The sequence below is a fragment of the Solanum lycopersicum genome, chromosome 9, assembly GCF_036512215.1.
Source record: "Solanum lycopersicum chromosome 9, SLM_r2.1".
In the NCBI taxonomy this organism is placed as follows: domain Eukaryota; kingdom Viridiplantae; phylum Streptophyta; class Magnoliopsida; order Solanales; family Solanaceae; genus Solanum; species Solanum lycopersicum.
This window is the reverse complement of record NC_090808.1, coordinates 67,583,009-67,699,953: the sequence shown is the minus strand read 5'-3', so window position 1 is coordinate 67,699,953 and position 116,945 is coordinate 67,583,009. Positions and strand designations below refer to the sequence as shown.

Sequence of the window (116,945 nt, the reverse complement as noted above, 5' to 3'; positions counted from 1 at the left end):
AACAAATATTTAATTTACATACATATATTGTAGTTTTATTTTAAAAATATTTTGAATTAATTACTATTTTAATTTAGAGTATTTTTTATGTGGACTCTTAATATGCAAATTTTATTTGAGAGATTTTATGTTTGATTTCATATTTGGATATTAATTTGATACATTGAATCAAATCATATAAACTGAAACAGATGTAATATTATAAATATTAAAAATTAGCACCTATTAATATCAATTTATATGATACACTTTCCTTTTTAATTTATCTCTGAAAAACTAAATAAGAATATTATTTTTATATTTCAAATAACTAATTTGAAATTTATATATTAAATTATCAATAAAATAATTTATAATTATTATAAATATCATTGATTTATTCAAATTACAATTGAAAAAACTTAAATTTTATGTTTAGTCAAAATACATTTTGAAACTAGGAAAGTAATATTAATAGTCATTTGCATAGTTTGACTTTGCTATGATATATAAAAACTTAATAGAAAATAATATTAAATGTTTAAGCCCTTAAAATGTATTTATGATTTTAAAATTTAATTCTCATGTAATGGAAATTTAGTGTGTGTAAGTACATGAAAGATTTCTACTTTTCATCACTTGGATTTTATTTATTTTTTTATAAAATATAATAAGAATATAAGGATTATTCTTTAGTAGATCTTGATGTACTTTTTGTTACATTTAATATTTGTACTTGGTCAGAATTACAAATCTTCATTTTTATTTTTTTTCAAAAAAAGACAAGGGTTATTGTTTTAGAAGCTTTTGTGGTTTAAATAGAGAAATTTTTCATATATATATATATATAGTTTCATATTAATTGATTATCTTAAAAAGACGTATTAATTGTACAGTTTACTAAATTAAGAAAGTATTAACTAAATTTTTCTTATGTTACCATTGCAATTAATTCTTTTTGAAAAATTAAAAGATGAATTAATAAAATTATTTTGTTATTTATGATTTTTTAGTATACATAATATACGCATAAAAAGAAAAATGACCAATTAATATAGGAGAAAAAAATATTAAACAAACCATATGTGGAATTTTAAAAATAATCATATAATGTCTTTGCTTGATTTTACAAATAAGTACATTATAAGTAACTCCGAAATAAATTAAGATCACTTTAAAAAGTACATAAAATGACTATATAATTGATTGAATTACATGAATTGATTTCATTGTAGTCAATTTAGTTTAACTCCGCACAATATATTTAATATAATTTTATAAATAAATTTGTCTTCATGATTTTATCTATTATATTTTTATTTATAAATTGATATTAATATCATATAAAATGAAACAGATAGACCTTAAAAAGGGAATCGTATGCATTAGGTAAAAGACACTGTCATATGGGACCCACAATGCACACATTCCTATGCATTTGTCAAAGTCATAAAAGTAAGAAGTTATGCTTACTTTTATCGACTTTAAAATCAAATCAATAAATATATGAAACGTTACATTTATATCCATTTATTATTTAGTATATAGTTTCATTTCAATTTGCTACTAATAATTATATATTTAAGTTATTTGATGTAAATAATATGCATGTATAAAGTATTTCCCTTTTGGACAAAAGTTGCATAAAATAATATATATTTTATAACAAAAATTGTTATAATTAAAAGAAATTAAATGGCTATAAGAAAAATAATAATGTCAATAACTTTAAATAATATAAATATCATATAAAATAAAACAAATGGAATTATCTAGAAAAAAAAACTCTAATTTGTTGTTTAGGTAGAAGGTACCATTATATGGGACCTACTACCTCAACTTGTTGTCCTCCACAATGCACATATCCCAAGGAATTTGTTGGTCAAAAGAAATATGTAATTATCTTTCGTATTTACATCAAATCAATAGATTTATAAAATATTTTATTTATATATTATAAAATACATTTTGAATAGGTCAAAGAATTTATCGATTAAAAGACATATGCAAGTTACACGTATTTTTGATGTTTACATCAAATCAATAGATATGTGAAACATTTTATTTTATATATTACAAGATAACTCTGAAACATGTCAATGAATTTGTCAATAAAAAGAAATGTATGTAAGTTACACGTATCTTTTGTGTTTATATCGAATTAATAAATATATAGAAAAGTAATTCTGAAATATGCCAAGAAATTTATCGATCAAAAGAAATATATATGTAAATTACATGTATCTTTAGTCTTTACATCAAATTAATAAATGTGTAAAACGTTTTATTTATACATTACAAGACATTTTTAAAACACGCCATGGAATTCGTTAGTCAAAAGTAATATGTAAGTTACACGTATCTTTTGTATTTACATGCATCAAATTAATAAATACATAAAACGTTTTATTTATATATTACAAGATACTTTTTAAATATGCCAGAGAATTTATAAGTCAAAAGAAATATACAAGTTACACGTATTTTCCGTGTTTACATCAAAATTTGTCATTCAAAAGAAATATGTAAGTTACATATATTTTTTATATTTATATCAAATCAATATATGTATAAAACGGTTAATTATATATTATAAGTTAGATCAATCCTTTTTAACTTTACAAAATGAGATTACAATAGTTTTTTTAAAAAAATTACAAAATCTAATTTGGAAATAATGTTTTGGCTAGTGGCTATTATGGAAAAACATTTTGTGACAAGTGGCAATTTCGACTTTTCCTATATAATGACGTGTCTGCGGACCATAAGCTCTAAAAGTCGGAAATTTTAAGTTATTACTCTCCATTTTAATTTATGTTGTACATTTTAAATTTAGAATTTCGAAAATCGAATAAATTTAGCTTTGATTGTAAATTTTTATGTATTTTTAAAATATTTTGAGTTGTTATTTATTGTGACTTATAATACATTTTACGTAGTTTATAAATATTTAAATTTTATTTTTGAAAAATTGAAAAAATTCATTCACAAATTCTCAATCAAATTTAAATTTTATTTTTTTAAAAAATGAAAAATTCATTCACAAATTCTCAATCAAATTTAAATTGTTTGACTTTTGAAAAATGAAATGTATCGTATTAATTGGAACAAAAAGAATATTTCTTTTTTTTTTTGAAAAAAATAAGGGTGAAGATACTTTGAATTCACGTGATTATCATATTCAAATAAGTAACATGTATAAAATAACGCTAAGTTAAAATAAATAGGAGGAAAATCATGTATAAAATACTATCTTTGTTGAGGTTTACTTTCGATATCTCGTAATTTTCATTCCACTTTATTAATTATTATGTCACACCCTCGAATGCATGATATGATCTTGAACTTTTAAAACCAAAGATTTTTATCCATTAAATAAATGATATTAAAAGTTCTAGATTCTCACTTTCGAAGTCATTTTAGTAAATTAATTGAGTACTTCGATTAGATTTCAATGGGGTTTTATTAGAGTTTATAAATCCTTGGATATTGGAGTGCAATATTTGGGTATTTGCTCTATTTAAATTTGTTTATGATAATTTGATTAGCAATGTGAAACATATATATATATATATATATATATATATATATATATATATATATATATATATATATATATATATATAATCAAATTTTTATTTTTATTGTAGAAAAACTTAACATCTTATTTTTAAAATCAAGTATTTTAGATTATCTTATAAGTCATTCTTGTCCTAAGAGAATAATAAATACAATGTTTGTTTGGACATGATATGAGATCAAATTGATTTGAATTCAAAATTTTATTTTGTGACGATTTGTACTATCTTTTTGTGTTCTCACTCAGCATATCTTGATTTTTTTTTTCTTTCAACAACTTTTATATGTCATTTTATATTTGTGGGGATGATTGACACGATTCTTGAGGTGATAAAATAAATTCCGGAGAAATCTATAATTTTGAATTCTGTAAAGTTTGACCAAAGTCAATATTCAATATAAACGAGCTCAAAATCAAATAGCAAGAGTTACACTAGATTTGAAGGTGAATTTTGACAAAAAATTATCTTTTCCCCCTAAGATAGATTTTGTGTAAATTGTAGAGTCGTGGATCGATTAACAATATGTTTTATGTGATTTTCCAAGTTATGATTAAACTATTTTTTAAAAAAATAATAATATAAATTTAACACCTAGCTTAATTACAAATTCCTTAACACTATAGAGATTATTTTAATCGTTTTTTCAAAGTTTATATCATTAGTTATTACACTAAATATTATATATATATATATATATATTATAATATAAAATCACAAATATTTCAGAATGTACGTAACTAAAAACATATTAATTTTAAATAAAATAATATATTTAAAATTTAACGGATGAAAAGACAACAAACTATTGTTGATTAGGTAAAAATATACATTAGAAATATATTTCATTTAAATAAAATAATATCATATAAAATGAAACAGATGAAAAGACGATAAATTATCATTGATTAGCTAAAACATCCCATCATATGGGACCCACAACTCAATTTGTTGTCTTCCACTATGCACAAGTACCAAAAAAAATGACAAAGTCATGATAACAATTACACGCATCAAATTGCGTGTTAAATAAGGAAATGATTTTTTACGATCAATTATAATATCAAGTAAAATAAGTAACTCAATCTTCAAATTTTACCATTCTCTCATAAAAATATCATTATATATTTAATAAATTTTGTAAAATATTACAAAATCGACTTTTTATTTTTCTAATGTATTTTGTGTTGGTTTTGATGGTAAGAAGTTTTTGCACTAATAGTAATCGTAGCATTTACGACTTTTCATGCGTATAAATATAATAATAATGTTAAAAATGCCAGAAAATTTTATTTATTTGGTTTTTTTTTTGGTAGGAAAAAATTATTGCTTAAAAATTATTGGATATTATTTTTCAGTTGCCATCCAATTGAATTTCATTAACAGATTTTGGCGCTAAATTCTGAAAAAAAAATTGTTTTTATTTGTTGGCACTTTTGACTTTTTCAGTGGCAAGATTTTAATTTTTCTTGAATCATTCAACCACACTATAGAATTAATTAATTAAAAGTCTTAGTTTTACTCATCTAAGAGAAAATTATAGTTTTTTTTCTCCAAAAAAAGAGTTGTAGTTATTTATTTTTGTATTCATAACAATTTGAAACTATATTTTCAGCGTTAAATCTATTTTGACTTTGTGTTATATTCATTATGTACCTAAAAAATAAATATTTTTTTAAATTTTTGTGATATAATTTTTTACCGAAAGAGTTCTATATGATTTAATGACTTTATTGATATAATTATTCATAATACTTTAATGTGTTTGAATGATATATACTTGTATTCTTTTAATAATTTGACTTCAATTGTTTATTATGACAATTCTATTTGAAACTTATCATTTTAAATCTCAAATCCTATTAAAGGGCCAGAGTTCAATCTAAGTTTGTGATTTCAACTTTATTATAATTTAAAATATGGTTATACGTTTATATTTCGTAAAAAAAAGAACTCATAATTTTAAATTTGTGATTTCAGTTTTCTTGTAACATGACTATAAGTCTATATTTTGTAAAAAAGAGACTCATAATTTTAAATTTGTGATTTCAATTTTCTTATAATTTAAAACATGACTATATAAATCTACATTTATAAAAAAAAGAGACTCATAATTTTAAATTTGCAACCAGATATCATGTTCAATTTGAAGAAATTCTCGTAATCATGTGATCTAGATATATTATTATTATTAATTTATTGAATCGATGGATCTTTGTAAAATCATGTATAATTTAATATTTATAATAAATATAATCACAAATAATTCACTTATAAAAGGAACATAAAATATATAATTTATCAATACGATATCTTAAGATATTCTGATCCTTTATTTATGAGCTATATTTTTACTGACTTGATACGACTTAAAAAATCGTGAAATTTTGATAGTAAGCAAATTATGAAATCTAATCAATAATTTCATATCATGATTTGAAATTATGACCAAACGGCCCGAGTCACCATCCACACCATCATTGTGGGACTCACTTATTTGCTATCAACTTTGATTAATAGGGGCACCCACCAACAAAAAAAATGTAATTGATAAATTTAGACATGAGATAAATTTGGAATAATAAGAAATTCAAAATGGGCCTAGAATATATTCTTGTAAATATAATTTATGAGATCCTAACTTAATGGTCCAATGCAAAACGAAGTAGATTTATGTAATTGAACTTGAATATTTACGCAAATTGTTCTTATTTTGTGTAAATTACATAAATCTCATACTTTTAATATAAAATAACAATTCATCCCTAATAAATTTCTAATTACATTAAAGCTTAAGAATTAAAAAATTTGAATACAATAATTGAAGTTCGGATACATTAAATATTGTCTCGAATATATTAATATATAGCTGAAATACATTGAAAACTAGCTCGGGTAGCATAATATGTAGCTCAAATATATTAAATATTGGCTCAGATACATTAACATGTACCTCAAATACATTAAATACTCGCTCGATTTCATTAATATGCAGCTCATATACATTAAAAATAAAGAAGAGATTTTTGGAGATTTTTAAAAGTAATAAGGGATAATGGAAATAAGTGAAACAAAAAGTGTGTATTTCTGTAATTTGTCCTTTTAATTTTTATCTTTTTTTTTTAATTTTAAAAAAAGTCTTAAATAACAAAAATAATTCAAAATGTCCTTAATATTGGAGTAAAATTCGCAAGGCATAAGTTCAGTTTAAAAGAAAAGAAATATTGTACTTACAAAATTTTGGTATGTCCTACATATATATTATATTTGTCACACTCTCTTATCTCGTTCGCGTATCTGGTATACGAGATACATGCTAACGATACTAGATTTTTTGCTAGTGTTGTTGAAACAACACCATTGTTTGCCATGTTTAATTTGAAAATCTTCTCGTTTTTTTGATGTTATAAAATTTTAAGTTTGAAAAGAAAAAAAAAGGCTAGCCCGTGCTCACCCTCGACTCTTTTAGGGTTGGGCTGGGTTAAGCATTTTTAAGCCCTACCAAATGAAGGATCGACCCAACCTATCCTTTCAAATACATTGACCCGCGAAACTTAGACCAATCTTTTTTGACAGCTCTATGTCTCACGATAAAAGTTTTCAAAAGAAGGCAAACTAAATATTCTTGCCTTATGAAATTACTTGTACATGGAAAATTTGAATACTTTGATCCAAAACTTTTATTAAATGTGCATTAGGAAAAAAAAAACAAATTTAAAGAACAAAAATTAAAAATCGGACCAAAATGAAGTTGGATTCTTGGCCCAACGCATTTGGGCTTAGTTAAGTCCGACCCATTAGCCAAAGCTTCGAATCAAACCATGTTGAAGTAAATTTGAGTAAAAATTTCATAAGAAACTTATTTTGACATTACCCTTTTAACGGAAAATTTAGTAGCTCAGTTGATTAGATATATAAATCTTTTATTTCGATGCTTGATTTTTATAATTTCTTATATAATTTCCCTTCTTCTATCCATTATTTTCAAAATAAAGATATTATCATTATTTTACATACTTATATATTTTTCAATATTCACACTACAAATTTATCGTTTAAAATAAGATTTTTACGACATAAAACTTCAAACAAAATGTCCGAAATTTTAAACATTTCATCGAAGTCATATAAAACTTGACACTCAAGTTATTCAACAATGCACACACATACAAAAATAAATAATTAGTAATCAATTAAAACAGACAAACACAAATATTAAATGACGATATCAAAATTAAAAATGTCGATACACTTCTATATGTTTCCTCAACATTAGCAAATGACACCCAAAAAAATACAAAAAAAAAACGTCAAATAAGAAATATTATCGTATATGGATAAACATTATATAAAGTGCAAATCCAATAAATATATACAGAAATTGACAAGTGTCCCTCCACTTGTTAACTATTCAATCAAACTAAGCAATAATTTTGACACGTATTTTAATATGTTTTTCATTATATATAGTTTTAATTTTTTTTCCTCTCATAACTTGGAAAATCGATAAACAAAGAAGTGGAAAAAAAAAATTAGATCAAAGTTTTAATTATTAATATTATTAAAAGATAAAAGAAATGGCAAGGGCTGTGGGAAGAAGTTTAGCAGGACCATTGTTGTTTTTGAACTTATTAATGTATCTTATTGTTTTAGGTTTTGCTAGTTGGTGTCTTAACAGGTTTATCAATGGACAAACTAATCATCCTAGTAAGTCTTATTTTCAATGAATTTTATCGTTAATTTTTTTGTAGTTTAACATGTTTATAGCGACATGTGAAATTTGAAATTTGTTGTTAATTTGTGTCGTTGCTTGCGAATTTATCTTATGTAGCTAATATAAGATAACATAGATTTGTCGAGACGCATGAAATGTGAAATTTGAAATTTATCGTTAATTTATGTCGTTGCTTGTGAATTTTTGTAGCTAATATAAGGTTCGCGACACATGAAATTTGTCATAATTCGAGTGTTATTGCGATTTGTTACAAAGATCTGTTTGTTTGCTAAATTTTGTTATTAAAAATGTGAATTACATGTGAATTTTTTTGGAGATTAGTATTATAATTTGTAGGAAAATTATATTTTGTAGATAAAAATTTTCATGTAATTCATATTTTTCTGGTAGTACGTGTGTAGAGGCTGTAACTTGTATATTGATTGATAATTTTTATGATCTTTTATCAATTGAATGAATAAGTAACGTTATACAATAGGACAATATAATCAACATAATTAAGCTATCCCTATTTGACTCTTAATCTCGTAAAATTATACATTTAATTACACATTTATAAATTTAGTGTAGATTTGATCAATCTTTTTGTCCTAATCACACTTTAGGATATGTTTATCAAGGCGAAATCAAGATCATGAACGGTTCTTTTAGGGATTTAGGGTTCAATGGTCCTAAGCCACTAAGTCACTAATCAGTTTTGTTAATCAGTTTTGTTAGGAGCTCACAAGTTAATATATATATATATATATATATATATATATATATATATATATATATATATATATTCAACTTTTATGTATTTTAAGAAAAAGTAATTGGGTTTGTTTACCCCTGGGCCCTATCTAGCTCCGCGACTTTATGTCTAGATCAAAAATGTAATGTGACCTTATAACATGTTTATTTTACTTGAAATTCTGTAACGTTTATTTTTAGGTTTTGGAGGAAATGGAGCGACGATGTTCTTCCTAACATTCGCGATATTAGCATCAGTGTTGGGCATAATATCGAAGCTATTAGGCGCGAATCACCTAAGGGCATGGAGAAATGATAGTCTTGCTGCTGCGGGTTCATCTGCTTTAGTCGCGTGGGCTGTTACTGCACTTGCTTTCGGGTAATTAACCTAGTGTACACATGGCATTGTGTTGTTTGACGAGTAAAATTAGCTCATGAAAATATAATACGGATATATTCTTTTTGTTAGGTTGGCATGTAAGGAGATAAACATAGGAGGATGGAGAGGATGGAGGCTGAGAGTTCTTGAAGGTTTCATAATAGTTCTTGGAATTACTGAACTACTCTACGTTCTTATGCTTCATTCTGGATTGTTCAATAGCACCTACGGTCCGGGCTATAGGGACAACGAATATGGCGTTGGTGCACCGCACGGTGGAGTTCCACCGCACGGTGGAGTTCCCGGGTCCGGGATCCCGGAGAAGGGGACCGGTTACACCGGAGCTAGGGTTTAGTGTTGTTTCAAGTAGATATGTTGTCTTGACTATGTTCAAATGTTGTTCTATTGCTTTTTAATGTTGGAACACTATGGTGTGCTGTTAGTTTTTGGTTTCTCTAATTTGAAGTAATTTTGTAACCTTTGCAAAACGAAATATTTGACCCTATTCTGGAGGGGGGTTAAAAATTCTACGTAGTTGGGGTTTTGCTTTACAAAAAAACCAATTATTTAATTTTTTTTCTAGATAGATACGAGTGATTCGGTATACTTGTAATGGTAATTTTTATTGGACATAATTCACCTAGTATACGTGTTATGGTCATGATAGATAAAGTTATTTGATGCGGTTATTTGATTCGCATGTTCATGCGTGAAGTTGAAGAGTTATTTGATATATGATGGACAGAGTTATTCGATATACTTCTAATGATAGCTAGCTCTGTTTGAATGCTGGTTAATAATGAGTTATTCGATATACTTGTAATGATAGCTAGCTCTGAATGCTGGTTAATAATGATATATGATGGTTAGAGTTATTCGACCTATGTGTGGTATAGGTTACTTAGTTGATGGGCGTAGTTATATTTGATGTATATGTTAAGAGTTATTCTATTTGATGTATATGTTAAGAGTTATTCGATATATGTATGGCATATGTGTATAGTTTGAATGCCAATGGTTGAGTGATATCTTATACTTAGTTGATTCGATATATATGTTAAGAGTTATTCCATTTATGTATGGCATATATGGGCATAGTTATATTTGATATATATGTTAAGATTATTCGATATATGTATGGTATATATGGGCATAGTTATATTCGATATATATGTTTAGTTTGAATGTCGATGGTTGAGTTATGCGTGGTTAGAGTTATCTGATGTATGTGTGGTATAGGTCACTTAGTTGATAGGCATAATTATATTTAATATATGATGGTTAGAGTTATTTGATATATATATATATATGGTATATGTTTAAGAGTTTGTTAAATATAGTGGTTAGAGTTATTCGATGTATGTATAACGATAATAATATGAAATTACTTGATATGTGTAATTTTGATTAATATAGTTGCTCGATAAATGTGCAATGATAGTACAATGATAGTGATCTTTATTTGCGTTTGATAAAATTTATATATAATGGTTGGAGTTATTCGATGTATGCACGACGACAGTAATACAAAATTACTTGATATGTATAATTTTGATTAACGTAGTTAACTCGATAAATGTGCGATGATAGTAATCTTTTTATTGCGTCTGATAAATTGTATGTTGAAAAGTCTCACTTTAAAAATAAAACGTCTTTATCAACCACTTTATTTTTGGAAAGATTTTTATTTTTTGGTGTGTGGGGTTGGGGTGAGGGGGCAATTGGATAAAATTTTGATGGTTGACTAGGTAGTTGACCGTTGACCAGGTCAAACTTCATATTTGACAATCCCTTTGAATCACTAATAATTCACCAAAATATATTATAATAATGTTAGGATAGATCACAAATAATGCAAAGAACCTAAAAACACAACAAAAAGGGTACAAAAAGATCACAACTTTAAATATTATATCCATTAAGAATAATTATAGGAAGAGGTGTATGAACTTTAGATTAGCATTTAAATAATATGATTTAAGTAATATCATAAATATTTGTGTGATTATCACTTAGCTTCATCAAAGGATAAAATGAGGTTCGATGTTAAATTGTTATATAACTTGTCATGCTGTATAGACGAGACGTATGAAAGATGATAATTTATAGTATCTTTCGTATAATTTTTAAAAAAACACTTACAAATTCAATATTTAGAATATATGAAATTATCTAAATTCAGTTCAATTTCGTAAACACGATAAGTAAAAATAAACAGAGAAAACACGCGATTCAATTCTTCATAGTTAGGATAGGGTCAAAGATTTTTTGAGTTCAAATGGATAAATAATTGCTTGTAAAAGTGTAATTATTTTATGTTGTGGAATTTTGTGAATGAATCATTTGAATTTCTTAGTGCAAGACAACCCAACCAACCTAGCTAGCTAGTAATCATTTATTGTAAAAAAAAAAGTTTAAAAATATTGGTTCCAAAATATGATATATATAATAAATACTTTTATTTTATGCCTAACTTCTTGGATTTGGACGGCACTACTTTCATAAATTCTTAATTATATTTATTTAATGTTCGTTTAGAGACGAAGCTACGATTAATAATTTGAAAATTTAAAATTTCTTTAGAATAGTCAATTAATTTTATTAGGATTTCACAAATTAATACAGGATAAATGACATAAGTTCCATCTTTAAGTTCTCTTATCACCATTATTCCATATTACTTTTACTAATTTTTTTAAAAAAATTATTTCACGCATCGGATTAATGTATTAACACATCAAAGTAATGTAATTCGCGTATCAGATTAATGTATCTCGCACATCAGATTAGTGTATCATGTATAAAATGTACATCAGATATTGTATCATGTATAAAATGTAATGTATCTTACTTAATGATTAATGTTCTCGAGAATCAGATTAATGTATCAGTTTGAGAGATTTTTGTAATTATAAACTTATAAGAGGACAAATGATAATTTTACATTAAAATTACGTGATTTCTGTCCTTTATACAGTTATTTTTTAGTATAAATTAAATACAAGATTTATGAAAATGTTATTCAATTTATCCAAACTCATAAATCTCCACCTAACTCTGCTCGAAATATGTTCGATGAAAAGTTTTGATGCAACATAATAATTTTGACACACACCAATAAACACAAACTATTTAAGAAGCATTATATTACTATTTTCACAATAACAATAAATTAAAAACAACTTTGAAAAATTTTTGTCAAAATATTTGTAACTTTAGTATATAAAGTAGCTAGAACCCTACTTCTTTTGGATTGATTTTTTATCGGCTATCGTCATTTCACAAATACTTATTATCATTTCAGAAAGTTAATATTTTTATAATTTTACCTTTTTAAAATAAATAGTAATAATTTTATCAGATAATAACTATTAGTCGACTCTTGATCTTGCGGGGGATAAAAATATATCAAAAATCTCCCACTTTAATTTATGTTGCATGCTTACTACTTTAACATTATTTTAATTACGATACTACTAATTAATATCTTAATTCTTTTAATGATTTAATTCATTATATTCTTCAAAGAACATTTTCATAACATGGCTCAAAGCATGTACGGATAGCCAGGTTCCTGTAATTAGCTTTTTAATTAATTTAGTCACTAATTAATTAATGACAGGGAATTAAAGGTCAAGCCAAAGGACAATTAATTTGACTTAAGTCACAATTGGTTAATTAACTCTTACGAAATATAATCACATAATTTTACCATAGTCCTACTTAATTAGTAATAAACATAGTGGTTGAAAGTTCAAAATTTTTTCTAAATGGTGAGTGTATAATTGCGTTAATATTGCGATTGTAGAAATTCTTTCATCCTTAATTAAATATCTCGTATTTAAGTTTTGAAATGAAAAGAACTCTTAATTATAGGGAGCGTCTCTGTCTTAATGAATCTTACGTAATGCAAAATATGAAATTATCTGAATAATAAATTTTATATATCACATAATTAATCAAAAGAACAAAAAATATGATGAATTATTGAATAATTAAGATGGCCATTATTTATGTAGAAAAGAAGTTACTCTCTATTTTCAAACTATTCATCGCGATTTCTAAATATACAGTATCTCAAATTATGCTACCTATACTTACTATTAATTATTATACTTTCCATTTTTTTAGTAAAACTAATAAAATTTGACTAATATTTTACGATATATTTTTTCATCATATTGATATGTAAACAAATTGCAATGTATAGTACTTTTCGTATAGTTTTTAAATATCTAATTTTTTTTTGTTTAAAATATATTGAATCAATGCAATCTAATTCAACATTGAAAATTAATCAAACTGACTTTCGAAAAGTGCAGCATGACAAATAAAAGTGGACGAAGAAAATATCTTTTTAAAAGTCCGAGACAAAATTATTTCATTTTACCTTAGTAGTTACCGTTTCTGAAAACTACAAAATCTTCAACTATGAATAATGTTATAATTATTCAATCAAACTAACCTGATTCGTATCTTTAAGGAACGTATAAAAAAGAATCACAACGGATAAATTGAGTGTTGAAAACTTATCCTTGAGGCCAACTTGTGTAAGATATTATTATAATTTATATATTATAATTTTTCTTCTCATGTCTGACAGATATTATAATATATTATAATATAATATATTTTAAGTTTAAGAATAACTGTTAGCGTGAAATTTACTATATTGTTTTTTTATTTTTTTATTTTTTACCTTCCTTGATTGTAACATCTAAAAGGGTCTTTGGTAATTAAATACACTAAAATAGTTGAGTCAAAGGAAAATTACAGCTCAAAAGTGTTCAATAACGTGTGTAATGCACTTAAAAGTTGAAATTAATCACTAGAGATGAAAAACTTTTTAATCGTAAATATTTTATCATATAATTTATTTGATTTAATATAAATTTAAATTAATCAGATCGATTAATTTCGAATATTTGAACGATTGAGGTTAGTTTTCTCTATACCTACTTAAGAGTGTTGAAAGTCTCTTTACTGCGGTTTTGGTTTTGGAATTCAACAACTAGTAATAGAATGTTCTATTGTGGGGTCAAGTAAAAGTTTCATTTTAATTAATTAATGGAGGATGACTCAAATAATCTTTTATTATTTTATAACTAATCCATTAATCATGCAAAACTTAATTTGGTTTGAATCGTAAAAATAATTTTTTTTACAAAATTACAGGATAAGACTATGAATATAATAGATTTTTATGATTTAATTTTTTCTTAAATATATATCGTTATATATTTAACCAAACACTATCATCATAAGAGATTTGACGGTATATAAAATTTTATTTATATCACTCATAATTAAAAAACGACAAAATATATTATAAATAATGAATTGCGAATGTTATGTAGCAAATTTACACGTATTTTCATAACTTTTAGAATTTAAACATGACTTTAAATAATTAGAAATGCTCTTTTACTTTATATATATATATATGTATTGGAAGGAAATATATTACTACGCTTTATCTTTTTTCTTTGTTATTTAACTTCTAAAACTTTATTTTATAAAAAAAATAAGAATAAAGTGATATTATTATTCATTTTGCGCTCATCTTAATTCAATTTATTTTCTTCATGTAATTGAACAATGACCTATTTGTTAATTTAACTTATTTGTATTCGTTTTAGTTTTAATTCAATTTACTTATTTGTAATTTTTTTACAATTATCATATATATATTAATTTGATGTAAATATTTTATATGAAAAAAAATTAATCAATTTAATATTTTACGCCATCTTTTCCAACTATTTGACAAGAAGTTTGATTTGATCACATATAATATTATATGCTAAAGTAGTAAATATCTTTGTTTGATATGTATTTGCTAAGATTAACTCGATTTTAGATGATGAAATATCTTCTAGAGATTATATTGTGATTTGATAGATGAAAATAATAATAATAAAATAGGAAATGGAAGTCCTTTTACTAAATTCTTATTTAATATCTAACATTATTTACCATATAACACACTTGGGCTTGTTTAGTCGATGAGATAAAGTATAATAATTTAAAATAAAATATGATTTATTTAATGGGATAATTGTATATAATAGTAAATTAATAATCTAAAATAAATGGAGTAGCTATGGTTTGATTTAATTGTGCTCCATAGCAAACGTTAACCAAAGTTTGCCAGTCGCTTCTCTCTCAAAAATCTCGCTCGCCACTCTCCCTCTGCTCGCCTCTCTCGCTTTATACACAGAAGTGTATAAATTGTGTTCCTGTTTTGTATAAAGCGAGAGAAAATTGTATATACACATGCAAAAACATATATCTTCGTGCTATACACTTAATTATACAATTTACAAAACATTTTACTTCAATTCAATTGTAGACAAATGCAAATTTTATACAAATATTACAGCGAAAAAGACCAACGAATTATACAATTGCAGTAAAATACAATTTTCTCTCGCTTTATACAATAGAAGTGTATATATTGTGTTTCTGTTTTTGTATAAAGCGAGAGAAAAACATATATATTTTTCCTATACACTTATAATAATGCAATATACATATATTTTACTTCGATTCAATTGTATGCAAAGCAAATTTTATAGAAATATTGCAGCGAAATAGGCAACGAATTATACAATTGTGCATTATACAATTGCAGTGAAATAGAATAGCGAATTATACAATTGCAGCGAAATAGGCCAGCGAACTATACAATTTAGGCCAGCTAATTATACAATTGTATATGTATAGCGAATTATACAGTTTTATGTTTGCTATGGAGCGCAATTATGCAAATTTTGTTATAGCATACGAATATGAATTTTTTATTTGCTATATGTGAATGTTGCTCTTATTTTATTTCACATTTTATTATGAATATTAATTAGTTTGTAATATATTTTATATTAAGATATGTGTTTAGCTATTTCATATGAAATATATAAAAATGAATTCTATGAAATATTTCGATTTATTTTAACCTATAAAATATATTTATCTAACTCATCGCGATAACCAAACGACCACTACGATTTAACCATATGGACAACAGTATTATCATGACATTAAAAAAAAAGATTAATTAAAGTATATTTAGAAATTAACATTATAAGGAGACAAACATGATCAAAGATGAGATACTATGTATTAAACAAAAATAAAGAAAAAAAACCACCTTATTAAAGTGATAATAAACCTAGGATTAAAGAATTCAGTTTGAAAATCCTCATACAGGACTATGCTTTATATTTAAGATTCTCCAAATCCAGTGACTATGCTAATATCAAATAAACTATAGGGTATAACTCATGATATACACTAACTTTTTATTACTACTCTCTGATCGATATTCATATTGGACCTGATTAAATTTAGATTAGCGTTGAAAAGTTTTATGTATTGAGGTATATAATACTTATTAACAAAAATAATTTTATACTCAGAGTTCAAATTCAAGACTTTTAATTAAAAAATAATTACCAGTCCATCACACGCTAACGATATCAATTATCATACTTTAATTTATGGCATATCCCAACATGCCCTTCAGCTTAAGCAGAACAAAAGTGATTAAAACTTTAATCAAATTCCAAGTTCCTTATCCATATCCACTTTGAAGTGACAACATTTTCAAAAAAGAAAAATCATTAAAATAAATCGAAAATTAAAAAAAAAAAATAGTCTGATGCACTAAGCATTTACGCATTTATGAATGGTCGTATTTCCTAGAGAGATGAGATGTATATAAGCAGCTTGTTCTGATTTCACGACTCGAATCAGTGACCTATAGATCCCACATAGACAACTTTACTGTTGCTCCAGGGCTCCCGTTCGAAATAAATAAGAAATTAAGAAGTACTATAAAAGACGATTAGTATAAGATGAAAAGGCCAATAATTCAAGATTGTCTCCACTTTTACTATTTTAATTGTTTTTAGACAACTATTTAGCCACTAATTATTGATTAATTAAATAAAATAACAATATGCTTTGCATAGTGTAAAGTTGCGATGTACTTCCCCATTAAAAGATCTCATCTTTTTTCTCTTTTTATTACATCCGTACATCACACGGATTATTGCTATTTTTTTTGGTAATTTTTATAAAAAATTTCTTTATTTTTTTTGCTAATGTTTCTTTTTTATAAAATTCATTCATTGGATCTTTCAAAGTGGTTTTTGATATGATTTTAGTTTAATTTTTTGTTGCGTAAAAGCGTTTGAAATATATATTCCGCTAATATTTAAATAAGAGCATGATACATGACTTTTTAAAGTTAAAAATAGCAACGATTGAAAAGTAAATATAGCTTTAAAGTACGATATTAAGATAAAATTTTGAAAAAAGAGAAAAAGAAAAGAGAACAATTCTTTTTTAATTAAAAAAAATAAAAATAGAATGCTGATATAAGATAGTTTCCAATTTAATAAATTACTATCTTGCTAAATATTTTTTTAAGTATTTTAAAGATACCCACTAATTACTTGGCTTTTTAAATAATAACAAGGACAATTTTAAGTGGAAAAGCTAAATATATTATTTGTATAAGCATATTTTAGAGGGGAATAATAATCCATCAAATCAAATATTAGTTCTTATAACAACATAAAAATTGGATACAATATATATACTTTTTAACCTTCTAAGCTAAAATTAATATTATATTTAATATTGAGAAAAAACTAAACAAATTCAAATTTGTAAAAACTTATATATTCGAAATTGCTTTATCTGTAAGATAGTTGAGTTAGTTAAGCAGGTAATCTTTAAAACGAGACTTTCAAGCTTTCAACCTTCAATCAAACTTATCACACACGACTTATCGAGGATTAATTTACCTAACAAACGAGTTTCATCGTTTTAAAAAAAAAAAAAAAGGATAAAGTCATCACTTTGAACACCACCTGTTCACTAATGACGTATTAAGGACATGTTTAGTGTGATATTTTTACAAAATTAATATTATTTTAATGGACCCCCAAATACCCAAAATGGAATTCAATAAATTATAATTAAATATATAATGGTGATTACCGTATATCAATCTCCTTAAGAAGTAAATTAATCCAACACCTGGTTCTTTTTTATAGGCTAGCTAGTGGTTTTCATAATTAAAAAATTATCCACCTAATTAATTTATTAATTAAAGTTTTTAAACATAAAAATTCCCTTTTAAAGTGTGTTTTTGAGTGTGTCAAGTTGTCCAAATGCATTAACCTATGCTATACGTGGCATTTGTCTCTATGAAACTTAATATTTTTTATTTTAATTATTATTTTAAGAGGAATCACTTTTTTTTTAATTTTATGATTATAATATTTAATTAAATATAGTTATGTGATTTGATCAAAGATGTGAGCATGTCACCCAATCCCTTAGCAATCTTATTTTTTGCTTTTTTTTTCCCTTCCTACCCTTTTTGGATATTAATTTTTGTAGAAAATATAGTGGCAATAAAACATATATATATATATATATATATATATATATATATATATATATATATATATATATATATATATATATATTCACCTTATCATAATTATATAAACTATTAGTTATGAATTTAAAGGTGTCTTTTGACCATCTCTAAAATTAAATCATTTTATTTTCCTTCTTATTTATCAATCGAGAATCAAGACAAACATGACACTATAATAACACGTGTAAAGTACACTTAATTTGATGTTCAGCTTCTTCAACTGATATTTTAATATAATCTTTAGATACTTCATTGCTAAGAGTGGCAGATTCAATTTGCGTTTTCATTTTCCTTCGAAATTTTTACACTATACAACAACGTCTCTCGACAAATATCATAACAAAAACTAAATCAAACCTTTTTTTTTTTTACAGATTTCAGCTAGTATAACCGTTGTATAATCAATATACGCATTGATTATACACTTGTTATATACTGAATATATATGAACGATAATTACGATCAGGCTAAACACATTAAGATCTTTTTTTCTTTTCCACTTTCAAGAAAAAATATATAAAACAAAATAGATGAGGACAATATGGTAATTTTACAATTTAAGTGGTATGAATTATGATACATATCATATCTAGCTTGTAACAAAAAAAAAAAATTATTTGAAAATGACACATAAAATAGTGTCTTAGCTTTGTCTTACAAATATAAATACCCAACTAACACTTGTAGATTATGTCACAGAATATTTTTAGCACAAAGCAACATATAGCTTAATACCTAAAAAATATATATCACTTCCCCTTTTACACCATAAAAAAAAAAAAATTAAAGTCTTTTATTATATACTATGGTTTGTGAAATATTTAGTGAACAAATGGGGAGTAACTGGGGTTTTATTGAAGAAGTTGGATGGAGAAAAGGGCCTTGGACTTCTGATGAAGACAGATTACTAATTGAATATGTCAAGTTGCATGGTGAAGGCAGGTGGAATTCTGTTGCTAGACTTACAGGTAATAATTATATATATATTCGCGAAATTATATACTATAGTCTTTTGTGTATCTGGTACGAAGAAAAATATTTCTCTAGAAGAAAGTCGTTTTCCTTTTTTCATAAATCATGACTTATGTTTGATTGGTTTGTTGTAGGGTTGAGGAGAAATGGAAAAAGTTGTAGGTTGAGATGGGTGAATTATTTGAGGCCAGATTTGAAGAGGGGGCAAATAACCCCACATGAAGAGAGGATCATTCTTGAGCTTCATTCTAGATGGGGCAATAGGTAAATTTTAACTTTACTATAATTATATTGATCATCTTCTTAATTAAACCTAATATTTGATAAAAAATAAATTCAAATTTATATAGATGGTCAACTATTGCTCGTAGCTTGCCTGGGAGGACTGATAATGAGATTAAGAACTACTGGAGGACGCATTTCAAGAAGAAGACCAAGAACTCGTCTGATAACTCTGAGAAATCACGAGCACGTCTTTGGAAAAAACAACAGTTCCAGCAGCAACAACAACAACAACAACAAATCAACAATCAAATCGACATTAAAAATGTGATGTCATTACCAACTATGCCTCAAGGAAAGCAAGAAATGACCATTTTGTACCCGAACAACATGATTGATCAACAAGATCAAGCTGACTTCTTCTACTCATCACTCAATAACTCGACTTCTATATCACAGTCCGAACCCTCTTCATCGAATGAAGATATTATGTGGGATGACCTATGGAACTTGGATGATTTTTATGGCCATTTTATGATCAACACTACAACTTATAATAACAAAACCAACACTATTCCTTGCCTACAACAAATGGCTACTACTCCAACTTTCTATTAAAACCCTCAAGCAAATCACTACAAATAATTTCCCTCTTTCAATCCTAATTTTGTCAGTATCTGTGTGATCTATAAGTTACATGTTCGATTCACGGAATCAGCTAGGGTGGACGATCTACATTACACCTCCTATGGGGTGCAATTCACTCTTCCTGGACCTAGCATTCAATGCAGGATACTTCGTGCATCGAACTGTACTTTTTGTTTACTACTTTTTGCTAGTTGGGGAATTAACCAAAGAAGGTTCATTATCCAACCAAGAGAGAAATTACAATTTGTTCTGGATTACTTATGAAGGTTCAATAATTTGTAAGTCTCTTATAATAATAAGGTATCTTAATTAGTAGTGTAGTGTAATTTATTAGAATATTATGTACTTTATGCTATCTGAGCTGCAAAAATTAGCCCAGTACTGGTGATTAATGTTTTGATATGAGTATATGAAAGCATTGATAAACTTTTGCTCAAAAATATTATCCAATAACAATTGTTACATTAGGATCTACTTGATTTGTGTGTTATCGTTAAAAAAATTCGTATTAATTTTTTTTATATTGTTCTAATTTTATTGAATATCTCTAAAAGAAAAATAATTTATGTTTACTAAAATAAACTATATTTTGTATGACGCGAAAAAGAACTTTACTTTATTTGAGATTTACTAACTAAAATTCGTCGCTAATATATCCTAAATCTAATTATACTCTTTCCTTTGTCCGTCCCCTTACTTTTGCTCTATTACTAATGGTTACTACTCGATCAGAAATATCTTCCATTGATCGACTCGATTATTGTCGATAAAGATTATAGTGGTGTCTTTATAAAAATAATGGAGCAATGACTTTCTTTTCGCCTGAAAATCATCCTAAGGCGGGACACCTTGTCTCAAATTCTCATTCCAACTCGACTTTGTCAACTGAATACTTAAACTCAGTGAAACTCGAAATCTTAAACCCTTTTTCCTTTCTAATCATTTGTGATGATAATCCTCTCAGCAATCAGAATCTTGAAATTTTCAACCAAAACCCAGCGTCTTTCCACTTCTTCTTCAACTGCTAATTTCACTGATTTGCTTCAGTTTTCCATTGAATCTCAATCTCTAAAAGATACACAAAAAATACACGCCAAAATCCTTCAGCTTGGACTTGATCAAAACTCTGTTATAGCAACTAAACTCGTCTCTGCATACTTTGCTTGCCAAAACCCACTTGATTCTCAGCTTGTTTTCGACACTTTTGAACACAAAAGTGAGTATCTTTGGAACATATTGATTAATGGGTATGCGAAAAGTAAGTTATTTGGGGAAAGTATTAAGCTTTTTAATCAAATGTGTAAATCTGAAGTCACCCCTGATGAGTTTACTTTTTCGGGTATAGTGAAAATTTTGGGTGAATTAGGAGATGTTGTTTCAGGGGAAGTTGTTCATGGGAGGTGTGTGAGAAATGGGGTTGTTTTAGATACTGTTGTTGCTAATTCTTTCATGGCTATGTATAGCAAATGTGGGATTTTTCAAGATTCACTGAAGGTGTTTGATGAAATGCCGCAGAGGAATGTTTCGTCTTTTAACGTTGTAATTTCAGGGTATATGGGTGTAAAAGAGAAAAATTTGGATGGAAAATTGTGGGATTTTGTGAAGGATATGCTATATGAAGGTTGGAAGTTTGATGCGTTTACGGTTTCGACGCTTCTTTCGTTGTGTGGAGAGGTGAAGAAGAACTGGAACTTTGGAAAAGAGCTGCATTGCTATGTGGTGAAAGCTGGATTGGAGTTAGATTTATTTGATTCTTATGATGTTCATTTGGAATGTTGTTTGATTGATATGTATTCAAAAAGTTTCAGGGTTGAATTGGGGAGGCGGGTTTTCGATAGGTTAAAGTGTAGAAATGTTTTTGCTTGGACAGCAATGATCAATGGCTATGTGCTGAATGGAGATTTTGATGAAGCTTTGCTACTCTTTAAAGCCATGCAAGTGGAAGGTGTAGAACCCAATAAGGTTTCGCTTATTAGTATCATACCTGCTTGTTGCTCATTTGATCGTTTGAAAGGTGGAAAACAGATTCATGCATTTTCAACTAGGAGAGGGTTGAATCACGAAGTGTCTCTATGTAATGCTCTAATCGATATGTATTCTAAGTCGGGATCCTTGAGTTGTGCACGAAGAGTCTTTGAACATGATTGTGTTACTAAGGATGCTATATCGTGGAGTTCAATGATTTCTGCTTACTCCTTACATGGGAATGGTCAGGGTGCTATCGTTTTGTATGAGAAAATGCTTCAACATGGGATGAGACCAGATAGGATTACGATTGTTGGGGTTCTCTCTGCTTGTGCTAGGTCAGGATTGGTAGACGAGGGCATCCGGATATATAGTTCTGCTGTAAATGAGTATGATTTAGAACCAACTTTGGAGATATGTGCATGCATTGTGGATATGTTAGGTAAAGCAGGCCAATTTGATAGAGGATTGGATTTCATCAAGACCATGCCTATGGAACCAGGTCCTAGTATATGGGGTGCACTTGTGAATGCCTCTGCAATCCATGGAAATAGTGAAGTACACGATTTAGCATATAGGTTTCTTATACAGATGGAACCCGAGAACCCCTCCAATTATGTGTCTCTTTCAAATTTGTATGCTTCTTCAAAGAGATGGGATGTCGTTGCTCAAGTGAGAACTATGATGAAAGATAAAGGGCTGAAGAAGTTCCCTGGTTGTAGTTGGATTAGCGTTAACACTGAAACTCATAGCTTTTACGTTGCTAACAAGTCTCATCCTTGTTCTGTTGTGATTTATGAGATGCTAGATCAACTCATCTTAGCAATGAAACAAGATGATAATGGTGTTGTCTTTGAAGATACTCTGAAGGTTTATGAATGAACAAGTTACAACAGTTCGAAAGCAAATTTGAATACACAATTTCTTCCTGGAAGGATCATTGCACTTGAGGTCTTCTTATCGAAGCAGGATGATGCAATTGTCAAGATGAACTGATGTGTATTATTATTGTGTGCAGCTAACATGACCAATCAAGAGCTGCCCTCCCAGCCTACTCCAACTAGGCTGTGTAGTTATGCTTACAATCATGAAGAGTTGATGGAAGTAAACAGAAGTAGTGCTGAACAACAATTAGTGCCAAGTGTTAACACACCAGCCTAAGATGACCTTTTTATCAGTACATCAGGGCAGAGGCATGAAGGTACAACGATGCAGCTTAGTCCTGGTCTGAAAAGGAGCGGGACAGTGAAAAGCTGATGTTGGTGAAAAAAAGAAGTCGATTTCAAGTTTGGAGCATATGTGTGGCTAGGAGGAGCATCTGGGGATGCTATCCACCACATAAGCCCGCTGGTAACAGAGAGAAAGCGAGCAACACCTTGTATAGGTTGCACGAAGCTTAAAGAAGTGCAAGCCTGTCTTCTTACAGTAAATCAAAGAGAAAAACGTCTATCTTGCCGCAGCTGCTGACCTAAGAGACCAACTTAGTAAGAGGCTCTATACTCTGGAGTCCAAAAAGAGCTCAGGTTTGCAGAAGTTTGTGAGAGTTTGAACTATTGGAATCTATTGAAACTTAAGGGAGAAACACTCATGTACTGAATATGATGGAGAAGTAGCCTATCAATACATTCATTGAATTTCTTGTGTTCAACAATTCTTCGGAATGATCAGACAGATTTGAGATACCATCAAACTACACTATTAAAAATTTCAGCATAAGCGCGATCCATACAATGGCGTGCAACCTTAACATGAAGTAGGCAAGAAATTGAACAAATACACATACTAATTACTTCAACTAATTAAACTTTGGGCATACATTTGGTTCAATCATTCACACTGGGTTGAGAAGATAAATAGGAAGACCAAAACTCTTTCTTTTCAATGAACAAAAGCCAAAAAACTTGATTACAAGAACTTATTTACAACAGCACAAGCTGATGAGGCACAAAGGCTGTAGAAAGTACAGACTCAAAGCACAAAACTTCAAAGAACTATTAACACTCCATTTTCCTATCACATATTTCTGAGCAGCACTGATAGAAGGTTAAATGGCTCACAAAAGTAACAGTACTTACTTACGAATCAACTTCACAAAGAGACCTGAAAATGCAACAAAGAGGCATAGCAACTGTAAAATCATGATACGTGTGAGTCGTTTCTTCATCAATCTCACATCTTCTAGCATAGCTGTCAATCGATCATTGATTTCTCGTAGCACATTTAAATCAATTGGTTCAGCATCTCTTGGCATATAAGCTTCCAGTTCAGGCATGTAGTGTTCAATTACAATCCGGGGCTTGCCATTTGGACGGTAATTGATCCTAGTAGGAAACTCCTCTGAAGGCACCTCTAATGATCCTTGGGATGCCATTCTAACATCACATGAGAAATTAATGTATAAGCAACTACCTAGTTCAAGAAGAATTGGATGATGAAAAATATTCAACTCGACTTGTACGACTACGTACTTATTAGAGGTATGAGAACTATGTAAGGAGAAAACATCATTCTTTTTAATCAGTGATGTAAATGGAAGACAGCATTACGAATATAAGGGAGCAGAGAGGGAGAAAATATCGCGAACAAGAAAGAAGGGAAGATAAATTCCTTTCATCAAGAGTTGTCTCTCTACGAGGACAATCTATTACCACCATAAACTTTGATTTATCAATAAATTATACCTACACCTCCACATTGGTGGAACGGAACTTTTAGGGAAAAAAATGTTGAAAAGCAAAAGAGCAGTCTCATGCGCTGAGAAACAGTAACCTCCACAATGGAGGTCAATGAACTTCCGGGATCCATCTTCAAGGGTTGTTTGATTTACGGATTAGTTATGGAGGGGACATAATGCAGAGTTTATTCATGCATTGAATATTAATGCGGAAACTGTTATGCAACAGAAACATAGGCATTACCTATCGTAAAAACATTTTTTTCTTTAGATACTCTTATACATGCTCTTATTCAACATTTCAGTTTTTGCTTTGTGATTGTAAAATTCTAAGCCTTTCTCCACCTACACCTTGGATTGTTCACATTGGAATTAACAGCCTCAGATACTTTCTAGTCTTATGCAACCAAAACCAAAAGCAATAACAAGTAAAACTTCACTCTTAACATACCAAAGAAAGTACCTCCTCCCCACAAATGCATACCAAACCCAAAAAAAAGGTCGAATTGGATAACAACAACAACAATATATCGAGTGAAATCCCACAAGTGAGGTCTATGAAAGTTGAGAGTGTTTCACTAGCTCGTGGAGGTAGACAAACTATTCCCGAAAGGTTAAAAAATCCACTAAGATAATTTTATTAAAAAATAATCACCAAATTCAGCCAAAGTTTTCTTCTTTTTTTATTATAACCAATATCCATTCAGCTTTTGCATGCCTCTCTATTTCTACTAACTCCCACCAGCAACCAGTACCAGATAAAAGTAAAAGGGGAATTCAAACAAGATAAAAGTAAACAGACCCATTAAAATTTCAATGTTTTTCTTCAACATTTCCCTTAAACATCAACAAAATCAGAAAAAAATCAAGAAACAGTACTAAAATTCAAAAAAAAGAACAAAGAATCATAACAACAGGGATTTCCAAGTGAAAAAAAAGAAGAAAATGGGTATGGAAACTTACTGAGAATTAGAGGAATGAGAGTAGAGAGCAGTAATTTTAGCAATTTCAGAAAGATCTTTCAACAAAATATAGAACAAAATTTCAGTGTTCCATCACCGAGAGTATGAAGGAAGAAGCTATATATTGTAACTTTATTGGGCTAAATTTTGGGCTTTTTGTGGGCCTAAGTATTTTCATTGAGAGACAACTCCTAAAATAGTGAAAACTCGATGGTAAGTCTGTTTTGATATCGTCATTTAATTTGTATCAACTTCTTAAAAGTTACATATGTTCGGTCTTCGATTGGTGTAACATTATTTTGCAAATCGAATAAAATAATGCGTAACTTTATAATGGTGCGTTCAACAATATAAATTAAATGTAGCATAGTTATGTAAGTGTTGTTTTGGTAGTGTTTAGTTTATATTGAAAATTTGTTGTTACTAGTCATGCAAAATTCAAACTTCTAAGTTTCAATGGAAGTGTAAAAATAACTATCTATATCAAAGTGAATTTTTTTAATAAATAAGTGATCTTTGACCACTTTCATATTTTAAAAAATAAAAATAATAATGAATATCTTCATCTCTAAAACTTTTGAGAGTACTTTCAAATGTAACACATGGTTATTATTATTTTGATATTTGGTATAATGTATTAAAGATTAGCATATAATGATATATTTGAAAATGTGTTCACAATGGGAAGTGTAGAAGTAATTTATTCACTTAAAAAGTTAGTAACTTTACAAGCATACCCTTTCCTCGCGAGAACCAACTTACGCACACCTCAACTCAACTATTTCAGGACATACTATCTTCCGCCAGCACAAATATCAACCAACTTACGCACACCTCAACTCAACTATTTCAGGACATACTATCTTCCGCCAGCACAAATATCAACCAACTTACGCACACCTCAACTCAACTATTTCAGGACATACTATCTTCCGCCAGCACAAATATCAAGTAACTCTGCTGTCAACGCTTAACAGATGAAAAGAAATCACCAAATGTTGCAATACCTTTTTGAGCTCAAAATCATGGCTCACTTTTGTTTGCTTCTTTTCCTTTAGACAAGCTCTATGGAACTAAAGGTAACCTTCCATTGCAGAAATAGTACTCCTCAAGTCAGGATAGTTGCTCTGGATTGTCATTTTTCTCAAACCTCCCACAAACTGAGAAGCTGCCATCATCTACAAAAGGAATAGAGCGCGAGGGATCCTACTCGAAACAAGTCTCTGATCAGTGAGAACTACCAGTGGGGAGGAGATCTTGAAAAGACTATCTCTCTTGCCTCTCCGCAACTCAACAGTTTTACACAACGTGGGATAAGGCTACACCGTCCTTCTTCAATCTGCTCGAGTAAAAGATACGTCTCTTGAAAGTTCAGAGATGATCCGAGAAACAAACTGCATCATTGTAACTTGACAAGAACCAATAGATGAGTTCTACTAAGTACCAGAGACTGGTCATGAGTCGTCCACTCTCGTTGTCATTTCCTCTTGGGACTAGGACATGAACAAATTTCTTGAAGCAGCAGAATGATCATTTAGTCAGTAATGGATCCTCATCAAAATCAGATTCTCTTTTGCGTCTGTAAGAATAGAACGAATCAACGACGACTCTCCCTACCCTTCTATATTTTCTCGTCCTTTTACTTTGACCTCTCTTCTTTCCCTTTTCAGCTGCAGGTTGAGCCATAGGGACATAACTGAGCCATCTCAGTGGTAGTAACGCTGCAACAAACTGGATAAGAATCCCAATATGCAGACTCGAGTAGTTACCAGGAGTTAAACCAAGGAAAGTAGCCAAGGAAACACCTAAAACACCACTAAATACTGATGAAAGACACAGAGCTGATGCCAAGAAAGACATGAGAGATCCTTCAAACCCTGATGGAGCCAAACTTGCAAACAGCACATGGAATGGTAAGAGCTTAAATATTGCAATAGTTTCTGCTAGACCCGAGAAGCAAAGAGCAAACCATTCATTCGAAATTCCCAATTTGAGATTAAGCTGCTTGACAAGTACAAGGTCAAGAAGAAGAGAAGCAGCATATGTTATCTGCACAATACCAATCAGTTTTCTCATTGGAATCCTTTTGCCGTACCGGTCATAAAAGACTGTCAAAGAAAGAAGCAGCAATTGGCCTATCACCTTTGACATCCCTATAACTGATGGATCAAGATTTAAGTATTGTGTCTGATAACAAAAGATAGATCCGGAGAGGACCGGGACTGCTAGAATTGACATAACAATCCATATAAGAGGACGAGCAATGCTTTCGCCTGTAGCTGCTACCATAAGATCCGAATACTGTTTTCTAAATATTTTCGTGATTGGTTTCCTAACAACAGAATAATTTGATGATTGAGCTAAACCAAGGGACTCTTCTCTGGTAGCTGAAGTTACTACTAATTGCAGAGCAAGCAGAGCAGAAAAGGCTAGAAACATTAACTTAGGCTGCTGTGTTTTGAGTAGGAAATATCCTCCGATCAAGTTGCCTAAAATTCCACCAGCAGCTGAAGCCATAAATGCATAAGACTGTAGACCTGGCATTTTGTTTTTTTGACCATATTCAGCCACAAGAGCATCTTTGGCAACTTCTGTGATGGACGCTCCAATGTTGCTAAGAAGGACACATGCCATAAGAGCAGGAAGAGCTTCACTCGCAGCTGAGGTTAATGCCAATTGACCCCACGCCAAAACCTGGAGGAGAACTGTAATAGCACATTATTAGGCGCTTCTACAATACTTATACAAAGAGATTCTACTTTGTACATTACTATATACCTTTATATATACAGATAGAGAGTTAGGACTACAAGTTCCTCGACCACCTCAACTTCTTCACAAAAAAAGAAAAAATAAGAAAAGGAAAGGAAAACACAGCTAATAAGCAAAAACGAGATCGATAAGTAGAATTTGCTAAAGAAGTAATTCAACTAAGGAAGTCTTAATGCATATTGGATCATTTTCATCAAGCTACCGAAAACTTAAGCTTTATTGGTTTGCAATAGGTGAACTCTCAAACTTACCTATAAATAATCAGTGTTCATGAATTCCGGTAACATTGAGAGTCAACGGAATTAAAAACAGGTGCACTTCAAACTTAGACTTGTCTTAATGGTTCTAGTACTTAAAAATTTTGACTTGCTACACAAAATTACATCCATTGTAGCCGTCCTCCCTGCCAGGGGTGAAGCTACGCTACACTACGTCTTTCATAAAAGAATTACACACGATCAAAATTATATTTTACGTAATATAGTAGTTACTGAACCCCCTTGGCTTCTTACTATGTTTACTTCTTTATATTTTGGATCCGTCACTGCTCTCCACAAAGTGAGGCTTTCAAATGTCTAAAATCTCATGACCTTCAACTTCCAAGTAGTGCATTCGGAAGGGTATCACTTGCTTTTACTAAATCAGTATTCTCATCTATAGAAACTTTTCCTATTGTTAAAGGAAACTAAAAGAGATGACTAACTTTATTCCAGCCACCTTTACACTCAAGGAACTTCTTTGCTTTGTTGGTAAAGATACCAGAATCAAAACAAAGTGGCAACAAGGACCAAAAAAACAAGGAAGCAAAACAACACCAACACCACACACAAAGACATGGTAAACTGCTAAATCTTGAAATTCCAGAAGATGACAAAAAGAAACAAATATAGCAGCAAAATCCAAAGATATGGCAAATCAAACAAAACCAAATACAAAAGGGGAAGTAAAAAATTATTACCTCCAAGAGAAATATAAGGTATTCTATGAGCAGCACCAATATAAACAGCATCAGACAGAATTCCAAAAATAGGCTTAGCAACCATTGGTAAAATCCCAAAATACTGCACAAGTTGCAATGTTGATGGATGCATATTCATTCCATTAGCCATATGAAAGTTAAGACCCAACCAAGGAAAACACCTAAACCCCTGTACCCAATACCCAACCCCACACAAAATTGCCATATATTGACTCCTCATCTGAGATAAACCCCCATTCTTCTCCTCAAAAACCATTTTTTTCTTGACCTTAGGAGAATAAACTTTCTCAACTTGAGGGTCTTCTAATATCTTTATCAGATGACTTTTGGGCTTCCATTGTTTGTCAATGGTGTTGTTGGTGGAAGGATTTTGCTGCTGACAACATGATAAAGATTGAATCTTTCTGAATTTTTGTACATTGGGTAGTAAAGGGTTTCCTCTAGAAACTACTGAGCAAGCCATCTTCTTGGTGGAAAGATGCTGACAACATGATAAAGATTGGATTTTTATGAAATCTTGAACATTGCCACTAGGAACTACTAAACATATCATGATTCTAAGCAAAAGGGTGCTTTCTTTTTCTTGAATAAAACTTCAAATTAGAGAAAAAAACAAGTTTTTGGTTCTTGATTTGGGATGATTTTCTGAATATTTCTGAATATGATAATCGTAGAGAAGAGAGAAATCTAAGATGATGAAAATAATGATTAGAAAACATAATTTTTTTGTTTATATATAGAAATTTAATTATAATTTTTTCTCCTAATTTGTGTTGAAGAAAGATTATATTATATAGTTTCTAAAGAAAATTGAAGAGGGTTCCAGCTTATTCCTTGGACTGCAGCTTTCTCTGTTCTTTTCTATGGAGATTTGAAGGGTCCCATTCACGTACCACGTTGGGTGTTTGCACTACACGCGCCTTTCCTATATTTTTTTCTTGATTTCCGTATCCGATATCCGCGTTAAAGTTCGACTATTTCAAATTTATAACGCGTAGAATTCTATTTTCAAAAAAGTTTTCAATCAGGCTCGAACTCAAAACTATTGTTTAAGAGAGAAACAAACTTTATACACTTTTAACCCCTAATATACTGCTCTTATTAAATATTTGATTTCAAAATTTGAAATTTTTTATGTATATTTTTAAATATTAATTAGGGAGATAAATAAATCATATAATATACGTTAATTTCTTTTATTTATATGTACATCATGATCAATTGAAGTTGCACTTCTTGTTAAGACTAATTTGTAGATCAATTAATGGTAATATGTATAATTAAAAGAGATTAAATATTATATATAACTAATTTATATCTCGGGTAAGAAAAAATTAAAAAAATTAAATTAAAAATGTATAATTTTTTATATTTCAATTTATGCGGCATAATGTGAATTTTTAAAGACAAGTAACTCGATTTTGATTATAAATTTGAACATAAAATCATTAAAATCTTTGAAATTTAACTATACATAAAACATATAAAAATACTATAAATCATAATAATTATTAATTTAAAATACTTAAAAATTTGTATAATAAATTACTTTAGAAAAAAAAAACATGTTTGCATATTACCTACCCAATAAAATCCCACGAAATAAGGAAAGAGAAACTTATTTGATTCTTTTTTTTTATGCAAAATAGTGAAACTAATTTGGAGAATATATTTCTTAAAATATATACAATTTTAATTCATAACGGCACGTATTTTTCTATAAATATGGCGGCATGTTTTTTATTTGTTTATTAAATTTACTCTTTTAAAAGCTATGAACTTCATAATGTACCTCTCATGTAATTAGTGGATATTTTTTTCACTCGTAAAATTTTCTTTTGCTATTAAGGAAATAATTCATAAATCATATAAATTATTAAAATTTATTCTACATTAATTTTTTTAAATATATTTATCTTTTTATATCAAATCAAATAATACTACATAAATTAAGACCGAATAAAAACTTGTTTGACCATAGATATTGCAAGCACTTTATAGAAAATAATTTGGCAAAATTTATTTGCCATAAAATTTTGTCAAGTTTTGGAAAAAGGATTTGGCAAAAAAATTTGATTTTTAGGCCAAAATATATACTTTGTTAAGTGCTTTTAAAATTTTAATACTTCAAATTTATATCTTTTATATAACAAATTCCATCAACTATGAGTTATATATCCCAAACTATAATTCTATCTATCAACTCTCGAGAGTAATAATATTATTCATCTTTTTTATTATAATCCTGAAATATGTAATAATCATATAAAATTATACATAAAATATAAAAAATATTATATCAAAAAAAAATTATAAATTATATCGATGAATCATCGTAACTAATTATAAATTAATGAATTTTTTTAAAAATAATTTATATCAAACGTTAGCTATGCTTTTGACATGTGACATGTGATATGACTACTAACTTAATACATGTGGCATGTTCTTAATTATGATTATGAAACATTAATTAATTTCACTAATATATCAATAAAATATTTTATTAATAAAAATATTATACATGTTTATATAATGGAAAGGAGTAAAGAAAATATCAATCATCTCCCTACGTGTAAACTTGATATTCATCAAAAATCATTCAGAAATACTATTTAAGATGATACACTAAAGAAAAATAAATTTTAAATTTCTAAAAATAACGTAAAATTAATATGAACCAAGTAATGTAAACGAGTCTGTAATCCATTTTTTTATTAATCAATTCAATTCGTCTATTTTTCGAATCAATATACACCCTGATCAAAATGCTCCTAAATCACCCATATAAGATGATATTAACAAATTAAAAGAACAAAAAAAGAAAAAAAGAGGGAAAATATATTTCACTAAAACTAACATGTAAAATATATCCATGAATATTATTTTGTATGAAATTAATGAAAAATTCTTGTTGGACTTGAACCATCTTCATGCAGAGCCAATTTATCAGCAGCTTCCACCTTTTTAACACTTCTATAATTAAAAAAAAATGAAAAAATAAGATTAAATAAATAAAAATTGTTACTATCATTCGTATTAAAATATGAGTAATAATTTATTTTAATTCAGAAAATAATTTTATTTCGGAATAAAGATTTTCTAGTGATCTATAATTTTATCAAAATATAATAAGATTAGCGTGTAATACTTAACGTATATGTACCATTTGATGATTCGAAATAAAATTTGAGAAAGTAATAAAGATTTTTAAAATTCGATAAAATACGATAAAAACTTACTGTAAAAAGAAAAGAAAAAGACCTATTTATTTTACCTTGCTTCTTCTTGTAGTTTTTTCATGCCCTGTTCCTGAAGTCAGTGCCGGAGTTGCAGTTGCCGGTGCCGGTGCCGGTGCAAGAATAATTTTTGCAGCAGTGGGATCAGAAGTTGATCTACGAAGAGTTGATTTTACAGAGATTGGATTGTTCTTGCTGTTTTCCGGTGACTGGGAATTCATGTAACGACAGAAATCAGTAAAAGAATTGAAAATTGGCGGTTCGGATAGTGTTCGCCGCAGAGTTTTGTTATTATTTGACGGCTGCGTTTTCGTGAATCTTGAAAACGGGAGCGGTGGCGGCGTCGCCGTGGCATCAGCAGCGGTGGCAGCGGCGGCGTTGGTGGTGGCAAAAGGTGATTTTTCAGACACCCTTTTGGAGAAGGGTGAAAAAGCAGGGGATGGTGAAGTTTTTGGTGAAATGGGGTTTGTACCATCCTTATCGGCGGCAATGGCAGTGGCGGTGGAGGGTGGTGGTGAATTGAGAGTAACCCTTTTAGCGGATGGTGAAGTAATTGGTGAAATTGGGTCTGTACCATTGTTAGCAGCAGCAATGGCGGCGGAGGATGGTGGTGAATTGAGAGTGTCCCTTTTCGGGGATGGTTCAGAAGGAGAAGAGATCGGTGAAATAGATTTTCTCTTCAGAGAGACATTAGTATCGTTCTTGATGCTGCAATCTTCACCGGAGAAGACAGCTATGGTGGCGGTGGCGGTGGCAGATGGGTGGCGGAATACGGCGGAGCAACCGTGAATACTGAAAGTCATTATTTTGCTCTGTTTTTTTCTGTTTCATTCAACTGATTTCTTGAAGAGAGAACTGATTAAGTGCGCCAATATAAACAGAATTTTGTTAGCAGTTGAATTTAACGGTTTTGCACATTTAGTCCCTCAAATATTCATATAAATATAATATACGTAATATCTGATTAAATACATTTATCGTTTAATTAATTGCTTATGTACATAGTTTTAACAACGATACATTTTCAGTCTGTCGAGGATATGACTTTAGATAAACAGATCATGAATGAAGCGTCGTCTCATTTTCTAGTCAGATAAGCTTGATTGTAGTTTGAAACGCCACATTTTTCGTCATGTCCTTTCTAATCAATAGTCTTAGAATTATTCTCGTAGTTTCTCATACTTGAACTATCGTATTGTTGTGAAAAGAGGAGCATTTAACAATACTTGCTAATGTTCATCCACCAATATATACATATGAACTATGCAATTTGATCTACTATGTTGGAATACAAAAGGAAATGAAAAATAAAAAAGTTGCATACATGACAAAGGACAGAGGATGTGACAGAGGTTGTGAGTCGTCTCGAGATACCAAAAAAAGAGAACAAAAACTGAGACTAGCTTGTGAAAATCATTGCACTAACAAGTACAATTATTTCTAAGAAATCTTAGCTACTATTCGCGTGGAAGAGCTGAGCTAGAGCTTCCATTACGAGCAAAGAGATGACAAGAACACTTCATACGAAAACACAGTCATGGTCTCGTGACTATGTCACCCACAACGAACCAGGCTAAATCGATACAAAGTCTCTGTAAATCACCAGTTTCACCACCAAGAGTGAACAAAAACAACTCATATTCCCCATTTCTGGCTTGAAAAATGAATTATGATCATCTCACTTGAGCAAAGCTGCAATCTAATTCCTATGATCTTGCAGAAACCAAAAGAAACGTGTATGCAGGAATGCTACGTGGAGGCTTACGAGGGTAAACCATGTCTCGTTGCTCAGCCAGGCCAGGAGGGGTTCCAAAGATTTGCAAAAATCAAGATGTCAGCTCGAAATCTCTTTCTAGTAGTGACTGAACCTCAACAAGAGAAGACACCTTATAGTCTGGTTTGTGTTGAACGTTTGCATATTCTGGGGCATCATACCTTCCTCTTTCGTCGAGCAAGCAAGTAAAAGCTCCAGCTCGTTTGCCACAAGCAACCTGTATATCAAACTCGAAAAATATTCATTGGAAGTAAGTAACAACACATATCTTAGAATTTTACCATGACTTCCTAAATGGCATGACGACTGACATGCATGAACGAAAAAAAGAGTTCACAAGGCTCAAGAAATCATAAAACTAACAACTTAGAGGTGGGAGCCAAAGCTCGTATGCTAAGAACTGCTAACGATCAAGCAAAAGTTAGATCGAGCAGAAAATTGCTTTGAGTATCATATGCCAAGCACAATTACTACCTATATGAATTAGTTAAGAACTTAGTCGAAGGAAAATGTCACATCTTTCACAGCGATGCATTGAGTCACCTATTGCAAAGAGTGGACGTGAAAGAGAAGAAGGCGGTCAGCTTGAGAGGAAACTCACATCATCTTTAAGGCTGTCGCCAATCATCATTACTTCATTAGATTGAACTTCCCAAGTTGAACAAATGTGCAGCAATGGAGCTGGATCTGGTTTGTATGGACGATATTCTCTGCTCAGTGCAGGAGAAAATTTCACCTGTATCAAAAAGAGATTCTATACTTGAGCTTTATATGGTATACGTAATAAAGACTATTGAACTAAACGTACAGCTTGAGCTGAGGTGAGAGGTATATTATAGCAGAAATGGAGAGATTTCTTTTCTCAGGCGATTAACCATAAGTGGAACACCTGGAGACTCCACTCAGAGATCAAGCTTCCTTAGACACCTGGAGAATCCACTCAAATTTCAAGCTACCTTTTTTTCTAGAAGTTAGAATTCAAGATTCTAAGGGGCCAGAAAATTAAAGCAAATGACCTCTTATTCTTTCATTCTGAAAGATACTAAATAATAGGATGGGAAAGGGAAGTTTGTCCACTCATTCTTGGACTCAGACACTACTATGCATATTAGATTTCCTCCTCTTGGATATGTTCACTTCAGAAAACTGTTCTCTGGAAACCTAACCAAAAGACTATTCTCCCTAAACTGTTTCCCAATCCAAACACCATCTTTAATTTCCAAATAATGAGATTCAATAACTGCAGATAGTGCCTGCGCAGATGGAAAACAGAAAAGATTAGGAGGCTTGTCCTTTTTAGATTCTTCTGATTTTTTTTATAAACGAGAAATCCTCGACTGCCAGTGGCACACAGTTTGAAACTCAGTGGATAATGTGCCTAACTCTCTACCCTTATCCATTTAAATACCGATCTTTTGTTTGGGGTTAGTTCAAACTTGTCACGTGCACCCACACATGACATCATATAATCACATTTTGCATTCATACCACTAGACCAAAGCCATGGGGGCCTACTTCTGAATACAAAAAGATGAGCAAAAATACCACACATAAATCGGGGGGGGGGGGGACAAATTTATTGAAGTATTAAAGCCTAGGTATTGCAGGCTCGGCACTGTTTCAGCATTATTTCCACTCTTTTTTTACCTTTGAATTAGTGCAATTTTTGCGCATAGGGTGTTTTCTTTCCAAAATTCTTATCCAGAATGCAAACTACTCTACAATATCATTCATGAGTGGACCCTTCTTTGAGCACATCCATACTGGCACTGATAACTGGCGCGCAATGCTTCCTATTATTTGTCAGGATTTCACACGGCACAGTAATTATCTACTCAGACACAGAACTGAAGTTGAGGTTGACCAGCCACATTAAGCTCAGTTGAATCAACCAACTATAACAATATCTTAGAAAGTACATGGCTGGCTACCTAAATGCTGAAAGAAGTGTTATCTCAAAAGAAATGCATGAGCATCCTAGAAAGTTTTGCAGTTGCAAACTACTAAAAAGCAAGCAAACAATTGGATTTAAGAGCTGGAGTGAACAGTTCCTTGTGACTATTCAGAACGATTTTGCATTGGTTTTATAACTTGTGAGCTACCTACAGCGGGACCCAAGTAGATAGAAGATCAAGAAAATTTAATCTCTCAGGGATTTTTTCTCACTTTTAGTGAGAAGATGAATTCACTGCAACTTCACCCATATCTCTGCTTATTACTAGGTTTGCATGTTTCTTTTCATGAAAAAAGTCTCTTATTTTTCTTTTAAATATCATTTACAGATTTAGTCTTATCTTTCCTTTAATTTTGCTAACAAAGCAGAAAGAGGCCGTGTTACATGTGTCAGCTACATGAAATTCTACATAATGTTACAAAAGCGTCTTAGATTATCTTTTAAATCCTTGTTCAGCCACAAGGCGGATCCTGTAAAGAGATGAATTGAGCATGTTATCTGCTTCTCATAAGCTCAGAACTGTCTATACCTTCTTCCCCTAAATGACAATGGAGCTTAGAGCAACATACTAGTGATGGAAACCATACATCCTCTAGTTGAGCTACCCTTCTCTATTTGACTATAACAAAAGTATAGATTCTCCACCACACTATTTGCGCAAATATCTTAGGCCATCACGACCTTTAGCAGCTCGTGATCCTCTGACTGGTAATGAGTGGAGAAGATTTATTTTAATATTGAATATCCATTCGGTTTTCCTATTTGTCTTTACTTCACAAACTAAAGAAACTTAAGCATAAGAAAGAAGATATATTCTTCCTTCTCCTATGCAGTGATGATTCTTGTTTCATCCCTATATAGAACTAGGATGGGCTTTTATTTTTGGAAAGTCCAATTACCCCTGTTCACTTACTTCAGCATACAATATCAACATATAATTCATGCCAAAATAATTGTTTCATATATTTAACTGAAAGGAAAAATACTTACTCCAAAGCGTTCATGAAACAAGTCAACTGCATCTTTGACATTTCTAGTGATTAATCCCCTTCTGTAATAGAATTCACAAAACAATTAAATTATTCTCTTACGAAGAGCCAGAAACATGAAATAACAACCTTCTTCTTCTTTTACATTTAGTCAATATCAGTATTTCTTAACAAGAGGGAAGCATTTATCAAATCTGTCCAGTACCACAAACACATAAATGTGAAGCATTTCCTTAAATATGTCATCTCTCTCATTGAATCAGAAGTGTGGTCCAAGGGAATCCATCCGCAGTGAAGGGCATAAAATAATGAGATTGAAGGTGGAAGGGCATGAAATAACGTAAGATGCCTCTAACAGATATAAGCAAATTTAACTCACAAGTATACAATTTTGTCGCAAGAGAGTTAAGTTTGAGAAGTTTTCCAACACCAATTTGAATATAATTTGGATACATCCTCATGACAGTCAAAAAGGAGTAAAACAGTAAGTGATACATCCTTAGACAGTACAAAACAGAAGTCTAATAGTAAAAGACCACTAAATTGAGAGAAAAGTTTTACACATGAGAGGAATGTCAAGAAATTGCCAGGGAATTATATTGTAGTAAGTACTCAAAAGAATGGAAAAAATATCTGGCCAATTTGCATATCAGGGCTTTGGTTCACTAGCGAAGCCGAAGGTAGTACAAAGAGGAATGTGCAGTAACCGTACATCCAGACTAGTGAACGAGGTCTCGTATTTGAGTAGAAATGGGTAGAGAAGCAGGTCCATGATCTTCCAGTTGGTGTTGAGATTTGAGAACACTGGATTTCTTGGTTTAAAAGAACTGGCCGATCTGCATACCCTGTGTCCTCATCGCATGAAGCAATTTAACTCTCAACCACACCTCAAGATGGAAACTTTTCAAAGAATAAGCAAAGTTAAGGATTGATAAAGAAAGATTAGGCACATTAGATCTTAGGCCATGAAATGGACACTATAAAACAGATGGCAAAGTCAAGAGAGAGACAGACAGGAACCATAACTACTTTGATGTAGGAAAATGCTCAAACTGGTCATCGTGGAACTGAACAAAGAGAAAAGCTCACATAGCTCACAAGAAACATTACATCGTAAATAAAATTTAAGTGGGAGCTTCCTTTCCATCCTTAAGCTACAAGCTTAATTCTCACCCCAACTCTCCCTTTCCATTCCCCAACTATATACCATTACCCCCTCCACATGAAAACAAAAGAGCAATGAATTAAGTACTTGAGTTCAGCTATATGAATCCTCCATATCTTTTGGATCTATTTGAGTCCAACAACAACATACTCAATGTAATCGCACATGTGAGGACTAAGGACGACAAAGTGCCCTTACCTCGACGAGGTAGAGAGACTGCTCCCGAAAGACCCTCAACTCAAGTAATGCATATCAAAGCAGTTCGAAAATACAGTAAAGGAGACATAGCAACTAATAGAGATGCTCAAATAACCTTTAGAAATGCTTGAGATACCAAACTCTGTAACTTACTAAAAACTAATGACAAAAATCTACATTCCATAAGTCAGTCTTACCTAATATTCCTAGAATCAAGAAAACTACAAAGTTCAGCAGCACCTGAAACCAAAATCAAAATGTCAAAAACACCCACAAACTAAAAAAAAAAAGACTCAATTTTTACCCCCAAACACAAAAAACCTCACCAGGCATAATCTGGAGTCGATCAAGACCCTGTTTTTCATAATCAGCAATAACCTCATATGCCCTACGTTGCTTATCAGGGCTCCAACTTTCAATGTGGTGCAAAATATCAATCCCAGAAGGGTTCTTAGATTTAACAGCAAGGTATTCATCATGACCCAGAACAGCCCTGTACATGGCCTGAAAATCAATAACAGGGACCGTTAGGGTTCCGTCCATGTCAAATACAATACCCTTTAAACGGGGTTTTGAAGAAACAGAAATTGAAGTAGATGTAGCCATTGTTGTTGAAGAAGAAAAAATAACTCTTGGATTGAAAAAAAGGGAAGCTTTTGACAGAAGAAGATGCATTTATTTATTCTGCAGATAATGAATGGTGAGAGGTTTCAATGGGCTGTGTGATTTTAGCAAAGAAAAACAAGTGGCACTGATCAGTGGAAAGAGAAAAAAAAAGGGATTTTTTTTAAAGATTTGGTTTGTTGGAGAAGATGACAAAGATGCGATAAAGCTCCCGCTAAGTATAGGGTTCGAAGAAAGATTTCTATCATATAAATTTATTGTACATGATTTTATTTTGTAACTTCTTATAGATTATTTTCGAAACTGTTTTCTTATGATTTTTGGTGAATAAAAGAGAAAATGATAAAAATGACAGTTTATGTTTGGAAGTAGCGTTTTTTATTTCTCATTTTGCGTTAGTTCTACATTGAATATTTTAAACACTTTAATAAAAATAACTCGATATCCAAAAAAATATATATACAAAATCTCTTATTAAAGATTAATATATACTTACTATGACTCATGTTGGTTTGGAAGTAAATTTGGATCCTTTGTTTGTTAAAAACTAAACATTTTATGATCTTCTTTGAGTAATAAATTTTATATCTTAAATTTTGATGAAAATTGTAAAAATGAAGATTTAATCGAAAATATTAAGAAAGAGTTTGTTAAATTCTAAAAATTGCATATAAAATTTGTGCTAGACTTTAAAAAAGAAACTTAATAATTCAGTTCGTTGATTTTTTTAATTTCCTTTAGTTCTAATTTCACCAATTAATTCTCTCTTAATTTCTTTTTTTTCATGTTACAAATTTATTTTATTAAAAAAGGAAATATATTAGACACCAAAAAATAGATCAACAATATTAGAAATTTTTCTTTCACATTTCTTATAAACGATTAGTAGAAAGAATTCTTAAATTTTTGTACAAGGCCAATTTAAAAGACTAAAAGTGTTTAAATTAATTAGCATATACTTTGATGATAATTATAAATCTATGATCATTTTATCCATTTTTTAGTAAATTTTAAGGTGCATTGTTATTTTTATCAGGTATAACAATTTCTTTTATTTGGCGTAATATATAATATATTTTTTAATTGAATTTTCGTTAATATATATGTCCATCAATTTTAGGTCTGCAGGAACAGACATTTTAATTCGTATAAGTTAAATAAGCAGATACAATATTGGTGTATCTACATATTCGATTTTATACAAGTTTAAGTGTTTAATTGTATATTTCTAAAGCGAGATAACATGAATGCGTATCGAGACCAAATCAAATGACACGTTTATATATTATACCAAAAAGTTTCACATTCCGAAAACTAAAGGAGATGTATGTGTAACTATCAAAAACTAGTGTGGATGTATTTGTAATTTACGAAAAGTAATATAAATCGAAAAAGGGTAAAGCCCTAAATGCTTGTTGCTAAACCCTGTGTTTGAGCTCTGTGTAGCAATGGCTTCTCAAATTTCAGATAAAAAGAGAACAAAGAAAACAAAGAAACGAAGCAGAGTTGAATCAGAAGAATTTGAGCGAATCAACTCACTTAATTGGAATCCAACACTTACAGAGAAAGATGATGCCTTCTCTTTCCTTATTGGCTCGAATGAGCTTGAAGGAGGTTTCTTTTTTTTCCTGTCTTTTTGCATTGATTCAGCTGTATTGTTGTTTTCTGATGGTTTTTGAGTAACCCCATGATTGGATATGGATTGTTATTGTATAAAGATTGAACTTTTAGTTTATTGTCTATAGGGGAAGATAAGTGATTTAGACCAGATTGGCTTTAATGAGCTATGAGGAGGTTTATTTTCTGCCTTTTGCATTGAATCAGCTGTATTGTTCCTTTTTGATAGTTTTTAAGTAACCCCAAATTGGATAGGGATTGTTATTTTTAGCTAATTGTCTCTAGGAGAAGATAACTAATTTAGACCAAATCGGCTTCAATGAGCTATAAGGAGGTTTGTTTTTCTGCCCTTCTGCATTGAATCATCTGTATTGTTCTTTTGTGATAACTCTAGAGAAGCCCCTTAATTGGATAGAGATTGTTATTGTATAAATATTGGATTTTTAGCTTATTATCTCTTGGGGAAGATGAATAATTTAGACCGGATTAGCTTCAATTAGTTCGAAGGAGGTTTATTTTTCTGCCTTTTTGCATTGAATCAGCTGTATTGTTTCTATTTGATAGTCTTTGAGTAGCCCCATAATTGGATAGGGATTGTTATTGTATAAAGATTGGATCTTTAGCTTATTGTCTCTTGGGGAGGATGAATAATTTAGACCAGGTTTGCTTCAATGAGTTCGAAGGAGGTTTATTTTTCTGCCCTTTTGCATTTAATCAGCTGTATTGTTATTTTCTATTAGTATTTTAGAAACCCCATTATTGGAGAGGGATTGATAGTGTATAAAGATTGAATTTTTAGCTTATTGTCTCTTGGGAAGATGAATAATTTAGATCAGATTGGATTCAACGAGCTTGAAGGAGGTTTATTTTTCTGACCTTTTGCATTGAATCAGTTATTTTGTTCTTTTCCAATAGTTTTTGAGAAACCCCACAATTGGGTAGAGATTGTTTTTGTATAAACTTGCAGGTTTAGCAACAATATAAAGAGTGGATTTTTGGCTTATTGTCTCTTGGGGAAGATAAATAATTTAGTTCAAATTGGATTCAAGGAATATGTTACAGTTTCAAAAAAAAAAATTGGATTCAAGGAGTTCGAAGAAAGCCACTTTGTTTCTCCCTTTTTACATTAACCTCTTTTAGGATCTGCTGAAATTTTAGAGAGTTTACAGAAAGCTCACAGTTGAAATTTTCAGTATGTATACTCTTATTGTCAAATAAAAAATCTAGCATTTCGTGAAAGATGGAATAGTTAGCCTATATTATGGACCAAAACAGAACATTTTTTATATTGAGGATTCATATGCCAACGTCAGCTAGCTTGGGGTTGTGGTGTAGTTATTATTGCTGTTGTCATTGCTGTTGTATTCTCTTGGCAGAAATGATCCATGTTTTTGGCCTTATATCTGTTGGAAATTATTTTTTAAAGAACAACTTTTTTCGAGTGGTTATGTTGCGAATTTAAGAAATTGCACATCCTAGGAGATTGCAAACATTAACGTAACAATAGCTGTCGGAGTATTTTTGCATTAGTCGTTAAGCTTTCTTGTATTCTGTTGATTTTTTCCCCTGTTGTTAGTTAAAACATATGTGTTTGTTGATTTGGATTGTTGAGCACAAATAATTTTGGGTTCCAAGGACTGACACAGGTTTGGGTGTTTTGAGTGTAGGTTTTTTATGTCTTGAAGAGATCGATGAATCAGAGTACAATTTGGGTATTGCCAAATCATCTGGTGGAAGTGAAGAAAAGGGGAAGACAAAACCGAAGAAACAGAAAGTAGATACAAAAAATGAGGAATTGAATGGTGAAGCTAAGGGTGAGAGCAAAGAGGAGATTGAAGAGGTGGAAAAGGAAACGAAACAAAAGAAGAAAAAGAAGATGAAGAAGAAGAAGAAAGATAAGATCAATAAAGATGCTGTAAATGAAGCTGAAGGAAATGAAGAGCCGCCAGCTGGTTAGTGTTGCATTAAAATCTGATATTTTCCTTTTTGTAAAGGCTTCTCAATTTTTAAGTTTAGTATAATGCTAACTTGTTCTTTCATTGAGTCTCTGGATGTTTTCATAATTCCTGAAATTCTGGTATCAGTCGGTCAATTTCAAGTGAATGTCTATGGGTAACAACCTTTAATCACATTGGCGAATCTTTCAACAATTTTATTGTTAGTTAGGTATTTACTGGATGTCAATTCTTTAATATCTTGACCTATTGTTTCACTAAGCTATGTTCTGTGTTTTGGGTTCTTGAAATGGCTTTGTAAGTGATATATATTGTGTCAGTTGAATTCAGTTCCAGTAATAAAATAGAAATTTTACCTCTGCTTGAATGTTGGAAGAATGCAAGGTAAATGCAAGGAGTTAGACCAGAAGGATATGTGATTCTTTCCCTCAATTTATTGGCCATTCATCAGGTTTCTAATTGTTATAAATATAAAAGAAAAAAGAAAAACAGTAGGCATACTTTCATATACTTGCTATTCCTACAAGTTCTTCTAAATATTCTATTGCTGCGAGTGGTGCTCACTAGAAAGCTTTTGACCTACTTCCGTTTAACTGTTTTTATATATAGACAATGTTAACTTGCACGAATTTGGAGTAGACTAATATGTTTATTTGGAAAAGAAACTGGTGTGAGTTAATGTTGCAGTCAATAGAGTCCTTAATTACTCTTTCTGAACGACTGACTAGGATCTCGTCCATTGGTTTTATCATTGCAACATGATCTCACGTTGAAGACTTCTCTTATGATTTGGTATTAATTCTCGTTTTGAAATCTGACTCGAACAGTCACTGATGGAAATGATGACCAAGAACAAGATTCAGTAGATGAAACTGAATATTATGCATGGAATGAACTGAGACTTCATCCACTGCTCATGAAATCGATATACGCGCTCAAGTTCAAAGAACCTACACCAATACAACAAGCGTGCATTCCTGCAGGTTCTCACCAAGGAAAGGTTGGTTATGTGATAAAAATCAAGGTATCTCACTGGAGATGATGTCATATACCATGATATTTATGCTGGTTGTTTTGTGTGCCAGGATGTTGTGGGTGCTGCAGAGACAGGTTCTGGGAAAACACTGGCATTTGGTCTGCCCATTCTTCAACGTCTGCTTGAGGAGCGAGAAAAGGCCGAAAGGCAGCTTCCAGAAAATGGAGAATTGGATGATAAAGTTGCCTCCGCAGGTCTCCTCCGCGCTCTAATTATTACTCCTACAAGAGAGCTTGCCCTTCAGGTGATAATTCTCATGTTACAACTGTTTTCGTATATTATTTCAAAATAATAAGCTGATATCTTGACATCACACACACACACACACATTTATATTTGTACGTCGCTTCATAAAAAAATAAAAATATATGTATGCATGTCTCTGGCCCCAAATGCTTGTTCAAAATATGTATAGTAGTAGAAAAACAGCAGTTTGACAAGTTTTTCCTTCTGGGTTTCACGCCGTTGGCGCCAAGCATTGCTAAGTAATCACCCAGGAATCTCTTTCGATCAAGATGAAGGTGATAATGTCACAGTAACTAAAATTTATTGATGCTGAGGCTTACTATGTGTTGCATCAAGTTCAGGATATTATTTCCTGTAGTCCCCCTTATCCAACCAACACTAGGGAAAAAACAGAAAAAAGAGGAAAAGAATATATGCTTAACTTATGGTTTATTATGTCAAGTTTGGGTGTTCCTATTTGCTGCTACTATCCTGTTTAAGTCCTTCAGAATGGAATGTGGACTTCATGTTTTATTTGCACTGCAGTTCTTGTTAACCTAGTTGGATTTTCCTTTTGTTATTCGATATTTTTGCCCGGCCAGTGCTATTTATATCTGTAGACTTGGCTATGGTGCTGGGTTAGTTTACTGCAACTCATTTTGATTGCACATTGTGAGGGGCTTCTCATTTGCAGTTTCTTGCTCATCATTTTATTTTTTTTTAATTTCTAATTATTTCTTCTCTCCAGGTCACTGATCATCTGAAGGAAGCAGCAAAACATTCAAATTTTAGGGTTGTCCCTATTGTTGGTGGAATGTCAAGTGAAAAACAAGAAAGACTTTTGAAAACAAGGCCTGAAATTGTTGTCGGAACTCCGGGGAGGCTTTGGGAGCTTATGTCTGGTGGTGAAACTCATCTCGTGGAGGTTAGTGGCAATTTATGACACGTGATAGGATTGTTTCACAAGGTGACTCTTCATATGTCTCCCTTCTTCCAGCCTAAAAGAAAAAGGAGGGAGAAAGGAAAAAAGACAACGATCTTTTGGCTAAGCTGGCAAAAGATAGAGAGAGTTGATTCTGCCTCTTAATCTATGAAATAGATTTTTGTATGAACTGTTCTTTTCATGATATAAAATTATTTATGTTAGTGTACCCCTCAAAATCCTCTGTTTCAACTGGTTGAAGGTTTACTCTAACGTAGAATGCGAGTCCTAGTAAGATTGTTCACTGGGGGTGTCTGTTACCTGGTTTTTGCTTAATAATTGCAACTCAATTGTGAATAACTTCAAACTACGGATTGTGATGCTTAAGACTAGCTGTCCATCAATTATTGGTTGTCGCTTCTCATGACACCTGATAATCTGAATGGTCCTTTTCAGTTATTCCACATTTGTTATAGTAGGTTGAAACATGCATTCCCATGTTTCTATCCGTTCTATAGAGTGGATGATATTAGTTTCTTTTTTGCTTCTGCAGTTGCACTCACTGTCATTTTTTGTGCTGGATGAGGCCGATCGGATGATAGAAAATGGCCATTTCCACGAGTTGCAGTCTATAGTTGACATGCTTCCTATGGCTAATAAATCGACTGATGACGATTCTCAGAAATCACAAAATTGTGAAACAGTTTCCAGTGTCCAAAGAAAGAAAAGGCAAACATTTGTGTTTTCTGCAACCATTGCTTTGTCTGCCGATTTCAGGAAGAAGCTAAAGCGTGGATCACAAAAATCAAAAGCAAACGATGAGTTGAATTCAATAGAAACTCTGTCTGAGAGAGCAGGAATGAGGGCAGATGCGGCAATCATTGATCTGACTAATGCATCAATTCTAGCCAACAAGCTCGAGGAGTCGTTTATAGAGTAAGTTGGTATTTCTTGTTTTTTCTTTTGAGAATGATTTGTGCCAACTTTATCGCCATTGGCCTAACATCACCTCATCTTTCTATATACATGTTTCCAATATAATTTGTGCTTATGTGCTTGTGAAGTTTAATCTTTGCCTAGAGTTTGCAAATTTTGTATATATTTCGTCTGAGATACCTTTCCTTTAAATTGCTATAGTTTATATTAAACTGAAGCTTCATACATATTTCTGCTGCTGTAAATATGTACTCGTTTTCACCATGCATGCTACCCTGGTGTGAAACTGATCATTCCATTGTTGGGTCGCAGCTGCAGGGATGAAGATAAAGATGGGTATTTGTATTACATTTTGAGTGTTCATGGACAAGGTCGGACAATTGTCTTCTGTACGTCCATTGCAGCTTTACGCCATATCTCCTCCCTCTTGCGCATCCTTGGCGTCAATGTCTGGACACTTCATGCCCAGATGCAACAGAGAGCTCGACTTAAGGTCACTTTTATGATTTCTTTCCCATTTTAGGTTATGCTCCATTTTCTTTACTTTCAAATTCTATAGTAATTCTTTCGCGGAGAAAAGGAGGAGATGTTCAATCTAGTGGCTCTTGATTGGTACACCAATGATCTGTTCTGGAATTATTTAGAGCCTGTTTAGATGAGCTTATAACTTATGGCTATAAGCCAAAAGTCAGTAGTTAGGATTTCTATGTCTACAGTCTTGACATTTTATCCACTTGCTATGAGATTGTTTCATTCTCTAATTGAGAAGACAGAAGATGTCAATTTATTCCATCTTGTCCAATTGTCGCATCAATGAGCTTTTCCTTCTCACAAACATGGAACTACTAAACATGTTCTATATTCTGTTGCCTTCTCTTCTTAGCCATTTTGTTCAATGCAGGCAATTGACCGGTTTCGGGGACATGAGCATGGTATACTCATTGCTACAGATGTTGCAGCCAGAGGTTTGGATATTCCTGGTGTTCGAACCGTCATTCACTATCAGCTACCTCATTCAGCTGAAGTAAGTTCGTAATGTGCCTTCTTATTGGTAGCTTGTTACCACGTACACAATTTCAATCTATGAAAATTGTTGTGCAGGTTTACGTTCATAGAAGTGGAAGAACTGCTAGGGCTCATTCTGATGGATGTAGCATTGCTCTAATCACACCAAATGATACCTCAAAGTTTGCTGCTTTATGCAGGTCGTTTTCAAAGGTAATCTTCGAATAGCCACTGGAATGAGCAAATACTCTTTTTATAGATACATATCCTCTGTAAATGAGCGCAAGGGAGAAAACCATTCAGTTTGGAGGTTGACTCGATACATATTGATTTTTTAGCTTACGAGTACTTCCTTTTAGATTTTCAACTTTTGTGATTATTTCGTATTATATACAAAATGATTAGATGGAGCAGTGACATTATTTCCCTCTAAGCAGACTGCTTCTGGCTTCTCTTTCCTGATGTTGTAGAGTTTCTTGCTTCTATCTTTCTCGGTTGGTCAATTGTAGCTGTATGCTTGTCTTGGTTGACACTCATTCAAGACATTATTTTTTCTCCCTCTTGTCTTTACATTTAACCCTCTTTTTTATTTTTTGTGAAAGCTCTATTCGAGTAGCAATGTTTTGCACTAATGGATATTGTTGCTATTTCCAGGATAACTTCCAGCGGTTTCCCTTAGAAATGTCATACATGCCTGAAGTTATGAAGCGATTATCCCTTGCACGTCAAATAGACAAGATTTCCCGAAAGGACTCTCAGGTGATCTTCTGGTCCCACGTATCTCTGAGTGTTAAAATGCTTCTTCCTATGCTATGGTCATGAGTCTCTCTGACCAATCTAACTATGATGATTGAAATGCATTTTTCTTGATAATGCCATTTACTTTATACTTCAGAAGCCTCTTTTGTTCTTAAGCAGCTAATGTTCTTCACTATAGTCTGCTGAATCAAAAAACGTAGCTTTTGACAAGTGAAAGATTTCATCTTGTTTTCCATATACTTCTTGTTAGCCTCACTTTATTGAACATTGAATTCCTTCACATTTTTGGACATACCAACTTGGTTACTAGACAATTAGTAATTTCTTTTTTAGGAAGAATGCTGTATACTGTTTTGAATTATCAATGAAGGGATAAAGATGTGTAAATGTTTTCCGTGGATACAAAATAGTGAAGATACGATGATTCTTGTTTTGCTAAGAAGAATCTAACACAATAAGTTGAAAACTTCCACCTTATTGGTTTATCTTTTTTTTTTGGGACAAATTAACATGGTTATGATACAATAAGTGGTTTTCCTTTCAGAAATCTTATTCTATTCTGCTTTAAATTCCATAAAGAGCTTAAAAGAAGGATTTTTGCTAGTGTTTAGTGAGATATTTTTTCTTTCTTTTGGGATTTGTACCGTATATGTTAGGTATAAAAGAACTCTTAATTGATCTTCCTTTAGTAAGAAAGAATCTGCTGGAAGTAGTTGGAAACTTCTCCCTTATTGGGTTCCTTGCAAAAATGTTTACTAACTTATCTGCATTAACCCAAAACAAGGAATAGCTTCGTGGTAACTGGTAAGGAAATTTCGTGTTACCGAGGGAGCAAAGTAGGAAATAGCCACTGATGGGCCCTGCCCTTGGGTTTTGGTTTTCAGAAGGTGTTTGCTTTAAGCAACATCCACCACTACGCTTCGCCAAGCTAGTTGGGGATCGGCTAATACAAATTTGTCCTATTTGATGGGTGGTATTCACAATCTAAAGGAAAATAACCTATTTAGCAAACTGTTTTCTCTGTATCCACTGAGTAACTTGATCTTAAAGTTCCAGAATATTGTTTCCTCCTATTGCCGCCGGTAACTTGTATTCACGTTTATACATTTCGTTCATGGTTAGTTTCCTTTTTTTTTCCAGGACAAGGCCAAGAAAAATTGGCTTGAGCGAAGTGCTGAATTAATGGAACTAGATTTGGAAGATAATGATAGTGAGGAGGAAAGAGTGAACAATCATAAGCGAAAGAAAGCCACATCTGCTCAACTAACTAATCTACAAGAGGTCATTCTGATTATGAAATTTTCTGATATTAATATCTAAAAAGAGGGCAGCCTGGTGCACTAAGCTCCTACAATGTGCAGGGTCCAGAAAGCGTCGGACCACAAAGGGTCTTAAGACTGATGTATACTGAAATATTTAACTTTTTTTAAACTGCAGGAACTAAAAAGTCTTCTTTCACGGCCATTGCAACCCAAAACATTCTCAAAACGCTACTTGGCTGGGGTAAGTTCTCACAGTAATGTGATGTTTCTCGGAATGGCTGCTATTTCTTCCAAACCCATCCTTATATAGCTATTGTTTCTTCCTAAGCTATGTGGTTCAAGTAATAAATAACACAATCGTTTTCTTTGGGGGGGTTCGATGACATTTATTTAGGACGCACGCATCTCTTCGTGTGTTAGTCTAAAATGATTTGATTTTCTTTTCAGGCTGGTGTTTCACCTCTCCTTCAGAACCAGCTGGAGGAATTAGCTAGACAGAAAAATTCAAATAATTCCGGAGATGTTAAAAGGAAGAAAATGATCGTCATTGGTCAGGATTGTGTCGAGCCCCTCCAGGCACTTAGGAGTGCTGGTCCAGAGGTAATATAGAAGTAGTCGTTTGTATACGTACTATATCTCAACAAAACAGACGTTAATGCTACTTTGTTCCTAAACTCTGCCTACTCTGCCCCTTTTACACTCGCAGACTAAGTTGAATCTGAAGGATATGGCTGAAAAACGGAGAGATATAACCGAGTTAAGGAGAAAGAGGAGAGAAACCAAAAAACGTATTCCCCTCTCCGCTCTCTGATCATTATCATCGACATCTTCTGTTTCCGTTTTATCTTCCAACCTCAATTCTTATCATCTCTGTCCTGTTTCCTTTTCACAGGTTTGCGCGAACAACGACGAAAACAGAAGAAAAAACTTCAAGGAAAAGAGTGAGTCTTTGTCTATTCTCTTAGAGGATTCGAACTCGGGTATAGATTCTCTATGCTCATGTAAACGACTATGATGAAATTCGATAACTATATATCACTCAGCCAATTTTGTAGTTTACAGTTTTAAGTTAAAAAAAGGCCAAATCATGTTGTAAAAACTATATATTTATATCTGATAATTGGTTTTGAAATCAAATATTCAGTGAGATGTACAAGAGGAATTTCTTGAAAGTATCTTCTTGAATGTTTATTTCAGTTTAGGTAATTTGATTAATGTGAAATTTCGAGTCGTATATCAGAAATAACCTCTACTATCTCACAAAGGTAGGGGGTAATGTGTGACGTATATTATATCCTTTTCTAACCTAGAGGTAACGATATTATCACAACCCTTCCAACTCGTCCACGCTTACGTTGATTATTGAACCGTCCATTTGTTTTAAAAACTTTTATGAATAAATTTGGGCTATTATATTAATTGAACTTTTAGAGATAAATTTAAATGATTATATTGCACATGTTAAATAGAACTGATCAATAAATAAATAGATCATTGAATGGATTGGACAACAAAAAATATCATGTTTTCATAGGTTAGTTTTGTCACCAATTACAATGAACTAAGTTTTGGTTCAATATACAAAATCATACTTCAACTTACTCATATTTAATTTAAAGTATTTCATCTTTTACGTTTATATGATCTAGTGATTAATAAAGTAATAAAAGAAGGGCAACTTTCACATATAGCAAACAAAAAATTCATATTTGTATGCTATAGCAAAGTTTGCATAATTGCGCTCCATAACAAATATAAAACTGTATAATTCGCTATACATATACAATTGTATAATTCGTTGGCCTAAATTGTATAATTCGCTGGCTTAAATTGTATAATTCACTTGCCTATTTCGCTGCAATTGTATAATTTGCTTTGCATACAGTTGAATCGAATTAAAATATATGTATATTTCATAATTATAAGTGTATAGCAAGAACATATATGTTTTTCTTTCGCTTTATACAAAAACAGAAACACAATATATACTCTTCTATTGTATAAAGCTAGAGAAAATTGTATTTCACTGCAATTGTATAATTCGTTGGCTTTTTTCTCTGCAATATTTGAAGTAAAATATTTGTAAATTGCATAATTAAGTGTATAACATGAAGATATATATTTTTGCATGTGTATATACAATTTTCTCTCGCTTTATACAAAACAGAAACAGAATTATACACTTCTGTGTATAAAGCGAGAGAGGCGAGCGAGAATAGAGAGTGGCGAGCGAGATTTTTGGGAGAGAGACGCTGGCAAATTTTAGCTAACCTTTGCTATGGAGCACAATTAAATCAAACCCTAGTTATTCCATTTATTTTAGGTTATTAGTTTGTTATTATATACAATTTTCCCATAAAAGAATTATGAAATTTTAATTTTAAATTCTGATAAAAATAAATATATGAGAATTTCTTCATATTTAAGTCTCGATTGAAAAATAATAAAAAGTATTTATTAAAATAATTAAGATACAAATAAATTGATCGAAATATCATGTAAAAAAATAAAAGAATCTCTTGAAACCCTTTTTTTAAAAAAATATGGTGACTGTTTATTGATGTCATGTAACACATTAATTAACAAGTAGACGTTGATATTAAATTTAATTAAATGCAATCGATTCAACGTTGACTTCCTTATAATTAATTTAACATTGACTAGAAATTACATATATTTTCTTTTAACGTAAATATACATTTACATTTTTATATATACAAAATTCATAGCAATTAACTCTAACATTGACTAGTTCCCTTCCTCTTTATTTCAGCCACTTCTGGTGGTCCATTAAGAAAAAAGAAATATCGCGTTTATTGATTAATAAAGTGAGTTGAAAATCGTGAAATTTTATGTTTAGATACTAATGACGATATAATGTATAGTAATTTTTGTTCATTTGTCTAAATTTTAATAGACAGAAGAACTCAATTCATTTATTGATAAAAAGTAACAGATATCTCGTGAAATTAAGTACGGAGATGCACATAAATTGATCCCAGACAGTATAATCGTTATCTCACTACTAGATATTAGATATCTCTTTTGTCATTTTGTTTAGAAAATCTGAGCGATCATTTTCCCTTTAGTGTTTCGTCTATTCACAATTTTGGAGGTCTATGTATTTGGTTCGGATTGTCAATTGAATTTTTTTAATCACGATTTTGATAATTAAACACTTAAACTTGACGAAACTCAATCTTTTAAACTCCTCAATGAGACTATGACCAAGAAATCTATATGAGGTCAATTTATATGACTGGTTGTACCCTTAGAACTTCGTAATAATAGTCTCGTCCTTCTATTTTTCTCAGATATAATATCTGACATAGTTTATACATTATATGGCTCAAACGCGTGACCTAAGTCACAAGTCCATCAACCCTTAGGCTAAAAACAGAGCTATAATTGATGATTTTTAATAAATATATAAGATTCAAAATGTAATGACCAAAAAAAATTCAAAATGTATGCATTACAAAATGTAATTAAATTCTAAAATTCAATGAGGAAAAAAATAATATAATAGGTGGTAATTGTCTACGTACTTTGAAATTTCTAGATTTCAATTACAAAGATAATTTTTTGGAGTCATTTGAAGTTTGTCCTCGTGTGTTGACTAAGTCTTCTATTGTTATATTACAAATAGGGTAGAAATACATAAAATTTAATAATTTTGATTCAAAATAAAATATTTATTTTAAAAAATTTATTTATTATGTATAAAAATTTATTCAGAACATTCCTACAACTCCAAAGGAATAAAAATTCATAATCAATAAATTTTAAATATTAACTCCGCATCTCGGTACAAACTCCTGTATAAGGGATAAGTCAACTTAAGCAACCTAGACATTTTTTGCCTTCCCCTTAATTAGAGTGTTAAACAATCCAAATAATATAAATATATATATATAAAGCAAATTGCAATAAGTACTAGCTATAAGATTCCCAAAATGTCAATGGTATCAAATTAATTGATTAATAATTAATTTGATACCATTGACATTTTGGGAATCTTATAGCCACTTATGATAAATACAATTAAAGAAATTGTATACGTATGATTTAGAGGTTTGAATATCAAAAATCAATAATACCTCATCAAGACTTTGATAGATATATCCTTAGAGTATACGTGATTAAAAGTAATTGTTTGACTAGATTATGATAATTTTTGCATATTAGGAATCGCTTGGATTGGAGATAAATTATACTGTTAGAATAATTTGTAAAGATGACTAAATTGGTTGAGCATATGTTCTCTCTCGTATGGAGTCTGGCATCCGTGTATTTATTGATCGAATTCGTCACACGTAAAATTGAAGACTATTACAACAAGGTGGATAGAAAGTTACGTTGGCAAATATTATTTATAAAAAGAAAAAGGAACCAATTTGATTCAATCAATTCTAAAGATTATATTATATTGTTTTTGGTTTGAATTTCCTCCTTGTATTGCTAAGTGCATTAACATAACGATTGATTATGATTTTTGTCAAAGTAATATTCATTAAAAAGGGAAAAACTTTTTATTAGAATTAGTTTCATATTTAAAGTCTGTAGTTATAATTAGAAGAATTTTTATTCATCTTATCAAAATAATCCTGATCGATATCAAAACATAAATCTCTTAGTATAATTATAAAAAAAAAAATTATCAATTTTCCAAAATTGTCAATATCAACATCTAATAGCATGCCATGTGACTCAAGAATTTATTTATCATAGTTTTATTTCACCACCTTTGATAGACCATAGTCATTGACCAAGGTAGCATTATATTAGCTATAATTTGAAAAGAAAAAATAAAGTCATTTGTCGTTTCTAATTTAGTTTTTTTTTTTAATCAAAAAAAATTGAAGAACAATGAATCTAGCCCCTAAAAAAATAATAAAAATTGTTAAAGTCTACATCTACATTAATTTAACTTGTTAAAAGGGTGAAAAAGTGACAATTTTAAATAAAGGTACGGTATTAAATTATTAATTAAAAAAATGATAGGGTTAACTTTATATTTTTCATGTTAAACGTGCTCCATTAAATAGAAACTTTTTTGAATTAGAGCTACAAAGAAACACTAATAATGGTGCACAATTAAAGTTAAGCTATAAAACCAACTTAATTACGTTTATGAATATAAAATTTAATAATATACTGAATTAATCTATATATTTTTTTAAAAAAATATGATAATTGATAATAATCATGATTGTCGATATTGGTGGTAGGCGTTAATAGAGGATGGTGTTGCTAATAGCTAGTGTTGGTGCCATTATATATTTCACGGCGGTAATTGATGATAATGATTGATAGTTGTGATAAATAATAATGATAATTAACTAATGACAATGATTAAGAATTTAATATATATAGTAGTGTCGTGATTGATGGTTGATATACTAATGGTTAATAATGTTGATGATCTAAACGGTGACTAGTAATAGTGACAGTTAACCGTAGACATATCGATAACAATGATAGTTATGTACAACAGGTGCATAGTAATAGTGGATAATAGGATAGTAAAAATAGATGATGACATCGATTACTAGTCACAATGAATGAACGAACTGTTGAAATTTTTTTTTAATTGATAATTAATTCACTGTATAACAAATGCAATCATTACTAATATAAGTATTATTGATGCAAATTTAATCAATATATTTCTTATACACCTTATCAAATATTCCTTATTAATACTCCCTTTGTTTCATATTAGATGGTTATTTGATTAAAAAAATTTCTCTAATCATATGAATTGATCATTTATTAAATAAGGATAGAATTAATTTTATAAAAGTTTATTTACCCCCTATAATTAATATGGCCTTTGAAAGTTTAAGCAAATTTAAAGACTCGATAATTTTATTTTTACAAAATAAAAAAGCTAATTAATATGAATACAGACAAAATAATAAAATTAATTAAATTACTAATAAATTTTTTAATCACAATATAAAATTTATTAAAAAAAAAGTTCATCTAATATGAAACAGATGAAGTACGAGAATATTTTTCAAGTAATCTCCAAAGTATAAAACCAAAAAATAATAATAATCTTCGAATTGTAAACTACAGCTAGTAAACGTTGGTAGGTTTATATTTAATTAATCCCTTAAAATCTAAGCAAGATTTTAACTTTGTGATTATCTTTCTTAATATTTTAATTTAGAATTTCAGAATACGTTTTTTATTATTTTGTACCTCCCCATATATATATTTTTTATAATGGGGAACTTGAAATATATTTTATAATTAATTTTCAATTTCAAAAAATCATTGTCATTTTGTGCATAAATAAATCTTAAGAGTATGGGTTAACTTCATTCTGACACATGATACCGTAATTAAGAGTTAATTAATTGAGTTTAACGATAAGATTAATAATTATAATGAAAAGGAATATAAGTTATATTTTATTTCATTTGCAGAATATCGGGTATTCTTTTCTAAATATTTTTATTTGTCAAAATCAATCACAAAATTTATATTTACGTATCGAATTAATAATTTAATAGAAGCAACATTTTGGTCACTTAATTATTGATAGAAAAAGTTTAATAATATCTATTTAAGTATATTTCTTAGATTCCCCAATTGATTATTCAATTGTTATATCCCATTTGTATAGTTACTCAATAATTTGAGACTAATTTGTATTTTTATAAAAGAAATATGAATAATAATAAAAGACTAATTTCTTATATAAAGGAATCAACAATAATAATACGTGAACTAATTAAAAATTGATTATATTAAGTCATATATTATAAAAAATGAAAAATGTATTTTTATAGCTGAGGAATCAAAGGTTCTATTATTCATAATAAAAAAATCTTCAAAGACTTAGTTGTTGAACGTTCCAAGTAAATTTATGTACAAACATAATATTAAAAATTTAAAATTTATGACAAATATATATATACATATATATATATATATATATATATATATATATATATATATATATATTCTTTTATGTTGTTACAAAAGAGAAAAGTGAAGACTTTATTCAGAATTTATGCAAATAGCATTGAGAAATAAATTTGGAGGAAAATAAAAAACTCAAACTCTAAGTTGGAAATATTTTACAACCAAATATTTATAAAATAAAGTGAAAGATTAAAACAACATGTCAAGATAATCTTACGAATGAGTTCGCAAGAATAAAATATATTACAAGCCTTATTTTTATTTTACGATTTTTTTTATAAACGTAAGATTCATGTAAAACACATCAAAAAGGTAAAATTTTGCACAAATAAATAGCATACATATATTTTATCAAAAATATTTCAATATTTGAAAGTGAAAACCACTTATGGACGAATATATTTACATGGAGTTTATATTACAATATTTATGTATTTTGTGCTATATGACATTTAAGAATTTTTGAAATTTACAATATTTAGTATTTACCGTTCTTTAAAACACACGGTTTGTAATTCACACATTAACATATTAATCAACCCATCAAGCTCAAAATAAAATCAGTATTTGAAGATATGATATAAAATTATAACTTAAATTTTATTACGAAATTATTAAAAAAAAAAAGTAGAGAGAATATTTATTATTTCTCTAGTCGAGATCAACTTTTAATGAAGCCGATCTTTAATTTATAGAGATTACTGTAGTTTCTCCAAATTCGATAAATAGACATTTAACAAAATATAAATATGTTTATAACAGATTACAAATTCTTTTAAACAATACAATTTAAACTCTGCACACTTATTCAGAAAAACATTAAATAACATAAGTTAAATCATATTTTTCTCTTTGGCCTTTTTTTAAAATTATAAATATAACTTAATAAATATAAATACAAATTTAGAAAATGATTCAAACATTCATCTCAAGTTTTTGACCAAAAATTTCAACCCAATATATGAAATAAAGGAAGTATTATTTCTAAACTAATCATTTATTATTTTACATTATGATTTCATATTGAATATTTCTCTAAGTAGATAATTTAAATTTTTTCCTAAAATAAAATAAAAAGGGAAAAGACAATTTTGTCCCTTTCATTTGCTCTATATAAAAGCAATATCCTCTGAGTCTCACACATTCACCACCTTCAAATTTTAATAAGACTCTCCCCTTCATCTTCTTCGCACCCACCCACCCCTCTACCCCACCCCCACCCCACCAATGGCTTGTTCCGTCGATACTCTCGCTCCGTTCCTCGGTCCTAACACCACCAACGCCGTCGCCGCCGCTTCATACATCTGCAACCAATTTTCAGGTGTATCGGACAGATTCGTCGATACCGGTTATGCAATCGATTCTACATATCTCCTCTTCTCTGCTTATCTCGTTTTCTCCATGCAGCTTGGTTTCGCTATGCTTTGCGCGGGCTCTGTCCGCGCAAAAAATACAATGAACATTATGCTCACGAACGTCCTCGATGCCGCCGCCGGTGGACTTTTTTACTATCTATTCGGATTCGCTTTTGCTTGGGGTGGTCCGTCTAATGGATTCATCGGCCGACATTTTTTCGGGCTTAAAGAGATCCCGTCAAATTCATTCGATTACAGTAATTTCCTCTATCAATGGGCTTTCGCCATCGCCGCCGCCGGTATCACCAGCGGTTCAATCGCCGAACGAACCCAATTTGTTGCCTATTTGATTTATTCCTCTTTTCTAACGGGTTTCGTTTACCCGGTTGTTTCTCATTGGTTTTGGACCCCAGATGGGTGGGCTAGCCCGACTAATTCAAATCTATTATTCGGATCCGGTGTAATCGATTTCGCCGGGTCGGGTGTAGTTCATATGGTAGGTGGAATCGCCGGGTTTTACGGAGCTTTGATTGAAGGTCCACGAATCGGGCGGTACGATCATACGGGTCGATCCGTTGCGCTTCGTGGACATAGCGCGTCACTCGTGGTTCTAGGCACCTTTTTATTATGGTTCGGATGGTACGGATTTAACCCCGGTTCATTTAATAAAATCCTAGTTACTTACGGTGCATCCGGAGGGTATTATGGTCAATGGAGCGCTGTAGGACGTACCGCGGTTACAACTACCCTAGCCGGTTGCACCGCAGCCCTAACGACTCTTTTCGGTAAACGTATCCTTTCGGGTCATTGGAACGTAACCGATGTATGTAACGGTTTACTAGGCGGATTTGCAGCGATCACGGCTGGGTGCTCGGTCGTCGAGCCGTGGGCCGCGATTATATGTGGGTTCGTAGCGGCTTTAGTTTTAATTGGTTTTAACATGTTAGCGGAAAAATTTAAATACGACGATCCACTTGAAGCAGCACAATTACATGGGGGTTGTGGTGCATGGGGGATAATTTTTACCGGGTTATTCGCTAAAGGGGAGTTTGTGGATCAAGTATACCCGGGTAAACCGGGTCGACCTCACGGGTTATTTATGGGTGGTGGAGGGAAACTACTCGGGGCGCATATAATCCAGATACTCGTTATAATCGGGTGGGTCAGCGCGACAATGGGTCCGCTTTTTTATATACTTCATAAATTCAAGTTGCTTGGGATATCGTCCGAAGACGAAATGGCGGGTATGGATCTGACCCGACATGGTGGGTTTGCTTATTATCATGAAGAGGATCCGAAATTAGGAATGCAAATGAGAAGAATTGAACCAACAACCTCAACTTAGAAAAAAAAATAAAAAAAAAAATTATCTTTTTATTTATGTATCTTTGAATTGTCTAGTTTATATTTTTATAAAATTAATATTAGGGTGTTTGTGAAAAGAAAAAAAAAATAGTGGATTTTTTTAATGGTAAAAATGAGTGGTTGTGTATGAAGATAATGTGAACATGTCCTCTTTTATTATTTTCTACTAGTTATCTATATTTGACTATTAATATCCAATTATCTTTGTACATATATTTAACTTTACTATTATTATGTATGGAACCGTCAAGCTTGACTTGTTTTTTCTATTTATATTTTTTTTCTTTATATTGTTTTGGTTATTGAAATTTCATTGACAAAGACTTTTTTTAAAAAAAGGATAGTTGGTACCATGCCTTTTGAAAATTCTTGGAATCTTATTTAAATAAGTGTTTTTAAACTTAGTATAAAATGAACTATAATTATTTAAAAAGATATTTTTCGAAAAAGTTCAAATCATCCTCGATCCTCAAATACGAAAGAAGAATTAAAAAAGAATAAAACTGACCTATTTATTAAATCTTATGAATATTTTAGAAATGATAATAATACATTGTAATATTATTCACGAGAATGAGGTTTGAGGAAAATATGATGTATACAGATTTAGTCAGTATCTCGTAAATGAAAGGAGGATGAAAAGAGATAAAGAATGAAAGGTAGAGAGAGGTAGGTAGTGTGGGAAAAAGAAGATTCAAAGGGATCTCCTAGGGTTAAGGGTGACCAAACACTAAATTGTGTGAATGGTGAAGAATCTTGTGAATATGCCCAAAAAGATTGGAAAAAGGTGTTAATTTTATTAAATTCAATGTACATATTTTGTCTATTTGTGGGTGGGTTACCTTTAATAATAACCCCAATAGGCATGACAAGACAAATAAAACCATTAATGTTTTCTTTTTGACTATTTTGGGTGGGGATGTGATATTAGTGTACGAGATTTATTAATCTTTTTGCGGAAGTAAATATGTAGTGTTTATTATTTCTATCGATATATAATGATAGATTCAGAATTTTGCGGAAGTAAATATGTAGTGTTTATTAGTTCTATCGATAAACAATGATAGATTCAGAATTTTTGTTAAGGGATTTGTTCTTTTTTACTTGTTCGTTAATTTAGGAGTGGAGCTATCTTATATGAAGGGGGTTTAAATATACGGAAAATTATATTATTTATATATTGTTAAAATAAGTTTATATGTATATATATAATAAATGTCGAACCTCATTCGACTCTCTATTTTTAGATATTTTGAACTCCTTATTGAAAATTCTGACTCCACCTATGCTCACTATAGTATTTCGAAATATTTAACAATATTTATCTAACTTATAAAAACAATGAGTAATTTGTCATGTTATGTCTATTTATCTTTACTATTAATTTTATTTTTTCAATGTTTAGGTGACTTATATTTATAAAGGTGATTTGGTAGATTATTTCTGTCATTTGTTGCTACTTAATTTCTACGACAAGTCAATAGTGGACAACTATTAATGTAAATAAAAAATGTAGACTTTATATATATATATATATATATATATATATATATATATATATATATATATATAATTTTATTTTTCTTTTAATGAGGTTTTTAAATCCTTTATATTTTTTAGAAGAATAGTTTGGAAATAAAAAAAAAAATAATTGTTATCTATATATGTTTTTCAATATTTTTCATAAGAAGGGTATAAAACCTCAATAATTTATTTAATATGAAACCGGAGGAAGTACTGTATCTTTGAAAATCAAAAATCAAAATTTTAATATCGTATTATATTGTATCATATTTATCTCTATTTGGACATGAAAAAAAAGAGAGAAAAAAATAAGGTTATTTAAGAAAAAAAGGACCTTCTCCAATTGATGAGAGGGAAAAAATTTTAATCATCACTCCCGAGGGATATTTGTAGTCGTTTAATCATGTTTTATTATATATTTTTTTAGAATTAATAATTTTTATTTCAAAATAGAAAATAATATAATAAAATTTATGTTGTGTTGGCTATGAATACATATTAAAGTTTTTTTTTAAGAAATAACTATTTGTGAGTAATTTAGAGTGAAAGATGAAAAAAATGTTTTTTTTGTGATTTTTGAAATTTTAGAATTTATTCAAATTCATAAAAGAATAATTTAATAAATTTCATAACAATATCTTTCAACTTCATCACTAATTAGAGAAGAAAAAAAAAGGTTACATATGAATATCCATAATAGAATAATTAAAAGAAATTCATAAAAAAAATATCTTTCAACTGCATCACTTATTAGAAAAAAATAAAAAATTTGCTTAATTATTGGCCCCTCCTTTTTGACCAATCAAAAGAAAATTCTTGTGGTTATGTTCAAGTACTTAACTAGCACTTAATCTACTTGGTCCCTTAATTTTTTAATTACTTATTTTAAAAATTAAAAATCTTATACTAAATAAAAATTAATATGAGTGTTATAATAAAATTCTAATATCAATATTTCTTAAGATATATAAAATTTAAAATGAATAAGTAAAAGTAAACGGACAGAATAATTAACTAATGAAATTTACGATTTAGTACGTCATGCATTTATGCTTCGTATATTGCTTACCCACTAACAAATTAATTTTAATAAACCTTTTAAATATTTTGATGATCTCATTGTGGGATTAATTTAAATAAGCATCGATAATTCATTCAATTTATTGTATTTCGAAATAATATGTGGACATTGAAATTTTATAATATGGTCCTTGAGAAAAAGGGCTTTAATTATGGATATTTTCTTTTTTTTTTTTGGTGGAATTTGTAAAGCTATTTTGTATTTTATTGATTACTATTTTTTCTTTTTTGGTGGAATTTGTAAAGCTATTTTGCATTTATTTGATTACACAAGGAAGACATTTGCAAATTAATAAAGTCACATTTGATATTGATAGTGTAATATTTTTATTCCTTCTACTTTTTTTTTTTCGTTTCATCGGTACTCACATTAGAACTACGACTAAATATTCATACGAGGATAACGTTCTTAACAAGTTTTTCTTCATACTTAAAACTTAAATATCAAGTTTTCTATAAAATTTTATCTATTATTTTTACTATAACTCAATCCATTTTAGCATATATATTATCGATACACAAAAATTAAACTCGATAAATATACGGGAAGATACTGAATATATATATTTTACAAGTTTATACGATATATTCTTTAATACCGAATAAATTTAGTGGATTATTTGACTTGATTAATTAGTTGTTGAGCATTACGTTTAAATGATAGTTATAAAACAAAAAACAATAACCTCAAATGTCAACTACAATATTTTTTAATTACAAAAATTGTTTCAACAAACTATGTACTTAGCTGTACTAATTGTTTATTAACAGTAATGAATGAAGTAAGAATTTATGTCATCATTCATATAATATATTAGATCTTATCATAAGAAAAAAAAGGAACTTTCTTTGGAAAGAATTATCGGTTTCAAAAAAAATGGTCTAATTTGACTTGACACGAATTTATGAAAATAAAAAAGATTTTATAGTTCTAATTAAAGTTATGTCAAATATATCAAAATGACATTTAATCTTGTAACTTTAAACATGTCACGTGAAAAACTGAAACTAAAGTGTTGCAAAAAAAACGAAAGACGTCAATTTCCTTGATACACCCTAAAAAGAAAAAAGAAATCATACATTTTTAAACGAATGATGTGACTAATTAATTCATGATGTCTGTTATGTTAATTACGGAGAACGAATCGATGAAAAACGCGTCAATGAAAAATACTGACAGACTTACAAAAGAAAGGTGCACATAACGCTTTAGATAAATGCGAAATAGAGAAAATAAATAAATAAAAGTATTGTAAATCATAACATAACTACATAATATACACAAACTTTTGGACTCGATGATTGGTTTAATCAGATAAATATCATGCGCTTATATAGGTCGATTTTAATTAAATATACTATAATTATTAATAATAATAATAATAATATTTGCCTTCGTTTTCAAAATTAAATTCATAAAGTAAAAACATTAGCATATTAATGGAAAATTATTGGATATATATTGTTTGGTATACATTACTATCATTCTAGACTTTTATAATTTTGACGAAATAATTTCGTTGAATATTTCAATCATTTTTAGAGAAGACCAATAAATTAAAAAAAAGGTCTATGGCAATCTAGTGGAAGGGTTTAGAAGAAAAAAATTATTGATTTCGTTTTAATTTATTTATCTGATTTTAAGTTTTATGTTCGTAAATTAATAATGTAAAATATTATTAGTTATTGTGGTCTTTAAATATAATTAGTGAAAAATTAAAATTAAGAAATTGCCAAAAAGAATAAAATTATTCTTACGAAACAAACTAAAAAAAGTAAAATAAATAATTTAAAATGAATAAAGTAACAGATATGGTGATAATATATGTTATCTAAATTCTAAACAAGTTGCTCCCAAAAAATTATGGGCATGTTGAGAAATTTGTTTGTATATGCGTTACATGAGCAAATATGATTGTTTTAGGTATATAAATGATATAATTCAGATATAATTATAATTTATAGTTTCTTTATAAACTCGGAAGATAGATTGATGTCATTCAGGTAGTTATAAAATTATTAAACTTATATAAAGAGTAAAAACCTCAAAAGATCACTCTTATCGAAAAAATAATCCAATCCAACAATGAACAAATAAAAAGAGAAGAGACAATTATTCTTGAAAATAGAGATGTTTTATAAATTAATACATTTTAAAAAATAATTATTGATTTGAGCAATACTTTTTGTTTATTACCATTGATAGCAATGTTGTGATAAATCTGTAATATGTATTAAAAGTGAATTATGTATGCAGTGTATTTGAATTATAATTGTTTTTGAAATACATTATGTTTGTTTGGGTAAAAAATTGTCACATTGTATTATAAGTGTATTAAAATATGTGATAAACGTATTATCCATCATTAAAACTTGTATTATATGTGAATAATAAATTGTTCTTTGTAATATGTATTAAACTTATATTATAAATGAATTAAAAGTGGTTAGGTGAAAAAAATATTATTACTATAAATGGTAAATATTTTTTTATTATAGTATATTTATGTAAGTTTCTCATTATTTTTTATAGTAAAAGTTACATAAATTTCATAGTGTTAAAATTAATTACATCAATTCCATCAAAATTATAATATCTCAAATATATTTAAAAATTTACGGATATATAACTTACGGATCTATTTAGGGAAAATTGTATATAATAGCAAATTAATAACCTAAATTAAATGAAATAGCTGGGGTTTGATTTAATTGTGCTCCATAGCAAACATTAGCTAAAATTTGCCAGCGTCTCTCTCCCAAAAATCTCGCTCGCCACTCTCCATGCTCGCTCGCCTCTCTCGCTTTATACACAGAAGTGTATAATTTTGTTTCTGTTTTGTATAAAGCGAGAGAAAATTGTATATACACATGCAAAAATGTATATCTTCGTGTTATACACTTAATTATACAATTTACAAACATTTTACTTCAAATATTGCAAAGAAAAAGGTCAACGAATTATACAATTGCAGTGAAATATAATTTTCTCTAGCTTTATACAACAGAAGTGTATATATTGTGTTTCTGTTTTTGTATAAAGCGAGAAAAACATATATCTTCTTGCTATGCACTTATAATTATGCAATATGCATACATTTTAATTCGATTCAACTATATGCAAAATAAATTATATAATTGCAGCGAAATAGGCCAGCGAATTATACAATTTAGGCCAGCGAATTATACAATTGTATATGTATAGCAAATTATACAGTTTTATGTTTGCTATAGAGCGCAATTATGCAAAGTTTTCTATAGCATACAAATATGAATTTTTTGTTCGCTATATGTGAAAGTTGCCCATCTATTTAATAGTGATATATATTCGAGAGGAGAGGAATGGATATGAAACTTGTGTGAGGCATAAGGCCCAACATATTTGATATACTGGCGTGGAAGACCCAATATATGGACTAGGCCTGTACGGCCCATTGACTAGGTAAGTTGATTTGCATAAATAGCAATTTTAACTTTGGCCCAACATATATACCGTATATGTTGTGTATTTCGATCATATTGATAATCAGTTAATCGAATGTATATATCTCTTTTTTATGATTCGGATTTCAAGAATAGTTAATTTTATATGTTTATATGTAGAATAATAACATTTTATCATTTTTCAGATTCAATTTTAGATATACAAATCTAAAACTGAAAACATATATTTCTATTGAGTTTTAAAATTTGTTAACAATTATTCTAAAGATTTGAAGTTAGGTGTAAAGATGTGAAGTTTAAATTATTCTTGATTTAATTATAGTTTTTTCAGTTATTGGTATATCGATAATGGATTATTGAATTAGAGATTGCTATGACAATTTTGATTATTCTTATTATCGAGAATTAATTTTTAATAGTTTGAAGTTTTTTCTTAATGAGATAATAAATTACCTGATAATAACTAATATTTATACTATTCCGTTTCTCCGAGTTTAGTTATATACTTCTATATTTTGTTGTCGAACACTTAGCTATTCAACACTGTTTCGGCATTTGCTTTCGAGCAAAATGAAATTTGTCAACTGAGATGCTTGGTTTAGATGGATTGTCACCTTGTTTCTAGGTAATCTCAGTTAAACTGATAACTGAATTAATAATTGATAAATCGATAACTGATAACTTTATGTCATAATGGTTGTAAAACAATTTAGCATGACCAATTAAGGTTGTGATAGAGTATTAAGTATTCTTTCATCCTTAACCAAGATATCCCGGGTTCGAGCCCACTTGGGTACAAAATCACCTTTGTTAGGGAGCACTTTACTCCCCAGCGCGGGACTTTCGACACGAGTTCGGATTTAGTCGGGCTCCAATGTGGGTTCCGAACACCCAATATGGACTTCAGCACAATTTCGAATTTAGTGGGGGCGCCAATACGGGTACCGCTCACCGAATGGGAAACAAAAAAATAAAAAAGTCAAACTCTAATGTGGGTACGGGACACCCAATGTGAGACTTTCCGGTGCAACTCTGAATTTAGTGGAACCCCAATGTGGGTATCAGTCACTAGCTGGGAAATAAAAAACAAAAAAAGGATTCAGCGTGTTTACAAAGCGATAACTTATAAGTCAAACCGATAAACTTCAAAATCAAATTGCCCCAAAGTAGGACTTCGTGACGCGAATCTGGATTTTGTTCGGCACCAATATGGGTACAAAACAGTCAATGTGGGACTCTTTAGCACGAATTTAAAATTAGTTGGGTTTCAATGTAGATATCGAACACTAGGTGAAAATAAAAATAATAAAAGAACAATTTAATGTGTCTACAAATTGATAGTTGATAAGTCAAATTGATACGCTTCAAAACTGAACTGAACTGAATGATAACAACCCTATCAAAGTGGTGTTCATCAATTGTTTTTTTTTTTTTAAATAAATTAATTTAATCGAATAAAGTAAAATAATTGAATAAAAATTCCTATATAAAAATTATTTTCTATTTTTTTAGAACTTCTTGTTTCTTTCTTCATCGTCTTCATCAAGAGAGAGATTTTTTCGAACACTGAATCAGCCATGGCGGCTCTACAGTATTTGGAATCGCTACGCAATGATCATCCAGAGCTTTCTGATTGGTACACGACGCTTGCAGATCTGTACCAACGCAAGCTCTGGCACCAGCTCTCTCTCAAGCTCGAACAGTTTGTCGCTCTCGCTGTTTTTCAGGTATTTTATCGTATATCTCCCCGTTTTATACTTATTTTGTTGTTTTTAGGGACTTCTTGTGATAAATTAGGGGTTTTGCGTGATTTGAGTTTTGGAGTTGTAGTGATTGATGATAAAGTTAGGGGTGTTTGGTTTAATAAGCTGAAGCCTTAAAAAAGAAGGAGTTTTGATTATGAAAGGTTGGGAATTGTATTGAAAAAGAGATTTTTTTTTGTTGTTGTTGAGTTAGGGATTTGTAATTTAGGTTTTTGTGTTGGGAATTGGGGTTTATGAATATTCTAGGGTTTCGGGGAGTTGGAAAGGTGGCATCTTGGAGATAAGAGAAGTGAATTGAAGAACAAGAGAGCTTTAGTTGTGTAGCTTTTATTGTTATGATTTTAGGTGGTGATGTGTTGAACTTGAAATATAAGAGCGTGGAGTAAGCTTAGTTATGAGTGCTAATGAGAATTGCTCTGGAATTATGGTTATTGCCGTCTACCTCATTTTATGTGCATTTGGAGTTATGTGTCTGCATTTCGATGTTGCTTGCCAGTGGTATTTCACAAGTGGGGTTTGAAGAGGGTAGATCTTATCCCTACCTTGGGAGGTAGAGAGGTTTCCGATAGACAGTCAAAAAAAAAAAGATATACAGTTCATCAAGTTTAAATCATCTGATTCATAATTCTTCAAATAATTCTAAAATTCGGTTTGACTTGTCCTTTGAACACAACTTCTTGTAGGATAAATTGAGTTCTCTGAGTAGGTGCATGGTCAGGGTTCTAGATGTTCTTGAATCTTGCAATGTAGTCATGGAAATATGTGTCCATATAGCATAGTAAATGTGGTGTTTTTATTCTGTTCCTCATTATCTAACTGCAGCTTAAATTGCATATGCTTGATTTTCAGTTATCGTAGTTGTTTTTTATTGTATTGTATGCAGATCTAATGCCTTCCGTTTTGTTTCCTTATTTTGTTCTTAGGCTGGTGACACGTTGATACAGCTGTATCACAATTTCATCACTGATTTTGAGACAAAGATCAATCTTCTGAAGCTTGCACATTTCGCTGTAATCGTCTCTCGGCAATATTCGGAGAAAGATGCTGGAATAGGTTATCTGGAAGGAGTAGCAGAGAAGCTCCAAAATACTAAAGAGACACGGATAGAGGAACCAATACTTTATATTAAGTTGCAGATTGCCCTATTTAAGCTAGAACAAGGGGATCAAAAAGAGTGCAAGAGGCTTTTAGAACAGGGGAATGCTACAATTGACAGCATGACCGATGTTGACCCCTCTGTTTATGCCAGTTACTATTGGGTTTCATCTCAGTATCATAAAACGCGGCAGGAATTTGCAGAGTTTTACAAAAGCGCTCTCCTCTATCTTGCATACGTTTCAGTGGATTCTCTTTCGGAGTCATTCAAGCTGGTATGTTGCCATTTTATTTTCTGCCTTTTATCCAAAGAACGATCTATTTATTGTCCGTGTCTAGCAGATCTCTGACCTCTATATGTTGGTTTCTCTTGCCTTAGTGCTGTTGGTAATATATCTCTTTGCTCAAAGTACTAACATTGAATAAGGTCTAAAATGGGGTGTACTGTTGGCGTCATGAAGAAGGTTGCTAAGACATGTTGCTAGTAGATATCCGTGATATACTTGTAGAGTACCATTTTAAATTTATTTATGCTCCTTACATTTTATACTACTTGGTACCCAAAGAGAATTGAATCTTTGACATAAAGTCTGTATAAGCTGTTGATTTTTTTAATTTGTGCGCATTTCATTGTGACAAATTATTTAGTATTAGAGAAATTGGCCTGAAAATCTGAATAGAGCAAACTGGATTATGGGGGATTCTTTTCACGCTTTGGGTAGGATTTTTTCATACCTGGAGATCTGGAGATTCTTTCTGTAACCTCAGTCTTTTAAGAAAATGCATCTGAAATTGGTTGAATGTCAATATATTTGAGGTTTTCTATTCTATGTAACTGTCTCTTCTATGTAATTGTTTCTTCTATCTTGTCTAGGATTTGGCGTTTGATTTGTCCTTGTCTGCTTTACTGGGAGACAACGTATACAATTTTGGGGAGTTGCTTGCTCATCCTATAGTAAGTTCTTTATTTTTCTTTTATTTGGATTAATCAAAATCTTCTATTGAATGTCACATGAAGTTGATGTCATGCATATAAGAAATTTCCATGGAAGTCATCCATCTATGGATGTTCCTTTACACACAGTAATACTACTGAAACTAAAGTTTGGTTAAAATTTCCACAGTGGACTCTCTACTATTCTCAAAAATTGTAGGTTGTAATACAATTGTTGTTTTCTTTGCTGGCTAAGCTGTCCATTGTAGGAATTAGCGTTGCTGTCTTCCTAGTTGCTAGATTTGTATAGACTTATCTTGCGTTGTCATTTTTGCTGGAATGAGATCTTGTTAGGTTTATAGTAGCAAGCTTTCCCTGTTAATGTAGTCCCACCAATTCCCTTCCATTCCAGGCTGTCCATGACTTGGGTATGCACTGTCGCTTGCTTTAATTGCCCAGCAATTTTATATTTTTTTAGTTAGCAGTCTTTACAGTTTCCTCCAAGGACGATGTTCCTGCAGTTCCACTTACCATAAAAAATAAAGAAAGATTTTAGCAGTTTCTATCTCTATATTGAGCCTTTTTTTTGTGTCAGACACAGCAGCTATATGGTATACATCAGAGGATACTCTTTTATAGAAAGTTGGCCCAACCATCTGTCATGCCAAAAACACATGTTTTCTCCATTTCCTAGTGTGTGGGCTTCTCTTGTACCAAATTTATCCCACAGCTTCCTCATGAACTTTCACAGACCATCCCATAAGGATAGGTGTTTGCTTGTTTACACCATCTAATCCATTTTCCATATTGGCATCTGCCACTCTTTTCCAAAGTATATCATCTTCACAGTTGCATCTTAACAGTTGCATCTTCACTACCGTTTCAGCAGCAGGTTTTGGTTGTGTAGATGAAGGTCTTTCATTCCAAGCCACCCATTTGATTTGGTTTGATGAGTTCTTCCTGTTTGGCAAGGTGGTATTTATGTTGACCACTTGAGCTTCGCCAAGGGAACTTATCTCATCTACTCCAACAGGTGCTTTTGCTAAAAAAGTATCAAAAAAATCTTTAGAAGAAACTAGTATAAAGTATCTACAGTGTACCCATAGCACAAAGCTGTGTGAAATCTCATAAATTCAGTTTCGACTATCAAATAGGCTTCAGAGTTCATAAGTGGTGGAATTGATTGGAGGATTATATTAGAGAGCCATAGGGTGATCTTATGTTGGTTTCTTTGGCAACATTATGTAGAACTCATTATGGCTTTATCTTTTTTTTAACAGATAAAGAGTTTGGTAGGGACACAAGTTGAATGGCTATATCATATCCTTGAAGCATTCAACACTGGTGATTTAGTTCGTTATCAAGAATTGTGCCGTGTCCATAAAGCTGCTTTAAGTGCTCAACCAGCATTATTGCAGAACGAGAAAAAGCTTCTCGAGAAGATCAACATTCTGTGCTTGATGGAAATCATCTTCAGGTTTTGCAGACATTTTGCATATAGTGGTACCTCTGTAATTTATTTTTGTTAAACTGTAACTTATAGAGAAAGCATTTGCGTGCAGTCGCCCAGCAGAGGATAGAACTATTCCATTGAGTGCCATTGCAGAGCGCACTAAACTTAGCGTGGAAGATGTAGAGTATCTCTTAATGAAGAGTCTCTCTGTGAGTGAATTATTGTTTGTTTAATTAAGATATAAATCTATCCTCTGTAACTAGCTTCCACGCACCATGACATGCATAAGAACGAAATGCTCATCTTTGTAATGTTATTGGATGGTCAATTGTACCGGGATGTCATATGGCAACATATTTTTTCCTCTATGTTCTCAAGTCATGCATATGCTCCACACCTAATTTATGCGTTTTCTCAACTTATAATTTAAGTGGGCTTCCAAAATGCTTTGGATAGAGGAAGTATAATAACCATGATCAGCTTCATTGCTTAGTATATCAAATCATCAAAAGTAGGACAGCTCCTTCTATAAGAAGGATAACCTTATAAAAAAAATCATTTGATTCAAGTGAATGGTCAATTTCTTACCTCTTAAGTTGTGGCATCGGTCGAGTTTTTTTGCTGTGCAGTTTATATATCCCTACAGTCAATTGGAAGTAATTCTCATTATTACATTATGCCCCCACCAAAAGCTCCTCCACATGAGCAGTATGTAATGTTGCAACCAATAAGTTTTTATATGTTCTCTTATGCGTTTTAGGTTCCTGCGTTTCTCATTCTGTTCCCCTTTCTATTTTTCTCGTCATGAATGTTTACTTTTCCAACATCCCATGAAGTTTTCCTGTGATATATGGTGATGTTTTACATGTCGGAAATTAGGCTAATGAACCATTTTTCTCCGGTATGATGTTGTGTTTACTGTAGGTACATCTGATAGAGGGAATAATCGATCAAGTGGAAGGGACTGTTCACGTGTCCTGGGTTCAACCAAGAGTTTTGGGTGTTCCTCAGATCAAGTCACTGCGAGATCGGCTAGACAATTGGGTGGATAAAGTACACACTGCCTTGTTATCTGTGGAAGCTGAAACTCCTGATTTGGTTTCATCATAATCTTAGTTTCCCAGTTTGCACTTCCTGGTCCCTGCAGCACTCCGATTTCTTCGTCCTCTCTTTTTTGCTGTGCTTACGAGAGCTTGTAACACAACAGAGGAATTTTGTGAGACATTTGTTTAGTTTTCTCAGGCCTACACTCTGTACTGTGGCTTATATCCCAAATCATTGATCTGTCACTGTTTTCTGGATTTAGGTGCTTGTTCAGTCACCACTTTGTAGTCTATAGACTACTATAGCGACGACATCGTCTTAACGGTTTTATTCAGAGTACACTTGATTTGGATTAAGCAAGTAAGATATATTATTTGACACTCGGAAGTTACGTTACTGTCACATAAATTGAGATAGAGGAAGTAACAAATATTGTCTGAAAATTACTTGAATTGTTTTTAGTTGTGGTTTTATAGTTGCAAAAATTCATTTGCATCAATCGAAATGTTGACCTCTGAATACTCCAAGAAAATATAATAACATACTAGTATGATGGTATACAAAGATCTTGTCTCTATTGTTTCTAGGATACAGAGATTGTTTCTGATAAGCCTCTTAGCTTGGGAAATCGGTTTTTTGTCTCTGAGAAAATAATTGTAATAATTTGTAAATGACATGTCCACCAATCAAATACTTGAAGCGCGTGCATATTTCGATTAATTCTTTCTCAAACTTCGCATTCAGTTAAATAAAACGAAGTATTACGATTGTGTGGAATATTTGCATTTTTCATCAGCAGAGAAAATGTTATCAAATCTAGTTAAAGACAACATAAATGCAGTATCAGAATTTACATAAAAACAAGAAAACAACCTTTCTTGAGACTGAAATGAAATTCTCCCACATCGATACAGAATAGGAACATTTACTTTTTTTTATTAGAATTAGAGAGATGGATGTTCGCCGAGCTTAGTAATGTGGGCTTGTAACCCAAATGGGGGCATTAATGTGGTGGGATATTGGGCTGCACCAGATGGTTGGGCTTGGTGGGCTAGTTTCTGGCTTGCCCTATCCAAGCTCAGAGTTGGATCACGTGGCCCAATTGAAGAAATGGGCTGCTTGATTCCTAAAGTTTGGCGGGAACGCGTGAGGCTGGTTTTACAGAGCAACGAATAGCTTTTGCTCTAAGCAGTGGAAGGATAACGAGTCGGTGCCTCCCAAGTTCAGTTAACGCCTGATGGGCTGCTCTAATTAAACCACTACTTTTTGCTCCCGCTCTGAGCAGTGGAAGTATAACGAGTCGGTGCCTCCCAAGTCTATAATAAATAGGAGGTCACTCATTAGAGTAAATGGTTAGTAGATAGTTTTGGCTTGTTTCGTGTTCATACGAAATTCGTATTTGTTTTTCCTTTCATACTACACATTAGTAATATATATTAGGATTGTTCTTGTAGTTCTTTTATTATCTCATCATTTTGCTGTTATTGAACAAATGATTTCGTGTTCATGAGAGATTTGTACTTGCTTTTCCTTTCATACTAAACATTTATAATATATATTAATTTAGGATTATTCTTGTAGTTCTTTTATCATCTTGTCATTTTGTTGTTATTGAACAGATAGATGATAGAGTGTTGTCTTGGGTTCATGCGGGATTTGTACTTGTTTTTCCTTTAATATTAGTAGTATATATTTAGACTGGTTTCACAGGGCAACGGACAACTTTCGCTCTGAGCAGCGAAAGGATAACGAATCGGTGCTTCCCAAGTCCAGTAACGCCTGATGGCCTGCTTCAATTAAACCACCATTTTTAACCGCCCTATAATAAATAGGAGGTCACTCATTAAGGTATTAGTAGATAGTTTAGCATTGTTTCGTGTCCATGCGGAATTTGTACTTGTTTTTCCTTTCATACTAGACACTAGTAGTATATATTAGGATTATTCTCGTAGTTCTTTTATTATCTCGTCATTTTGTAGTTATTGAACATATAGTTTCGTGTTCATGCGGGATTTGTACTTGCTTTTTCTTTCATACTAAACATTAATAGTATATGTTAGGACTATTCTCGTAGTTCTTTTATCATCTTATCATTTCGTTGTGTTATTGAACAGATAGATGATTGAATGTTGTCTTGTGTTCATGCGGGATTTGTACTTGTTTTTATTACTAGTAGTATATATTAAGATTATTCTCGTTGTTTTTTTTTGCCAATCTCATCATTTTGTTTTTATTGTGGTAGACTAACATGACTTAAACTAATGTGGATAGATATGATTATTGATGATTAATATAGCGGATCACAACTCAGTTTAGGACTCAGAATATCTATTTTAATATAATCGAGATTTGAAATAAAAAAGCACGATCACTGAAGATTTGTATATTTGTTTCTTTACTTATTTGAGACATAAGCCACCATTTTTTTTAAAAGACACACACTAATGCTTTTTGGACATATGACATATTTGTTATGACTTTTACGACATAACTTATGAAACATTATGATACAACTATATAAATTTATAGCTAGATATCGCGCAAAACATCAAGAGTCTTAAAAAAGCAGAATTTTCTGCACAGAGGGTGATGTATCAATCAACTTAATAAGGTTTCTGTTTAAAGAGTTTCAAGTTAAGTTATAACTTTGGTCAAGTAGAGTAGCATCACCTCACAAACTTTTCGAATTACTATAATATGCAGGCTAGTATGAGTTGACTACATACCCCTGCTTACTGTTTTACTTTTGAACGAACAGGATGTTGATCGTCTTCTTGAAGGTGTGTTCTTCGACTTGGATCACCTTTCACTAGCCTTGCTCTTGCTCGAGGATCAAGTTTCCCATTATCGGTCTCTTTTGAGCACTTATTTCCACTTGTATGATGTGAATCTTGAATTGATTTTGGAAAAGTTTTGCACTTGATGTGATGTCTGTTTTGACATGTATTGTGATTCTTCAAGTCTGAAACTGCTTCTGCTTTCGTCTTGCTCCTCGTGCTTATCATTTGATCATTAACTGTAAATAAATATACAATACTTTCAGCAAGAGATACACCATGTATAGTGTGTTTTATCTTTGTAAACCGCACAACAGTTATAAATTTACAAGAGGTACTGTATTCGATGATCTCAATCTACCACTGATTCACGGTTAATTAACGTGCTAAACATGTAAAACCCATGAACAAGTTTCACAAAATAGTGCAGAATCAAGAACAACTACACTCCTACACTCCTGTTTCTCTTCTAAACAAATTTGTCAGATGTGTTGGTATGTCCATTCTGATGTGAGGATAATCAGATCACCCGTGCTTAATCAAATACAGAGAACTACCCATGATGTCTCACTGACAACCAGTACGTAAATGTGGATTATGTGCATAGCCATAGCAGAAGTATATATCCTATGCACCAGCGATCTACGCGAGGGTATGATTTGGCATGTAGTCACTCACAATGAAGACGAAGCTATTCTACATACCTATTATGGATTTCCTTCTCTTACACACGGCCACATTAACTGGCCCCGAATTAACAAGATTAAAGTATCAGAAAAGGAACTGTGCAAAGACAAGACATGTAATATTTACATGTTAAAGTCAACAATAATCACAAAAAATGCTATTAAATCATTGTTCCTCAAGTGCATTTCCAGGTTTTTTCCATCACACTTCGTTCATGAAAAGATATGGTTTTGCTACACAATTCAGTATTTAGAAGTCCAAGTTTGTGTTTCCCCACGAAGGAATTAATTCTAGAATGCAAAGTTCGTTAGGGATTACCAGGGCTTGATAAGACTGCACGTGGTCGAGGGACAGAAGTGGCCCTTGTATTTGGTTTGCTTCCACCAAAAATGCTTTGGTTATTTTCCTTCATTCTCCCTGCCAATCAACCGAGTGAATGTCAACCCACTTGCAAAGTGTGTGGTAACAAAAGTTGCTAAAGAAGTATGTAACCTCTCAATGATGGAAGTCCATGTCTGTCTGGGCTTAAAATACATGCTCGGGGTATCCTCACAACTGATGTAGGCGAATCATCTTTATACACCATCAGAAAGAAGCAGAGGAGAGAAGAAAACAACAATGAACTAGTCAGACACCATCAGAGCTGAGAACAAATAAAATGATGGATATGGAAAGGCAATGACGTATTGACGGAATAAGTTTACTACAATAGTTCAGTTGAGTTATTGCTGGATGTTAATATGCAAACTCCCATCTTTTGCTTAAATCCAACCATCTATACTCTGTGTCATGGTTTTGGAAATAGCATACAGTGAATAAAACCAATGAATCAAAGACTTCAACGAGCACTATGCAAGACAGCAAATGTGACAACAAAGAAAGAACGAAAGGAATTTGTATATGTCAAGAAAACAGTCTCGTAGTAATGAGATAGAAGTGGATATGCATCTGCTGAAGCTAACTTAGCCTATCGACTATATATCGTAGAAAGCTGCAGCCTAAAACTTTTGAATAGGATCATCACACACTAGAGAGTACTTGAAGGATTTCCAATCCAGCGCGACATTGGGATTCTGCTTAAAATAGATGAGGTTCAGGAACAACAGACACAAAATGGAAATGCTCTAATGTCAGGATTCTTTACAAGTAGCAAATCCTTAGGAGGTGAAAGAGAATGTGATGTCGTGCACTTTTCATTTTGCTTGCATCAGTATATTACAATAAAATCCACATATAAAATCTCTCCAGTTTAAGGAAAGTAAGAAGACAAGCAAAAGAAAAATATTACTACTAATACAACTAAGCGAACTACAATTAGTTAGGTAAACTGTGTATAACAATCTATACATCATTTCAAGAACTAAAAAGCAATCCAAAACAATGCTGCCATGTTGAAATCCCTTTACAAGAGAAAATTTAAAGCAAAAATGATCCTTTACATTTATATCTACTCAAAAGTCAAAGCCTGCTCAATTCAACTACACCTAAACCCCAAAGATGATGTTGGCTATATAAACTTCTACATCCATTTCACTTAGTTTCATCCCAATATTGGCAAATAGTTTGTCTTTTAAGGCAATTTAAAATTTCTCCATCATTAGAGGTTCTCAAAACCTCGCATTTGTCCCTATACTGACATACAAATCTAAATGGCAAAAAATTCTACTCTCCAGAAAGCTTGCTGTTGGACTAAAGCCATAGAAAGATATGATTCTGATCAAGATACCTCATTTACAAATAATCTAGCATGATAAAAGAGCAACCCAAAACTAGTCAATCACAAAAAAAGAAAAAAAAATAACACAAGTTAATCGCATGATTATAAAGAATCAACCAAAAGATCAAGTTATGTTGGGATGATTTCTGAGATGATCACTCAACTAATAGTTATCATCTTGGAAAATCACCTTTCTTCGACAAAGGTACAAACTTTATGATATAACAACTATACTCAGCTATATTAGCAAAAATGAAATATCATACAAGGATGAAGAAAGATGGGGTTCCTCACAAACAAAAGTGTACCTGAAGAAGAGAAGTCACTTATGGAAAGGGATTCAAAAGCCTTCAAAGATGGCAAAGACTGATAAGCATACTGATCATCTTCTTCTTTCTGTACCCTCACCTTAACCCTTGGATACACTTAACAAAATTCAAAAAATAAACAAAATCAAAATACCCTTTTCAGCAAAGGCACCAAAATCAGAATCCAATATACTCAAACCATTAAAAAACCAAAATTGAAACCTACTTGTCTTTTAACTTGCAGAAGCTATCAAGAGTCAACCAGCTATCTCTTTTCCTGAAAAAAATGAAAACCCATATCAGCAAATAAGATCAAAACAGCAAAATAATAACCATATTCAAAAAAATCAAGAAAACACAAAACCCCAAAACCCAAAAACCCCACCTGAGTCCTAACTTAGAATATGCTTTAGAACTATACAAATAGCTCAAAACTCTCCACCTCCTCCTCCTGTTTGGCTTTAGATATCTTTAAAAAGGTGAAATCTTTGGTAATGAAAGTGACAAAAAGGAGTGGAAACCTGTGAATATTCAACCAAAAACTATGAATGATTCTTGAAAATGGAAACAAATCATTAAAAGGGGTTGCTTTCTTTTCCTATTCTTTTAACAATATTGTTTGTATGAGAGGTCAAAAGGGCCAAATTGTGGGGACTATACAGAAAGGGTCCATTTTTGAAGCACTTTCGGCAAATTTGACAGAATCTGATGCTTATTCACAAGCATGTACGGTAGGTAATCGAAGAAAGATATCATATGGTCAACTAATTGCAGGTTGCTTTCAAGTTTCAATTTTCAGTTTTGTGTCTCTCCATTTATTGATTCTTTACGCAATGTAACGTGCCAAATAGAGGTGTCAAGTAGGACCAAGTGAAGTGCATCGAGAACAAGAATGATTGAGTATTAGTAGAAGAGGTGTCGGGGGTACTATATCGATTTCGAATTTTATAGGTGTAAATGAAAAATAATAAACAGGTTAAATAAGATTTTGCTTTAGTGATAATTGAATTGATACGAAAAAGATGTTGTGGTGCATATCGTTCATACTTTTGATCAACAAGGCTCGTTTTTAACAATATTGTGTCGAGATAAAAATTTATTGATAATTTAGATAGAAAACTCGCGTAACTGATAGTAGTGATATGAAACTCACAAAAACATTAAATTTTGATGATTATATTTTATATTGATATAATTATCCCCTTAAATAAAATAATTTAATATCTTCAACTTTGTCATATAAAAAATTCTATTTTTATAATTATAGAATCAACCATCAAATCCTTTTATGGACTGTACACTTTGAAAAGAAAATCTCTCAAAATGGATAATATAAACATTGATATATTAATTTAATGCGTGAGATACATTAATCGTTAAGTAAGATACATTACATTATATACATGATACACTAATTTGATGCGCGAGAGACACTAATCTGATGCGCGGGATATACTAATTGATGCGCGAGGTACATTTTATATATGATACACTAATCTTACGCGCGAGATACACTAATTAAATGTGAGAGATACATTAATGTGATGTGCGAAAATGAGGAATATTGAAGATTTGTAAAACTTATAGGGAATAATAGTAATAATTAAACTAAAAGGTGGAATTTTCATAATTAATCCAATAATTTCTACTTCATCCGTCCTGATTTATTTAACACTTTTTATTTTTTCGACACTCAAACCCTTTTAAGTTTAACCTAGAATTTGTGTATGAACCTTTTACTTCTTTTTTTAAAAAAATGAAATTTATATATTTGAAAATTACGTAAAAAAATGTTATTATGTCACAATAATTAATAACTCAAAATATTTATGAATAATTTATAATAAAAAATAAATTTATTTGAATTTTGAAATTTAAAAAGTGTCACATTATATGAAACTTATTTTCATATATAGTTATAATATATAGTTTGCGTTGACTACTATTGAGGTAGTAGGTAGCATCTATTATCTTTTAGGGTTCCATCGCTCACGCACACTCTCCGGTAGATCTCCCAATTCTCCGACGGAAAAGGTGAGTACTTTCTATTCGTATTTTCATTGTATATAAACTGAATATTCATTGTTGTAAAAGTTGAATTTTGTGTTTGTGTTTGAGAATTTCACTCATCGTTGCATTTTGAAATTTAGTTTAGGTAATTTATGGGTTGATTTCACATTTGGGTCACTAAACTGTTGGAAAATTGACTTTCTGATGAGTTAATGTAAATGCTTATGATTCAGTATTAGGAGAAAACCGAAGCAAAAGAAATTGGAAGTATATGCTTTAGGTGAAACGTATATCTATGTCTGTAGAGAAGGTGAGAAGAGACGGAGTGTAATTGATCGAATTCGCGACATTATTATGAGGAACCGCGTTATTTTGTAGCTTGTGAACTAAGTCAATCCGAACAGGCTCTAAATTATAGTTAAGTGAGTGATTTTAATGATACAATAAATAGTTTTGTGATTATTTTGATGTATAATGTGTAAACTTTAGTGACTATGTGTGGAATTAACTCCAGTAATTTGTTTTACCCTCGTGTATGATATACTTTTGGCATTGGATTTATATATGATGAGTGTATTGTTTTGTTCTGAGTATTGGTTGAGGAGCTGGATTTGTGTATGTTGATGGATATTTTGATTCGAACCTGTAATAGTCTGGTGAATTTACAACTCTATTGATTGCTGTCTCCCTGTTTTTTGAATTTTGAAAAAGAAAGCATAGAAGTGGGACGAGTGATATGAATTTGTTAAAACATCTTTTCTTCTTTTTTTTCCGTTTAATTTTCTCAGTTTATTCATTTGGATGCTTGAAGTTGGAATTCGGGTGCTCTGATGCAAATGATTCGTGTGCGTACCAGAATGGCTCTTTCTGCTTGTGCGATGTTATATCGTTCCTCAATTTCAGGTCCAGTGCGACTGATGACGACAGACACACAAAGTGTTGCTGCTAAGCTGAGCAGCTCTGGATTGTTGCGGAGTCAGGCTCTTATTGGAGGGAAATGGGTTGATGCATATGATGGGAAGACTATAAAGGTCCACAATCCTGCAACAGGGGAGGTAATAACAGATGTGCCATGCATGGGAGGGAGGGAGACGAACGATGCAATTTCTTCTGCCTATGATGCATTTAGTTCATGGAGCAAACTTACTGCCGCTGAAAGGAGCAGATATTTAAGGAAGTGGTACGATTTGATAATGGCCCATAAAGAAGAACTTGGACAGCTTATGACACTAGAGCAAGGGAAACCTCTAAAAGAGGCTATTGGTGAAGTTAGTTATGGGGCTGGTTTTATTGAGTTCTCCGCTGAGGAGGGTAAACGTATATATGGTGACATCATTCCATCACCATTAGCAGATAGGCGGTTATTTGTTTTAAAGCAACCAGTTGGTGTTGTTGGTGCAATTACCCCATGGAATTTTCCCTTGGCTATGATTACCCGAAAGGTTGGCCCTGCTCTTGCTTGTGGTTGCACAGTGGTGATTAAACCGTCTGAACTCACACCCTTGACTGCTTTAGCAGCAGCTGAACTCTCCATTCAAGCTGGAATACCACCGGGCGTAGTGAATGTTGTTATGGGAAATGCACCTGATATTGGAGACGCACTGCTTGCAAGCCCACAGGTAAGAAAAATTACATTCACAGGTTCAACCAAGGTTGGGAAAAAATTGATGGAAGGTGCTGCTGCCACCGTTAAAAAGGTGTCTCTTGAGCTAGGCGGTAATGCACCTTGCATCATCTTTGATGACGCAGATCTTGAAGTAGCTTTAAAAGGAGCTCTCGCAACAAAGTTCCGTAACACCGGACAAACATGTGTATGTGCGAACAGAATACTTGTGCAAGAAGGGATATATGATAAATTCGCAAATGCTTTTGCTAAAGCTGTCCAAAACATGAAAGTTGGAGATGGTTTCACTGAAGGTGTAGAGCAAGGCCCTCTAATCAATGAAGCAGCAGTACAGAAGGTTGAATATTTTGTGGATGAAGCTACTTCAAAGGGAGCCAAAGTCCTTGTTGGTGGGAAGAGACACAGCCTTGGCATGACTTTCTACGAGCCTACAGTTGTTACTGGAGTTAACAGTGAGATGCTCTTGGCGAAAGAGGAAGTATTTGGGCCAGTCGCCCCTCTTTTGAAGTTCAAAACAGACGAAGAAGCAATCCAAATGGCTAACGACACTAATGCTGGTTTAGCTGCTTATATATTCTCAACAAACATCAAAAGAGCTTGGCGTGTTACTGAAGCTCTCGAATATGGAATTGTCGGAGTTAATGAAGGACTAGTTTCAACCGAGGTAGCTCCATTTGGGGGTGTGAAACAATCAGGTCTTGGCCGCGAAGGTTCTAAATACGGGATGGATGAATATTTAGAGATGAAATATGTGTGCTTGGGAAGTATGAGCTAAATCACCACTGTAAAAAAAAAATTTCTCAATAATAAGAGACACAATGGTGCCAGTCTCATTTTGGGTTTAATGAAGTTTTTCACGTCTTTATGAATGAACACATTTTAGTGTCTTTATTGGCTCTCATCTTTTCAATTGCTCTATTTTTTCCTGTTATCGATTGCTTTCTTATAGCTGATTAAATAAATTTCATATACCTATACTCACATAGGAGCTTGACTAAATTCTAATTGCATCATGAAGCCCCACGTTAGACCAATACTCATATAAGAGCCTGGCTAAATCCAAATTGCCGCTTCGGCTTGCGCTGAAAAGTTTCACGCTTTGGATTGTGTTGGAAAGTCTCACGTTAGGGTAAAACGTTTCAATCGAGCTAAATACTTGGATAGACAATATTTCGACTAAATTCAAATTGTGTCGAAAAGTTCCACACTGGAGATGAAGCGCTCCAAATTGACCGGAAAGTCTCACATTGGGGTAAAACGCTTTCTACTAAAGATAACTTGGCCGGAAAGTCTCACATTGGGGTAAAACACTTTCTACTAAAGATAACTCAGTAACAGTATCAGACCCCAGAGTAGTAGTTCAAGAGCGCTCGACGAAACCTTAATTAGGCCAGAAAATGAGCTTGACTAAATCTTAATCAGGCCAGAAAGTCTCACATCGAAGATTAAACGCTCCAAATTAACGAAAAATTTTACTTAAAATTTAACGCTTACTAATAAAGGCAACTTCGTCCTCCGAGCATTTTTCGGGTAGACATGACCCTTAAAAAAGACCCGAAACTTCCATAGAGAGGGGTTTAGAGAGGGTTTTTGGTGGAAATATGTTGAAGTTGCCTAAACGGAATTTGCCATGGCTGCAGCTGAGACGATTATCAACGGCGATTCGACAAACTGTAGAAGATGAAGGCGACTGGTTTTATTCATCGGAATGGTGGGGCACAACTTCCGGTGGTGGCGACACAGTTTTCCGATCAATTTCCGATAAAGGAAACGGCGTCGTTTCTGTCGTAGCTTACCCTTCTTCCAAACCAGTTCAGTCTTTCTTTCTCTCCCTTCTTTCGATTGAAATGTTGTTGTTTTTGTTATTGGATGTGAATATTTCCTCTAAAAATGTTATTTTTAATAGGAAAACTGTTATTGGGGGAAAACAGAGAATTGGCTTCAAAAGAGGTATGAAAAGATGTATCCAAGAGATGAACAGGAAGGGAATTTCAGGATTCTTGGTTACCAATGGCGGAATCTTCACTTTAATGAGGAGACTCGTCAAAGCACAGTTAAAATAATGGCTGCTTATAGGGATTCAGCTCCTGGTTCTATATACTTGATGCAGCAGGCAGAGTGTCTCGCTGTTCCATGTATGTATCGCGTTATTTACAGCTCTTATGCAATAGTATGATCATGTAAATGGAATATATGATTCTCTAGGAGTATAGTTCATTACTTGTACATTTAGTGTCTACATTAGAAAAGAAAAACAAGTCATGCTCTAACAATAAACTGGGATGAATGATACTATTGTTGCCTTATTCTTTTCAATAGCTGGTTAATCCTCTTAAAAATGTACTTTTGTTCCTAGTTTTGTATTTGGTTCTTGAGTTGGTTGGTCGTCGTTATCAAGTATTAATTTTGCTGTATTACTATGAACAAGGTCCAGTGTATTTGATAAGAAAAAGATGTGTCGATTTAGTACAGAATTTATGGACGTTGAAGGTCCAATGTAATTTGTTTTACAAGATCCTTTCTGACATGACCTTAGAGTAAATCGTGCTTATACAGTATTTAATTATTGGAAGTTAAGGTATCGTACTTATGCCAGTTCTCCTCAATCATCAATGATGATCATACTTTCACATTTTTAATGCAGCATCTTTTCATGTTTTCTCTACAGATGTGAAGAGCATGGTCTCTGCTGGGTTGGCTACCATTGCATCTTGTAGATTCGATCTTGAAAGTGCAGTTTGTGGGAGAAAACCAATGAAAATTTTATGCATTGGGCATGGCGGAGGAAGCATACCGTTGTTTTTGGCTAGTAAAATCCAAGGTTTGAACTGAGTGCTGTTTTTCCTGCCTTTGCTGCTCTTTAAGTCTCTGAATTTGAGCATTTTTTTGGGTGACATTGTGTATTTGACAAAGTATGAACGGGAAATCATTATCCAATCCTTCTTTTCACTGGATGTGATATTAAAGACACATACTTTCTCCCTTTTATGTAAAATCTTATCTTGAATGTAAATTTTGGGGAGGTAATCTGACATGAGATGATGCAGAAAACTCAAGATTATGTATTTCTTCAACTATAGTTGATATCCTCTGGATGACCTCAAATACAATATTGACTGAATTTCTTTCAAGTTTCTGAGGGAACTTCCATTTTCTCATAGATTATGTACAGGATGTGAGGTCTGCTGGAAGAACAAATAATAAAAATGAGTGTTTTTTTAACTACAGAAATTTCATTACTGTATGCTTGGATCGCTAGGACAAGGGGCTTAAATAATGAAAGATTGTGTGTATCATACCACAAATTCATCCCTGTAGTTCTTGTTTGGTTCACATAGATGTGGTAAATTTGGATATGCTGTTGTTCGTAGTAGTAGAATTTGAAGCACTGCTACTCCAAATATTACAAAGTTCTGAAGCTCACTCTTGGCTTTTTGGATAAAGTTGTAAAATGAACACCTTGGATAGCTTGTATTCTTGCATTGCATATCTCCCAGTCAGTGTTTCCTTACTATCCACTTGGATATATTTACGAATTTCAGTGATAATAGTCATAGTACTTCTGTCCAACATTTTCTCGGAGAAAAGATATGAATATCAGATTACCTAGAATTGGAACTACTTTGTTCTCTGCTTTTTGAATCCCTTCAATGGCATTGCAACTTCAATTTCTAGTTTGACAGACTTGACACTCGTTCCGAAACTAACTGTTGCTTGTCTTAATTTGTTGTACCAATTTGCGAAATGTCTGTTTTGGAATTAACCTCTTCGATGTATCAGGTGCTGAAGTGCACATAGCTGAAATCGACCCTGTGGTAATCTCAGCCTCAGTTCAAGCAATGGGGTTCCCATCTTACTCAGTTATGACTCCATCTGGTAGCCGTGCACACTCAACTCCTGATCTTATCCAAGAAGTTCAATGGAAAGGCATTCATGAGAGGATTCAATTACATGAATCAGATGCTGAGAAATTCCTCCTCGAGAACAAAAATCTTTATGATCTTGTTTTCATAGACGCATATGACGGGGAAGATATCTTTCCTCACACCCTATGGGATCCACACTCTCCATTCCTCAATGCTCTCGCAGACCAACTTCACCCTGAGCATGGAACTGTTGTCGTAAACCTTCACTCAGATGTAGACTTCAGGGATGATGATTTCATTCCACCTGGTTCTCACCTTTTGCCAATGGGAAAGTATATTTCGAAAGTGTGCCGATCATATAAAGAAGCTCTATTAGGGAGTAAGAGTTCCTATAATGGTCTGGCTTATGTAGTTTCTGTGCCTTGGGTATGTAATACATCTCTTGTTGTGAGCAGAGGTTTAGAGAAATCTAATAGAGATATGGTTATGAGGAATATCATGTCAAAATCCCTAGTTGTTGAGAATACTCTTGACTTGCCATTTTCTTGTATGCAATATCTGAAAAGAGGTTTTACTCTGGTTAATTAATATGAATTAAAAGTATTTTGCCTTCACTTCAAAGACGTTATATTAGTTGAGGTGTACACAAGTTGATTAAATTAAAACATCGTTGCTAATACTGTACTTCTTGAATGTAGGATGATATGAACCTACTCGAGATATATTTGACCACCAGGTACGTTTTAAGAAAGACAATATTTGATGTCTTGATCTCTTTCTAAATATTCTTAAGAGTTCACTAGACATTAGAAATAACAAGGAATATTCAAAATTAGTACTTCATTGACAACATAAACAAGTAGCATACTAGCATTATAGCAAATGAAGTTCTAATTAGGTGCAATTTGTTGTTGAACATTCATTCAAGCACCTTCCCATTAGCTCCTTATCTAGGAAAAAAAAACCAAAATTGTTAAAAGTAAGTCATAAACTTGACATTATTGAGACAAACATAGAGAGAGAGAGGGGGGGGGGGGGGGTCATAGGGGGTGAGAAAATTAACGCATGAAAATATGACTCGTTCAATCGTCTTAAAGTTGGGTAGGTTATGAAATCGCATATTTATTACGAAAATCTTGTCAATTTTGTAGGGGTAAAATCTTCATTCTATCTTTTTCATACCACACTTATGAAATGATACTGATTCTATCTTTTCATACCACACTCATGAAATTATACTGAGTGTACTGTTGATTAGTTATCGTTGAGAAATCTCGTCAATATATTTTAAAAATACTTTTCGTTTTTGTTTACATGTTATATGCAATGCTTACAAAAAAATTAAGAAATTAAAATTAAGAAATAATTTGATAGGTTAGGTCATGACTCGTTCTTAGTCCATTTCAATCAAACTCATTTCAGATCAAGTAATTTTTCATCTATTTTAATCAGCTTAATTCAATCCAACCGATCCATATGAATTAAAAAAGAACATTGAAAGAATTATACCTTGTTTAAACTTGTAGCAATGTTGAATGAAACAAGCAAGTTTACAATTGAATTCTTTAGAAGAAATAGAATGTGGACAATAATTCTTTATACAAATGTCTGTGCAAATAGGATTGAAGATACAAGCAAGTCTACACTTCCATTCACAAGATATTTTTTCTCCATTAGTAGCATTGTTATTTGCTACAGAAATCATCATAATAATGAAAAGTCTCACTATTAGAACCTTTGTGAAATTCATTGTATGTAGTTTTTTTTTAGACTTTTGTAGTTGGATGGTAGACTTTTAGGTACTCCTATATATCTATAACTAAAAATATTTAGTCAAATAAAATAAATGCACTACAATTTGATAATCAAAGCTACATTACTCCCTGTTTCAAAATATGTGTCACTAATTTATGGTTATTTTCTTTTAAAAGCCAAGTAATATGAATTTTGATTAATATTTTATCTTTTTGTTAATTTTTACTTGTCACTTGTTTTTAACTTTCATTTTTACTTGTTACTTTTGACCAGTGATTTAAAAGGGCGGGGCGTTTTATACGGAATAGGGTGAGATGTAGGCCTCGAGACATGGGACGTAGTCTCGTGTATATTTCATTTTATAGTTTTATTACTAATAAAAGTAAATCTTTCAATAATTTATGATTTTTATTTGAGATAAGTATTCATAATTAATAATTAAGAAAAGATAGTATAATTACTATTTGAGAAATATTATTACACCGGTAGTAAAAATGTGATTTAAAAAAAGTTTTAAAAAATAAATTAAAAATGTCGGGAAGCACGTTTTATGCTCGGGGCTTACGCCTCAAATTTTAGGACTTATGCCTTATGGATCTACGTTTTTTATTTACGCCCTTTGGTATTGCCCCGCCCTGAGACTCGCCTTAAATACGTTTTTTAAAACACTATTTTTGACATATCAAGAAAAGACAATTATTTTTTCTCATATTTTACACTCAACATTTGATACTCACTCCGTTTCAAAAAGGATAACCTAGTTTGACTTGGAATGGAGTTAAAGAAGACTTTTTAATCTAATGGTTCAAAATTAAAGTTATGTCAAATGTACCAAAATGTCCTTTAATCTTGTGGTCTTAAACATGCCACGTAAAAGTTAAAGTTAAAGTGTTGCCAAAAAAAGAAAGAGACATTCTTTTTTAAATAAACTTAAAAGGAAATAAGGACATTCTTTTTTAAACGGGTGGAATATTTATTTTCCAAAGCATTTTCCAAGACAACATTTAATAAGGATGATTTTATCAAATACTTATATCAATAATTATTTTCTTAATAGACATATCAAGTCAAATTGTGACAAGTAAAAATGAGTAGAGGGAGTAAGATATATTATTTTTAGCATGTTGATATGAGAAGATTGTTATTGTAGTAATTTTTGTATAATTTTTTAATTTTTAATTTTTTAATTTTAAACTTTTGAATTAATCTAATGTACCTTATCTCTGATAATTAATTAAATTGAATTTTGAAAAGCGAAATATAAAGACCGTTTTGAAACGTGGAGTGTATATACATACTATAATTTGACCACTAATGTAAATGCTAGCAAGATTGGACTTGATTTTGTGATATTTACATTATGTTTGGATTATTGTTATCAATTGTATTGTATTGTATCGTTATTATATTTACAATGTTTGTTTTGATTGTTACTTAAAAAGTATTGTACTGTATTGTTAAATTTTGTTGTTACGTAACAATGAAAACTCCTATGTTCCCATTGTTACTTAATTTCTTTTTCCAATTATATCTTTACATAATATTTCAAAATACCATTTTACCCTTTACCTTAATTATTTAAAGCTAGTCAAACCTTCTACCCTAGAATAATTAAGGATATTTAAGTAAATTTATAAATTATAATATAATACGATACAATCAAACCAAACATCTAAAATGTTATTAAACAACAACAAACAATATAATCTAGCCAAACATTGTATCTACCATACAATACAGTACAATAGAATACAATACATATAAAATATTTGGATAACAATGATCCAAACAAAGTGTTACTTTTTGGAATTTTATGTGACCACTCACTTTATTATCAGACGATATAAGTGCTATATAAATGTTGGATCCGATCCCTCTCCATTTTCCCTAAGTTTTAGTTTGGATTAGAAATACATGTAATAATTTAAAATTAATGATTGAGATTTAATTGTTCACAAAAAAAATATTGTTAATTTATTGTTATTAGGCTATTTGGGTTAATGATTATTTAATGTTTTTATAAAAAAAATTATTAAGTTATCATTTGATATTAATTTTTTAATATTAGGTTAACCAATAACCATTAAAAATATAATAATTTACTACTTAACCTTTTGATCGTACATAAATATCAAATAAAAAATATTAATATAATAACTATGTTAGACTATAATTATCAGAACCATACACAATTAATACTACTTAACTCTAAACTTCTGTGTTTATCCTTTAAGTTTTAGTATTACTTTAGTCTTTGTTCTTGCGATTTAGTCTAAACTTGTTTTGATATATGTTTATATCACGTTAAATGATTAAAACAAGTCATATATTTATTTTAAAAGTATATTCTTATTAATTAAAATCATTAAAAACCAAAAATCAATAAATTAAAATTCAATAACAAATATCTTATTAATTTAATATATTTAAAAATTAAAAATTAATAAACTAAATAAATAACCCTTAAAACCAAATCGAATAGATACATGCTATACAAATAACTAGGGCGCACACAGTTTTGAACCGCCAACAACAAGAATTAATATTATTTACTTTTTTAATAACCAAAAATGCATGCCACGTGTGGCAAAATTCACACGTGTACACAGTTTTAGAACACATAGTAAATTATTTTCAGTATTATATATTTAAAATTGGTGTTAAAAGTTCGAATACGAATTATATATCTAATAACTTTTAGGGTAACTTTCACATATAGCAAACAAAAAAATCATATTTGTATAATATAGCAAATTTTGCATAATTGCGCTCCATAGCAAACATAAAAACTGTATAATTCGCTATACATATAAAAGTGTATAATTCGCTGGCCTAAATTGTATAATTCGCTAGCTATTTCGCTGCAATTGTATAATTAGCTTTGCATACAGTTGAATCGAATTAAAATGTATGTATATTGCATAATTATAAGTGTATAGCAAGAAAATATATGTTTTTCTCGCTTTATACAAAAACAGAAACACAATATATACACTTCTGTTGTATAAAGCTAGAAAAATTGTATTTCACTGCAACTGTATAATTCACAATTGTATAATTCTTTGGCCTTTTTCTCTGCAATATTTGAAGTAAAATGTTTGTAAATTATATAATTAAGTGTATAACACGGAGATATACATTTTTGCATGTGTATATACAATTTTCTCTCGCTTTATACAAAACAGAAACAGAAATTATACACTTCTGTGTATAAAGCGAGAGAGGCGAGAATGGAAGAGTGGCGAGCGAGACTTCTGGAAGAGAGACGCCTGGCAAATTTTTGTCAATATTTGCTATGGAGCACAATTAAATCAAACCCTAGCTATTCAATTTAATTTAGGTTATTAGTTTGCTTTTATACAATTTTCCCTAACTTTTATTCTAATAATATATTCATAAATATCAAAATTATAACATAATTATTAATGATTAAAATCGTCATCTAAAAAGGAAAAATGAATAAATATATTCGAATTATCGTAGGTAGTATGTTGATAGATATCCTCCGTCATATTTTTGAAGTATTGACTCAGGGGTTTTTTGATGGAAAATTATATTATTTATACATAGATAAAGTAATTTTCTAAATATATATAATAGTTGTTGAACCTCTTTAGGCTACTTTCTGTGTTTATTTCTCCAGATTATGAACCCCTTATTAAAATTTTGGTTTCGCCAGTGTTGGTGCCTCTGTTGTCCAAAAAGTGAAACATGTATACTCTTTATATTAACTAGCATACATGTGTAATATCTTGTCCACCAATCTTACGTTTATTAAATATTAGATCGACAAATAAAATGGAATCAAGTCTTCCGTTAAATTAAAAGATATATATGCTCTAGTTTTTTAATAATATAAACACTATAATATACGATATACCATTATTTAAAAATATATTTATTATTTTTTATTTTAAATTATAAAATTAAAATTTTAACTCCGCCTCGTAAGTCAAAATAGAAAACAGGAAGCCGCACACAACACAAGCTTAAATTTTGTGTGCTACAAAAAACTTCATCAGTATATAAACAGTCACTTTGTGATAATACTTCAAACCATAAAAAAAGGAGAAAAAAAAATTGCAGAAAAATGTCTGGTTTGATAAATATTTGGACAACTGAATTTTCAAAGTTGTTAAACAGGGAAAGTGCTAAATCAATTTCAGCAAAAGGATCAAATCAAAAATGTGAATTAATTGGTGAAAAGTTTGAGATTATGAAGTTGCCAATTTTGCAGAATTATTACTACTCTGATGCTTCAATTTCCATGATTGTTCATTGTGTTAGCCCTTGAAGGAACAATGTTTTTTTTTTTATATATATATTTATGTTTATGAGGAATAATGTACAGATTTAATTTTTGGTTTGTCTATAGATCTGATTTTCAGCATAGTACTAATGTGTATTATATTTGTTGAATCCAAATTATAATTGAGAATTAAAGCAAAGGTAATAGTGAATAATGATAATATACTAAGGATGTGGTGTAGTGGATCAGATAAGTTCAGTCTTAATTAGAGCTTCGTAAGTACAAGCCATGAATATGATTTTTTTTTTGTTAAAGAACATTCATGAGTTGAATTTAAAATAATTGAATTTCAATACAATTATTACGGATAAATATGAGGTCTGCTATCTTAATTAACAAAATTACGTTTTATTCATATTTTATTTGTATAATTTACTTATTTTTCATATATTTAAAATTTATTGCAAACAGTATCATATACTAATGTGTCAAGCATAACCAGCTTTTAATTCATAAAATTTTGCTAAGATAGTTCATTTTCAAAATTCCGTAGTAATCAATTTTTACGCATCTCGATTAATTTTACGACATCGATTCCCACTAGCATACAAAATCATACTACAGTTTCTTCTATCCAAGCCGTACTTATTGATGCAGAGAAGCAGAAAGGAAGGGAGTAGCCATCAGGTGAGTGAATATATTTACATGTTTGCTTTAATTTTCTTATCATTATCATTTATTAGGATCGAAATAATCAGATGTAATGTTGAGTCCAAGTTAAACAATTAGTATGAGTTGAGGGATATGGGGATGTTTTAGGTTTGTGTGGAGAGAAGCTGTTGTTAAAGAATCTTTGGAGCATACACTCATCAACTGTTCGACAAATTGTCCAAGTGAAAACAAGAGGCTACTCTATCTTACCCTCATCATACATAGACATGTCTTTTGACTTAGTTTTGTATGGCTTATACGTAATCCAATTTTTGGGTGTGTAATATACTTGTATAGAGTTAAACATACGTGCTACTTGGCGTCTTACATGAGAATTCACATATTACGTGGCATTGCACGAGTGTTATGCTAATAGGATGTGTGCGTCCACTTCTTCAACTATATATAAATTTAAGTATCTACTTATGCACACTCAAAGTTTTTGAAGACATAGATTTATGAGTCAAGTTTTAGCGAGATGTTATAGTAGTGCCGAAGCCCTGTGTGCTATAATGTTGAGCCTAGGACACTCTGTTTTCTCTATAGATCCAGTCAACTATGTTTTGAATGAATTAGCTCCTTGGTAGTTGTTTAATCTATAAATAGGAAGCCTATGATGGGAAATTACCACGTTAGGATTGGAGAGAGATGTGACCAGTTATATAATAGGGGAAGTAGATGCAAGCCTTTTCTTTTAATAGCTGGAATATTAATATATTATGCCTTTTTTTTTTTTTGTATTGCTCAACTTCGCCTGTGGAGATATGTCTATTGATGGGACCATGCTAAATTATTTTTCTTTCTTTTGATATATCTCTATTTATTGTTTGTTAGTTTCGATATGACACCTAATTATTTCGATCCTAAAGGAACTGGATCATGAGGCTTAAAAATGTGTTCTTTGAGGCTGATGATCTCTTGGATGACTTTGACACTGAAGTTACACACTGAAAATTGGTGAATAAGGTAGGCATCTTCTTCTTAAATCTAGTTGAAAGGAGCAACCTTTGCTTCTGGAGCCTAATTCAGTATTAATTTAGAAATATACATAGTATTATTATTATATACACATAATGTAAGTGGGAGGTACATGAAGGAGTCATAAACAAGAAAAGGATAGCTCAGTTTTGGAAAAAAGAAGATTCTTATATTGAAAAGGAGTGATATCAAGGGTGTGTTCGATACGGAGGAAAATATTTTCGAGAACATGCTTTGATTGATCAAATAGTTTGCAAAAATAAGTTTTTTGAAAATGAAGAAAATGACTTCCCTAGTAGAAATAGGAAAAAATAAGTTACACAAGTCTCCGACATTCCATATTGATTTTCTTCTTACTCAAGGCTCGAACTCAAGACCTATGATTATGGGTGGCGAAGTCCCACCACTACAACACAACACGCACAACTCGTGTGGGTATCTTAATCAAAATGTATATGCATGACATTTCATTTTATTTTTATAACGGAGAAATCCGTCTATGATCTTCCCTTTGGATCAATCACAGCCTTCTAAACTCGGTGAATAACGGATCCACCTCTCTATCCTTCTCCACTTAAATATGGGACTTTGCTTTGCAAGGTGAGAGCCTGAACCTCTGACCTAAGCCACAAATCCTTCACCTTTTGTCACTTAAGCTAGGTCTGGGGGCCATGGCATATTATCTATACATTCATAAACTTGTAGGGAAGCCCACCAAATGACAATATTGTTCTTAGATATTGAACCAAGTAACATAAATTCTTTTTCAATTCATATATTATACAAGTGCGAGCATCTATCGAGAATAACCTCTTCATGAGATAGGATAAGGCATGCATGCATCTACCCTTCCCCGACCTCTTTTATAAGATCACACTGAGTATGTTATCGTATATATTATACAAGTGGAAATGCACTCACTAAGAGAACTTTCTAAAAGTAAAAAACTTTAGAAGAAGAAAAAAAAGGGTGAAACAATTATTCAGAGACAAAGAGAAAAGATACAACATGCACATGGCCATAGGAGAAAAAGGCCAAAAAAACATTATAATGCTCTTGCCAATCTTCTTCATAGTTGACAAAAAAAACATGTATTGTTACATCATTTCTCCAAAAATTTATGTCCCCAAAATAGTATTTTTGTTTTTCTCTTTTTACCTAATAATTCCAAGAATTACAGCTCACAAACTCCCTCACTTTTTTTCAGGAATTTCCAAGAAAATATATTTTCCTTCTAGGTAGAAAATCTTGACAAGGAAAGAATCCACCTCATAAAAAGCTTTTGCCAGCCTTTTATAATAATAATACACAGCTGATCCCTTCAATAATCTGCAACAAATATTTAAATCATACATAAGCAAGTGGCAATATTTTAAACCATGGTAAAAATTTAGAGTTCATAATATTTTTAGTCCCTCAGTTATTGAGAAATTCTAATTCTAGTCCTAACCAAAGGTTAGACACACAAGTCTGAGTCATATATCACGAGGATCAAAATCATAATTTACCAATAATCGAGAGATCGAAAATATATTTTTCACACTTACCATCATGTTTCTTCATTTGGTTCCTTGCAAAGAGCATGCAAATGACTAGAAAACCAACTCCTGCTGCTCCTCCTAGTATTATAGCCACTGTTTTCCCTGTGTTTTGGCCTGTCCCTACACATTCATTGAACATACACAACTCTCATTACTATACAACTTTTTTATAACAAAAATATGAAATGAGAGCACACAAATCTAAGCTAGACAAACATCTTGTTAACAGAGACATATTATTTAAAAAAACACATTTTATCATGCTCCTTGTTTGTTTATTCCAAGATCCATTTTTTATTGAAGTATACAACTAATTAAATGAGGTAGACAGCTCAAAAGTTCTAAGAAAGACAAAATCTTGATTAGAGTGTTAACACTAGCAAACCAAACCAGAAACCATTGTCACAGTCTTAGCATGTTTAGCTCTTGATCATAAATTTTGAAGTTGAAACTCGACAAGTTAAGTTTCTGAAACTCTTTTTGTGCTTAAGCATGAATTTTTTGACTAGGACTAAACAAATATGGTCTGGAGCAGTTTTTGGAACTTGAAAATCTTTTTAAGACAGATTTTCAAAATCTGATCCAAAATATATGGTCAAACAGATATTCAAAGATTAATTTTTGAAATTTATGACTAAGCGCTAGCTAAGCAGTCAATTCAAGGAAAAGTACCTGCTGAAGGAGATGGAGACCAGTATGAAGATGATGATGATGATGATTTTGTGGGAGCCCCATTTGGATAATAATTATAACTAACAAAGCACTTATGAAGAAATATTTGGCCAGAAATTGAGCTACCACATTCAACCTGAGCTTTTTGGACAGCACTTTTGACACACTCACCACAATCAGAAGAGCCTACATCCCCTTCACATTGTCCCAAAACAAAAACAGACTCATAATTTGAAGTGTAAAATCCATTATTAGCACTAGACATTCCATTTTCCAGTGTTGAAAAAGCAGTATCCCTCTTCTCCTCAAATCCACTCCCTGGTGCATTTTTTCCACTACAAGTCTTGTACAACATCTCCATTCCTGAGATTTGTGGGAAGCCTGAGACTTCATACAGCATGTAACAGCCTAAAAGCTGGATTCTTGCAGCAACAGGGGTGCCACAGAGCTTGTCAATCAGTATTGGCAAACCATTTACACAGTTGTAACAATCAATATTAGTAAGGTCACCTCTACACTGAAAAAGACCAGTTATTGTAGTTTGGCCAGTACCAGTTGTAGTTTTGTAGAACTTGGATTTTGAAGATTGTGAAACAAGAGTGCCAAAAAGGGTTGAAAGGGCTTGTGAGTAAACACCAGATGGATCTGATAATGCCTGTTTTGCACAACCTTTGTACACTAAATTAGTGTTTCCAGATGCAGATTCAGCTGGTGCTACATTCTTGAAAATTGCTAGAATGGCTAAATAAACACAGAAAATGCAAAAAAATGGTTTCTTGGACAACCCCATTTTTGGGAGATTCTTGAAAATGGCTAGAATGGCCAAGAAAATGCATAAAAATGGTTTCTTGGACAACCCCATTACCATTTTTTAGAGATTCTTGAAAAACTATACATGGTGGTTGTTTTTTGCTGTTTTGTAGATTTTGAGAGGAAAAAGATTGCACCTTGAAGTTCTCTTTTTTTTTTTTTTTGCTTAAGAAATCAGTAAGGGATTTTGAAGGGCTGAGATTCTACTACTTGTACTAGTACTAGTACTATTTCTTCTTGAAATTTGTTACTTTTTTTCTGAAAAAAGGGGTGTTGGTTTTTGTAGTGGTGTTTTTGGATTCACTTTATTATTATAAGTGGCCTACTATTTGTCTATCTTTGGATGTGCAGAACTGAGAAAAATAGGGTATCTGTATCTTTATCAGTATATATATATGTATACAAAAGGACAATTTGATACTGTATTTTTTAACCTCCCAACTCTATTTTTTACTAACAAAAGCCAAATGGGGGTTGGGGGTTTGGGGTTGGGTGGGGTGTATTTAGAGAATGAGAACAAAAAAAATGTTTATAAAAGAACAACTCATAAAGTGGTAAAAAAATATTCCCTAGGTAACAGGGAGGTGAAGAGAGTGGGAGTAAACATGGATTAACTGTGTAAGTTTGACTAAAGTACAATATTTTTTGTAGAAAAAGCATACTGTAAAATTTCAAGATTTTGAATTCTGAAATTTTTAATAAGTTTCATGGTATATTTGTTTTGTATTGATGGTCTGAAGTTGAACATTATCTAATGGAGTTTGAATAAATATAGTGAATCTATTAATGGCTTGACATAGTTATGACAACCAATCTTTATCATGTGACAACAGCAAAAATATAAATATTCACTTGAAGTTGTTAAGATTTGAAAGATTAGCTTCTAATAGTAGTAATAAATGATATAACTAGAAATGGTGTACCCTCATAAAGATTTTGGTTTTATTTCCTTTTTCTGAAATAGTTATATGGTATATAAATTTATTAATTTGACTATTTTAAATTCGGGTTAGTAAAGCTCAGTATTGTGAAAGGCAAGCGCCTCATTGTCAATGGCGAGAGGCGAGGTGAGGCAACCCTTCATGGCATTTTAACATTGTGGCGAGACGATCGTCAAAAAGTGACGTCATGGCGACGAAAGGCGAGGGGCGACAACGGCACCACCTTTTATATATATATTTTTTTAAAAAAAAGGCGATTATGTTAGGATTTTAAATGTTAAAAGGTAATTTTAGTATTTTTTACTAAATTCCTCAGACGACTAGCTAGAATTTTTCGGTGATTTCAAAGTCCAATCAATATGTATTTCTTTTCTTCTTCTTCTTCAGGTTTCTTCTTCCTTTGTTTCTTTTTCCTCCTCTTCTTTGATTTTTGTTTTATTTTTTTCTTAGTTTTAAGTATGTATAATCTATTTTCAGCTTTTGAATTAAAATATTTTCTTATATATTATTACTATTGAGACTTCGATTATTTGTATTTGCAATTAAATATTTTAATTTTTTAATATTAATTAGATCGCACTTCAAAAAGGTGAGTGTTTTGCCGCTCGCTTCGCCTTGTGACAAGGCAAACTCTTGACACTTTTTATCACGTTTATATTAAGTATAAATAAGAAAACAAAATGTATCATGATTTTATTATTCAAACTTTTAGATGAGATTGAGATTGATTAGGTTGCTTTTTTTTTCAATTGACTGAATCAAGTCTCACCATCGGTGATCATCAAATTATTTTTTTGAAGATATGGTTAAAAACACAAAAGTTGAATTCTCATTAATATGTTAAATTTATAAATGATATAATTAAAGCCACACTCATCTTACGCTCTTTTACATCTTAACTTATTATGTTTCATTATCTAGTTTATGTTTTAGTATTCAGATCGAATGATTTTATAAAGTGGATAACACAAGAGATATAACCAATATCTTATTAAAAATTATCTCATTTTCAATTTTGAACTCGAAATCTATTATAAATAATGGAGGGATTTCACTTTTCTCATCGTATTTCGTGTTAATTATTCTTATTTTAAGTTAAACCATGATGGTTTTAAATCACAATAATTATTCTATACCATAACCTCCAAGCAACTGTCTTTAGGGTCTTAATATAATTCTCAAATATAATATTGTCTTTTTTGAAGAATGTTTTGTTCCAAAATTGAAGTAGAAGACAAGAATATTATTATCAAACTATAATTACTAATTAAGGTTTAGAAGATAATCTTTTGTCATTTTTATGTACTCTAATTTGGTCACTGTCGTGGTAATGACACTTCAAAACATAAATCCAAAATAAAAATAAAATAAAACGATTATATTAACTATGTGAACGAGTTAAAATCAATATAAAAGTATGACATGATATCTCGATATCTTTTTTTATAGCTTGTTAAGTATTTTTCGAACAAATTTTCCTCGAGATATAACAAATTGACAGGGTGTGTTAAAATATTTGGGGAAAGACTATATTTCATATTTAATGAATTTTTAAAATCAAAATAACATAAAATATATTTAAATAATTTTATTAATCCAAATTATACATGCCTCAAAATTGAAACAAATCACCAAAATACTATAGGAAGGATCACAAAAAGTTACACCTAAAATATGTAAGAAAAAAAATCATATTTGGAATCTTAGCTTATGTTATTAAAATACGAAAGAAATAAATCTTATATCAAAACGCTATATAAAATGATATGAACTAACCTTATTATACTGAAAGATATGTGATTAATATATTTATCTTTTATATATGTGATTAATATAAAAGAATCATCACGTTAAAGAAAATTGCTCCCTTCGTTTAAGGATGGCAATGGAGCGGAGCAGGTAGAGTTTAATCCGCAAAATTTTAAATTTATTTTTTTCGCTTTACAATTTGTTTTTCATTTTTAACCCGCTTCACTCACCTGGCATATATCCATCTCACATTTTTTTTCTTTTTAATATTTTCTTTTTTCTAATTAAATTTGACACTAAAATAACAATCATAAAAATAATTTTTTTTTTCATTAAGTTGTATTAATTAAATAGATAATAACTTTAAAAAAATGTTCTAGAGGTCAACGGGAAACATGTGTTCTTAATTACTTGTCTATTTTTTTTATTTGTTCCTAATTAATTGTCCATTTAGACAAATCAAGAAAGGACAAAGAAATTTATCTATTATAACTCAATTAATTATTTTGAAAAAGATATAACTTTTTGAAAATCTTAAAGTTTTAAGTCATCCATTTTATAATTAGCAGGGATAAAATAGTAAATTCACTATGTCAATAATTATTATATTGATAAATAATTATATTAATAAATAATGTTCTTATCACTCTAATAACGTATAATAAATTAAAATTAAATATTAACCCGCATATACTCACATATACCCGCAACCTACCCCGCTCCCACTAGTCTTAAAAAACTCACTTCAACCCACTCACACTTAAATCCGCTCCACATAACTTAAATTCATTCCACCTCACCTATCGTCGCCCCTGCTTTCATTTCAATTTATTTGTCATATTATTTTTCTGGTTAATCTGTTTCAATAATAATATTTTACCTTTTCATATATCCTTAAAAACATAAGACTCAAAATTATTTTTTTATTTTGTTAAATTCTACGTCAAGTCAAAATCAAAAAAACGAAAACACCTTGTCATATTCTATGTCAGAGTCAAAACCAGATAACAAAAAAAATCGAAACCGAGTCATAAGAAAAGAAAAAAATTTATTACAAAGTCAAAAATCAGAATATCCTTTTCTTATATATTTTTTTCAGCTTTTAATATAATTCGTCGGTGCTCTGTATTTTCACCTCTGTTTTTTTTTCTTCTTCTTCAGCTTCTCAGATCACAAAAATCTGAATGTAACTCAAGAAAAACACCCCCTTTTGCTTTTACATTGCCATTTTTATCACTTTTTTGGATTTGGGTTTCTCAAATTAACCCTTGAAATCTCAGTTTTTTATCGGAATTTCAAAGATTTTGAATTGGGTAATTGGTTAAAACGAAGATAGATATGTATGGTGTAAAAGATACAGTTTCTGAGAAGCTATCTCGATTGTTTTCAGCTTCTCCTTCTAAATCTGTTGATCAACAATCTCAGGTTCTTTTTCCCCCCCTCTTTTCTCTGTTAGAATTTGAGATTTTGTGGGTTATGAGTATATTTTGTCTTTGATCTGATGTAGTTTTTTGTTGTGTAATTACAACTGCATTTGCTAGCAATGTTAAGTTTTGGGTGATTTGTTTGTTGGGATGATTAGTTTGTGTATGATGTTTAAGGAGTTGGGTTGCTGAAAAAAAGTGAAAAAGATGAAAACTTTATATGGTGTTTGAGGAATTTTTATATGTAATTACGAAAACAACATACTTAGTGTAATTCCGTACGTGAGGTGTGTGGAGAGTAGGAGACCTTTGTGAGATAGAGAGGTTGTTTTTGATAGACACTTTCGGCTCGGAAGAACAAACATTGAAGGATTAACCTCTTGACCGTTACCTTAAAGATTCTACAACATTCGTCTACCTACTAATCTTCTATCCTAATCCTCGACCACTAAACTTTCCTATCTAGGGTCATGTCCTCATTCAATTAGACGGGAGACATGTCCTGTCGAATCACCTCCCCCAATTCTTCTACCTCTCCTAACACCCATTTGTGGTAAACCTTCCACGCCTTTTCTATTGGTGCATCCACATATCTTCTTTGCTCGTGCCCGAACCATCTCAGCCTAGCTTCCTCACCTTGTCCTCTACGGAGGTCTTCATTCCTATTCATATCCCTTGTAGTATACCTACCTATCCATTTGAGCATCCTCATCTCCGCTACCTTCATCTTTTGAACATGAGCATGCAATAGGTGAGTGAAAGGAAAAGGAAAATGATGAAAACTATATATCATGTCTAAGGAATTTGTATATGAAGTGAATCAAGTAACTAAAAAAGGAAATAAGATGAAAAAAGAAAAGGTGAACTTTCAAAAACGTCGAAAGATTTAGTTAGTTGTTTCATGGTAGTTTATTTTGTGGTTGCAAAATATGAAATAGTTGATATATTTATGAGAAAAAGAGCTTACAGTAAACCACATTGGATGTTCAAGCTCAAGTTTGTTTATAGAAGTTTGTCACTAAATGGAGTAGTATTCATCAGACATTCAGATATACTATTTGATGGAATTATATTCATATAGAGTTTGGATTTCCTGCTGGACAGTGAGCTGCTGCTCATGCTACATTGTTCTTGTTTTTGTTCTTTTGTGATTTAGGACATTGGTTTATTTGAGCAAAAATTAAGCTCTACATTTTTTTCGTTCCTTGTTTTGCATTAGGAGATTTGTTGTTTGATAGAGGGTTGTCTTTATCACTATCCAATGCATATAATTTGTAACATTATTACCTCTCTCTGTGTTTAGGCCAGGCTGTATACTAAGGAGGGAAAATCAATAACATCATTTCTATCTTTCCTTCTACCATCAACATATTTTGTGAATGTAAGAGATCGAAGAGAGGTCAAACCACTTCAATCAAATTCTTTTACGTGGAGAAGTAAAAGTTTCTCGTTGCGCGATAAACCTCTGGATGAGTTTGAGGTTCACAATGATTATAAAGAGATACCAGATATTCATCCAGAAGAAGGTGAAAATGGTTCCATCAGGAGTTCAGTCTGTGTGAAGGAGACGGTAAATGCAGACAACGATAATGGAGAGCCTACTTCTGCTGGGAGCATTGCCAGCGGTTCTGAAACTTTTGAAGATGCTCCTGATAGACACAGCTTTGAGCAGTCACTGGCCTATCTCACTACTGATTCTGTTTTCATTACTCCAAATTTGTATGATTTTTTCCAGTCTTCCCTTCCTAATATAGTGAAAGGTTGTCAATGGGTCTTGTTATATAGGTAACCTTGATTTTAAAATAGTTTCTGCTATGACGTATATTATAACTTCAGTATCCTGAATACTAATATCTATCCTGTTCATTCTAATGAAGGGCAGTACGGCCAGACACGGTATATCACTCCGCACTCTTATTCGCAAGAGTGCTGATATTTCTGGTCCTTGCTTGCTGGTATGTTCACCTAAATTGCTGCAAATATTTGTCGTGCATACATTCCTGACTTCTATAGCAATTTTTAAAGGATCTCATCTTTCTTTTGAAGATGAATTTTCTTTATAATGTTTGTGTCAGATTACTGGTGATAAGAAGGGTGCTGTGTTTGGTGGGTTGCTCGAGGCACCGTTAAAGCCTACTGCAAAGAGGAAATACCAAGTAAGGAAGCAAATACATGCAGTATTTAATTTTCTTTTAACTGATACAACCTAATGTTCGAAGAGAAAACCACCAGTTTCTGGTCTAATCTTACTCTTGGTAATTGACTTGGTGCGAGTAAAGCATTTCAAACCCCCTTTACTTCAAATGAAGAGTTAAAAAGCAATTGCCTATGTCTGCATTCTCCATTCTCACTGAGCATTGGTTTTATTTCTAATGCTTATGTGGTTATTGTATTATTGTGACAGGGAACAAATCAATCATTTGTATTCACAACTCTATATGGTGAACCAAGGTTATTTAGACCAACAGGTAAGAAATTTGTTCTGAATGTTTGTTACAACATCGGCTTGTGTAAACGCAGTAATAGAAAATTACCATTTGAGAGAAACTGCATGGATGAATTAACTATGAGCTCTCACAGTTAAATACACGAGTCAATTCGTTTAAACTTTATTTATGGCAACTGGCTCTTCCAGCAGCTGCATTGTGATATTATAGTTATTAAGCTCATGTTCGTTTGGGGAAAGTTGTCCATGATGGTTGGAGATAGAGGCCTTCTTGATAAACCTAATGCATCCTTGAAAGTATTTTACTCTGTTACAGCTGATTGGAAGCTACTTATCGTCAATGTAATCCATGCAAATTTTATACTATATTAGAACAACATCCAAATTGTTCTAACATATACGGTTAGCAGACAACCGAATATAAAGTAAACACCAAGAACATACATAGTCTAGACCCCATCTCTAGTGAGGTCTGGCAGGGTAGGAATTATGAGGGACGCAGATCTTACCTCTACCTTTGTGGGGAACCGAATACAAAACAAAATATAATCAATTTCAGTGTCTTTTTAGTAAGATTGTTCATGTTTTTGTTTAGCATTTTGTATGATTAAACTTCTTGCTTGGTACATATCAAAACTTGTCTATTATTCAGTCTCTTTGTGTTTGTAGTTGACATAAAATATGAACTTTGTATACTCATTATGATGATACGTGCAATGCAACGATACAAAAGGTGTATATTAGTTGTAGAAAATCCCAACATTCCCGATCTGAAGTAATCTAAACTGTTGCCATTTTGGAAATAGGCGCCAATAGATATTTCCACTTGTGTTTGAATGATATCCTGGCACTCGGAGGAGGCGGAAACTTTGCTTTAAGCTTGGACGGTGAATTGTGAGTTTCTCTACCTTGCACTTTACATTGTGTGCTCGCAAATTGCAAATTTCTTCTTTTCTCATTTCCAATTTTCTGCAAAGGTTATCTGGCAGCAGTGGACCTTGTGAAACATTTGGGAACTCATTTTTGGCACATGATCAAGAGTTTGAACTGAGGACTGTTGAGGTAATCTCTTTATTAATCCCTCGTCTTTGTACCCGTTCATTACTCTAGTTTCAAAACACTACCTTAGGATCGATGTATTACCAACTTAGAGAGAGAGAGAGAGAGATCCGTAAAACTACCAATTTTCCTTTTCTTATGGATAAAGATTGTAGCGTAAAGATTATCATATGGCTTTGTGAGAAGATTGTCTCTAGGAATGTATACTAGAGCTAGACCATTGTATTTTTGGTAGCAGACTGATGAATTATTTGAAGACTTAGTTGTCATTCTATCACTACATCTTTGACAATTTCTTCTTGTTAATGCAGCTATGGGGTTTTGCGCATGCGTCTCGATACCTTCCCTCATGCCAAGCCTAGATTTTCTTGGTTCATTTTTTTGTTAGCTGTACTTTTGAATACTTCTATTCATTCTTTCGTGTCCATGAAGCAGTTGTCTGTATAATCTGCCGGACATGGGCCGATTGTAGCGTAGGGACGAAAGTCTAGCAATTGTGAGTTGATATTCATGTAGATGATATTTTTGGTTCTGAATCCTTCAAGCCAGGGAAGGCTTTATTTGTTGTGATTTTATGTAATAGCAAACTACAAGTTAAATTTACTATTTTTACTTTGAGCCTTTCATGATGTACACAACAATGAATTCAGATCAACTCTTGAACATGAAAAAAAATAATAGCGTACAAAGTGCATTTTATATCGACTATAACTAAACATGAAATATCGATGTACTGTAACTGATCACTATCCATTCAGAGTTTTGCTTCCAGGAAGGGCAATATGGTTACACAAGAATGATACAACAGAATACTAATAACCCAAGGCTGGTTTTGGGATGACCGAATAAACTCTGCACTTCAGATGTTATCTCAAGTTTGTGGTTATGTCTATTAGCTTGCCCACCCCCAAAATTTAGCAAAAACCAGAAGTACATATTAAAGAACAGGACTCTCATCGACCTCCTACCCTCGAGATAGCACTGTGATCTTGCAGCAGATGCAAAGGAAAAAGCTGTTTGCTTTAACGCTGGAAATGAGCCTAATCCTCCATTTGATCCTCACCAGGCAGCCCGAATATTCTTAGATTACGGTCCATAGATCCGACAGCTATATATGCTGCATCTGGACCAAATTTCAGACATGTTGCTTTGCCTGCATAAGATGATAACGATAACTATTATTTACCTTATGTCATCAAGAGCACATTTTAGAGAGTCTAAAATGAGAGGAAACACTATACCTGTGCCTGATAAGTCGGGGAAGGTTTTGATGGAATTCCATTCAGCCTTGACGCTGGCGACTTGATAAACTCTGATTCAGCACAGAAAGAAATGACAAGAAGGATAATTGGTCAAAAAGATTACTCCAGGGATCACTTAACAAGGGATACATAATGGCAATTTAAGTACAATGATAAATCCACCAAGGCTCTTGGTTTCTCTTTTTTTTTTTAACTCCCTCCAAACCCCTTGTCGGCCTTGCTATAAATAGATGGTTGAGTACATCCTTCCCATTTTCCCCTTACTAATAATTGTTCTTGGAAATAATAAACATTGACTAATTAGCATAGAAAATCCAAGTGAAGAGCACATACAAATATTTCAATATTATGATTGCTAGATTCACACTCTTTATATTTATTGAAAAGGAGCTTAAACATTTTAAATCATTTAAGATGATAAATAAGGGTATATAGTTGAAACAGATACTAAAGGGCCGTGTAAACCAAAAATATGAAGATTGAGCTACGCTGAAGTCTTTTGAGACCCATCAAGGGGAACTACTTTTAAGTTCAAGAAAAATGAGAGGTATCAGGGTCTATATATTTGTGTAGATGTCTTACCGTATATCTGAGCCTCCTAAGGCAAGATAACTTCCACTATGGTCAAATTCCACTGCAAGTAAAAGGAGACGCAGAATTAGACGATCTTTTTTTTAATGACAAATAAAATTGCTAAAGAAGATGAATTCATGATAGAAGTAGCTTAGATTAACATCCTAAAAGATGAAGGTACAATGGAGTAGTTATAACACTACTTGAAAGGAGTCTGAGTCATAACCAATATGCAAACAGTGTATAAATGAGAAGCTCTGAAGTAGACTTCTGAATTAGAAAGCTACCAGACTTTAAAAAGGGAATGGCCCATAAACAACAGTGGAACTTGAGATAGCATTTTCAAACATACAGTACTTTGTTAATGTGAAACACTTTCCAGACTAAAAAGGAAATTTCCATAAATGACAGACATAAGTTAGTATGCTGTAATATACAGTAATCCATGAAACAAATGTTTTTACCTTCCAAAACTACTCAAGCAGACACTAAAATATCTTTATTTACAAACTGACAAAGCTTTCTTTGAATGGATTCAGTGTCTTGCTTCAGGAAATGCAATTAATGTATACCTGATTGAGTTGGTGTGTTATCATCGTAAGGAGCGAAAGTTTTGAAGTTCTTCAATTTGCGTAAATCCCAAAGTTTAACACCATCATGAGCAGCAGTCTGATTATTAACGTAGAAAGGAAACATCAGTCATAAGTTCAATCATACATAGCTTTACGCCAGGAAACAAAGATTATCAAAAGCTTAATTCAGTATTGGAATACTCACTGCTAAGAAATAACCATTTTCTGAAAAGGAAATGGCAGTTACAGACCCAACATGGCCATCAAATTTTGCAACATTTGCCTGAAGAGAAGCACCAAAAAAAACACATAAAAAGCAGACAGTAAGAATACTAGGACAGAAGAAGAGAAATGACATGAGCAATCATGATGTCTTTGGAGCAAACAGACCTGACTTTTTACATCCCATATCTTGACCAAAGACCCTGAAGTCCCTGTTCCAAGGATCAGACCATCAGGGTGGAAAGCTGCAGAAGTATAGCCCTCAGATTCTGAAGCATCTGCTACCTGAATTACAATATGAATATTTTTTAACAAGTCAATTAGTTTATAAAAGTTGATCGATGATTCCAACCATCTATACATTGTTTTTTGAGAATGAGAGCCGAAAGGGAAAAGCAACCTGTGTAAGGCATAAACCAGAAGCAAGATCATAAAAGCACCACGTGCTATCAAGAGAAGCAGTAACAAAATAATTATTGGTTGCATGGACAGTGACAGCTTGCACCTGCAATATGTTAAATTACTGATTAAAAGGTTTGAAAATGAACTATAATCAGTTGAAAGCGACAACCTAAAAATGAAGTAATGTCAAAATATCAAGGGTGAAGGCAATTTCAAGGGTCTGCAAAGCTAATATTTGAAGGCAAGGACGACATAACATTGATTTCTACAAGCCCCTTACCTCCTGCAAAATGTTTTTCCCTTTGTTTTATTTTCCTTCAAGCAGAATGTGGAGAAAATTTTCAAAGCATGCAGGTAATTGATTCAAGAAGTGGAATCTCACCATGAAATTAGTCTAGGGGACAAAAGAACTAAATCTAACATGAAGTAAAGACAACTCCAAGGACACAAGAAACACATTATTTCTATTTGATAGTTCATACAACAGAAGATATATTCCCAAGTCAACCTTACTATTGTCAGAAAAATAAGAAGATCTACCAATTTCAGAGCAAAATTTTTTGTACTATGGATCTACTCTTTTACTACATAGGTAGATATTGAAAAATACATTTTTTTAGTACAACGAAGCACAAGTCCCAAATAGATCATTTTCATCTACCTAATCAAAAGAAGAAAAAAAATTAGTCCCATCTCCATCCTTCACTTCTTAATGATCTATTTTATCATTCCCATATCTAAGCCTAAAAAGGAAATATCCAAAAAAGTGGACTGGTGAATGGGGCACTAAGATTGATGATCAAGACCAGAAAACTCATTAGCTTGTTTTATAGAATGAATATCAAGTTTTGTGCAATCAAGCAGGACAATTACCAGCATTGTCTCCCTCAATAATAAATGGTATTTCAAAATCAGTTCTTCCAGTATCGATCAAGTTGTAAATGTGAAATTACCTCTGCAGTATGATCCTTCAAGACATGCCTACAGTCATAATTTCCATTTTCGGAACTTTGCCACACACGAACTGTCTGCAAAAATCAGCTACACAGTTTAGTAAAATATCAAAGGAAGAAAGCAACTGTGCATTAAGCAACAGCATGTTACAGTTTATACTTATACTACTTAGAGGAGGAGCCAAAATCATCTGAAATGACAATAACCTTTGAATCTAAAGTTGCTGTTATATTAAGAACTTCCAAATCCTACTTCTAACTAAATCTGATCCTAGAAAGTCTAGAACTGAAGAGGCAAAGCAATCATCAAAAACACAAATTTTGAATCAAAATAATCATTTTCCTTTTTTTTTATTAACTCTATTCTTGGAAGCATAGCAAAAAGTAAATTTGGCAGCAAAATTTTAAAGAAACTCCATACTGAGACATCTAACATCACTGGTTCGTGATTAGATATTCTTTACAAGTAAACTCTTTCCAGTAATTCCAAAAAAGTAGAGCACATACCCTGCCATAGAAGGGGATAACATACTAAAGAAAGTATAAGGTTTAACAAGACAAGAAGATGAAGGCTACTTTTGATTATGAAATGAGCAGTGTATGGTCAACTCGCATTAAAGAGAAACAATTATGTGCACCTTATCTGCTGAACCAGAGACCACTAGTTCACCCTCAGCCGCAAATTTAACACTGGTAACCTATAAAGGCAGAATATACTGAGACAGATTTTTTTAAAAAAATAAATAAATATTGAGACAGAAATTCTGCTAACGAAACATAGCTAATAAATCATCAAGTGACAGTAAAAAAAGTAAGTAGCAATAAGATGACAGACCCTCTTTGAATGACCACTTAGTGTTGATATGATCTGTCCTGAAGGTCGATCAAAGACCACAGCGTTTGAATCGACTCCACCAGTAGCAATTATGTCCTGGCAAAACATAAATTAGAACTAGACATGCTGATCATTAAATATCCACAACAATTGACTTTCTCATTAATCAAAAAGTTCCATCGTATAAAGAGAATCTTTTAATAACACAAAATTATTCAGTTGTTTTGCACTAATGTGATAATGCAGATGGATGAGCAGGCTCTAAATCTAACTTGCGAGCTCCTATTTCGAGTAGATAGAAATAGGAACATACTTCTGTAGAACCACTCGAGCCTTAAGACAATATATCACATGTATCTAGATAAGCAATCAATATTTATGTAGCTATAGTATAAAGACAACTTTCAGAGGCAAGGCCATTAATGCAATAGCTAGTAAAGTTATGCAGCTATACTAAAAGCAGAAGTTTCAAAACAAATGACTCTATTAGCTAACAGGAATATATTTTAGTCAATGTTAAGTGGATCTTCCATTTGAGTCAACATAGATGTCAAATGGGTATGACATGCACATCAGTATTTCATGCGACTTCTTCAAATCATACTAATAGTTGGCATGAAAAGTGCAAGTACGGGTGCCAGATTCATACAACCACATTGGATGAGTACACATGGTCAAGTCCAGGAAAAATATTTTGGCTGCATCTGCCTTGTGAAAAATAATGAAAAACAAATCACAGGGAAAACAAAAGAAAGAACTTACCTTAGCATAGTGAATATCCAGAGACAAAATGCCCGGCTTGTTGGTTTTGTGAAGGGGAAAACTATTCAGTTGGGTATATCTCGCCACAGCATCCACAGGGGCCAATGTTGCGGGTATCTAGGAGGTAAAAGAAAGTGAAAAATAATCAATTTTCATCTAGCTGGGAGGAGCGGCAGCAAGAGAAGTGCTCATATAACACCAACTTACATTAGTCTAAAGAAAGGAGTGATGCAATATCAGAAGAGAATTGAGGGAAATTACTACTTATAAAGTCCTCCAAACATGTGTAGTAGAGTTTACCTGTCGTTTTTTCCTTTGTTGTGAAAGACCAGCATTACATTCAGTAAGAGTCTCAATGACAGAGTGTGATATCCCAGGGCGAATTTTCTTTCCATCAGGGCCCACATCCTCATCCTCGGCAACTATCGATATAAGTTGATAACATGAATAATTAAGGTTGGGATAAAGAAGATGGTACAAGGTACATATAAATGCGTAAAAAAGAATTACCTCTTTTCCCGTTGCTTACAGCAGTAGTGCCAACTGCTGTAGTGGCTGCCATGGGTATTTGTCTTTCAGCCTGGGCAAGTAACCCCCTTGCCTCATCCCTTTCCTTTTTCAGCCTTGCAATTACCCTGCAAGCAGCATCATGCTGCCAAGATAAGACATGAAATTAGCAAGGCATGTAGTATATGAAGCACGCAGAACAATGTAATATGGACAAGCAGCTACCAGATGAATGAACAATGAGAGAACAGGGAGAAAATTGTCCAGACGTCAACTTTGGAAATTGATAAGAGAAACTCTGGAATAGAAAGACAGGACAAAAAATAGAAGAGATGGCAAACACAAAATGTACAGTGAATCTAGAACCTGATTATTGGCTCAATAAGCACCAATTCCAAATATTAGGATGCTTATTCCTACAATTTTGACACTTACAGACACCAGTATGTGTAACCAATCTTACTAGTCTTGATTGTGTTATTCTTTACAGGAGAACTCATGTCATAAGAAAAAGTTCCTGTCGCTTTACAGGCAATATAGGACAATACTTGCCTCTTTCCTATGCTTAAATATTTTCTTCCATTAGGAAAAAAGAGAGAGAGCTTGGTAGCAAGGAATATGGATCTCCCAATCCCCAATATAAAGTTGGAGTTGGAGTCACAAAAGGAGCCAGCGCGGAAAAAATCCACTGTTGAGATCCTACGAAGGGAATAGAGGATGTTGGGTTTAACCATAGAAATAAAAGATTCTCGTTAAACAAAACAGGAAACTTGAAACAAAAAATGACATTACAATGGAAAAATAGCACAAGCAGAGAACTTCTAACTTTGCACCACCTAGTTTCAGAATTTTATAACTTGTACTTCCTCTCTCTTCTTCCATCTATAGTATATGAGGCTTCCCTAATGGCCATACTGTCTAAGCAAGCACTCAATTTTTCATAAAACTAATCATTGCATCTACGTTATCAAATATGATTTCTAGGACAAACTCCCCAGAATAAAGTTTTCCAGATGCTTAATAGTATGTAGTAGGCTACTTCCTTCACCTGATATAAAGCATGGCTCAGCTCTTGCCTTGCAGTATGCAATTGTTGTTCCAATGCAAAATTTGACAGCATCAGACCATCCCATTCCTATGAGAAAAAGAATTTAAGACGAAGCATCAATGTAACAAATGCTCCAAGATAAATGGTAATTCGTTTAGCAGTCGCACCACGTAAAGAATTAAGTGATGAAAATGCTATTTGATAAACAACCAGTTAGACTAAAGAATAAGAGATCAACAATGAACTAGAAAATCATGCTGCTGAATTTGGTTCATTATATGTAATAAGGCTTTATTTGGAATCTTCAAGAACTAAGCAAACCTTAGAAATGGGAAGCAGAAAATCAAGGATCAAAAACACGTACTATTTGGAACATTCCCAACATCCCAGGAATGCTAGCAGCCTGTACAGGTCGGGGTTTAACTATCTGCAATAAGCACCAATAATTGTAAGCTTCACGTTGTAAACCCATGTGAGATCATACCGTAAAGCTAATACGGGGAAAATTAGAAGCAAATTACATTTTAAGTTTCAGACAGTACTACCTTGCCAGTTTTAACAGGGATGATGTCATCTGCCGTCAATGGCTCTCCAGTAATAGGACATTTGCCATAATCCTGAACCAACCAAAAGAACAAACCGATTAAGAAACACACATACACTTGAGAACATGTTGCTGTCTTCAGTTAAAGGTCAAAAATACCACTTAACCAAAAAATGACGGTAATACTCCCACCGGACAAGTTGAAAAATTCTCCTACAATCAAGCTGCATAAATACTGTTCTTTCTGCTCAACCTTTACACTTTTCACAAAAGCCTGAGTTGACAGTTGACACTACTTAAGTTTCTATTAGCTATTATGAACCCATTAGGTGAGGAGTGTAGACAGGGAAGATAGAGACCAGCAACTCAAAATTTACACTGGCTTAAATATACAAAAGACAAACAACTAATTTTTTTAGTGAAACGCATACAAATTAAAAAAATCAATGTAGAGGATCAATATAACCCAACCCTAACTAGCTTGCACAGTTCGCCTTAACACCATACTTATTCCAAATTTCTCCTTCCTACATCTCGCGTGAAACAACCTCGGGCATAAATCCATTTCTCTTCAAACTTAACCACAATATCGACCACACAGATCAAATAAAAAACCCTACTGCTAAAAGAACACACACTGCACACACCAAAAATGAGTTTAAAATTCTGGAAATGCAGATAATTTTCAAGCTATTACTCAATTCAACACAAATTACAGATATCTCTCTATAACAAACACGGATTGGAAATAACACAGCAAACATAGATAAGTAAACTAACAAACGAAGGTAAATAACAAAATTAGTACAAAATGAGATAAAGACTCACAGAGATATGTCTTTCAATTAAACGCTTCTCGAAAAGGAGTCCGGACTTCTTCGAAACTACTGGATCCTCCGGCACCTCGCCGGAAACTGCAATGAGAAAAAAAACAGTGAAAACTACAGATCAGAGACGCAAAAAAAAAGATCTATATTACGAAAAATGTGCATAGAGAAAAAAAAAGTAAATAGCGATATAGAGAGAGAAAGTGAAGCTTACTTGAACAGTTCATTGTTGAAAGAGAGAGAAAGGCAAAGAGGTAGAGCTAGGGTTTAAGCAGCACAAAAGGAGCTGATGCAGAGTGAGAGCGAGGGAGATGAATGAAGAATTTTTTTTTTTTTTAACTTTTGAGGGTTTCAGATGATAAGAATGGGATATGGTAGGATCCGACCCGACCCAAAAAGACCCGAATATACCTCTTTACAAGTCTCGGTAGTCGGTTACGTAAGTTTAGCCATTTTAGAAATTACTTCAAACGTTCAAATAAGGTTAATCATTTTATTTTAAATATTGCAGTTATATATACTAATATACTTACAAAATCGAATGTATTATTATTTTTTAATGAATTATAGACCTTAGTATCTAAAATTAATGACAAATTAAGTAGTCAAAATCATTTCTTTTGGGTTTCATACGTGATTTTTCAGTACTCGTATTAGGGTCTAACTAATTTCAAATATATGTATTGTATTGCTCATTTCTATAGGCGGTGCTTTTAACGAAATTTTTTTCGTTATTACAAATTTTGATGATTAAGGAGGGAGGAATCTCAACTATTCCACCATAACTCTAATGGTTTGATTGTCTCTCGTTGATCAATGATACATTAGACAATAACTAAGATTTCATAATGCTTTTAACATAATTTCTTTCATTACTAAAGCTCGATGATTAAGAAGGGAGGGATCTCAACTATTCCACCATAACTTTAATCATTTAATTGTTTACCTATTGATCAATGATACATCAGACAATATATAAGGCTTTGATAATGCTTTTAACATAATTTCTTTTATTACTGAAAGTTCGATGAATGAAAAGAAAAGGACCTCAACTACTCCACTATAACTCTGATCACTTAATTGTGTATCATTGTCAATGATACATCAAACAATATGTAAGGCTTTGTATGTGTCTAAGGTCATCTTTGATTCAATTCGTTAAGTCCATTTGAGGCCTTTTTTTATTTCTTTTACAATATAAGGGGGGCATAGGGAACAAAGATATAAAAATGTACTAATATTCTAATTCTAAAACTAAATAGAATCAATAGCTTAATTAGCATTTTATTAATTTTTAAGATGTGAGAGGCATGCATTATATTTTGTTCAGCCAAATTTCATCCCTACAGGCTACAACAGTGGGAAAAAGAAAAGGTTCTTTTGTCTATATTAATTTGGCTAAGTATCATGTACATTAATATTTCTACATAAAAGAATTTTAAAAATAAAAATAAAAAGGAAAAATAACAAAAATCCCTCCCTTAACTTCACTTATTACCTTTATCCCCTATTAGTTTTAAAAATATCTAAAATTTCTCATTTTTAAATCAAATGAAGCGGATACAAAAATGTAACAAAAAATGAGACAGATACAAAAATGTAACAAAAAATGAGGCGGATACAAAAATGTAAAAATGACGCGGATAGAAAAATGTGATAAAAAATGAGGTGGACACAAAAATGTGATAAAAAAATGAGGCGGATATCAAAATGTGATAAAAAATGAGGCGGATTCAAAAATGTGACAAAAATATATAATGTATCCGCCAACTTTTTTATTGTACAGCCCTATTATGTATCCGTATTTTTGTTTTTTTTTGAGGAATTTTGATCATTAGAAACTTATAAGGGACAAATGTTCGTTTAGCCCTAAAAGTATGTTATTTATGTCATTTGCCCAAATAAAAATGGTATCTAGCGAATTTAATAGTTTTTTTATTAAAAAAAAAAAAGTTTACCTATCTCTATATCATATTGAGACAAATTAATTAGCATAAGATATTATATTTTGAGTATTGTATTTGAATCTACACTCTTCGAAAAAGCAAAGGACCAATATTGAATTCTGAACCCAAGTAAAAATAGATTTGTTCGATACAATAAACTTTTACTATTCAAAAATATATATATATAAGGTGTTAGGATAAATATTCTTCGTAATAATGTGACCGGACAAAAATTAATAATTTACAAAATGAGTATGAAAATAACATAACGATAACTTGAAACAAACAAACTACTATCTCTACTTGTCAACTTATCTCCTTACATGTAGTTCGGAGATCTTGTTTTTACGAAGATACAGAGATTGTTTCAAATAGAAAAGTGGCCCGAATAAACCATATCAAATCAAGATGGAGAGAGATACAATTGATACAAATTTTCAAGTAGAAACTACCTTGAGAAAAGAACAGTACCAAAAGGCAAATATTATGATAATCGAAGAAAAGAAAACAACAGGTAATATTAAAATCGAAGGTTATAAAGATAATAATAAAATATTAATAATAATAGAGAAAAGGAAAATGAGATGCGACACAAGTACGTATTATCCTTTTATCCTAATCCTCAATCTTCACAACCTCCTATCTCCATCAAGGTCTGAAGAAGAAAAAATGGTAATGCGAAAATCGGCGAATAAGATAATACGAGAGTACTAATGACAATACAAAAAAGAGAAACTCGATGCAACATGGCTACATACTACACTTCTATCCGAATCCTCAATATATGTAACTTCTTATCTCGAGTCATGCCTCGATTAGATACAAGTGAATCATGTCATATCTAATCTCCTCTATCAAACTCTTCTTCATACAGACTTGACTAAAACAATAAAATAAAATATCTCACCATATTAAGATTATCTTCAGACCAGTTTAATTAACCAGACATAAGATAAAATCTTTATAGAAGTGCCTAGCTAGTATCTAGGCTTTCCTATGCAAAAAATAACAAGAAACCTTGATAAATAATGAATCAAAATGTCATTTCATCTTAGAAATTAGTGTCTTGTTAGTCCCAAAGATGCCAATCTCCACAATTGTTGGCATTTGATGCAGCCATGTATGAATTAAAAGTCTTTGACATAAACAACACATACAAATTAACCTTGCTTACAATTTACAACCATCTCATCAATGCCATAGAATATATATATATATATATATATATATATATATATATATATATATATATATAGCTCAATAATGCTAATTAAAAGAACAAACATGTACAACCTTAGTCTTGATTCTTATTGTATCACTTTTATATATTGCTCACATATATATTCTTCATTCAAGAACTAGTATTGGAAGAGCTAGAATATTTCTATAATTAGTTAAAAGCAAATGTCTCTAGAAAGGTGTATTTGCTATTTTTGGTAATATCATGAAGTGCATGTAAATAGAAGCCGATGAGGACAATGTGTGTGTGAACCTAGACTAAACAAGTATGGTGTATTTTCACGCAGATTTCACGCATTTAGACTAATTTTACAGAATATTTGTTACATATCTTACTGTCATAAGTGTTGAGCAACTATGTCCACCAATACTTAATTAGGCAAATGGAAAGAGATCATACAGTAATTTTGTCATCGCTGATATTTAAAGTTTGAAACCTCGGACTTCATGGTTTCCAATCTAAAATGATACTCACTATGTCGTACCCTTGATGTAATTTTAAACGACTATCTAGACTTGTTTGCATGGCACGCGGATCTAGTGTACAAATTATGAGTTCAATCAAATTCGACAGTTTTGGCTCAAATTATGTATAAGTATTAAAAGAGTTCATCAAGTACAGAAAATAGATTTCAAATATAGAAAATCAAATAGGTTATGATGAAATTCCTTCCTTCTTCGACCTCTAGAATATTTAAATTTTGAATCCACGCGTTATTTTGATTTGGTAAAGACTCAAATTAAAATAACCTTTGATAGTACCTCATAACACATGATTTTCTTGGTTCTTATAACTTGGGGGTGTTTTGTCTGCCATTTTGTACTACATATAAAGGTGATTTTTTATGCAAAGCCACCTAGTTAGGACTAGGTATTTTATTCCAAAGTATTTGCTAGACTTTTAGAATCACGAAATATGAGTTATCGCACAAAAACGAATTTATTTAATGTGCACTCAAAAAATAACAGCCACCCAATTTTTGAGGAGTTCCAAAAAGAAAGGCATTTGATATTCATTGAACATATGGCATTTATGAAGAAACTTTACGGTAATGTCTCATGGTAAAAGTTTATTCATATTCGATGTTTATATCTATCTAATAAATATGTTGCGTTGTATATACTTTCAAGTACCTTAATTCAGGGGTGGAGCTATGGTAAGCTGAAGGGTGTTTGGACAAATCCATTGACTTTTTCGTAAATCCTACGTACGTATTAAAATATCAAATAATACGTACAAATAAATTTATTGTGAATCCTCTACCATAATGAGGCGGGTGGCCCAGTGGTCTCCATGCACCCAGTGAAGTCATTCAATTCGTGTGAGGGTTCTCGAAACCTACTCTCGGCACCAAGCTTTATTTAAACACTTTTAACTTGATCATCGCTAACAATGAAATATATTAACTCATCGTTATTGTGTCTCATGAACACTAGATGTTGATGTAACAAATTGTATTCAGCTTATGACTTTTTGTAAGTTGAAGTGTTCAAGCTAACACACTAAAGACGAACTTGAAGTGTCTAAATGTGCATACCTCAAATTGAAATATTGTTTACTTCTCAGCTGAGATAAACTTAAATATATGTTTATACAATTTGTTTTAATATATTATGTCTTCATTTTTAGGCTAAACAATAAATACGAGAATTCAATAGTATATGTGATATACCTCATCACTATCGTAAGGGCGTTAATTTTTAAAGGAGAAACTACGTAATTAATCATATTCCATTATTATATATACTACTATTATTATTTATATTTTTAAAATATTATGTATTTTACCATTAATTAAGAGTTTTCTATCATATTTTGAAGAAGATACACCTAAATATATGTATTTTTGCTATCATATGCACTAACAAAGGGAGAAAGGCAATCGAGATGGCAATGGATACAAACTAAATTTGTTATATATCTCATACATGTGACTGATTAGTATGTATATGAAATATCATATACATTGGAGAGGGGCGAGTAAGATAGAAAAGAAGCGAATGATATTTATTATATATTTTAAATATATGAATCATTTGGATACAATGTATCTAGAACAAACTGCACCTATTTTTGACCTCATGTATCCCGTTATACATATATTTGAACATTCTAAACATATTTAGATGTATCAAAATCTTATAGAAGTCGTAATACTTCAAACTAGAATATATCTAAGTAATTAACTCTTAAAATAGAAATGCTCCCTCCACGTGTC

The 116,945-nt window shown here is 31.6% G+C and overlaps 15 protein-coding genes and 3 long non-coding RNA genes across 23 annotated transcripts; 10 read left to right on the top strand and 8 right to left on the bottom strand.

The window, feature by feature from the left end:
- The first annotated feature begins 8,049 nt into the window (after window positions 1-8,049).
- LOC101267061 (membrane protein PM19L) lies at window positions 8,050-9,937 on the top strand. The gene is made up of 3 exons (XM_004247732.5): window positions 8,050-8,264; window positions 9,226-9,403; window positions 9,494-9,937. The coding sequence occupies exons 1-3, from the start codon at window positions 8,135-8,137 to the stop codon at window positions 9,756-9,758; spliced, it is 573 nt and encodes a 190-aa protein (XP_004247780.1). The 5' UTR covers window positions 8,050-8,134; the 3' UTR covers window positions 9,759-9,937.
- A 9,125-nt stretch (window positions 9,938-19,062) lies between these two features.
- On the top strand, window positions 19,063-21,142 carry LOC101266761 (MYB-like transcription factor EOBI). The gene is made up of 3 exons (XM_004247731.4): window positions 19,063-19,828; window positions 19,967-20,096; window positions 20,183-21,142. The coding sequence occupies exons 1-3, from the start codon at window positions 19,666-19,668 to the stop codon at window positions 20,670-20,672; spliced, it is 783 nt and encodes a 260-aa protein (XP_004247779.1). The 5' UTR covers window positions 19,063-19,665; the 3' UTR covers window positions 20,673-21,142.
- A 508-nt stretch (window positions 21,143-21,650) lies between these two features.
- LOC101265587 (putative pentatricopeptide repeat-containing protein At3g23330) lies at window positions 21,651-23,549 on the top strand. The gene has a single exon (XM_004247890.1). The coding sequence runs from the start codon at window positions 21,651-21,653 to the stop codon at window positions 23,547-23,549; it is 1,899 nt and encodes a 632-aa protein (XP_004247938.1).
- Window positions 23,550-24,521: 972 nt separating this feature from the next.
- LOC101266457 (uncharacterized) lies at window positions 24,522-26,444 on the bottom strand. Its single transcript, XR_743339.4, has 2 exons — window positions 26,305-26,444; window positions 24,522-25,039 (listed from the first exon to the last, which is right to left on the bottom strand). It is a non-coding gene; the product is annotated as an uncharacterized lncRNA (long non-coding RNA).
- A 533-nt stretch (window positions 26,445-26,977) lies between these two features.
- On the bottom strand, window positions 26,978-30,888 carry LOC101266163 (probable folate-biopterin transporter 8, chloroplastic). Of its 3 annotated transcripts, none has more exons than XM_004247729.5 (2): window positions 30,034-30,888; window positions 26,978-29,008 (listed from the first exon to the last, which is right to left on the bottom strand). In XM_004247729.5, the coding sequence occupies exons 1-2, from the start codon at window positions 30,605-30,607 to the stop codon at window positions 27,834-27,836; spliced, it is 1,749 nt and encodes a 582-aa protein (XP_004247777.1). In that variant the 5' UTR covers window positions 30,608-30,888; the 3' UTR covers window positions 26,978-27,833. The 3 variants fall into 3 exon arrangements, with proteins under 3 accessions (XP_004247777.1, XP_069144804.1, XP_025888612.1); XM_069288703.1 differs by having other exon boundaries at window positions 26,978-28,997; window positions 30,034-30,230; XM_026032827.2 differs by lacking the exon at window positions 30,034-30,888 and adding an exon at window positions 29,082-29,138.
- Window positions 30,889-32,744: 1,856 nt separating this feature from the next.
- On the bottom strand, window positions 32,745-34,138 carry LOC104649401 (uncharacterized). The gene is made up of 2 exons (XM_010328492.4): window positions 33,332-34,138; window positions 32,745-33,030 (listed from the first exon to the last, which is right to left on the bottom strand). The coding sequence occupies exons 1-2, from the start codon at window positions 34,094-34,096 to the stop codon at window positions 33,022-33,024; spliced, it is 774 nt and encodes a 257-aa protein (XP_010326794.1). The 5' UTR covers window positions 34,097-34,138; the 3' UTR covers window positions 32,745-33,021.
- A 350-nt stretch (window positions 34,139-34,488) lies between these two features.
- LOC101265864 (haloacid dehalogenase-like hydrolase domain-containing protein At2g33255) lies at window positions 34,489-40,326 on the bottom strand. The gene is made up of 5 exons (XM_004247728.5): window positions 39,700-40,326; window positions 39,571-39,613; window positions 38,012-38,072; window positions 35,669-35,803; window positions 34,489-35,284 (listed from the first exon to the last, which is right to left on the bottom strand). The coding sequence occupies exons 1-5, from the start codon at window positions 40,046-40,048 to the stop codon at window positions 35,120-35,122; spliced, it is 753 nt and encodes a 250-aa protein (XP_004247776.1). The 5' UTR covers window positions 40,049-40,326; the 3' UTR covers window positions 34,489-35,119.
- A 1,040-nt stretch (window positions 40,327-41,366) lies between these two features.
- Window positions 41,367-50,886, top strand: LOC101265585 (DEAD-box ATP-dependent RNA helicase 13). Its single transcript, XM_004247727.5, has 15 exons — window positions 41,367-41,611; window positions 43,282-43,566; window positions 44,397-44,569; window positions 44,655-44,849; window positions 45,579-45,755; window positions 46,306-46,688; window positions 47,001-47,181; window positions 47,590-47,712; window positions 47,790-47,906; window positions 48,348-48,452; window positions 49,593-49,733; window positions 49,890-49,955; window positions 50,162-50,314; window positions 50,421-50,502; window positions 50,607-50,886. The coding sequence occupies exons 1-15, from the start codon at window positions 41,446-41,448 to the stop codon at window positions 50,657-50,659; spliced, it is 2,400 nt and encodes a 799-aa protein (XP_004247775.1). The 5' UTR covers window positions 41,367-41,445; the 3' UTR covers window positions 50,660-50,886.
- A 6,909-nt stretch (window positions 50,887-57,795) lies between these two features.
- Window positions 57,796-59,642, top strand: AMT1-1 (ammonium transporter 1 member 1). Its single transcript, NM_001317738.1, is given in 1 exon segment — window positions 57,796-59,642. A coding segment is annotated over 1 exon segment (1,473 nt). The 5' UTR covers window positions 57,796-57,880; the 3' UTR covers window positions 59,354-59,642.
- Window positions 59,643-66,757: 7,115 nt separating this feature from the next.
- On the top strand, window positions 66,758-72,097 carry LOC101264976 (26S proteasome non-ATPase regulatory subunit 13 homolog B). Its single transcript, XM_004247725.5, has 6 exons — window positions 66,758-67,148; window positions 68,108-68,554; window positions 69,154-69,234; window positions 70,494-70,690; window positions 70,776-70,875; window positions 71,591-72,097. The coding sequence occupies exons 1-6, from the start codon at window positions 66,999-67,001 to the stop codon at window positions 71,774-71,776; spliced, it is 1,161 nt and encodes a 386-aa protein (XP_004247773.1). The 5' UTR covers window positions 66,758-66,998; the 3' UTR covers window positions 71,777-72,097.
- A 2,170-nt stretch (window positions 72,098-74,267) lies between these two features.
- Window positions 74,268-78,235, bottom strand: LOC101264673 (uncharacterized). Its single transcript, XM_004247724.5, has 6 exons — window positions 77,585-78,235; window positions 77,426-77,476; window positions 77,200-77,316; window positions 75,667-75,747; window positions 75,493-75,591; window positions 74,268-74,726 (listed from the first exon to the last, which is right to left on the bottom strand). Coding segments are annotated over exons 2-6 (582 nt in total). The 5' UTR covers window positions 77,427-77,476; window positions 77,585-78,235; the 3' UTR covers window positions 74,268-74,442.
- Window positions 78,236-79,120: 885 nt separating this feature from the next.
- On the top strand, window positions 79,121-81,706 carry SSADH (succinic semialdehyde dehydrogenase). Of its 3 annotated transcripts, none has more exons than NM_001306175.1 (2): window positions 79,121-79,233; window positions 80,113-81,706. In NM_001306175.1, exon 2 carries the CDS (start codon window positions 80,127-80,129, stop codon window positions 81,606-81,608), a length of 1,482 nt encoding a protein of 493 aa, NP_001293104.1. In that variant the 5' UTR covers window positions 79,121-79,233; window positions 80,113-80,126; the 3' UTR covers window positions 81,609-81,706. The 3 variants fall into 3 exon arrangements, with proteins under 3 accessions (NP_001293104.1, NP_001293103.1, NP_001233841.1); NM_001306174.1 differs by having other exon boundaries at window positions 80,021-81,706; NM_001246912.3 differs by having other exon boundaries at window positions 79,998-81,706.
- Window positions 81,707-82,348: 642 nt separating this feature from the next.
- Window positions 82,349-85,313, top strand: LOC101264371 (uncharacterized). The gene is made up of 4 exons (XM_004247723.4): window positions 82,349-82,644; window positions 82,740-82,968; window positions 83,502-83,654; window positions 84,614-85,313. The coding sequence occupies exons 1-4, from the start codon at window positions 82,435-82,437 to the stop codon at window positions 85,285-85,287; spliced, it is 1,266 nt and encodes a 421-aa protein (XP_004247771.1). The 5' UTR covers window positions 82,349-82,434; the 3' UTR covers window positions 85,288-85,313.
- A 144-nt stretch (window positions 85,314-85,457) lies between these two features.
- LOC104649400 (uncharacterized) lies at window positions 85,458-86,425 on the bottom strand. Its single transcript, XR_743338.4, has 2 exons — window positions 86,209-86,425; window positions 85,458-85,649 (listed from the first exon to the last, which is right to left on the bottom strand). It is a non-coding gene; the product is annotated as an uncharacterized lncRNA (long non-coding RNA).
- Window positions 86,426-91,163: 4,738 nt separating this feature from the next.
- LOC138338116 (uncharacterized) lies at window positions 91,164-96,568 on the top strand. Of its 2 annotated transcripts, none has more exons than XR_011211453.1 (3): window positions 91,164-91,390; window positions 92,284-92,380; window positions 96,434-96,568. It is a non-coding gene; the product is annotated as an uncharacterized lncRNA (long non-coding RNA). The 2 variants fall into 2 exon arrangements; XR_011211452.1 differs by lacking the exon at window positions 96,434-96,568 and adding an exon at window positions 94,579-95,696.
- On the bottom strand, window positions 93,402-95,473 carry LOC101264067 (plasmodesmata-located protein 2-like). The gene is made up of 3 exons (XM_019215640.3): window positions 94,606-95,473; window positions 93,940-94,053; window positions 93,402-93,721 (listed from the first exon to the last, which is right to left on the bottom strand). Exons 1-3 carry the CDS (start codon window positions 95,471-95,473, stop codon window positions 93,714-93,716), a joined length of 990 nt encoding a protein of 329 aa, XP_019071185.1. The 3' UTR covers window positions 93,402-93,713.
- Window positions 96,569-99,181: 2,613 nt separating the features above from the next.
- LOC101263758 (uncharacterized) lies at window positions 99,182-103,658 on the top strand. Its single transcript, XM_004247721.5, has 8 exons — window positions 99,182-99,530; window positions 100,833-101,314; window positions 101,412-101,484; window positions 101,605-101,685; window positions 101,934-101,997; window positions 102,782-102,869; window positions 102,953-103,037; window positions 103,346-103,658. The coding sequence occupies exons 1-8, from the start codon at window positions 99,444-99,446 to the stop codon at window positions 103,394-103,396; spliced, it is 1,011 nt and encodes a 336-aa protein (XP_004247769.1). The 5' UTR covers window positions 99,182-99,443; the 3' UTR covers window positions 103,397-103,658.
- Window positions 103,659-103,712: 54 nt separating this feature from the next.
- Window positions 103,713-111,929, bottom strand: LOC101263464 (pre-mRNA-processing factor 19). Its single transcript, XM_004247720.5, has 18 exons — window positions 111,756-111,929; window positions 111,543-111,628; window positions 110,716-110,787; window positions 110,535-110,597; window positions 110,171-110,257; window positions 109,126-109,267; window positions 108,916-109,037; window positions 108,616-108,732; window positions 107,854-107,949; window positions 107,657-107,716; window positions 107,019-107,093; window positions 106,064-106,168; window positions 105,832-105,948; window positions 105,647-105,724; window positions 105,442-105,538; window positions 104,879-104,930; window positions 104,276-104,346; window positions 103,713-104,187 (listed from the first exon to the last, which is right to left on the bottom strand). Exons 1-18 carry the CDS (start codon window positions 111,766-111,768, stop codon window positions 104,075-104,077), a joined length of 1,566 nt encoding a protein of 521 aa, XP_004247768.1. The 5' UTR covers window positions 111,769-111,929; the 3' UTR covers window positions 103,713-104,074.
- Window positions 111,930-116,945: the final 5,016 nt, after the last annotated feature.

Coding starts and splice junctions, on each gene's coding strand:
- LOC101267061 (XM_004247732.5), top strand. CDS start 8,135: ATGGCAAGGGCTGTGGGAAGAAGTTTAGCAGGACCATTGTTGTTTTTG. Junction 8,265..9,225: donor TGGACAAACTAATCATCCTA/GTAAGTCTTATT, acceptor GTTTATTTTTAG/GTTTTGGAGGAAATGGAGCG. Junction 9,404..9,493: donor GTTACTGCACTTGCTTTCGG/GTAATTAACCTA, acceptor TCTTTTTGTTAG/GTTGGCATGTAAGGAGATAA.
- LOC101266761 (XM_004247731.4), top strand. CDS start 19,666: ATGGTTTGTGAAATATTTAGTGAACAAATGGGGAGTAACTGGGGTTTT. Junction 19,829..19,966: donor TTCTGTTGCTAGACTTACAG/GTAATAATTATA, acceptor GGTTTGTTGTAG/GGTTGAGGAGAAATGGAAAA. Junction 20,097..20,182: donor CATTCTAGATGGGGCAATAG/GTAAATTTTAAC, acceptor AAATTTATATAG/ATGGTCAACTATTGCTCGTA.
- LOC101265587 (XM_004247890.1), top strand. CDS start 21,651: ATGATAATCCTCTCAGCAATCAGAATCTTGAAATTTTCAACCAAAACC.
- LOC101266163 (XM_004247729.5), bottom strand. CDS start 30,607: ATGATATGTTTAGTAGTTCCTAGTGGCAATGTTCAAGATTTCATAAAA. Junction 29,009..30,033: donor ACCTTATATTTCTCTTGGAG/GTAATAATTTTT, acceptor GTGCTATTACAG/TTCTCCTCCAGGTTTTGGCG.
- LOC104649401 (XM_010328492.4), bottom strand. CDS start 34,096: ATGACTTTCAGTATTCACGGTTGCTCCGCCGTATTCCGCCACCCATCT.
- LOC101265864 (XM_004247728.5), bottom strand. CDS start 40,048: ATGCATCTTCTTCTGTCAAAAGCTTCCCTTTTTTTCAATCCAAGAGTT. Junction 35,804..38,011: donor TGTTTCATGAACGCTTTGGA/GTAAGTATTTTT, acceptor TTTTTGATACAG/GTGAAATTTTCTCCTGCACT. Junction 35,285..35,668: donor GCGACAGCCTTAAAGATGAT/GTGAGTTTCCTC, acceptor TTTGATATACAG/GTTGCTTGTGGCAAACGAGC.
- LOC101265585 (XM_004247727.5), top strand. CDS start 41,446: ATGGCTTCTCAAATTTCAGATAAAAAGAGAACAAAGAAAACAAAGAAA. Junction 49,734..49,889: donor AACTAACTAATCTACAAGAG/GTCATTCTGATT, acceptor TTTAAACTGCAG/GAACTAAAAAGTCTTCTTTC. Junction 50,503..50,606: donor GAGGAGAGAAACCAAAAAAC/GTATTCCCCTCT, acceptor TCCTTTTCACAG/GTTTGCGCGAACAACGACGA.
- LOC101264976 (XM_004247725.5), top strand. CDS start 66,999: ATGGCGGCTCTACAGTATTTGGAATCGCTACGCAATGATCATCCAGAG. Junction 67,149..68,107: donor TCGCTCTCGCTGTTTTTCAG/GTATTTTATCGT, acceptor TTTTGTTCTTAG/GCTGGTGACACGTTGATACA. Junction 70,691..70,775: donor TTGATGGAAATCATCTTCAG/GTTTTGCAGACA, acceptor ATTTGCGTGCAG/TCGCCCAGCAGAGGATAGAA.
- LOC101264673 (XM_004247724.5), bottom strand. Junction 75,748..77,199: donor AAGTGACTTCTCTTCTTCAG/GTACACTTTTGT, acceptor TGGTGTATAAAG/ATGATTCGCCTACATCAGTT. Junction 75,592..75,666: donor TGGACTTCCATCATTGAGAG/GTTACATACTTC, acceptor GTTGATTGGCAG/GGAGAATGAAGGAAAATAAC.
- SSADH (NM_001306174.1), top strand. CDS start 80,040: ATGCAAATGATTCGTGTGCGTACCAGAATGGCTCTTTCTGCTTGTGCG.
- LOC101264371 (XM_004247723.4), top strand. CDS start 82,435: ATGTTGAAGTTGCCTAAACGGAATTTGCCATGGCTGCAGCTGAGACGA. Junction 82,969..83,501: donor AGAGTGTCTCGCTGTTCCAT/GTATGTATCGCG, acceptor TTTTCTCTACAG/ATGTGAAGAGCATGGTCTCT. Junction 83,655..84,613: donor TTTGGCTAGTAAAATCCAAG/GTTTGAACTGAG, acceptor TCGATGTATCAG/GTGCTGAAGTGCACATAGCT.
- LOC101264067 (XM_019215640.3), bottom strand. CDS start 95,473: ATGGTAATGGGGTTGTCCAAGAAACCATTTTTATGCATTTTCTTGGCC. Junction 94,054..94,605: donor GTCTCCATCTCCTTCAGCAG/GTACTTTTCCTT, acceptor ATGAATGTGTAG/GGACAGGCCAAAACACAGGG.
- LOC101263758 (XM_004247721.5), top strand. CDS start 99,444: ATGTATGGTGTAAAAGATACAGTTTCTGAGAAGCTATCTCGATTGTTT. Junction 101,315..101,411: donor CAATGGGTCTTGTTATATAG/GTAACCTTGATT, acceptor AATGAAGGGCAG/TACGGCCAGACACGGTATAT. Junction 102,870..102,952: donor TTAAGCTTGGACGGTGAATT/GTGAGTTTCTCT, acceptor TTTTCTGCAAAG/GTTATCTGGCAGCAGTGGAC.
- LOC101263464 (XM_004247720.5), bottom strand. Junction 110,598..110,715: donor TCCCTGTTAAAACTGGCAAG/GTAGTACTGTCT, acceptor TGCTTATTGCAG/ATAGTTAAACCCCGACCTGT. Junction 106,169..107,018: donor TGAAGGATCATACTGCAGAG/GTAATTTCACAT, acceptor AACATATTGCAG/GTGCAAGCTGTCACTGTCCA.